The sequence below is a fragment of the Osmerus mordax genome, chromosome 28 (genome assembly GCF_038355195.1).
Source record: "Osmerus mordax isolate fOsmMor3 chromosome 28, fOsmMor3.pri, whole genome shotgun sequence".
In the NCBI taxonomy this organism is placed as follows: domain Eukaryota; kingdom Metazoa; phylum Chordata; class Actinopteri; order Osmeriformes; family Osmeridae; genus Osmerus; species Osmerus mordax.
The window spans coordinates 1,139,258-1,258,766 of NC_090077.1; the positions used below are offsets into that span (position 1 = coordinate 1,139,258).

A 119,509-nucleotide genomic window follows, 5' to 3' on the forward strand; every position below is an offset into this window, starting at 1 on the left:
AATAATAATAATAATGTATTGATTTAGCACACACTTTTATCCAAAGCAATGCACAGGGTTTGGACTTTTGATCTTCAATTAAAATGCTCTACCATTAAACTATACCTTACCCCCAAACGTAATGATTCATGTATCATGTGTCATGAGTTGTAATACTAGGGATGTGTATCGGGAATCTTCATGTACATGTTCTAGATAATACAGATAGATAATGTAATCCTGTTAATGGTCAGTAATGTGTCCCTGCCCTGATCTGTATGCAGACGGTGAGTATAGAGGTCTTCTCCTCTAACTGGTCTGTGCTGGAGGAGCTGAAGAATCGCTGTCAGTATCTGGAGTGTTTTCTGGTAAATCAGCTTCTATAGACGCTCTTCACATGCTCCACATCTTCAACCCTGCACACTGTGTGTGTGTGTGTGTCTATGCCAGTTACGACCTCTGTGTGTGTGTTCAGGACCCCTCCATGGCGACGCCGCTCCCAGACTGTCCCCTCCAGGGCTCGTTTGCGTTGGCCGCCCGGCACAAGTCCCGCAAGCAGGAGAAGACGGGGATCCCGGCCCCAGCTGAGAACCTGCTGCAGCCCAGCCGCATGGGGGTCTCCTTCCTGGACGACCCGGCCGTGGGGCTCGTCAAAGGCCTGCTGAGGTGAGGCTGTGAAGACACGCTGCTTCTGCCAGCTACCTTATATATATACTGTCTGATGTTGTGTGTGTGGGAGTCAGGTGGCTGAGCGGTGAGGGAATCGGGCTAGTAATCCGAAGGTTGCCAGTTCGATTCCCGGTCATGAAAACTGACGTTGTGTCCTTGGGCAAGGCACTTCACCCTACTTGCCTCGGGGGGAATGTCCCTGTACTTACTGTAAGTCGCTCTGGATAAGAGCGTCTGCTAAATGACTAAATGTAAAAATGTGTGTGTGTGTCAGGTTCAGCAAACCCACACCTCCTCAGGAATCCCGTTTAGAGGCAGGGGAGAGAGGATCTGCTGCTGCCACAGGTGTGTGTGTGCGTGTTTTGCGTCGATGTGAGCTTCAGTGTGAGTTACGGTGTTGACTGTGTGTCTGTGTGTGTGTTTCGTAGTCCGGTTGTCGTCTCCTGTTGGCTCAGGTCAGAAGCAGGGAAAGATCCACAGTCAGGTCGCCTTGGACCCGCTCCACAGACAGTCTTCTGAGTCAGTCAGCGCTCAGAGGTACACACACACACACACACACACACACACAGCACAGACACAAACACCAACACACACTTGTAGACAAAACACAAATGTTTTCATATCTTGACTCCGTTTGTCATAGTGTGAGAAGATTCTCCAAACCAACCCGCTTTGATAAGAGGTTCCACGTGTTCGGCTCCAAACCAGACGATGACGCCATGTGGGTTTGCTCATCGACTCCTCAAACTGTCTTACCTTAAACTGTCTTACCTTAAACTGTCTTACCTTAAACTGTCTTACCTTAAACTGTCTTACCTCAAACTGTTTTAACTTAAACGCCAGTGGTTGGTATCCTTGGTTTGAATGTGTAACTGGATCTCCCTGCCTGTTCCAGACCTACCTTCAAGTCTGTGGTGGCTGCTGTCCTGTGGAAGACCAACGACATCCTACTGCTGCTGGCAGAGGTGTGGAACCGCAATTTTCATCTCCAAATACAACTGTAACATATTCCCAAATTAAACAACATCACCCCTGATGTCTTGACTCTTAACCACCACAGTTATGTTACTTTTCATCCTTACTTGTCTGCTGTAGTTTCTGTGTGTGATATTTTTACGTCGCTGTGGATGAAAGCACCTGCTGAACGGAGTAAGACATGTTGTGTTGTGAGCAGGACTTCTATAAGAAGAAGGACCGTCGTCAGGTCACGCGCCCCCAGTACCTGCAGGACACCTTCGAGCTGTGTGCTGAGGACATCAACAAGAGGCTGCTGGCCTATCAGAACCAAGCTCAGGACTACCTCAATGACTGTGTCCAAGGTCAGCAATGGGGAAATTTGGCTGTCACATTTCTATATTGACCTGTTGAAAACGTGAAACCAGCCTGCAGTAAACGAATCAGTATCTGACGATGTAATAGGAGTCCTCAGTTAACGACGTGACTTTATCTCGTCTGTTCCGATCGTCCAGAGTTCCGTCAGCAGCTGGAAGACTTTGAAGAGTGCCTGTCCAAGGTTCCGGAAGTGCTGTTCTGTAACCTGGGGCAACAGCACCTGACCAGTCTAGACCAGGAAGCGGGCAGGATCCGCCAGAGCCTACAGTGCACCCTGCAGGCCAGCGAGGAAATGAAGGTGCTGTAGCTCCAGCGTGGTGCTGAGTTTACTGCTGTTATCATGCAGGCTGGAAGTCCAGCTGGTTTATATATGTTTGTGCATATGTAGTGTGTGTGTGTGTGTATATGTGTGTGAAGGTATAAATGTGTGTGTTTCCAGAAGGAGCACACTAGGCAGCTGAGTGTGCGTCTGAGCCACCCAGCCTGTGAGGTAGAGCTGCAGGCCCTGAGCCAATCAGAGGCCGGCAGGCAGATGAAGCTGGCCGAGGACATACACAACTCTCAGCTAGAGCTACAGGTTAGCCTAGACACTGACCCTTTACCTTAACCCACCTGGTGCTACTAGCTTTCACCCTAACCTGTGACCCTTGACCTTAACCCACCTGGAGCTACTTGCTTTTACCCTAACCTGTGACCCTTGACCCTAACCCACCTGGAGCTACCCAGCTTCCACCCTGACCGGTGACCCTTGACCTGTGAACTCTGACCCAGATCCTAGCCTGAGTCTCATCTAAGCGATTCACCTTTTATGTTATGTTGTTGCTGCTTCCTGTCAGGCGAGTTTGAGGAGACAGGGAGAGGAGTTTGTGTCCTCGCTGGCCTCCCTGACAGAGAACCTGCTCTTCCAGATGGACAACCTTCTGACCGTGGACCAGGTCCTGCCTGGACGTGAGTACCTGGCGAGTGAGCCCCTACGTCTGCACCCACTGAGCCAGAAACGTGGCTTTGTCTCGCCCTTGCAGATGCCGAGACGAAAAAGGAGAACGTCACGACCTTGCTTCGTCGTAAACAGGCCGACACTCTGCAGGAGACGTCCAGTGGAGCTCCCATCCAGAGAGGCAGCAGGTAAACACTCAGGACCACCAGGAAACACAGGACTGTAGGAGGCATGCTGTTGGAGACCAGTATTGTTCACGGTTGTAGGAGACAGTATTGTTCTGTCGGCCGTGGATGATAAGGTACGGTTACATAAACGGATGAAGATAAGAGCTCTACACTGTGTGTGTGTGTGACAGGACTTGGCCAGGGATTGCTCATTTCACAACGACTCCGGATGAACCAGCTATGGCCAAGACCATAACCGCCTCCATCACCACAGCGACAACCACTCTGGGCCACCTGAGAACGGTCGAGGCTCGGGACTCAACGTACCAGGTGACAGACGCACACCAGTAACACCAGATGACACCCTACCCCTCCACAGAAACTGATGGGTGTGTGTGTGTGTGTTACAGAAATATGAACAGCGCTACAGTAAGGTGCTGGAGCAGGCTGTGGAGGAGAATCGGGCACAGCAGAGGGAGTTGCAGCGTTGGGTGGAACACTGGAATGGCCAACTGACCACCCTCGCACAGATCAACGCTGAATAGAACAATTAGACAATTACACCCAGTATTGTTTTCAACTGACAAAATAGGTACAAAAGGGATGTTAAAATTTATATGAGAATATATTTATCATGATCACATCGAGTACAGTTATTTCCCATTTGAAATAAATCAGTAACAAACAGATGTTAGTGTGATTAACGTCATGTAAAAAAAGAATGTGCAAGATGTGTCAGGACAGTTTTAGTGATACGCTCTTCTGGCCTGTCCCAAACACCAGTGCTGAGCACTAAGCTTTCCCGATTGGCTCTTCCCAAATGTATTTGCCTCCATTAGCCGTGGAATGGATGGATACATTGCTCCCATTGTTTGAGGAATAAATAATGTCTCTCCCACACTCAGTTTTCAGCCTGAAGGTCGCTTATCTTGTCGATGGAGTGCAGTAGTTGAGACACCAAACACAAGGTCTCTGCTCCAGTCAGCAACTGCCTGCGAGGGTAAAACACAAACTGATTTAACAAGCTAGGACAAAGACCACAATGTTACTGAAAAGTACCTCTCTCACAAAGGTTTACTGTTTAAGAGTTTGCAAGGTATGCATTCGCCTCACACAGTTTCACATTCTAACTTTGTGACGCAAAAGACTTACTAAAGTCCACATAAAGGGACCTACAGCCACGGTTAAATAGCAGTAATTTGACAGCTGGTATCTGACGTACTTGATGGATGTCTCTGCGTTGAGAGCAGCTTTGTTGAGGTACTCTGACGCCGCCTGAGCATTCTGCCTCATGGTGTTCAGGGCGGTCGTCTCTCCTGCTCGCAGCCTCTCGTTCTCACACTGGTAGCCCTCCACCTGGCCCTGCAAGGAGACAGCCAGCGCTGGGTGATCACAACCGGCGCTGGGTGATCACAACCGGCGCTGGTTGATCACAACCGGCGCTTATTCCCGTTTCTATTTGTTACTGTGTGGCTCTGTCGTGAGGATGACTGTGACAGCCAAAGCGGAGGCTGAGATGTCAACCAGACCACGGAACAAGTTTAAGGTCAGTTTCCCTCTCCGTAGACCTCTCTCTCTCTCACACACACACGCTCATCATTATTCACATCGATTTTCACACAACTACAAACACAAGAAATTAAAGTCTGTTGTCTAACCTGCAACTGGTGAAGCTCCTGCTTCAGTCTGGTCACACTGTTCTCAGCCTTCACTGCTCGTTTCTGTCCAAAAAGAAAGTTTCCTGTTAATATTAGGGAGAAGTTCAAGAATGCATCGGCCAGTCAGCTACTGGTCAGTTCAGACATTGTTAATTAAGGGTCAGATATAGTTGGTGCAATCCGTCAGTGATCACACAGGCTCTTACTGTCATCAAGTGCAGGTTCTGTTCCACAGAGTGGACCATGGTCTCCAAGGCCTGGGCCTCCCTTTCATCCTGGAGTCTCTTCTTATGCAGTTCCTCTGTGAGCTCTCGAAGTCTGCGGGGGGAAACATCAGTAACTACACCATTTGCCGTCTAGTTACGTTGGCCCTTCAAATACTGTAACCGCTTCAGCCTACGCACACCCAGAATAAGTATCTAAAGCTCAGGGTTTCCCGCATCACTTTGCTATTAAGGCGGCCGCCTTAGCAACACACGCCTGCCGCCTTAACTACGTTGTAAAAAAAATACAAAAATAATATTATATATATATATATTCGCCGTGTTTCCGCCAGTTTTCTCTGCCAGTTTTCCCCCTTTCATTCCAACGGCAGTCTCCCTTCTCTAGAGAACTTTGTTTTTGGAGGAGAACTAACCCCCCCCCCCCCCCCCCCCCCCCTTGACTAACACATTTTCTGTGGGAAACCATAAAAGCTGTACTGTGTGGAGTCTGTAGTCTGTATAGTAGTGTGTGTACTGTGTGAGTGTTAGAGCGTGTACCCAGCCACCTGCGATCGTCAATCTCGGCCTTCTTCAGCAGAGATCTGACGTTCTTCCTAAGCTGAGCGTTCTCGTCCTGCAGCTGAGAAGAGAAACAGCTTCTGTCAAACACACCCGACTGGACGTCACCTGGGCCGTCCTCTCTCACAATGAGCAGATAACTGAATGAGGGGAGAGAGGGAGTGTGTGTGTGGAGGGGTGGTAAAGAATACTGAGGAGGATGACTCTAGAAGACGATGAGAGGAGAGTGTGTGTGTGAAGAACGGAGGAGGGCAGGTCTAAGTGAACCTTCTGCAGATGGTTCCTCTTCCCTTCTGGCCTGCCAGTCTGGGTCCGGAAGGAGAGCTCCACCATCGACGTCTCATCATCCCCTTCATAGTTCACCGGGCCTTGCCTGGAGCCCTGCCACAGCGACTCCTCAAGCGAAGACGGCTCCTCTCCTTGCTCCTCCTGCCACGACACCTCCTCCTCGGTACCGAGGGAGGACGGGTCTGAATACGTGCTGCAGTCTGCGGTTCTGCTCAGCACAAACTCCTGGGCGTCCTCCAAGGCTGAGGGCTCGTAGCTCCCGGCCCAGTCCTCCTCAGACTCTTCCCCTGGCTGTGGTGTCCCGTCCAGGTTGCTGTAGGACGGATACTCTCTACCTGATAGGAGGCTGCTACCGTACGTCTTCTGTAGGGTCACACACACACACACAATGACACACACTTGCATGAATCATCTCTGAAATCCTCGCCCTTGTTCACAACAACACCAACTGTAGTCAGCCTTTTCATTGCCTTTACCGTGTTTAGATTTTCTGTGCTGTCAGTGTTCCTTCGCTATATTTGACTTTACTGTTTAATTGAATGAGTTGACGTCTCGTCGATAGAACTTACCTTTCTCATTGGGTAGAAGGTTTCATCTGAATCTGTATTCATATCAGGGTCCTTGTTCTTGCTGCGGATAAACTCTTTGAAGGAGAAGGGATTCAATTCGTCTCCATCCTCTTGGACTTCATCTAAAAAAAAGTTCAATAACATTGAAGTTGCTATAGTCACAACTATATTTTGTTCACTAAGTGTACGTGGTAGCAATTATGCAAAGCTAACGCTGGTTGGCAACCTACCATCTTCGATAATTAAAGTTTTTGCAGAAGTTTTCGGTTTTGACATGTTGGATGGATGTAGAGCAGTCAGACGTACGGCTGTGACACTACTACAACAGTAAGCTTGTACACAATCTACTGTAGCTACGCTAGCTAACTTACTAACTGGTTAGCTACTATAGCTAATTCGACAGGATACGAGCTGTAATACGAGACGGAAGCACTGTAGCACATCTAGCTAACAACACAACAATGGCTACAGATCCGCCAAGATTAGTCTAGATTCCTTTCTCTAAACTAGTGACTGTACTGGCCTGCCCAAATGGTCAAGGAATTCCAGATGTTGTTCATCACTGTGGAGCGCTGAAAACAGATCAGTTGACAGATGAAAGATCACGTGTGCACACCCGAACTTTGTATTGGTTCCTAAACTTATGACGTTTATTGAAAAAAATGCACATGCCATGAAACAACCTTTTGCAACTCCCGGGTATATTCAACGTTCATCACATGTTCTGAAATTGTGGTAAGAGTGATATAAAACGTTGTGTTTATGCATAATTAAGATAAATATAAAAAATGCATTGGATTTTTAGTCTTGGTACTTGCATCTGGAAAGATTGTCTAACGGAGTAGCTAACTTGATTCATTCAAAAAGCTAATGTATAGTGGCTAGTTAGCTACCTGGTGCTGACTGGATTATTAAAGTAGGGTAACGTTAGCCTATATGAATAAAGAAATCGAAACATCATAAAATATATTATAGCCTGGGGTGTAAATGTTTACTGGGTGTTTTATTCAGCGTGATGTCAACACACGCAGCCATCTCGCAAGCTAGGTAGATGACCATCCGCTAACAATTGTAGGCCGAACTAACTGCTATCAGTCAGCCTCTTCCGCAGGCTGTGAATCAGGAACTGAATTGGGTTAGTTGGGGGACAGGGGGCAGGGTTTGAATTACGGAAGATTGTCATTGTATAATTCGCACTCTGACTGGGGGTGTGTGTTGAGTTGCTGCACGCATGCACCTTATGGACTTGAGAGGTAAGAAAACAGCTATTCCACCCTTCACATTCCAGCACAAACCCTGTTGTACTGTCTTCATCTCCTGCAGACTCAAGACGGAGATAGATACTGCAATGTCTGAAGAACATACCAAGCTGCCAAGCTCCGAGCGCAAAACACGGACGCGACGACAAACCCGGTCTCAATCCCAACCTCAAACCCAACCTCAAACAGACTCCCAGCCTCAAACCAGGTCCCAAACCCAGTCCCAACCCCAAACCCAGTCCCAACCCCAAACCCAGTCTCAACCCCAAACCCAGTCTCAATCCCAAACCCAGTCCCAAAGCCAGAGTAGTTCGAGTTCGTCATCCGTTCCTGCCAGCCAGTCCTCATCCACATCAGGCACCGTGAGCTCCGTGGACACCATCCCGGTCCAAGACCTGTCTCCCATCCGTGAGGAGCCTGAGCCCCGGCCCTGGGGCCGCCTGCTGCCCCTGCATAAGCGCTTCAGAGTCCTCAGTGAGTCCCACATGCAGCTCCTGGTTACCCGGTCTTTAAACCACAGGGCTGTTCTCTCTCTCTCTCTCTGTCTCACACTCTCACTCACTCTCCATTCCATTCTATTTTTTACTTTAACAGTTTCACTCTTACTCATTCTCTCTTTTTCTCACTCGCTCTCTCTCAATCACTCTCTTTAGTTCTTTATGAATTAGGATATTTGTATTGTATCCTTTTTCAGTTCTTCGTGTTGTGTTTTGTTTAGACTGCATCGAGGAACAGTACTGGTTCGGTCGTGACTCCAAATGCGATTACTGTTTTGAGGATGGCATGCACAAGAACTCCCCCAGGTTCCAAACCTACAGCAAAAAACACTTCCGTATATTTAAAGTAAGTATCTTGTCTTCCTTTTCTCCCTCATGCTGTTCTGTTTGGCATCACTGGTTCCCTCCATTCAACCCTACAGGAGGATGATGTCGTCTATTGTGAGGACCATAGTGGCAACGGCACATACGTAGACGGTCAGCTCATTGGGAAAGGGAAAAAGCTTCCCTTAGCTAACAATGCTGAGTTGGCTTTGACTGACAGTCGCAATAAAGGTACGGTACTGATGCCGCCTCGTAAAATATGCCATTTTCTCACAACCATTTTCTTTGAATTACGGCGCTCTGTTTTATGACTTATCTTTCTCTGTGCTGTGATGATCAGACACAGTCTGGACACAGTCTGATCATCACAGCACAGTACCTTCCTAAAGGTGATGGCAAGTAGCCTTGTTTGATGTGAAACCAACTGTTAGTTTTTCCCTTCAGCGTTCATGTTCATCGACCTGATGGCTGATGAACAGTCCAACCTGCCCAAGGAGTTTAGAGACAAGTACATAATCACCAGAAATATTGGGAAGTAAGTGTGTTGTCCAGCTGTGCTGGAATATTAACTGCGTTGGTACTGATACAGATGGGGAGGGGGGAACCCACCTGTGTGTGTGTGTGTAGGGGTGTGTGTGTGTGTGTAGGGGTGTGTGTGTGTGTTTTGTAGGGGTGTGTGTAGGTATAGGCTTGGCTGTCCGAGGTGTGTGCTTAACTAGGCGTGTGTGTTTTCTTAGGGGTGTGTGTGGGGAGGTGAAGCTGGCCTTTGAAAGAGCCACCTGTAAAAAAGTGGCCGTCAAGACCATCAAGAAGAATGACTTCCCATCTGTTGGGGTGAAGTATAACCACTTCCTGTTATCAAGGAAACACGGATGCTGAAATACATCGTCCTCATGTCGTTGTTTCTCCATGAATAGATGGCCACGAGAAACGCTGAGAGAGAGATTGAGATCCTCAAGAGGATCGACCATGTGAGTGTGTCAGAAGCACTAACTTACAGTCTGTAGCCTGAGATGGTTTGGTGCTTGTCTGTAAGGTAACAAACACATTTAGGTAGTGGACATCCTCTGTAGTTAGATGTTAACTTGTTTGCTTCCTGTCCTACGCCCAGCCCTGCCTGATTAGGACAGAGGACTTCTATCAGACCGATGATTCCTACTACATCGTTCTGGAGCTGTAAGTCTTGCGTTCTCTGTTTACATAGTTGGATTCTTTATCGCAACCTCCAACCGGGCCATTGAAACCCCCACTTGACCCAGCTGAACTTTAGACTGAAGGCAAGACATTACACCCAGGTTGGAAGATGAAGTGGAATGCACAGTGTGCGTCACATCATAGTGTGTGTGTGTGTTTTCAGGATGGAAGGAGGAGAACTGTTCAACAGGGTCAAGGCCAAGCAGCAAATACCAGAGCCCATCGCCAAGCTGTATTTTTACCAAATGTTAAAGGCCGTTGAGGTAGTTTCACCACTGGTCGTTCACAAAACGTATGCGATAGAAGTGTTTACAGGACTGTCCTAACTCTCTATAACCCCACCTTGTCCTTGGCCTTCTAGTACCTACACAACAACGGCATAATTCATAGAGACCTAAAGCCTGAGAACATTCTTCTGTCCTCCCACGAAGATGAGTGTTTGATAAAGGTGAGAGAACAAGACAGAAACCAACCCCTCAAACAATATTATAGAAAAATATATCATAAATCTTTTACTGTAAGTATGCTATTATAGCACAAGGTATGCGTGGGATGGTGTGCGATGATCCTTACTCTTGTGTTGCAGGTGACAGACTTCAACCAGTCAAAGATCTTGGAGGAGGAGTCTCTGATGCGGACGCTCTGTGGAACGGCTACGTACCTGGCGCCCGAGGTGTTTACGGACGCTGCAACCGTGGGTTACAGCCGGGCCGTGGACGCCTGGAGTCTGGGGGTCCTGCTGTTTGTGTGGTGGGTTCTACCCTGACTGCCTGACAACTGTCACGTTTGTAACGCTGCCTGTGGGTTCGGTCTTAGCCGTTTGCTGAAATAGTGCTCCCTTTAACCCTTGTGTTATCTTCGGGTCATTCTGACCCATCAGTCATTGTGACCCACCGTCGTATTGCAACAACTTTACCGCATACAAAAACAAAGTGAAGCATTTTATTTTAACCGTTAAAAGAAAATTATTTTTATTTGTTTTTGGATTGGGTAAAATTGGGTTAACACAACGATGGTTCGTTATGAACCTTTGGGTCATGTGACCCGAAGGCAGCACAAGGGTTAACACCCTCCGTGTGTGTGTGTGTGTGTGTGTGTGTGTGTGTGTGTGTGTGTGTGTGTGTGTGTGTGTGTGTGTGTGTGTGTGTGTGTGTGTGTGTGTGTGTGTGTGTGTGTGTGTGTGTGTGTGTGTTCTCCCCACTTGTTTAACAGCTGTCCCTGTGTCTGTGCACCCCCCAGTCTAGGTGGCTACCCTCCTTTCCACACTGACTGGTCCGATTTACCGGTCCCTGACCAGATCACTCGAGGCATCTTCACTTTCATCCCGTCCAAATGGAACAAAATATCAGCGCCCGGTGAGACAGAACTCTGTTTGGAACAGCCTGATCTGTGTGTGTGTTTGGAACAGCCTGATCAGTGTGTCTGTTTGGAACAGCCTGATCAGTGTGTGTGTTTGGAACAGCCTGATCAGTGTGTTTGTTGTAGTTTTTCAGTAACATACCTAAATGTCTGTTTTCTGTGTAGCCAGGGACCTTGTCAAGAAGTTGCTGGTTGTGAACCCCACCCAGCGCCTCTCCATAGAGGAAGCCCTGAGACATCCCTGGCTGGAGGTGAGACCCTCAGAGAAGCTGAACGTATCCCAGCAACAAGCACAACACCGCGGGGACCGAGAACCCGTCGAATTTTAAAACATACTTCCTTTTCCTGGGAAATCGATTTCTCCTGGTTGGACCGGGGACATTTGTGTCTGACGTAGATGGACAAGAGTGGAGCTGTGACGGTGAGTGTGTGACTGATGTTCCACAGGACCCCAACATGAGAGACAAGGCCCACAGCATCATGTACCCCAACGCTACGGCGCTCGCTGCAGGAGACTCCGATGACCCCGACACGTGGTCGGATGGTGCGGGCGGACCGTCCGACAGAGCCGCCGCGCAGTCCGACGTTGCCGCGGTAACAGCATCCCACCCCACGACACCTCACCTCACCTGTGATGCAATTTTCACCAATGTAAAAAAAAAAAAAAAAAACTTTATACTGAATTGCCAACGGAGTGGACTAATGCATATAGGAATGGTTCACTGGAGTCTGCCAGCTTGTCTAGGTCCTCGTATCTTTTGATTCTAACACAGTTCCTCTGTAGTGTTGAAGAACAGTTCAGCGAACCAACGCGGCTGTTCGCTGAGCCTGTGTTCACTTGTGGTGTTTTTGGTTCCAGACGTCCACCTGCAGCACCGCCAGCACCATCTCAGGCAGCAGGAAGAGACCGAGAGAGGACACCGAGGACGACCAACCGCCCGACAAACGGCAGGCCCCGTTCACAGCCACCTGATCCGTTTCCACGGTTACTGATCTGAAAAATCACTGGCATGCCTTGATCGGTTCATTCCTCTGTAATTCCTTATAATCCCCCGGATCTCATTTGTCTCCAATCACTCTACTCGTCATTGCCACTGTCCACATGCACATTGTTAACGTACGTGTCTCAATGTGGTGTGTGTGTATATATATATTTTTGTACTACAGGTAAATAAAACCAATTTTATTTAGGCGAGACATGGCATAATTACACATTTGCAACACTTTACGAAAGATTCAGTTTGTTTCATTTGAGAGTTCCATCTTCCTCATCCTGAAGTCATTGCCTGTTTTATAGATTATTGCTGATCAGGTTTAGTGTTTAAATTATTGATGTGTTGATTCTCAAAGCAAATAAGGCTGTAGATCCTTCTAGTAGGTTATAGGCTTTACATAGCTGATAACAATGCATCTTGGTTAAGGCAGCCTTTCTTAGCCCCGGTCCTCACGACCTACCTGCATGTTTTATATGTTTCGGTTTTCCAACACACCTGATTCAAATGATGAGTCGTTATCAAGCTCAGCAGATGCCTGTTAACGACCCGTTCATTTGAATCAGGTGTGTTGGAAGAGGGAGACATCTAAAACATGCAGGACAGGAGGTCTTGAAGACCAGGGTTGTTGACATGAGCAGCAAATCACTCAAAATACATCCAAAGGTCTTGTACATATTTGTACATCGGGGGTTTGACACCAAGGCAACCGGTGACATCACAGTTTGGCCTTTGCATTGTCCCTGAGGCGGTACAGCACGGCGTGGGCCTCGTCAAAGGAGCTGCCCACAGCAGACTGAACGCGACCCAGCCAGCGCTGTAGCACAGGACGGTCCTGCAGCACATCTCTGCCGCCCCCTAGAGGCTGGAGGAGGAACAGCAACAACAAAGGAGGCTGGTGAGAATGTTTCCGGAAAGGTAGGCAGACAGTCCTCCACAGGAGGACCACTAACAGCAAAACCCCGGTAGCTCGACTATGTCATATCCTCCGACCTGCATGAGTTCACACGCAGCCAGCAGGTCAGCTAGAGAGATGTCGTCTCCACACAGGAAGGGCTGCCTTTTCAGGAACATGTCCTGCAGCTTGTCCAGGGTGACACTCAGCTCCGACACGGCCCTCTCCACCCTGGCCTGCTCGGTCGGCTGGCCAGCCATACGGGGCAACAGCACCTGCACACACACGCAACAGAACATCACTACCTACGTTTAGAGCAGTGGTCTTCAACCCTGGTCCTTTTAGATGTTCCCCTCTCCCAACACTCCTGATTCAAATGAATGGGTCGTTATTTAGCTATGCAGAAGCCTGATGATGATACAGGGCAGGGGCGGTCGTTGAAGACCACTAATCTACAGTCATGTCAGCCCTGTCTGGCATCTTTCCCTTCCCTGATTGCTAGACATACATCAGCACCCACTGGTGAACAGGTGTTCATATTCACTCTGCGTGATGAGGTGTGGGTGATGCGTACATGTGTTGGAAGGTGCTACTTCCAACTTTACAAGCAGGTTTTTATTATTGTGCGTGTGTTTGTGAGATGCCTTAGTGATGAACACATTGGCAACATGCTTGTTGTGATTTGTGTGTTACCTCCAAGAGGAACACTTTAGCAGCTTGAGGGCGTGTGTTGGTGTGATGCCAGGCGGTGTACTCGTCCACTCTGGCCCTCCGCTCTGGTTGCTTTGGATACCAGTGGTCTGGGACATGGTACTTTGTCGCCAAGTACTTCAATATGGCATCACTGCAAAAACAGATCACACAGATCATGCAAATGAGGAGTTAAGCTATAGACGTATGTGCTGTATACGTTATCAAATTGAAGTCAATTGTATATTACTCAATGCGACTGATTGATTGATTGTTTAAATACTGTCCGGGTGAACTAGCTAGTCTTAATAATGTTAGAATTGTCCCACCTTTCAGTTAGGACAAAACCATTGTCATCTATAACTGGGACTTTCTGCATGGGGTTCAGTTTAGCGAAATCTGGCGTCTTCTGCTCACCTGCATGGAATACGACACCAGGGTAAAGCAGTGGACTTTGTTAATCTATCACCAACCCTGAAACGACTTCGTCACGTCTAGTACATGGCCAGTTATGCTACAATCGATCTGCCAACGAGGACAAAGTTCAAAGCAAGGTTGCTTTTTAGCAACGTCTATAAGGTTTATTGCATCGATGCTATGTATGCAGTAGATGCATTCGATGGATTTCTGTTCACATGAACATGTCATTTTGACCAACTAAAATAAAACGGACAAAATTATACTCGTTTGCTAACGCTCGCTAGCTAGAGCTCGCTAACAAGCTAACTGTAAACACATTGCCTTCCCTCTCTTACCTTTTCGTAGTGCCACAGTTTTCAAAATATGGGGTATTTTGTTGACATTTACTAAAATGTGTATTGCTCTGCATGGCTGAGACAGTAAGTCTAAGTAGATTTCTAAACCTCTTCGACCAGCCATTATAAGTGTCCGGGGTGAATGTAGCCAGCAGTAGTACGAGCCACTTGCGTTGTGTGTAGGTGGGTGAGTGCGGGTGAGTGCGTGCAGAAATTGTGCAGATCATAAGGAAGGTTGCCAGGTTTGATGACAGCAGAATTATCTCCATATGGAGCACTACAGCTGACACTTTTCTGCGTTACATAGGCAATTCTGCTTTGACAACAGTTAGATTATCCACTACAGTAGTTTTCGAAGTTACAGATAACTACTTCATTGATCCAGTTACAAGAGCTCATGAAAAGCTTGTGATTTCATTTTAAAACAACTAGTTCCCATACCGGGAGTCGAACCCGGGCCGCCTGGGTGAAAACCAGGAATCCTAACCGCTAGACCATATGGGACTGTACTATGATTCCGCCAATTGTGTGACCGAGTATATCAAGTCATATATCCATTCATACTTTTATGGAAACATGATGTCCTATGAATAGCGTAGGTCATTTATTACACCAGTCCACTAGCAGTAGGTGTACATTGCAGCTTGCCTAGGTAGGCTGGTTCTCAAATCTACTGACAGGCATCCCACCCGCTGCTCTACATCTAGACCTTCAGTGCTGGGGGATGGGGAGCGCATAGAGTTGCGTGAGAGAGGTTGGATCTATACTGACATCAAAGCAGCAGTACATCGCTACTGTATCCTACTCTGATCTTCATCTCAGCCAGAGATGGTTGAATTTTCAAACCTCACTTTTTAAACGGGGTGAAAGTCTTACCATCGTAGACTGACGTTGAATGGAATTGTATTCGTTTTTTTGGTGGGGAATCCAGGAGGAATGCACACTATTCTCAAGGGATTTAGCGTGGAACTCTTTTCAGCAATTCAACAATTTTGGGCTGTAGCCTATAGATTCATACCGATACACACACGACTGTAAAGGCAATGTAGTTTACTTTTTGACTGACTATTTGTCTTCTTTTTTTTAAACATATGTTCTTAATAATTTTGGCCATTGCAATTTCTGGAAGACCATGGCCACGCTCAACATGTCATGGGGAATACTTATTTGCGGAATACTATTGAACATCACACTATGTGCGAGTTTCCCAAACAAACTTGATGATTTTGACACCGCCATCGACACATTAGATTACGATCAAATAGAAGATGAGTATGATGATGGAAACAGTACCAACTGTGAAGACTGTATACCGGAGTTTTGTCCCGAGTCGATGGGATGCAGAGCCGGGTTCGTGTTGGACATTTGCGGTTGTTGTAAGGAATGTGGAAATTTAGAGGGACAGTCGTGTGACCTTGGCGATAGCAACGTCTTCTACGGTCTCTGCGGTGAGGATCTCTTTTGCCATGTGGACGACTTGAATCTTGGAGAGGGAGAGGTCGCAGAGCCCTTGTGCGCGTGTAAAACTCAGGACGCGCTCTGTGGCTCAGACGGGCAGACGTACATGAACATATGTCAGTTTAAAGAGGCGTCGTTCTCAAACAAAAACCTCAAAGAAAAGAGCAAAGGCCCATGTAAAACAGGTAACATGTTTTGTATGTATACAACTTGTAGGGCTTCATTACTACACGTGCGTACTGTGCACAGGGTCTATTTGTGTGTGAGTCGAGCAGGTTTCAGTTGGTGAAAATGTACCTTGGAGAAAAAAAGAAGTAAAAAAAAAAACCGCACGCTGACACATAACTCATCTTCAAAGAAACAAGCCAGTGCGCTTTGATTTACTACGCTGCATGTCATCAGCGGGAAAATTATAAACTTTTCAATGAAGTTCCTTCGCGACATAAATGAGACTGCTTAGCCGACAGGAATATGAACACGGTTTTAATGTCTGGAACCCCCTCCGAAACCAGGTCTGGGAAACATGTTGTGTGTAATGTCTTTTCAGTGTGTTTTTCCTTTGCCACCAGCGTAGTAGCCTCCCGTCCAGACGTCTGAGAGCTGGAGGAATCTGCCCCACTCCCCCAGCTCCCAGGCCGGTGAGACCAGCCTGTAATTTCCCCATGGCGGAGCAAGGAAAATTTATAGTTTTAAACAGCTCCAGGAGCCAAACCCTTAAAGACAACCCAGGAGTCTCGAGAGAGGAAACCACTTGAGGAAAACACCTCGCTAACCTCTCTCTCCTTTCTCTCTCTCTTTCTCTCTGTCTCTCTGCCTCTTTCTTTATGTCTCTCTCTCTTTCACTCTTTCTACCTCCACTGTCTCCCTCATTCTCTGCTCCATACCACCCTATACTTCTCTACACCCCCTCCCCCCTCCTTATTTTCCTTTCAGTCCCTATCATCAAAGTGCCTCCCCAGAATCTAGTGAACCAGACAGGCAGCACCATGGTGTTCCTGTGCGAGGTCTTTGCCTTCCCCATGGCCCTCATAGAGTGGAGGAAGGAAGGAGAGGACGTCATACTGCCTGGGGATGACCCTCACGTCTCGGTCCAGGTGAACCAGGGAGACAGTTAACATTCCCTTGTCAAATATGTCAAATATGGTATTTGTTAGAACAGCTGCTAAGCAGAACCTAGGTTACAGCAAAGTTCAAAGGTTCAGATGTTTTAAGACCACTTACATTTTACATTTAGATTTACATTTAGTTCATTTGGCAGATATAAATTGTGCACATAGAACATACAGCTGATCAGAAGTGCATGGTTCCAATGGTACATCAATCGTTTGCGCCAGATCAAAGCAGTACGTCTTGTAAACAGGTAACATGTTTTGTGTGTATAAAACTTCTATGGCTTCATTAATACGCGTGCGTACTGCAGGTCTATAAGTGTGTGAGTCGAGCTGGTTTCAGATGGTGAAAATGTATCTTGGAGGAAAAAGAAGTAAAAAAAAAAACAGCACAGACGCTGTCACATAACTCATCTTCAAAGAAACATGCCAGTGTCATCTGGTCTGACTGAGGTCTCAGTTAGTAATCCTGTTCTCACTCTGCGATGCTGTGCAGTCTCGAGGGGGGCCAATGAAGTTCGAGCTGTCCAGCTGGCTGCAGATTGAAGGCGCAAGTCCGAGGGATTCTGGGACGTACCGCTGCATTGCCCGTAACGGCCTGGGCAGTGTCTCCGCTACCGCCGTACTAGGGGTCCTGGGACCAGGTGGGTGCAGTGGAGGTGGTTCGAGGACGGTCGACAGACTTAATGAGCATGACTTATGCACCCAGTGGTCTTGGGGTCTTACCGAATGGCACTGCTGCATTTTTGCTGTTGTTTCAGGTCCAAATCTCGAAACATAGTGCTGACTGTAATATAAAAATGCTTGTGCAAGCCTTGACAGACACTTTATTGTTAGATTCTAGCTGCCAGGAAATTTGTTGGCCAAACAAGCAGAGCTTTCCCAATAATAGTCATGGTACGATTAGCAGAGAGATAACTGATCCCAGATACATGTCCAGAGCTGAAAGCTCATCTGTCACAAAGGTCAACTGATCATATCAGAAGATCACTAGGGTTTAAGACCTATCCAGGTACTCTATAAGTGAGTCTGGGTGTTGAAAAGGGGGCCTGACCTAACCCAACCACCAGATAGTTTTACTATTTTTCACTGGGTATATTCTAGAAATCCTTCATACCTGAGCTCCCCGAGGTAATGTCTGATCCAACATAATTGGGTTGGTGAAAGCATCTGCTTTCCCACAAAACTGTGACCCATCCCATCACTGATGTCTCCATCGTAGAGAAGGGAGGAAGGGGGGGGAAAAAATAAGGAAAAAAACATTCGACGGATTCGTTGAATTTATAGTACAGAGTCAGATGAGTGGTGAGGGAATCGGGCTAGTAATCTGAAGGTCGCCAGTTCGATTCCCAGCCGTGTAAAATGACGTTGTGTCCTTGGGCAAGGCACTTCACCCTACTTGCTTTGGGGGATTGTCCCTGTACTTACTGTAAGTCGCTCTGGATAAGAGCGTCTGCTAAATGACAAAATGTAATGTAAATGTAAATACTACTCCGTAGGCTGTGGGTGCTGAAAACAATTCACTGCCCGAAAAGTAGGTGGAGCAATGTTTTTGAAGGCTGCCACATAACGTCTTTGTTTGTGGAACCAATTGCGGACCAATCACAGCCAAGGGATATCCGTAAAATGACGGACTAGCGGACAGATAGTCAGGAAAATCAGGAGGTGCACGTAGAGCTCTCCGAGGGGCTCTCCGAGGGCGTTCCACATCGGAGAGGGAGTTCCCTGTGTCCGTCTCCGTGAAAACGGAGTAGTATAAATCGGCCTTAAGACATGACTACATACAGTCAAGACACAGGGCCAACATAAGAATCTGAGCTTCTGTTCCCTGTGTTGATGATGTCTCCTCCACATGTTGTGTCTCCAGAGGACATGTCGGCCTACGTGAGGGACAGCATGGCGGAGATGACAGACATGATGGACTACAGCCCCTCCAGGAACTACGAGGAGGATTACTACTAACTCTGATCAACGCCGGTAACCACGGTTACCAGTCAGTTTCTGTTGGTCGTGAAACCAACTCCCATTAAGGACATTCGTCGACAACACTTTAGCTACAATCGGAAATTTCCTCTGAGACTCTGATAATAGTAGCTGGCAGAAGCAGATAATATATCACACAGTAAATTATACACCTGCAACCTGAACTTAATTCTCTACTGCTGTTTTAGGAAGGTTTGAAAGTGGAATGATGTTCTCTGTGTATGCAGACAGACCTTGTTCATGCACTCATGTCATCCCATGGTGAGTGTGTGTGTGTGTACGTGTGAGTGTGTGTATGTGTCTATATATATATTCATATATATATATATGAATATATATATATACAGTCATACAGCTGAGCAAAAGGAATGAATGTTCCTTTGTTCTCAATCCCTTCTCAGCCATTCCCCCTGCGACTATGAGGCACATTCCTGACCATATGAACGGTGAGAGAGAGAGTTACTCAGACGGCCTTCTCAATGTCTGGAGGACGGCTTAAACCCTCCCTCTGGGACGGGACCCGCCTGTCTGCATGGAGGTCTGTCTGTGTGTGGGTCTGTCTCTAGGTCTGTCTGTGTGTGGGTTTGTCTGTTGCTCTGTCTCTAGGTCTGTCTGCCTGTAGTCCTGTCTCTAGGTCTGTCTACCTGTATGTCTGTCTGCCTGTAGGTCTGTCTGTGTGTGGGTTTGTCTGTTGCTCTGTCTCTAGGTCTGTCTACCTGTAGGTTTGCCTACAAGGGCATCTGGATGCAGAGTATCTGGAATGCATCCACATTGTCGTTCTCTGCCTCAGAACTGGAAGCTATTATTCTGAAGGGCTGCGAGTTTCCCTCTCTCCTGTCTCTGCAGCGCTGGGCAGATGTGTAAGCTCCCCAGGCTTTGGTGCTGCCCGGGTGAAGCAGATGGGAAAAGGCAAAGATACAGAGAAAGCTAGAGAGAGATACAGGGGCATAGACAAAGGGATTTGAGAGTGGATGAGAGAGAGAGAAAAAGGGGGGAGAAAAGGAGGAGAGGGTCAAGCAGAGAAGGTGCCCGACAGATGGTTTTAATGTTTCGGCCATGGAGCTTAGCTAGACAGACATGAATGAGAATCTGTCCGTCTCCTGTGTGCTCGTAGGTCAACAAGGCTCTGCTCAGTTCCACTTCCCGTTATTAAATATTATCTATTGCTTCAGACTTGAGCTCTATATAACTACTCAGGAGGCAACTTGAGAAGTCCAGGAGTCAAGCGTCTACCTGAGCCATTGGCTTACATTCCTGTCGGGTCGAACTTGCGAGATAGCCTCGACGTACATTAAGATTTACTGTATTAACCTGAGAATATGACTGGCATTATCAATATTGTTTCTACGTTGCTAGTATTATCAATGTTTTTAGTTAACTTTACTAAGCATACAAGATGCTGTATATAACACATACACATTATATATATATATATACAGCTCTGGAAAAAATTAAGAGACAACTGCACCTTTTTCTTTAATTTAAAAAAAGGTTGAGGTGGACAATTTTGAGTGAGGAACAGAAGGATACATTTTGAAGTGGCCTCTTACATTTTTACCCTTCTGTTCCTCACTCAGAGTTGTCCTTTTCAACTTTTTTTTTAATGAAAGAAAAAGGTGCAGTGGTCTCTTAATATGTACCAGAGCTAAGAAATGAATGGTTTGGTTTGTGGTGGTGATGCTTTGGATAGCAGCTGTAAACTGCACATTCTATAATCGTGAAAATTGATCATGTACTGTATTGTAACTGGTGAATGGTTGCCTTCCAATTGATCTGAAAACAATACTGGATAAATAATAAATGCCCAGTAATCAGAAACAGTCAGAGAGTGAGGTTGCGTGCCATCTTAGCTAAACACGTGTCCAAAAACAAACACACACTTTTAATTATTTAAGATCTTATACATAACCTTAGTTTCAGCCTGCCAATAACCCTGTATTATCCTGCCATTTTTCCATTCCTCTCTTCAACCCTGCTAGTCCTAGTCCCTCTCTCCAACCCTGCTAGTCCTAGCCCCTCTCTCCAACCCTGCTAGTCCTAGCCCGCATCACCAACCCTGCTAGTCCTAGCCCCTCTCACCAACCCTGCTAGTCCTAGCCCCTCTCTCCAACCATGCTGGTCCTAGCCCCTCTCTTCAACCCTGCTAGTCCTAGTTCCTCTCTCCAACCCTGCTAGTCCTAGCCCCTCTCACCAACTCTGCTAGTCCTAATCCAGCTCTCCAACTCTGCTAGTTCTAGTCCAGCTCTCCAACCCTGCTAGTTCTAGCCCCTCTCACCAACCCTGCTAGTCCTAATCCAGCTCTCTAAGCAGAACTCCAGACAGTGAGGTGGGACTTCCGGTAAGGGGCTCACATTCAGCTGCATGTCTGGATGGAAAATTGGAAAGTAAAGGAACTGGTGGTGAGATATCAGGAGGTTCATGTGAGAGTCTGATGGGCATGGGTCTCTCCACTCCCCCTGGGCTTCAGGCTTCATATCCTGAGCACTGAAAAGACATTAGTGGCAGAGCAACAGAGGCAGGCTGCCAGGGGGAGACCAGCCTGTGGTCTACTCACTGACAGGCTCACAGCACTGTGGAACACAATATACCATACATGCTGGAGACCCGAGCTCTCTCTCTCTCTTTCAATTTATTTCTCTCCGTTGGAGGAAAACGGAGGGAGGACATAAACAAAAACGTAGATAATTAACATTCTTTTAAAAATTGCAGAAGAAAAAGGAGAAAAAAGCTTATTCTACCCTCAGTGGCACATGGAACCCATTGGGAAATACTCGTAGATAATTTCTTCCAATAGATCCAAATAATGCAAAAAAGGGTTCCAGGCCTTTTCCCTTTCAATGCCCCATCAGTGCAAACAGACAAAGTAGACATCCAGAGGTCTCCTGGACCACTTTTATTTCTAAATCTGCTATGATAATGTACAAAGGTGATACGAGAAAGTCTTTATTATTAACAAAGCTCGGTTAAATAAGTGCTTACTTTACAAAGAATCCTTTGAGTTGAGCCAGATGTAAAAAAAAAAAAAAAAGAAATCTAACTCCAACCGCCACCTACTGCACAGAACATTGTACTACAAGAAGGAAATTCACATTTTGAAATAAGAATAAACAGGATACAAAAGAGCCAGAAATTTAAAAAGATCAATCGATAAGTAGTGCTGGTGGAGGTTAAGTACTATATTGTTAAGTCAAATCAAAACTGCAGAAAAATGTGCAGAACAGAAGTAAGAGTATTTGAACTGTTAAAAATGCTATACATACTATTCAAACAACGGTGTTTGTATGTGCAAGCATGTTTGTGTGTGTGTATATGCAAGCGTGTGTGTGTGTATGTGCAAGCGTGTGTGCGTGTATGTGCAAGCGTGTGTGTGTGTGTGTGCATCCTCTTCTGCTCTACCTGTCCATTTTCACCATCACATTATCATAGGGGGAGTCCTCCTCAGAATCCTGATTCCCCAGAGGAAAGGCTCTCTTTGGGGGCTTGGGTACGGCGTAGTCGTCCACGTGGGGGTTGTAGGGATACTCGTGGCCATTTGGATCAACGACAGTTCCCATGCTCCTCCAGGCATTACCTCTGACCTCTTCCGGGTTGTCGTAGAGAGAGGTAGAGCCCGGGTGCTGTTGGGTCACCACTGCACGGCCCTCTGGCTCGTCATAAATGTGTTCTGCCCTGTGATATTTTGGTTTGGTGCCGTCTGGCCTGCACGGAACCAGTGCTCTGACGGCTAACTCGTCTATGCTGTCATAAAGCGGGTCGCGAGCCTCATCATCGCTACACCCCGGCCTATCAGAGCCCGGCTCTGTGACCCAATGCACAAAAGTCTGGGTAGTTGCCATGTCAGCTATGATTTTCTTTGAAAGGGAATCGAAGGGAAGGGAGTATTCAGGGTCTTGGGGTGGCTTGGGGCTGGGGGTCTTGGGAGGTAAGGAGGTGTGCTCTCCCTTGTCGCCCCCCCTCTCCGCGGGAAGGGTGATCTCTGAGTAGGTCTGGCTCTCCTGGTTCAAGAGAGGGCAGCTGCAGATTGGCTTCACCTGGTTCTTCCTGGGATTGGAGCCTCGGCTGTCCAACGTCAGGCTCTTCACCCCCGTTAAGAGCTTATCCACTGGGGGCTCCAGCCTGGCGTGGGGGACCCCAGGTTGGTGGGAAGGGGAGGGCTGCACACCAAGCTCTTTGACGGTGCTGTAGAAGCCGGGCTCGGCTCCAGGCTGGGGCAGGGGGCGGGACTGGGGGGCTGGCTCCGTGTCCAGGCTTCCCGAGGCCTGTCGTAGGGGCTGGCTGGTCCTCTGGAGGTTGATGGCCATCTCCACGGCCTGGAACACTGCATTCCCCTGTTTGGTGTCGAACTCGAAACTTCCTTCGCCAGAGTCACACCTTCGCCCCGCCTCAAACGAGAAAGTCAACTGTGAAGAAAAAAGCCACCATGAAGCAGGATTGACAAAAGTGATCAGGCTACTTATCCTCTCTCAGGATAATAAGCTCATCTTTATTGGTAATCATGTTTCCTCATCAAGTGACTAATCTTGATAATATTGATTTAAAACATACATCGAGCTCATGCTCTTTCATGTTTTGGTCTTTTAAACTTTCCCACGTGAGCAGGAAGTTACCTTGTCGCGTCCGAAGCGCCGGAGGAAGCGGTATGGCCAGTTGTAGAGGACTTCCCCCGTCGAGGCGTCCTTCAGGACGAGGCTGTTGGCATCGGTCCGTAAGACGCAGGGTCCCCTCAACCTGCAGCGCTCAGAGGCCTCCGTCCTCCTCATCACCACCCGGAAGTCCATCACTGGGGGGAGGGGGAAGGAGAGAGAATAAGAGAGAGAGAGAAAGCAGAGAAAAGGTAAGAGAGGAAGAGAGAGAACTTTGGCCCAAGAGTGTGTGTATTTAAACAGGGGGGAGAAGAATGCATCGGACAGATATGAAGATATGACATACACACTTTTTGGTGAACAGTGAAATGTTTCTCCAGAAACCTAGTAATGATGCATCCAGTATGTTCCATGCAGACAGAGCATGTAGACGGTTAAGCGTTTTTCCACAGCCTCTCATCTCGTAAAAGTATCATTCTTTTTCCTGTAAAAACACTGCTGTTTCTGTTACTGTGGTTACCGATGTGGCGACCCGGAGCGTGTTTGAGTAGAGCTAAGGAGATCTGGAGGGGAGGAGGGAGGGGGGGGCAGCAGTATTTGGACAGTTGTTCCTCAGAATGGGGCTCATCCAAGGGAGGTGTGGAGGTTAGGGTTAGCCTTGACTCTGAGTGACTGGTAGAGAAGATACTTTGCAGACACAGACTCACAGTTTGCTCAGTCTGTTAACTTGATGAACCAAGGCTGTGAAGTGCTGGTCTTGTTCTCATGGAAAATGTGGTAACCCAGTGCTTGTTTAGTCATCCACTCTGTGTTTTGAAACAACAAAACACACACACACACACACACATACACATCCTACAGACACACACACACACACACACACATATAAATGTGTATACACACATTCTACACACATATACACCCACAGTATGTGTATATTTATATACCCTACTGACACATATATATACACACACACACATTTATACATACACTCTAACACTCACGTTTATGCACACATACACACAGAACCTTGTGAATTCCTGTTTTACACATTTTGTCAAGCAACATTAACCACGACCAGTAAAAAGACAGCGTCCACTTCCTCTACAGGCATCACCCCGCTTGTTCTAAAGATAGACACATTGCGGCCGTGTCATGGTGACTGATGCACAGTGGTTCTGCAACTCACACATGCCCTTCCTCTTTCCCCTCCCTAGCTCTTGCCATCTCTACCTTGTCCTCTGGTCACATGGTATACAATATATTAATACTGAAGATACAGTAAGCGTTGACATTTAACAGATGGAGTTAGTCAGTCGGAGCTATGGAACTGCAAAGACGTGAGAGGATATGACCCCAGTGCTTGAAGAACAGAGCCAGGATGCAAAGAGAGAAGAACAAGGAGAGCTTGCAGATGCTTGTGTCTGGGTGTCATGGAAGTGTGTGTGTGTGTGCGTTGCGTTCGCCAGGTGTTGTCTCCAGGATGTTGAGGTTAGGGAGTTGCTGCTTCCTCTGCTTGGCTGCTACTGTTGCTGAGTGTGCGTGTCGTGTTAAGAGATGCTCTAGGCTGCAGAATGGCCTACTGTACGACCCCTGTAATGACCCCTGTAATGACCCCTGTAATGACCCCTGTAAGAACTCATGTAAAAGTTCCTAAAAGGTCTCTGCTTTTTCCTTCTTTCTCCTTCCTTCTCTGGGTTTTTTGTGTGTCTGGTTACAGACCCTCGGTTATGGAGATATATATATTGTCCAAATATATACACACCAATATAAACATACATAAACATATCCCAATTTTAGACCCTCCAAAAATATATTGATTTCTGAATGACCCTGTCAACCCTCATCATCTCATAACTCATGATTCTTAAAGAGAAAAATGTAAAGTCTGTATTTGATTCGAAGTTTGGAGGAAGTCAGCTTCTAGCAGATAAGTTGGTGGTCATTGTGCAAAACAGGGGAAGGGTGTCGTGGGACTGGAGTGATGTACTCAACCACAGGAAGAGGAACCAGCCACCTCAGTTTTCCACTGTGCACTGCTGATGCTACAACTAACTTCTTCTGTTGTCAATAATCTGTCCTAAAAGAGGATGACAGCTGACTGGTGAGCCACATCCCAGACCCAAAATACTTATTGCTATAGAGAGAATACTAAAAAAGATAGAGTTTATAAATGAAAGGGACAGAAGTAACAGTGAGGTTTCCAAACTATAAGTTGCGCATTTATAAATTAAGTCAATTCTCATTGGTTTGATATCCTATACAATATGTTGACCATAGGCAAAAAAAATTGCTGCAGACTCTCAACTTCCTCTCTGCAGGACGTAGGTCTTTGACTGTGTGTGTGTGTGTGTGTGTGTGTGTGTGTGTGTGTGTGTGTGTGTGTGTGTGTGTGTGAGTTAGTGTGTGTCTGTGTCGCAGACTCACCAGTGTCTCTTCCACCGTAGAGAAGGTTATCCTCCATACCTTGTTCTGGTGGTTCCACATTTGATCTTTGTATACTGTTCCGTTTCGCCCCTCCTCGATCAACCCAGTTTGTCTACACAGGACACATTTTACATTTACATTTTAGTCATTTAGCAGACGCTCTTATCCAGAGCGACTTACAGTAAGTACAAGGACATTCCCCTGAGGCAAGTAGGGTGAAGTTCCTTGCCCAAGGACACAACGTCATTTCGCACGGCCGGGAATCGAACTGGCAACCTTCAGATTACAAGCCCGATTCCCTAACTGCTCAGCCACCTGACTCCCATCTGACTCCCACCTGACACACACATGCACAAACACACACATACGCACGCACACACACACACACCACTCTTTTATTGAACTAACAGGGTAGGTGTTAAAGTAACCTTTACACAGATATGTGGTGTAAATTAAAAATAGAATACTAAGAATGAGACTGTGTGTCTCTTCATGGGGTTACACTGTGGTTGAAATACCCCAAAAGGTTTTTCCAAAACATTCAAACCACTTACACTATATCTGTCAGTCTGACTGAGAGGAACAACTAAGGCTTGTTGTTTAGTTCCTGAATATTGTATTTGCATTTTGAATCTTCTGTGGACATTTATAAGGAAGTGTACTGTGTCTCTTCTTGTCAAAAGTACATACTGCGTACATCGAGAGCATTACAGCTACATTACATTACAGAGGACCAGAGAATATGGATCATGCTTTGTGTGGGCCCCATCACTATAACCTGATGAAACACAAAACTGCCCTGTTTCCATTATTCTGTTATTCTATGGGAAGCTGTGAACGAGTGCGTGAGTGCAGGAGTGTGTGAGTGTCCGACTGACCGGCCGACAAACCGAATCACTAAACGAGTAACCGAACTCACAGGAAAAGCTATTTCGCACAGCTTCTGTATCCAGTCATCCATCCCGGCCATCTCCACGGCGAAGACAAACAACTTCTCGGTTGTCTCCACCAGGAAGGGAGTGCAGTCCCGCGGGCATCCCTCCGCCTCCATCTCCGTCACCCGGATACAGTCGCTCAGACGGATCACCTTCTTGTGCTCCTGCTGTTTCTTCAGGTTCCGGTCGGAGCGGTCCATGGTTCCGGACCCTCCGTCTTTGCACTCCCAGAACTCCATGCGGGAGATGGAACAGGTGCTCTCCCGGTACAGCACCGACCACACCCTCTTCCATTTCTAAAGGGAAGCGACAGGAAGAGACCATGGGTCAGATAGGAAGGTAGACACTCAGAAGGACAGGTCAACTATGTGGAGCAGAACCTACCAGCAGAATTATACTATTTAACCAGCAATTCTATGAATGTCACACAGAATGGAAGTTTATCAGTTAAACCACAATGACAATGTTCTGTGCCTAAATTATAAACATACTCCAACATGCCTAACTAACTATAACATAGTTAGTTAGGCTACTCTGTTTTGTATCTTTCAACCTCATATCCTCACCCAGGCAAAGGCACCAACATGTTAACTCTCGATGACCATGTATGAGGCTGCCTTTTTTTGACAGTACTGTACACCACAACACTCAACACAACTATTCCATCTGTAGCAACCTAGCAAACACGGAAAGTGTGTGTGTGTGTAGTGTAGTGTATCCCACCTTGCCAAACCTTTGTTGCTGAAGAAACAGCATCCCTTGCTTCCTTATGTCCTCCTCCATGGTAGACCAGCTTGGTCTTTTCTTCTACTCTCCTACCACCACTAAACTCTCTTGTCCTCTCGGTTCTTCAATCCACCTTTACCCTCTTCTCTTCACCACGTCTCCCCTTCTCTCTCTATCTCTCTCTATCTATATCTCTATTTGCATACACCAACCACTCTCCCTCCTCTCCAACTCCAACTGTTGATTTAGTCCTCTCTCAATTCTGCAGCGTCGCCTAACCCCCCCAAGGCTGCACTGTCTACAGATGACGCATGCATGCGCCACAAGTTCCCCATCATGCTGTTTCCTGCCTGCTCTGCAATAGCAGCTAGCATGTCGACATAGTGTAGAAGCAGTGCCCGTGTCTTTCTGTGGGGTGCATGCCTTCTTGATGAATGTCACAATAAATACTTATTTGTTGTGAATAAATAAACAAACAAATACATAAAAAATAGGCATAAGGGATATTTTCAGAACGAGAGGCCAAACTGAGCACATCAGCCAATTGTAAAGTCGTTTTTACATATATACAAATACATCTTTCCAAATAAACATTCTTTCCATACAGTCTATTAAGTTGCGACACCATAAGAGGCCATGCACAGACATTCGATTGCAGAGGTTTTCCCATTTTCTATACAGGCATATAGATATAAGGCTAGGTTTTCAAAATAAACCATGTGATACTATTTTTGATTTGTGTGTGTAGCAGACCTAATGGTCTGTAGCCTGCTCGTCACTGTTTACAACCGTTACTTAGCAACGATGGTTCGTGTGTTGATGGTCAGTGAGCAGCCGGGAGCGACTGTAGACATGCTATTCTGAAATATTTAATTTAGGAATAAGTTTAGCCTTTCTACCAAAAGTACTGAATACAGTGAACGGTTGGAGGTTTGGGAAATGGGCAGCACTCGTATATCCGAGCAGTTACCTCCGCTAATTGACCCGACGCAGGCACCTGTTGCATTCGGCAACAGAGCCCTGCCGCGACTCTACATGGAGCTGCAGGACCCTCATCTGTACATCCGACAACGGGCTCTAACAGCCCTTTGTGACTTAGTTCATGATCCAGAGAGGGCTTACGAAGCCATCCATAACGGTAATGTATATTTATTTAGGCTTTGCCTAGATAATTACGATGAGTAGAAATTTGCTACAAAAACTATCTGTAGGCTATATTTTCGTAGAGAGTCTAGATAACTGTACTGGCAAGAGATAATTCCAATATTCCGTGAATAAGTATAGCCTAAACTTATTTTCGAGTCTAATGAACTGGCTACGTATTCGCTCAAATGAAATTAACTTCGGCTACCTGAATTAAAAGTGGGGAGGGTGCTCTCAACAACCTGTGTTATGTGTAACATTCTTTCTTCATGACAACATTATCATCTTATTTTGTTCCAGGCTGTTTGGAGATACTGAAAGGGTTGCTGAAAGACAAGGACAGCTCAGTGAGAATTAAAACCACAGAAGTACTCTACCTCATGGCTTCCCATAATGTGGGAAGGTGAGTGACATTATTTTCAACATTTGTAATCATTCAGGGAACCATCAAAGACTTAGTTGCTGGTTCAGCCAAGTCAACAAGACGTATTCTCGGTCTCCTACCATCCTTAAAACAGTAGGTGGCAGCCTAATACAGTGAGGTGTTGAAAGGGATTACATGTGGCCTTTGTGTAAGTGTGCAAGTGTGTCGCTCTGTGTGTGTGTCTCTCCAGAGAAGCCTTCCTGAAGTTGAACGTGTTAGACCCTCTCTCTGACCTACTGGATGAGCCTGTGGTCACCTGTCGTAAGAACATGCACATGGCCCTCAAGATAATGGCTGAGTTTCCGGCAGGTATCTGTGACATATATATTACTCTGAAAATCATCTGGGGGGTATTCCATCAATGTCGCAAACTAAATCTGTGCTTACACAAACCGAAACCTCAACCTCATAAACGTCAACTTGGACTTAAGCCTGAAGCTGTTACATTAACGCTCTGTTACACACAGTCAGAGGGGTGTCCGGGGGTCCAGGGGGGTCCAGGGGGGTCCAGGGGGGTCCAGGGGGGTCCAGGGGGGTCCAGGGTCACATATTCTGACGACAGCTATCAAAATATGTGACCTCTTGTGCCTAGGTATTTTCTGAAAGGTTGAAAACTTTTTGTTGTTGTGTGTGAATTTTTTTTTTTTTATCAGCTATCAAAATATGTGATATATATATATATTTTTTTTTACATTTAAATAATTGGAAGAATTTTTTTTTTTTTCTATCTGACACACAGCTATCAAAATATGTGACCTCTTGTGCCAAGACACAGTGTGTGTGTGTGTGTGCGTGGGACTGTGTTTAACGCTGTGTGTGTTCCAGGCGCAGCCCACATGGTGTCTCTGGGCCTGGTCCCCAGGCTGGTAATGAAGCTGCCAGCTGAGCAGGAGGAGATCCGAGCCCTGATCCTGGCCACACTCAGCTCCTGTGTGAGGGTGGATGCCCTGCCGGCCCTGGCCAGCAACGGGGTCTCGGTCCTGGGAGAGCAGCTCTCTCACCCCTCCCCAGACATCCGCAGGGAAGCCGCTTCAGCCATGATGGGCATCAGGTCAGCTTCTCTGTCGTAGCCCGCTGAGCTAAAGCCAAGTCTGATACGACTTGCAGATACAGTCAAATACGATGACTGCACATAGTGTTGTGATTCCAGTAAAACAGTACCAGCCATGCTAAATCATATCATCAACAAATCAGTATTTATTCTGAACACACTGTACCTGTCCTCTCCACTCTGTTCTCTCCCACACACCCCGCACCCCTCCGCCCGCCAGTGTCCCGCTCGAGGGGAAGCACAAGGTGTGTGAGGAGGGGGTACTTCCTCTGCTGGTCACGCTGCTGTCGGACAGCGACCCCGGCGTCACCGCCAGCGCTGCTGGGACCATCATGAACACCTCTGTCATCTCTAAAGGTGCACACACCTGTCATAGCCTCATTTAGCAGAGGTTTCCCTCTCCCATACACCTGTCCTACCTTCTCACCCCCCTCCCCACGCCCTACTATCTACCCCCTGTCTTCTACCACCACCCCCCTGACCTCTGCCCCCTGGTACACTTCCTTGTCTTCTACAAGCCTCCCTCCACCTGTGTTCCCTGATAACTACCCCATCTGATACACCCCCCGCACCTCTGCCCACTCTTATCTACCCCGTCTTCTATAACCCCACCCCATCTCCTCCCCCATCCCCTTCCACTACCCCGTGCCTTATGCACCCCCTGCCCCTCCCTTTCCCCAACAGGGAAGTACCAGGCCCTGAAGGCAGGTGCCCTCCCCCCGCTCCTGGCCCTGGTGGGCAGCGAGGACCTGGCGGTGTGTGCCAACGCCTTGCGGGCCCTGACGGTGCTGGCGGAGGCCCCACACGCTCGGACGGAGCTGCTGGAGCACGTGCCCCTCCTGGAAACACGCCTCAGTCACCCCGCAGACATCATACGCCGTGCCGCGCAAACCGCCATCAGTGTCGTGTCCTGGACCCCCTGAGAGGCACGAGGACACACGCACATCTCCTGGACAAGCTACAAGAGCTGGAGGGGTGACACACACACACACATACACACACACGTGGACATACTGTGTACACAGACTCGGAGGAATGGAGACAAGCTGCTCCCTTCCCCTGTTTCTCCATCTTTCTCAGTTCTCTTTATTCCTCTCTCCTCCATATCACCCTTGTCTGTCACTCTGTTTCTCACCATCCACTCCTCTCTCGCTCCCCCTGTAAGTCTACTTCATTGCTTTTCTCTCACACACACTTACAGAAGTGCATCTCTGCCACTTCGGTGCACACATGCAGACGCAAGCGCCACACAATTTATTGTTTATCTTTGTGATCAGTGTCAGGTTTATGCAAATAAACTCATGAAAGAAAATTACATGTCTACATATTTATCCTCTATCTCCATCCCCTTCTCCACCCACAGTTTCATCCATCCATCACCCCCCCGCCCCCCCCCCCCCCCCCCTCCTGTATGTAAGGCATCCTTGTCACCGTGGTGATCTAAGAACACAGAACACATTGATTTACTACAGCAGTTGTATGGTACCATGCCATTTAGTCTATTAAAGACTCACTCACACTTAAAATGTTATGCTGGATTTACTAGGTAATTTAAAAAAACACTAGTTTAAGTGACATAATCAAGTACTTCACCAAATGTCTTTTAAATGACATGGCTGTGTGGAACCACTTGATATAAAAATTTTAAGGAAATCCAGCATACTATTTTTTGGAGCACAGTGCTACATGACCTGTCAGTTCGCTTGTCACCGGTATAAAAGATAGATAAAGATTTTGTATGTTTTCCAGGTTACTCGGCCATCTGGAATACGAGTACCGCACCATAATGTTATATCTTGATGCCTGAAGCAAGTGAAATCAAACAATGATCTTTGCTCTGATCTAAAAGTAGCTTTAGGGCAAATATCTGTCTTTCAAGGTCCTATTTCTAAAGCTGAAACGTTTTACCGCTTTCATTAAATGGGTATTTTGTTTAGAACCACTAGAATTAGGGTCAGCTGCAGCACAGGGCGTTTTGAAAGTAGTCTTTAACTGGCAAGCAATCCAAACGCGATATAACATGTAGCTGGTTTTCATCAAGCCACGGCCACATTGTTATCCGTTATCATGAGGTTAATGATGATAAGGTTGTCTCTTATAGCCTGCTAATCATGCCATTACCCACCATATTTAACAACCAGCTGAGTCCATCCATAGCTTCAGATGCAATTGTTTCTGTCATTGCCTACATGAGTTGGGAGAACAAGCTGAATTCACACGTTTTTATTCGTAGCTAACAGGTGTACACATTTTAAAACATGGGCTACATTCTCTTTCCTTAACAATAAACGACTATGAGGAGCATGCCAGCATCTGAAGCGATAGAATACTGCGCTGTCACGTTTGTGTGGTGAGCGGCAAATTCCCCCTCCAGGGCGTTGGATTGGCCCAGCGGCGCGGGGGGCAGCAACACACAGAAACACACATTGCTGCTTTCAGCAGAGGTGTAGGTCAGTCCCGCTGCAACGAACAGCGCAGGTGGATGTACACTAACAACCGGCTCACATAATTCTCGATCTCGTTGGTTGTTTGTTTAGTTTTTCCTTTGCTTCGTTATCATTTCAGGGAAGTGTAGAGTGGAAAAGGAAAGCCTAGTGTGGTCTTCAATTCACTGGCTGAAGACGGATTCGTTTAGGAACATTCCAGGTAAGCTTTATGCGGTCAGTACACCAGTTTACACATCAACTGTTCGCATAATTTTAGGCTATAAAAAAGATCAAGTTATCATTGGTAGGGTTACATTTAAGACAGGATGCAGCCACCGACCTTGTCTTGGCTGGGATGATGATGGTGGTGCCCAGACTAGACAGGGATTAACCAGCTGCGATGCTGATGCTGCCAGTCAACCATAAACGATTAAGGACGTTACTTTCATTACTGTCATCAAAATCGGTTATAGAAGCGTTATTTGATACGATTTTTGCACAGAAAACGTGATTAACTGTCGATAAAAAAGTCGATATGTTTTGTGTGCTGTGAATGATGGATTAACGCAAAGCTTTTACATAACGTCGCTGCCGGTTGATGCGGCGGGACAGGTCCGGTACCCCCGTATAGCCGCTTGTCAAGGCGGAAAACCTAACGAAACAACCAGAGCGTCACGTTTTCTCCACCACTCCTATTCCCACTTCTATCTTTATCATCACATCCACATCACTGCAGACCGAGTCCTTTTATATCTGTAGGATCTGTGATCTTTCAGACATCTGAACACAATATCACTCCCGCTGTCATATGATCTTAATGCATAGTTTTGAAATATTTTGAGGCCTGAATTCTATTAGTATCTGTCATTTATTGATTCAATCATTATTTTCAGGCAGTGGTGATTTGGGATGTAGGGTTGCACACCATTGGGTTGAAATCATTTCTTAATGGTGATCATTCTAACATTGCTAAATATATACACCAGTGTGGCCTGTTCATCTGTCATTGTGAACATATGGAAAAATACAAGGATTACGCTGGAAGCTAACCTGCTGGGGGGATATAATCTGAGCTAATCTATCATATCACTGATTTAATTCAAGCAGGTCTGTGAACATATATATTGCTACTTCAATCTGCGACCAAAAAACCCCCAGGGCTAATGACTGTTGAGTCAATTGGTTGTCATAAGAGCTCTCCTGTCTGAAGCAAAAATCATTGGGGATTGAAAACTTAACCAAACATCAGGTTACATAATGAGCATTAATGACCCCCAGATGAATTATTCCTGGATAAAAGTAGTATATGGTTTTACATACTTCGTCTTGACCTGACCTGAGAGATTTACTGGTTTATTTTAAAACGTGACTCAACCTCCTCTCTCTTACTTGTTATATAAACAGGGAACGGTAGTGTTGTGAGATGGCGTCATGTTGACAGACTGAGAGGGGTAAGGTAGTGTTGACACACTGAGAGGGGTAAGGTAGTGTTGACACACTGAGAGGGGTAAGGTAGTGTTGACACACTGAGAGGGGTAAGGTAGTGTTGACACACTGAGAGGGGTAAGGTAGTGTTGACACACTGAGAGGGGTATGGTAGTGTTGACACACTGAAAGTGGTAAGGTAGTGTTGACAGACTGAGAGGGGTAAGGTAGTGTTGCTTGTGAGCTTGAAGAATCCCATCTTCCCTTGACAATATTTATCAATGTCAAAATCTTTACCTGAACCAAGCTGAAGATCTTACATTGATAGGACAGCCAAAATACTTCTCTGTTCTTCAGTCATAGAATGTATCGACGAGCACCCTGGAAAAAGAGTTCAGCTGCTTCAATCTGTCTGCCCATGTGGTTTAAGGCTAATGAGCCACCATGTTAATTGCTGACGGTGCTGGCACAGTTTTAAGAAAGGGAAGTCTTAACCCTGTACTTATGTCTCCCAGTGCTACCAGCTAGTCCCTACAAAGCCCCTAACCTCCTTAACCTCCAGCACAAAAGGGACTACGGAGAGAGATTGTAGGAGAATCGGAATTTGTTAATGTGGTGAAGACTTAATGTTGTTTGCGAGACCATGGACTTGACCGCAACAAGGTTGTAAAATAGTGCTGAACGGAAGAAACAAACGAACGGTTCTGTCGGTTTGTCGAAGCGCTGTAAATGACTCTAGATTGTTCTCCAGCTGTTGTGCTTCAGTGTTTGAGTCAGGCTGTGTGTTTGTCACTGGGGTGGTTTGTCACAAGCCTGACAATCACTACGATATCCACCCTCACACCAAGACGTCAGACAAACTGGGAGTCAGATGGCTGAGCGGTGAGGGAGTCCAACAGTTCGATTCCCAGTCGTGCCAAAAATGACGTTGTGTTCTTGGGCAAGGCACTTCACCATACTTGCCTCGGGGGGAATGTCCCTGTACTTACTGTAAGTCGCTCTGGATAAGAGCATCTGCTAAATGACTAAATGTAAATGTAAATGTAAACCCGCTGTCTGTGGCTTGCCACATACTGCAGCTGAAATCTAATGACGATATTTAATTTACTGTTGACCAAGCCATTACCATGCTCTTGATGTTAAAAACAACTAGGTAAACCCATAATCCTTGTTTTTCATTGTTGAAGATATGGATCCGAAAAGAGGAGAGGAGAAGAGTGGAGTGAAAAGGAGAAGGGTTTGGGTTGAGGTTTGAAGGGTGGTGTGGGGGTGGTGGGGTGGAGGGGGGGGGGTAGCTCGTAGAGGAATGGTGGGACAAAGCTGTGCCTCTGTGACAGATGGGACCAGAGAAGGAGGGATGGAGAGCGAGAGAGGAAGGGAGAGAGTGGAGAGAGAGGCATAGGAGGAGGAGGGGCGACTGGTGGCACAGAAATAACCCACTGGGCCTGTGTGTGTGTGTGTGTGTGTGTCTCTTCAAGTGCCCATGTGCGCAATTGTGTGTATGTTTACATAGAAAGCCTGTGTGTGTGCTTGTGTGTGCGTGTGTGTCCTATACAACCTATTTCCTCTTTTTTTTACGTTTCCTTTGCCTCATCTGAATAGTGTTGATCTTGCCTGTATCTCACAGTATGCAGAGCAGTCTCAGAGGCAGGTTGTTGTGGCCTATAAGAGGGGGGATCGGGGGGGGGGGGGGGGGGGGGTGACGTAGCTGGATGTGCCTCGGCCTGGAACCTTATCTCGGGGTGCAGGTGTGGCATGCAGGGACCATGTGTCAAACCGACGAGGGAAAGAGGCCAGGAAGAGGCGCTGGGAAGTCACAGCAGCCAATCAGAGCAGCCGTTGCCTCGGTGACGCCAGTGTCAGGCTGTCTGGGTGTGGTCTGGTTGTGTTGGGCTGAGATAAGTGAGTTTCTAATGAGGCCGTTTGACAAAAAGCACACCAACATAGACACACACAGGCATACAGTACACACACACATATACACACTGCTACACGTGATTTCCTTGTTCTTGTAACATGCGTTGGTTTGTATTTAGACCTGACTGTGTAGACTGCAGAAGGCTTCCCCATTTATCTTTTCATGTGAAATGCATCACTAACTCAGTTGCTAGGTAATCGTAATGGTTTGTGAATGATCATACTGTCCCCAGGACAGTGGCTGACTCATGTCGGAATGAATCTCATGGAGTGAGTCAGCATTTGGACCCTGGAGAATTATATCTGTGCCCCATATAAGTGACGTTGCTGCTGAAACTCACTGCAGCACGGGAGGCATCCGTTTCTTTGGAGCTGAATTGGAACTGTAGTGTATTCATTTACAGCACTGCCCGGGGAAACGTCCTGTTCAAACGCTAAATGTGTCAAACGTAGCACTGTTTCTGACAGAGACATCACAGCGACCATGAAGATGGAACCGATGTTTCTGCTTCTGAGTGTCATGTGACTGGATTCTTAGTGTCATGTGACTTGGGTTCTGACTGTTCTAGATGCATCCATGCCTGTGTCTCCTCTGCTGCTCATGTCAACTACAGTCTGCTGAGATACCAGGACCGGAGAAGGAGAGAGATTTAGAGAGAAGAGGAGAGAGATCTTCTACAAAATAGATTATAGAAGAGATAGAAAGAGATACTGGACAGAAGAGGAGAGAAAGACAGGAGAGAGTGACTGGAGAGAGAGAGAGGGGGGACAGAGAGGAAAAGGGCAGAGACAGACTCGTGTTCAGGATCATTCCTGAGACTCTTATACACTGGATGCTACACGTTCACTCATCGCGGCGACTGAACTGAAAACAAATCGGTTCCTCCTATCGTAGCTGTGTTTTAGAGACCCCCTAGATGTGTCTTCCAGGCCTCCTTGCTCAGCGGCCTTTGTAAAAGGAGGACGTAAAACCCACTGAGTGTTATTAAGAACCCCCCTGGTGGGTTCAGCCCTTCCAGAGAACCACATAATAGAAACAAGGTCATAAACCAGCGAGCCGGTCGCCCTCCGTTCTTCTCCGTGCCCTTCTTCTGCTCCGACACTGTTTAGCATGAATGGGGTTAGTCAGCAGAAATAAAGCTAGCATAGACAGTGACAGAGGACTTGGAGGGAGACCTTACCCAGCCGGCGCTCAGGCCACGGTCTAAAGCTCCGGAACCAGGCCCCACAAACCCAGACACTAGGCCCAGTCCTAGCCCTCCAACCCCAGCACCAGCCCACCATCTCCCCAGTTATAACCCCAGCACAGGGCCGGGACTGGCAGTTAATCACAGTAATGTGCAGCTGCAGAGTAAAGACAAAGGGCAGGGATTAATTCCACGGCTGGTTGCTGGAGGCAGCGGGGTGAAAGGTCGGTGATGGCCAGGATGGTGCTGGTGCAGATCTGTGGGAGGCTGGCTAGGAGGAACAGAGGATGGAGGGTGTTTCCAAATCCTCCGGTTCAGCAGTTGTTTGTCAGTGGTTTGTCTCGTTCCCTTGCTTGGTTATCGTGGTGTTGCTATGTGATGTTACTAAACAAAAGGCACTTTGAAAAACCGTGACTACAAGAGGTGCACAGCCATGTAGAAAATGGTAGTATTTATGTGCCTATTGTTTTGTGGCTTTTAAGGGTGAGTTGAGTGGCTGGATGCACTATTTTGCTTGGCTGCTTTGCGATTTGTCTAATGGCTCCGTAAGGGATGTTGGAATCCAAACAAATACATTCCACATTCTATATGATACCCGTGAAGGATTTTGAGTAACTCTCTCAGCATTGTAAGGCGTACAATGTGTCGTGCTTGGTCACATCGCGCTACATTCTTCAACTCGGGTTTGTGTGCATTGTAAACTACAGTCTCATTCTGAGTTCTGTTCAGAGAGGCATGAATATTCCACATTCTCTGGCAAGACAATGTTAGCAGGTTAGAAACTCTATCAGTCAGGCAACAGTCCATGCACACATATGACTCTGCACACTCTCACACACATACACACACACACACACATACATACTCACATTCTCACACACACCCACACACACATACATGGAGAGAACTGACACCCTGTAAATGCCTGGCTCAGCCCACACACTCCACAGCTCTCTCTTCTGCACACACACACACACACACACACACACATAGTCTTCACAGCCCACTCCTTCACAACCGATCTCCTGTGGTTACAGTTACTATGCCACAGGCCAGCCTCCGCACTCAGAAGTTACCAGGGATCGTCCAAATTTAGAAGATATTATACATGAAAATGTTTTAATTTTGCAGACTCTTTTATCCAAAGAAACGTACAGGGGGGATTTGAACCGGCATATTTTTTATCAGACATCAAATGCTATAGCTGAGCTACACCCTTCTCAGTGTGTATGAACTCACAGACATGGAACTCACAGCATTAAAAAGAGCTGTATAATATAGGCCCATGAGGTTAGGACAGAGAGTAGCCACTGGGAAGGGTCAGAGAAGGAGAGATCAAGCTGAGTAAACTAGAACCCAGGTATCGATCCATCCTGAACATTTAGTCTGAAACAGGACCCGCCTCAAGGGCAAACGTTATTCAACACCAACTCTCAATCTCCCATAGGTTCTCCAGTCCAGAACCGTCTATGTAAACAGACCGCTGAAGGTCTGACTTAACTCGTCATATGTGGCGCCCCAGTGGCTCACTGGTTAAGTGTGTACACCATGTAGGCTTTACCACAGGGACGCGGGTTTGAATCCAGCCTGGACCACTTCCTACATATCCTTCTCTCTCTCCATTACATTCCCTGTCTCTCGCGCTTGTGACTCGTTGCCAACAGCAACACCACAGTGACAATAACGATGTTTGCTAGAGAGCATTCATTCCCTCACATCTTGGCGTTTTTCCAAGCTGAACCCGGGCATGTTCCCAGCGTGGTCGTCTGCCCTGACAGTCCAGACGTGGTTCCTGTCTCTCAGAACGTTGGGGAACCCCTCGCTGTGATTGGGTTGTCACGCAGAGCCGCATCGCTTTACACCATGCTGTGCAGCTGTTTACACTGTGATGCCAGGTTGTGTGTTGTGTGCAGCCTTCTGGGGGAGAGAGAGAGAGACTGACAGAGAGAGAGAGAGGGAGAGGGGGAGGGAGAGGGAGGAAGGGAAAGATAGAGAGAGAGCTACTGTCTCACCATGTCCCAAGTGACAGAGACGTGTTAGGATGTGAATAATTTATTCACTGGTGCTGCCGAGCCTGAACATGAATCAATACCTTGATGATGGGCTGTCGGGGGATGTGTGGGGGGGTCTCCCTTTTCACCTCCCCCCCCACACACCCTCCTAGGGGGAGACCAGACCTGTGTCTGGACTAGGAGACACCATGGAGACACTGGGGGCTGGGTTAGAATGTCTAATAAAATTGATTCAGTGTGTGGGTATGTGTAAATGTATCTGTGTGAGTGTGTTCCTAAATGTGAACGTGTTTGTGAGGGTGTGTGTTTCTGAGTGCAAGTGTTTGTGTGTAAGTTTGTGTTCTTCTTGTGTGTTGTGTTATTGTGTTGAACGCTGTGTCTAACCGGGCTGCTTTTGTGTTGCAGATTGGGGCTCAGGGTGCGAAACCCAAGAGAGAAGGAGATGATTCCTCTTACTGTGTGAGGTAACACTACTGCTGCCTGCCCAGACAAACCAGAGATGGAGAAATAGATACAGAACAGAGAGAGAGATGGAGAGAGAGAGAGAGAGAGAGAGAGAGAGAGAGAGAGAGAGAGAGAGAGAGAGAGAGAGAGAGAGAGGGGGAAGGAAAGATCGAAAGAGGTAGAGAAGAGTGAAAGAGAGATGAAGGAGGGGAAGGTTCTTATTTCAGGGATGAAGAGACTATTGATCTCTGGCTGAAGAACCTGCCAGTTTTAATGGTCTTAATCATAATCCACATACACTTACAGAAACACTTACATCAACCATGAACTTCCTGATTACGCCACAGGCATAGATCGTATCAAATACTCATGACAAATGGAAGAAATAACATATTTGTGATCATTCATTCTTGTATATATCGATTATAGGGCCAAAGGAGAAGCTAGGGAGCAAACTGCACCGTAATTCTCAGAATACAGGAATCGAGCTGAATTTAACGATCTTTTAGATGTTATTGTTATGGTATCTGTGAAGAAGACATCAGTTTACAGTATGTAAACAAGGAACAACAAGACTTGTGTGACACTATTCTCTGTATCAGATAGATTTTTAGGGGGTTGCGTGTTGCCTTGTACCAGTAAAACCAGGCTCACATTGTGTAGACAACCAGAGCAGGCATTAAGATGTGGACCATATGGTCCAAATATCAGACCAGATTAGTCTGGTGATACATATTCTCTTCCCTGATCCTTTTAATGGTCACATACACACACACACACATCAAACGAACACAACACACCCAATGCGTCATCCCAAACACTGCAGACTGGCAATGTTAGTCAGTCTGGAAACCTGTGTGTTTCTTTTCAGTAAGCTGACAAAGGCCTGCCAGCCCTAGAATAAGTCCTTTGTGACAGAGCAAAGCAGGACACACAATGCAGAGGTGTTGGTGGCAAGCTGCTGGACTGGCTGCCAGGCTGATGGTACTGGGCTGTTCCACAAGCCGCCTAGTCACCCAGCTCTGCACTGGGACACACACCATCAGGGTTAGCCTAACACACTCATTCTACTGTATGTCTATTGTGTTTCCACTGCGTTCAGTTCGATTTGACTCATTCTGGTTTTTATCCCAAAGTGGCGTACAAATTGTTCAGTCGATCTGATCAGATCTCAACACCCTGATGTATGACAGTGTGTGAGAGTTTTTTTTGTTTTTTTTTTGCTGGTAGCTATGGTGATACTGTGATCTAGGACGTGGGCCAGGGATATCAATGAACAGGGCTTATCTGGAACCTTCCAGAAGCCGGTTGAGTGCCCTTGTTATCAACACGTTTTTGTAGACGTTTCAGATTATGAAGTTGTCGTGAAGTTGTGAACAGTAAAATCTTGTTAATATTCTAATTTCTCTTTCTAACTCTCTCCCGCATTCTCTTTTTCCCTCCTGTAAATCCTGACCCAGGGAAGAGACAATAGAGTCATCGTTTAAGATGATGCCCAAGGTAAGCCACAGCCTGTATTTTCTCGGGCTTATCATGGGTTTCATCCCCTAGCATACTACATGAGGTTGCTGGGCAACAAGCCTCCAGATATAGAATTAATTTTTTTCTCTCGTCCTGTCTCATCTCCCTACGAATCCAGCCCTGATTCTCTACGTAGCTCTCACAGCTAATCTCTCTGTTTTACTGGGGTTTTCACACCTCTGACCTGTGTGTGCGTGTGTGTGTGTGTGTGTGTGAGCAGCAGCTGGCCAGGACCTCCCCAGGGAGTGTGTGTTCCCTCCGAGGGACCAGTGTCCCGGGGTCCCCAGCGGCCGCCATCGTGGTGAGTCCTGCAGAAATACAATTTACTATTAATCATCATTAATCAACGTGTCTGACGGCAGTATCCGCATACTGGCTCACATTAAGCCTACCTCTCCTCTCCCCTCTCCTCCCCACCCCTCATCACCCCTCCTTTCTCCTCTCTCTCCTCCTCTCCTCTCCTCTCCTCTCCTCTCTCTCTCTCTCTCTCTCTCTCTCTCTCTCTCTCTCTCTCTCTCTCTCTCTCTCTCTCTCTCTCTCTCTCTCTCTCTCTCTGTCTCTCTACTTTCCTCTCTCTCCTCTCTTCCTCTCCTCTCTCTCCTCTCTCTCCTCTCCTCTCTCTCTCTCTCTCCTCTCTCTCTCTCTCTCTCTCTCTCTCTCTCTCTCTCTCTCTCTCTCTCTCTCTCTCTCTCTCTCTCTCTCTCTCTCTCTCTCTCTCTCTCTCTGTCTCTCTACTTTCCTCTCTCTCCTCTCTTCCTCTCCTCTCTCTCCTCCTCTCCTCTCCTCTCCTCTCCTCTCTCTCCAGGCCAGGATGGATGATGGGGTGATAGGTTATAAGGACTTGGCAGCCATTCCTAAAGACAAGGCTATCCTGGACATAGAAAGGCCTGACCTGATGATGTATGAGCCCCACTTCCACTACAGTCCAATGGAGCGTTCCGAGCTGCCCTGTAGCCGTGAGGTCAGAGGTCACCGAACAGCACAGCGATCACCATGACGATGATGATGTTTAGCACCAGGCAGACTCTCTGGAATAACACCACTGAAGACGGATGAGTAGGAGTAGGAGAGATGTCAACTAACAGTGTTTCCCTCCTTCTCTCTTTCTCTCTTTCTTTTCTCTTTCAGAGGTCCATGTCGCCACGCTCCCTCTCTCCCCCTACCTCTCCCGAGGTAGGATGGATGGATGAAGTCAGTGTTTTTTTTATAATATCAAATATATATGTATATATTTACTGTCAATATCTCATGTAGATTTTGTCTGATGGCTTCTGCGTTCTCTGTTTTCAGACTGTTTTGTACAAGGAGAGGCTGGAGAACCAGTCACCTGGAGGTTCCTCTCCCGGTTCCACCATCCAGACTATTAGATCCTCCTCCACCATCCCTTCCTCCACCTCTAAGACCCCACTGTTGCACTTTCACAGGCCTGGTAAGCTTCTCTTCACTTCTCCTCTACACATCTCTTCTTCTCTTCTCCTTCAACTGATTGTCCCTCCTTTTCTTTCCAGGCAACGGCACCAATCTTTATAAGAAGCCACCCATTTACAAACAAGGTATGTCAAGAAAAGCATGTGTAATGCAGCTTAACCTGCCTTGAAACTGATTTAAACCATACACTTAATCACCCTGTTTGCATGTGTGTGTGTGTGCGCAGAAATCTTAGCCCCTATCCCCCAGGGGAAGCACATAGAGGACCTGATCATCGAGTCCTCAAAATTTCCTGCCGCGCAGCCACCTGATCCCAGCCTGCCCTCAAAGATAGAGACGGACTACTGGCCCTGCCCCCCCTCCCTGGCCGCAGTTGGTACGCCCCACTCTAATAAGATGGTGTCAACGGCAACTGGTCTGATTAATGATGAAGGACAGAGTAGGGGTGGGAGATAGAGCAAAAATAAATGAAGGAGAGGAGAGAGAGAGAGAGAGAGAGAGAGGAGAGAGAGAGAGAGAGAGAGAGAGAGAGAGAGAGAGAGAGAGAGAGAGAGAGAGAGAGAGAGAGAGAGAGAGAGAGAGAGAGAGAGGTAGAGAGAGGTAGAGAAGAGTGAAAGAGAGATGAAGGAGGGGGAAGGTTCTTATTTCAGGGATGAAGAGACTATTGATCACTGGCTGAAGAACCTGCCAGTTTAAATGGTCTTAATCATGATCCACACACCCTTACAGCAACACTTACATCAACCATGAACGTGTCAGACAAACAACCTGACTCGACCATCCTCTTCCTGTTTTTCTAGAGATAGAATGGAGGAAGAAGGCTGTGTCTCAGAGGAAGGATGGAGAGATGAACGAGGAGGATGAGGAGTACGACGACGGGGACCTGGAGGACGTGTCGCCAGGGTTACGCTTGATGCAGACACAGGAGCTGAACAAGGTCAGAGAAACATGGCATGTTGGGGGTCACCTATACTCTCAGACTGTAATTTTACTGAAACATATTCTTTTAGCAGATGCTTTTATCCAAAGAAACATACAGGGGGAATTTGAACCTGCAACCTCTTGATCTGCGGTCAGATACCAAACACTCCACCTTCTCTTTACCAACCCTGCAGATCACCAACAATCTAAGTTTAGAGCTTTAAAGCTCGCAAGTTAGTTCATGTTTTCCACGATCGTGTCCTTACATATACACAGTGTTTCAAATACAGTTACAACAATATACCAGTTCTGCAGCTCACCTATAATAGTGTGTTTTATGTTTATGAGGTAATGTCGAACCATGCAGGTGTGTGTGACAAATGCTGTGACGATAACGTGTGGCAGATGATGACAAAGCATAGTACCCACAATCTGGTGACATGGCACCCACATTCTGGTGACATCACACACTGATGGGGTCTGCTTCCAGATCCAGTCCAACCTGGGGAAGATCATCCTGAAGGAGGAGCTGGAGAAGGCTGTTCCCCTCCGCAGGAAAACCCGCTCTCTGCCCGACAGGACACCCCTGCATGCGGGTGAGACACACACACACACACAGTAAAAACCTGTATGCACAAACGCATCTCATAGGAGTGGTTGCTGTGAATCTGAGAGTGTGTTTGTGCCCTGATCTCCCGTCTTCACCACCACCAATCGGCTGCCGGTGAAGACGGGACAGACAGATGTTCCACACTTCCCCTCCTCTGCTCCCCTCCTCCGGTTCTTCCACCTACCTCTCTTTCCTCACGTTCTAGTCACTCGTTCCCTGCCCACTCCTCTGCCTCGCCTCTGACTCCATCTTTTCTCCGGCTGCATCTCAGAGCTGTATGAGAGGCAGAGACCTGCCAGAATCTCTCTTCCCTGTCAAAGCGTCTATCAGTTCATCAGGCTGTTTACTTTAGTGAAAACATCCGCTGTGTACAGTCACATGACCCACCTCTGCGTGGCTGCTAAACCCTCCGTATATCTATCCAATGTTAAAACAAGGAGCTTTGCCGTTTTTAAGCTTAAACAGTCTCATTCATGGCTTTAAATGACTCGCATCTGTCACAGTTCCATCATAGCTGTCCATCCTCCAGGAGACTGATGTTTACTGACACTGCCTCACAGGGACGTTTGCTGTCCCTCCGATTACACTCCAGGAGCGATTAACTGTTAGTCCCCAGTGAAAGCAGCACTGCTCTGACCTCTAGTGGTCAGGATGAAGAACTACTACAAGGCCTTGACTTCAGAGCAAAGGCAGTATAACATTTACATTTAGTCATTTAGCAGACTCTCTTATCCAGAGCGACTTACAGTAAGTACAGGGACATTCCCCCGAGGCAAGTAGGGTGAAGTGCCTTGCCCAAGGACACAACGTCATGTGGCATGGCCGGGAATCGAACCAGCAAACCAAATCTCTCTCGTATCTCATATTTGAATATATGTAAATATGAATATGATAATGATGTCAGTCATCAGTGTTCTTTGTTCTGCTTCTCAGGACCGAACGGATCCAGATCTGTCTATTTTCCAGCAACGTCCAGCAGGATTGGTCTCACCAGGGTAGGTAGTGCAGGCTGGACTGCACATACAAACTCACTCTCAGTATCTGGTCTCACCAGGGTAGGTAGTGCAGGCTGGACTGCACATACAAACTCACTCTCAGTATCTAGTCTCACCAGGGTAGGTAGTGCAGGCTGGACTGCACATACAAACTCACTCTCAGTATCTGGTCTCACCAGGGTAGGTAGTGCAGGCTGGACTGCACATACAAACTCACTCTCAGTATCTCTCCCATGTCCCTCTGAGACCCCTACAATTCATTTATGTTCAGTATTAGGGATACTCATTTGAGGCTAGTAACTTTTAAATCATATGGCCCTTTGTGTTTATTTATTCTGTCCAATTGTAGAGGACATCCTGGGCTTTCTAATGATTCCACACGTGAACAAGCTGTAGACGCATGACTACAGCGAATAAGAAAACGAACGTTGTGACATTTATTTAGCTGAAAGCTTGTTTCTTTGACCTGCTTAACGCAAACAAAACAAAGACAGTTCTGACCCTGGTCCTCCTCTGCTCTCCAGCTCCAGTCAGTCGAGTTCTCCTCATCTGACACTGACAAGGGAGAGACAGGTGAGAGAGAGTCTCGTACCCCAGGTACCTCAGGTACCACAGCACAGCCCACAGTGTGACCATGGTGTACTGCACGCTGGTCTCTGACACACATTCTCTTGTCTTGTCTCCTCACAGGTCTCCAGGTACCGTAGATATCTGGACCAACACCACATGACCAAAAAACACACTTATTTGTGATTTCTTTTTTTCTTTTTTATGATTCCCATGAACCACCGTGTGTATGTGCATGTGTGTGTGTTTATGCAAGTGTGTGTGCGTACATGCGTGTCTTGTCTCACAAATGCGGGTTTATTGTGTAGAACGGAGAGGCCCAGAGCACCAGGATGGACCGAGGGACCTCCTTACCCAGCATGCTGGATGAGAAGGTAATACACACCATGTTGACTGACTGCTGACTCACACCTGGCTGTGACAGCAGGCTGCAGACAGCAGGCTGCAGACAGCAGGCTGCAGACACCTGGCTGTGACAGCAGGCTGCAGACAGCAGCCTACAGGTTCATGGGCTGGCGTTGCGTGGCTTGCGATGGGGCGCCAGGCTCATGCTCCAGCTCAGCCTGTGTTGTTGCTTCCTCGCCCACCTCTCCAGGTCTACCCCTACGAGATGCTGATGGTGACCCACCGAGGCAGGGGCAAACTGCCCCCCGGCGTCGACAGGACCAGGCTGGAGGTAGGATCACACACTTACAGTACACTGTACGCCATCGTGTGCTGTCATGTTGTGCTGTGGATGATTAGTGGCCGGGCCAAAGCTTAGCTGTGACGGTGGTGGACCTGTAGATGTTTGGGCCAGATGTGACCTGAACTCTGTTCCCACCTGTTCAAACCTGTTCCCACCTGTTCCTTCCTGTTCCCACCTGTTCCTTCCTGTTCCTTCCTCCAGAGGCACCTGTCCTCGGAGGAGTTCCTCAGACTCTTTGAGATGCCCATAGAGGAGTTCGACTGCCTCTCCCTCTGGAAGAGGAACGACATGAAGAAGAAGCTCTCCCTCTTCTAGACTACACACCCCACAAGCCACTGCACTTCCCGCAACATCAGACGGAACCCTGAGCGCGACTGTGACCGCCACGGCAACAACAACAACAATGATCCTGAACGAGCGTAGTCATGGAGATCGACGAGCACACAGGCAAACACAAATGGGTCCCTCACATCAGCGTCCCCCCAGCCCTCATGCTTCACCTGGTCTGTAACCTTGGTGACAGGCTACAGGTGCACTAACCTGACGGCAACAAACAGGCTGGGGCCCAGGACAGAAAAGGGTACGTGGTCCGTTCTGATCAGCCCACACCATTAAGATAGGCTCGATGTTGACTGCTTCAGAACCGACCACTGATACGCCTGCTTGGTTAGACTGACGGGTTTGAGCTGAGTTATAGCTTATATACAGTATGAATCACAGTTCTTAGTCCTTAGAGCACTGCCACAAGGAAAGCCATAGAAATATTCACTTTAGCAATCTAACAAACCTTACCAAACCTACATAATGTGTACTCATGAAACAAATACAGCAGATCGAGTTGATGAAGTGACAACTTTGTGGTTTCGAATTTGTCCAACTTTCGAGGGGTGTTCTATCTTCACCATCATGTCCTGTGATCTATCATGTCATGTGATCTATCATGTCATGTGATCTATCATGTCATGTGATCTATCAGCACGCTCCCCCTGAAGGCCAAAGGCTCGTCTGTATATTATATGCAAAAAAAACACCTCAAAACCACAACTATGACCAACATAGTTCATTACTGAACAATTATAGTCTTATACTAAAGCTTTGTATTGCCCACTTAAATCACTTTAAACCTTCCCTGTGCTCTGATTGGTTGACTGGTTGCCACGATGATGATTAAGTGCAGTTTTCCTGTTTTAAAGGAGAGAATATAGAGGAGTTATCATAAAGGTTAGCTTCAAGCTAAATAGTACGGAAGAGTTAGTGTCTATGTAAACTTTGAGCTACAATGGGATACACTAAATGCATCCAAGCTAGCTAAGTTAGCATATAGTTGCTAGTGAGAGCCCTACCTTCCCAGCACTGGCCAGCACTGCCCTGTTTCTACAGAACAACTTTGTACACCGCTCCCTCCTTTGTCACTCCCAAAATTGACTTTTGGGTCACTCGTAAAGAGGGTTTTAGTCTTATCTGACATCCGCTGGTGTTGCTTTTGTGACCAAATTATGTGCAGCTATTTTTTATCTTCCAAGAAAGTGGCATGTTATTCCAAATAATGAAAAAATATACAATAAAAAAAGAATAATGTAATTTATCATATTAACACAAGCCTGTCAAATTAACACATTCAATATCAACCAAGAAGAGAAGTTTGAACTGCACTACCCTGAGGATGCATTCTCTCTCTCTCTCTCTCTCTCTCTTTCTCTCTCTTTCTCTCTCTATCTCTCTCTCTCTTTCTCTCTCTCTCTCTTTCTTTCTCTTTCTCTCTCTCTTTCTCTTTCTCTCTTTCTCTCTCTCTCTCGGTCTCTCTCTCTTGGTCTCTCTCTCGGTCTCTCTTTCGATCTCTTTCTCTCTGTCTCTCTCGGTATCTCTCTCCAACTCTGTCATTCCCAGCTGTGACATCTCCACCGAGTCACACAGATATGTGTGTGCCCCTGCTTCGGCAGGTCAATAAAGCAGTATAAATCTACAAGTACAACCACAATCATGTGACGCACACTCACACGCGCGAGGCTTCCATATGCTCTCACAGAATGAGTCTGTATTGAACTCCGAGTCAATACCACTGCTTTCTCACCCAGCTTCTCTTCACGCTTTGCCTGTTAACACGTGCTGGATAAAAAGGAAACTTGGAGAAAAAAATGGAAAAGTAATCTTGGCTTTAGAACTGATTGATCAATAGTCAGCTAGGTTTTATGAATCTGTACGTCATTGAAATACTGAAGAGTTTGTTGTTTTGATTTATCCTGTTATGTAGTTAGAATATTATGAGTTGATATGACTAATATATTATTATGACAAGAAGATTGTTTATTTACAGTTTATTTTCTTTTGTACTTCTGTGTTTTTCCATTTTGGTTGAATTCATACGATGATTTGGTGAACAATGAGCTGAATGGCATACCAATGAAGAATTAAGCTCTGATTTGGGACAGGTATGACCATCTCTTGTAAAATAATGCCTGTCATAATACTCCTAGGGTGCAAAACTTAAGAATGCACGCGGGCGTTTCACATTTGAATGAAGTTGAAAGGACTGCTATGAATGGTAAACGGTGAGATACAATAAAATGCATTTTTGGTTTGAGGAATATGTTTACTGTCGTTCTGATGTGACACATGCACAGACCAACACCGATAGCTCGTTTATTGCCTCCTCCTAGTGGCGAATATTGGTATTACAGTAACATCTGTGAGACGAGACTTGACGAGAGTTGAGGGGAGTGACTTTGAAGAACCGTTCTAATGATCTTGGATTCAACGGGACGAGCGACAGTTTTGCTGCTATCACGTTAACCTGCGACAGTAGCCCGTTAGAGAGAAGAGTCAATCTGGACACCGCTATGTCATCTGGACAGGAGAGAAACTTGAAGCTTTGAGCATCGTCAGTTATGGACAAACAGAAAGGTATTTATCGCAATCTGCACAATTTGTGATTTAGTCTGCTTTATTCATAGTAACTGCAAGGTCTATAATGGCACTTATTTGAAATGTTGCTGAATACAACATAAAAACATCCTTATTCTATATATTATCCTTGATGATAAACACTCATTTTGCAGCTGTTTTGATATTTTCGAAAGGACAGACGCTGCAGGCTCTGTTCATTTGAAATACTTTAGTTAAATTTTAGAATACCTTTCTGTAGTTTTGATCCAACATGATTATCAACTTTATTAATCATTAGGCTACTCATAATTTCAAACAGCTGCAAGATAATCATAACTATAGCAACAGCAGCATCATCTGACGTTAGATCCCGAAGTAAGACATTCATTTCATCGCTTCCAGACAGTTTTCTCTTCTTTTTTTTGCCTTTCTAGTCTTTAGTCTTTATCATTGTAATGGAATGTGTGTAATAACAGAAGTAAAGCAATCGGAAATACCCTCCTCCTGCCGCTACAACCAAACCCCTGGAGACATCCAACGGGTTTGTTTATCTTAGGGTAAAGTCTGGCCACTGACTGTTCAGTTAACTTTGAGCAGCTCCAAAGCAAATGGACTACGTTTGGGTTTCTACTGCACTAATAGTTTTCTCAATGGCCCCAAAGTAACCCTGTTTGGAAACATCATGACATCATGGATAGTATTACAACCGGGCATACACACACACACACACACACACACACACACACACACACACACACGCACACACACCCACACACACACTCACTGCTACAGTAGGTGAAATCCACGCCAAAACTATCCGAACAACATCCCCCCTCACCTCTCTCTCTCTTTCTCTGTCCACATCTTCATTATCTCCTCCCCTCTGCAGTGAGAGGGAAACAGATCTAGGTTAGAGCTTCTCCCCCCTAGGCTGACAAGATACATACGCACACTGAGTTTCTCAGATGGACTTCCCATGATAAACTTCCCTTCAGTTGTCCCATAGCTGCACCTCTTGACCAAACACTCCTCACAGATAAACTTGATATCAGAAAGGGTCTGTATTCTCGCTGTTGTTGTTATTTGCTGTGTTCAGCTTGACAGCTGACCCTGTCACACAGCCACAATCTTTGTAGGCTGCTGCTACAGTATGGTGTAGTCTACGTACGTGGGTGAGTGAGTGAGTGAGTGTGTGTGTGTGTGTGTGTGTGTGTGCGTACAGTTCCACAGACATCAAAGACAGCAGGGCCCAGCCCAGGGCCCATAGCAGAAGCAGGAAGTAGTGTTGATGTTAGCAGATCAACATTCCACTCTCATTATTGCTAGATTTCACCATCACCACACACACAGACACCCACACACACATCGACCCCTGCCCACTACAGGGCCCTGCACACAGAGGGTGGCTAGAGCAGATCAGTGTGTGCACTCCTCTGCCAGCTTAAGATGTGGGAGGTCCTGAGATCCGGCCTGCTTCCTCCTCGGGCTCCATGGTCCTCTCTTGTGCTGGAGGTGGGCGGTTGAAACATCTCTGTAATGTCGAATATGCTGCCCTGAAGCATTAGTTTTGCTAATAAGTGAAACGTAAATGCTCCCACTGAGGGCAACGTGACTGCTGTATAATGGACTTTAGTGGCGCCTGTTTGGTTTCAGCATCTCTGTGAATGGGCTCTGTGTGTGTGTGTGTGTGTGTGTGTGTGTGTGTGTGTGTGTATGTGTGTGTGTTGTGTAACAAGTGGTTACCTTGGATGAAACAAGAAGACAGGGTTGTCTCTGTTTTATGGAGGAAGAGGACTTGGAGAGCTTTGAGTTCTGTGCTGGGAGCCTTACATCTACGGATGTTTATAGGTGAGGACTTCTTTTAGCGGTCAACCACCATCTTCATTCACTCGCCGGGAGCTACATCGCTACATAATAAAGCTCCTGAACTTTGAGTGTGTGTGTGTGTAAGCAGGAAATGTCCAGACAGGAAAAGATGTCAATGGAACGGATCATCTCTCTCTCTCTCTCTCTCTCTCTCTCTCTCTCTCTCTCTCTCTCTCTCTCTCTCTCTCTCTCTCTCTCTCTCTCTCTCTCTCTCTCTCTCTCTCTCTCTCTCTCTCTCTCTCTCTCTCTCTCGACTCATCTCTATTTATCTTAACCTCCACGAAGGGGAACACTACCTGGGGAACACTGCCCGGCCCTTGACCAGCGTCTAGAGACTTCCCCCCTAGACACTGTCGGATGTATCCAGCTGTGACCACTAGTGCATGATGCCGGGGCACAACCCCGGCCCAGTGCATGCTGGGAGAGGCCTGTAAGCCACACACAGAGAAGGACTGTATTCTCTGTTTGTTCCCTGAGCTGAATGTTAACCAGGTTAACTGACTGTTTGTCCAGTTCTCGCTTCTCCTGTCACATCTGTCTGGGCTGAAGGTCGGAACGTGTTCTCACACACACAGGAACGCACGCTCAGACACACGCACACACCAATGCATGCTCACCAATGCACGCACACACAAATCCACGTACGCTCACCACACACACACGCAAGCACGCACACAAACACAGGCCAATTAATACAAGCTGTCCGTACACACAGGCAATGTGAAAATAGCTACTGTATTTGAGTAAAGCCAGTCGTCTTACACTCGCTGCTGTATTTAATTATTCCAGAAACTCTTACTAGTGCCTGGTTTTTAGGTAGCTTGGGTTAGAGAGCTGGGGACAGTTGGGATTGATTCGATGATACCACCTGAAAGCACCAGGGAAAGTCACAGTGTGTTGTGCTGAGAAGCGCATCCTCTTTGTGTCCAACTCCATCACAGCTGTGGATGTCTCTGTTCGCCTGGTCTGATGCATGAATGATGAATCTCAACAATTCAGAATGGGATTTTGAGGGCTACATTCAGGCCTGTGTACTCAGTTTGTGTGAGAGAGAGGGAGGAAGAGAGAGAGAGAGAAAAGGAGAGAGACATAGAAAGAGAGAATTTAAGGCCTGGGGTGGTGGGTGGTGTGAGAGAGAGAGACAGAAAGAGAGAGAGGAGGAGAGAGTGAAATGCCTGGGGTGGTGGGTGAAAAGAGAGACAGAGAGACAGAGAGAGAGAGAGAGGCCTGGGCGGTGACAGAGAGAGAGAGAGGGGGGGGGGGGAGATGATAGGGCTGTGGTCTCCATGCCGCCCAGCCAGGCCTCTGAGGCCTCCTGTTCATACAGCTGATGAAGGACCATTCAGGATGTCATGACTGGGGCCTTGTTTGATCCTGCTCATGCTGTTGTTGTGGCTGCATGGGGTTCCCTCCATCCCCCCCCCCCCCCCCCCCCCACCACCACCTCTCTCGATGTAAACACACACACACGCACACGCACACACACAACAACACACATCCACATGCACATGCATCCGTGTGCCCACACACACCACAAACACTGATACATTAATGGGCGGGTGTGTGGGACAAAGAGGCTCTCTGATTGGCCCCCTACGCTCTATAAGGGCTCTGTTGACTGTTGCAGCTGAATTGACCTCCCCAGAGTGAAAATACAGTTACCGTAACTCAATGTCTAAACTTCCAACTAATCACAGCTCTCTCTGTCTCTCTCTCTGTGTATCTCTTTCTCTCTCTGTGTCTCTCTCTCTCTGTCTCTCTCTCTGTGTATCTCTTTTCTCTCTGTGTCTCTCTCTGTGTCTCTCTCTCTGTGTCTCTCTCTCTGTCTCTCTCTCTCTGTGTATCTCTTTCTCTCTCTGTGTCTCTCTCTCTTTGTCTCTCTCTCTCTCGATGTCACACATACTCTCTCACACACTTGTACGCACACACACACACACACACACACACAGGCACATAAACATACGCATACAGAGATCTCCTCCTCACTTCATACCTTGATAAGTGAGTGGTGTTTGAGTCCTGAAGTTTTAATGAGATTATCATAAAACCACCAAACCAAAACGATGTGCTGAAGGCATCAGGAATCTTGTGACGAGTGTGTTTGTCTCTCGTTGTTTCTGTAATGCAGGTCATGAATCTCTCCTCAGCTCATTAACGAGCCTCTTCTTCTCCATCTCCCAGATTAGCTTCAACATTAAGTTCAGCGCTGTGCCAACAGTGCTCATCTTAATCAGCACTTTACTATTTACGATAAACAAGGTTTAACTGACACAAACACATCTAATTGATGAGGAATGTGCACTCTGTTTTTCAAAGTTTTTCCTATTTGGGGATTTGTGAAGATCTACATACCTGTGTTCCAGCTGTCCTGCTGATGAGTAAAAACTTGACTGTCAATGAGGAGAAAGTACATAAACACAGGAAAGGTGAAACCACAGACAGACAGACAGACAGACAGACAGCTGACGTTATTGGTTCTCTAAGATCAGTGTTTGACATCACATCCTGTGTTTGCAGTTTTGACCCGGCTGATTTCAGACCTGCAGTCCTTCCTGGCAGTGCTGGACAGTGAGAACCTCAGCTACATCGCTCAGGCCCAGAAGAAGTCCATCTCTGAGCTGGTTTCCAAGCTACAGGACACTCCTGGTAAGTTACAGTTGGCCAACAACATACTGTAGCAGCAATGACACTCATAGCTAGGACACCACTACAATAGGCCAATAAACAGAAGCACAGGACACTCCTGGTAAGTTACTGTTGGCCAACAACATACAATAGCAGCATTGAGACTCAGAAACTCATAGCCACGGAATACTAATACAGCAGGCCAGCAACAGAAGTACAGGACACTCCTGGTAAGTTACTGTTGGCCACCTTACAGCTACCTCAAATCCCTGTTGCTCATATTTTCCAGTGGAGGATGCTGAGTACATGATCATGAGCTGTCCGTCAGGGGCTCCAGCCAATGATCTCAGGGACACCCCCACAGACCCCGCCCCCACCCAGGAGCTGTCCTCCTTTACACGGAAAGGGGTGAGTCTCCACTTCCTGCTCTGTCATGTCAACTTCCTGTTCTGTCATGTCAACTTCCTGTTCTGTCCTGCAAACCCGTGTTTCTCAGCCTATGAGTCGACGGACCAGAATTTGTCCCAAGGATGAAGATCACGGAGATGTTTGACTAAAAAAGCACAGAGTACATCAGTGTAGGCTACAGTCCAAACTGGATGGTCCCCAAGAAAACAAAGACACCATCAAGACAATGAATTTACTGTATCCCTGTGACAAAGCCACAACATCTATCGTTAGATTATCTGAGGATGATATGCTCAGTGCTACCTCTCTCAATATCTCCCTCACACACCCCAGCGAGGTAAAGAGCTGCCTTTATCTGTAGATGGACTGGAGAGAGATGGTTCTAAGTGGAGTAAAGAGAAGCTGACAACCACAAGTCACAGACAGTGAGGCCTGTCTTCAGACCTGAGGGGACCAGAGAGAGAGGCTGAGAGAGAGAAAGAAAGTTATAGGGAGGAAAGAGAGAGTAGAAAGGAGAGAGAGTTACAAGGAGGCAAGATGGAGAGAGAGAGAGAAAGAGAGAAAGTTATCATAAGGCAAGAGAGAGTAGAAACGAGAGAGAGATTGTAGTAGGAAGGCGTTGTAGCTCATGTCATGGTTTATTTTCAGGTCACAGCCTCCCGCCACCAGCCTGCTCCCCGAACCATAATGACAAGGCAGGGAGTCGTGGCCGTACGGCTGGATCAGCCGGGATAGGGGGAGAGGGGGTGGGTGGGGGAGGAGGGGGAGCAAGAGAAGGGGGGTTGTGATGTGGCTGGCTAATGACAGGCCCTCTGTCCTGCTGAGGTCTGGGGGGGTCCAGCCATATGGTGGGGAACTGTGGGGGTCAGGGGTCAAACTCCTGCCGTTAACAAGGGCTTTTCAAGTGGCCGGGTGTCGTATACGCACACACACACACACACACACAGACACACACTGGTTCTCCTGTGTGCCGCTCTGCTCTATCCAAGTTAGCTAAACAGTCAGTCCATGAACAAATGATCTCGCATTCACACACACACACATATATACACACCGGTTCTCCTGTGTTTTGTTATACTCTGTGAGAGTAACCCCCCCCGCCTCCCCTCCCCCTCCAGCAGCACCAGTATCATGGGAGTTGTAATTATTGTCACTCAGGATTTCAAAGAGAGGAGAGGACAGTTGGGAAGGAAGGCAGGAGGGCAGCTGTATCTACCAACAGGAAATGTTGTGTATATGAGAGAGGCCATCTCTTCCTCATCTGTAACGCCATTGGCTGAGAGTGAGCCGGCGAAAGGAAGTGGACGTGATTACATCTGGTGTACGTGATGGAGTGATAGAACACCCACATGGAAGGAGAGGGGGAAGGAGAGAGGACAAACTGTGCCAGGCAGACAGAGACCCTCGGGGATCGGAGCTCACAAACACACGCACTCACACAGACACACACAGACGCACACAGACACACACGCACACACACACACACACACAGGGAGCACGAGTCAGAAGCCCTCAGAGACCTCGTAGCTCAACAGCAGCCTTCCGCTGTCGACACACGCAGACGCTGGAATAACTACTGAGAAAAACACACCGACACACACACACACAGACACACACAGACACACACACACACACCCAGACACACACATACACAGACCCTCAGCCCCAGAATAAATGGCCCTTATGAGGGGACCCTGTGAGAGGTAGCAGCTATGTTTACAGTTTGAAATCCTGCCAGATATTCTCTCTGTAATTCACTCAAGACCTTTATTCATTCCAGCAGCCGTTTGAGTTTGTGTAGCAACAATGGGCTTTAGGAAGCTCTGTACTCGAAGCAGGCAGCTCAGAAGTGGCTGGAGGTCAGACCACACGGGGAATGACTACAGATGATCTGAAGGTCGTCGTCCTATATAGAGGCATGATGATGATGATGATGCTGGTAACGATGATGATATCTCTCTTTTTCTTTCTCCAGCTCCCTCATTTTCCCACCTCCCTACCCTCTCCTTGCCTTTTTTCGCTTTCTCTCTCACTCCTCCTCTCTCTCTCTCTTGTCCTCTCTCTCTCTCCCTCTCTCTGTCTCTCTCTCTCTGTCTCTCTCTCTCTGTCTCTCTGTCTCTCTCTCTATCTCTTTCTGATGCCTGTAAAGAGGGAAGAATGTGCAGCAGAGGACGTTTACAAGCGGCCCTGATGTCTCCTACTGTTTCATGGTTTCAGCTGGCCTTTCTTTGTTTTTTTCCTTTCTTTTTTTCTTTCTCTTCCTCATCCTACTGTTCCCAGTTTACCTCCTTCTCTCTCTCTCTCTCTCTCTCTCTCTCTCTCTCCCTCTATCTCTCTCGCTCTCTCTCTCTCTCTCTCTCTCTCTCTCTCTCTCTCTCTCTCTCTCGTTTCTCTCTCGCCCTGTTTTTTAAAACAACACTCTCCCCCTCCTCCTCTTCCCAGCCCTCCTCCTTCTTTTTGCATGTGTCCTGCTTGACCTTCTCTCTGCTCTGACCGGTTAAAGTGTGTGTTGCGTGCAGCTGACCTCAGTCTGGCTCTCTGACCTCGACTATTACAGTCTGGCTCTCTGACCTCGACTATTACAGTCTGGCTCTCTCCCTGGTGTACTTTAACAGAGGATATGAGCTGACCAGCTGGTCTTAGCGCATGATGTCGATGACATGAACTGTGAGGACACACACACACACTCTATCATGATGGCTACTACCTGTTGTAAAGATGATGACTTCTTGTTTGTCAGATCCATGGTCCTGTAGTCCCGCCCCACCCCCCTGGCGGTCTGGATGACAGCTGCTATGAGGAGGCGGAGCCCTTCGTTCCAGACAGTCAGCACGCAGGTACCTAACACACACACAAACACACTAGAACTAGATAGGAGATAAGCTAAAGAATGTGACCTGTGTGTGTGTGTGTTTCTGCATGTGTGTGTGTGTTTCTGCATGTGTGTGTGTGTGTGTGTTTCTGCATGTGTGTGTGTGTGCACGTGTGTGTGTGTGTGTTTCTGCATGTGTGTGTGTGTGTGTTTCTGCATGTGTGTGTGTGTGTGTGTACGTGTGTCTCTTTCAGACAAAGCAGACTCAGACAGCAGTCACTACGAGTCGTATGGAGAAGAGGAGGAGTTTGTGAAAGACAGGGCCCACTACATCCAATGGAGCGCCTCCCAGCCCTGTCTAAGGCCCGCCCCCGAGTCCCGTATCTGTGGTTACCTGTGGAGGAAGAAGTGGCTGGGCCAGTGGACCAAGCAGCTGTTCCTCATACGCAACAGCTCCCTGGTGGTGAGTCATGCCCCAGGGATCTGAACCAGGTCCCCTTCGGTACCACGATACCAAGAGGCCTTCGGGCTCAAGTCAGTGAACAGTTGCCTTGTGAGGTTTCAAGCCACAGAGAACAGATCGTAGCGCAACTCTCTCCATCCATCTCTCAGTCACTGAGACAGGCAGTATGCTACTGTATCTCTGACCTTCCCTGTCCCCCCCCCCACCACCTCCTCCTCCCCTCAGTGCTACAAATGTGCCAAGGACTTGCAACCCCAGCTGGAGCTGAACCTGCAAGGGTGTCAGGTGGTCTACAAGTCCAAGCACAACAAGAAGATGCAGCACGAGCTGAAAGTGGTTGCCGGGGCCGACACGGTGGTGATGGGCTTCAACAGCTGCCAACAGGCCGAGGACTGGAGGAAGGTAAGAGCCAGGGTGTGGGACCATGGACAGACAGGCAGACAGACAGGCAGGCAGGTAGACAGACAGGTGGACAGGCAGGCAGGCAGGCAAGGCAGACAGGTAGACAGGCAGACAGGCAGACAGACAGACAGACAGACGAGAAACAGGCAGGCAGGCAGGTAGACAGGCAGGAAGACAGACAGGCAGGCAGGCAGTGGGGAAGGAGTGGTTCTAAACTCCTTGGTTTAGAACATGGCATGAAACTACAGACAGGCTTGGAGGGAGGATGGGGATGGGGATGGGGAGGGGGAGGGGTAGAGGTGGCGGGGGTGTGGGGGGGATGTTAGGGGTAATGGAGCACATTCGCAGAAGCACACATGGAGGAAGAGATGGAGGAAAATTGGAGGCCAAGACAGTGAGAGAACTTGAGAAGGAGATGAGCTGGAGAGAGACAGACAGGCAGTCCTGACCAGGAGTGGCTGACCGACACTGTGGTAGTTGTGGATTCCCAGTTTCGTTCATTTGTAGATTGGAGAGGACAGAGGGAGGAGCAGGAGGAAATTCCATTCAGAATGGGTAATGCCACGATTGTACAAACAGCCCAACCAGTTGTAGATAAATTCTCTTATCTCACGAGGAAGTATGTTACTGTCGGACCGCATTGGGGACACTGGGAAAACGCCCGTGGAATTCTGTCTTTTCACTATGCTATTATCCTTTTGAATTTTAACCACCAGGATTGGTCCTGTGTATGACTCCTAACCCCTCTGATTGGTTGTCTGGATGATTCTGTAGATCATTGAGGAAGTGAGTGGGTCGGTGTACTGTGAGCTGGAATCCCAGAGCTCCTCGTCGCTGCTGAAGTGTGATAGGCTGGAGTCTTGCAGGGTGAGGCTGGGGTGCGGGCTGGGGTGCGGGCTGGGGTGGGGGCTGGGGTAGGGGCTGAGGTGGGGGCTGAGGTGAGGGATGGGGTTCTGGGGTGTCTTTCTGCATCTCTCACACTCTCTTGTTTTCCATTTTTGCAGTCAAGCTCGTTCCTTCACACAGACTCAGAGGAGGAGAAGTTGTCCAGCCTGCCCTCTGCCCTCAGCAGTCTGGACATCAAGGAAAAATGTAAGAACAGGCGTCTGTCTGTCCGTCTTCCCCCCTCTCCCCTCCTCTCCTCTCCTTTCCTCTCCGCTCCCCTCCCGTCCCCTCCGCTCCCCTCCCCTCCTCTCCTCTCCTTTCCCCTCCTCTCCCCACACCTCCCCTCCCCTCCCTTACCTTCCCCTCCTCTCCCCTCCTCTCCCCTCCCCTCCCCACCCCTCCTCTCCCCTCCTCTCCTCTCCCCTCCCCTCCTCTCCTTCTCTTCTTCTCTTGCCCCCAACCTAACCAACCCCAGTAAAGAGAACCCACAATTTAGCTTGAACCACTCCTCTGGCCGAAAAGCAATGCTGAAGGAAAGACTACCACAGGAAGAAACAACCTCAGAGCATTGAGATGAACCCCATGAACTCACTCACTCTGAGCCTGAACAATATAAACAAACCCCTCTGTTCTACCTTTCCCCCCCCTCCACCTAACCCTGGCATGGCAGTCTATCAATACCTCCATCTAGAACAGCCCCATGGGAAATAAAAATGTCATCAGAGCCAGCAGCCTAACACAGACCGCTATTGTTGGCTCATTAGCGTGGTGTAGCTGACAGCAGGCCCGCCACACAGCAGGAGCTGACACAACACTGTGGCACATTGTCAGGGTGGATTCCTGGGGAATTCAATTGTCACCTCTGGCAGCATTCAGCCCTTGGCTCAGACGGGCATAAACTGGGGAAGCACGAGGCTTGTTAAGACATTACACTGTCAACGTATGCACAAGTAGTGGGGAGTCAGGTGGCTAAGCGGTTAGGGAATCGGGCTAGTAATCTGAAGGTTGCCAGTTCGATTCCCGGCCGTGCAAAATGACGTTGTGTCCTTGGGCAAGGCAATTCACCCTACTTGCCTCGGGGAATGTCCCTGTACTTACTGTAAGTCGCTCTGGATAAGAGCGTCTGCTAAATGACTAAATGTAAATGTAGTTAGGATGTTAAGCTTGACGGCTAGAATTACCATAACCTCTCTCCCTTTGCGTCTCTGATTGGTCTAGGCTACCTGAACGTGCTGATGAGCTGCCAATGGCAGAGCCTGCTGTGTCAGGTGGAGGCGGGGCAGCTGAAGATGTACTGTGACGAGGGCTGTGAGGAGAGCCCCCAGTACACGGTGCAGCTGAGGGGCTGCGAGGTCCGGCCCGGCCCAGACACCCCCAGCTCCTACCGGATCACCCTGCTCCAGCACGGGGACCAGGTGGCGGTGTTGGAGGTACGGGGGTCGGGTGGTGGTGTGGCTGTTGCTGCTGTTGTTTATTGTTTATTGTTAAAAGGATCCCCATTAGCTGTCACCAAGGTGGGACGAGCTAATGTTCCTGGGGTCCAACAAAAAGAGAAAAAAATTCAAATTCAATCACTTAACATTGATAATTTAAAAGCAGTAAATATTGTAGACATCATTATAAACATCATCAGAAATTATTCAGAATATGTTGTTGTTGATGTTGTTGATGTTGCTGTTATTGTCTATTTCCTTTTATTGGTCTGTGTCTTTTGAATCAACCACAAGCCAGGCTGGAGTATTTGTGCAGCCAGTTAACCAACATGAGACATTACCGCCGAGTCAAATCGAATCAAATCAAATTAATTTGTAAAGCCAGAGTCCACATCAGGTCGCACTGAGTCTGTCCTTCCTCTTCCCAGGCGAGCTGTGCGGACGAGAAGGAGCGTTGGGTGCAGCTCCTGCAGGATGGCAGCACCTCACAGGGCCCGCCCGACCGCCTCTGTCACCATGACAACACCTCACAGGACCTCGATGCTGGCGGGGCCCTCAGGTGACGAATTTGAAATAATCGCTTTTAATGACGATTACAGGTGCGCACACTTTCGTGTAGCACTTTGTTGGGAGTACGAACTCTTTGAGGGATAGTGCCCGTTTCGTGATGTCAGACTGTTCTGTCTAGGGATGAATCCATTGAATGCATTTTCTCTTTCCAGTGGCCTGAAGACTCGAAGATTCCCCACGTCTAACGCGTACATGGACGACCCCTTTCAGCAGATGAGTGCAACAGTTCATTCGCAACCCATCTACTCCAACAGCTCAATTCTAGAGCACATGGTAAAGTCCAGTCTGGGGGGTTAAATCTGTGATGCAGGAGTTCAACCTGCTAGTACGTGAGACCAGATGATTATAATATATCAATGTATGTTGTCTTTTCAGTTCCAGAATTCTCATAAGGTTGCCAGGGGCGACTCTGTCTCATCCAGGGATTCCGTCACCTACAGCAACAATGAAATCTTCTCCAATCACAGTGAGTCTTGCTCAATACAATACAATTTAGATTGAAAAGCAATTTATTTTAGACTTTATTAAAACCACTGGCAAAGAGTGCTAGGTCACTCTGGGAACTTAACAACAAAGATGTCAGAGCAGACAACCATTTGCTTCCTCTCCTCTGTTAAAAACATGTGATTTGGGGAAAATTATGTGGCTGCACTTAAGATGTTAATATACCCGTTCTCATGAGTTTTCTCCTTTAAAAATGAAATGTTTTTCCAACATCTGGCTCACATTAGGGAAGTGTCTGTATAATGACATGGTTGTTATAACGTATTCTCTACAGACTTTTCCTACATCTGTACAAACTTTTTTTTATTGCATGGGCTTTGGGCTTTGTTTCAGTGTGATCATTGGTTTAAACACTTCTCTGTTCCTATTCATAACCAATAACCAAATAGAAAATAATTGAAAAAATAGAACAGAAATAGAATAGAAATAGAATAGAAATAGAATAGAAATAGAATAGAAATAGAATAGAAATAGAAGAGATTAGAAGAGAATGTGACTGCCCTAGAGGCTAAGCAAAGCCGCATCTCCTTTGGCCAACTGCAGTAGGTCTACTTAATGTTCTTCTTTATCCAGCCAGCTTAAGAGTCCCTCTCTGTGTGATGGAGGTTTAGGTTTCTCCCCCTCATATGGTTGGAGCCCGGAGAATTCTGGTGGTTAGCTGGCGTTCCTGGGGTTTGGTTGTAGCACAGTCCTCATAGTATAAAATCCTTTTAAGACTTCTTGAAAAACACTGGATATACAGTAATGTTTTCCTCTCTCCCTGCAAAGCTTCCATAACTATGGAATGTGTCTCCAGTGACTGCAGTTCAAGTTTATGTTTGTGTGTGTGTGTGCGTGTGTGTGTGTGTTCCAGGTACGAAGGTGTGTGGGGTGGAGCGGAGTGTGCAGAAGCTGGACCTGACAGGGAAGAGGAAGGTGCAGTTGAGGGCGGGGTCAGAGATGAACCTTAACACAGCGGGGAAGACAAACAAGCGCACCTCTTTCAGACAGTCACTGGCCTTCTGTACTGAACGGGCACAGGTACGTGACACACACACACACATACACGCACACACACACACACATACACACACAGGAGGTCAGAAAGATGTTCCTAAACAACCCCACCTAAGGGAGTAATTTTGCCCTTGTCTGAAGTTCCCCGTCCTTGTCTTTGAACCAGGGTGCAACTTCATGTGGGTGAGGTAGTATCTTGCTGCCACCTACAGTTCACAATATGTATCACAGACTCAAAAACGTCAACAAAATTGCCTGGCCTCCCTCTCCTTCACCTTGATGTAATTACAGAGTATGTGAAATGTTCTCCGACTTCAGATAAAGAGAGCTGAGTGGTTAGATCAAAGAGGAGTCTGTAGCTGTCATTACCCTCAGTTACCCTGCCGTGGCCTTCCCTGGAAGACTTTTACGGGCAGGGCTGACTGATCCTCTGTAAACAAACCGAGTATAATGAAACACAAGCTGCATGTCACAGGGCCCATTGTATAGCCAACCCTCCTCCAGCTTTAGATACATGGGGATGTGTGCAGCTCAGCCGAAGAGCATTTGACTGCAGATCAAGATGCCCCATGTTCAATTTCCCCCTGTATGTCATTTTGGATACAACTGTCTGCTGAATGAATGAATGTCAGGGTTGGTTGTTTATGAGCTGCCTGGACTCGGCTGAGTTTCCATCACACTTGAATCTGGAATAGCGATGACAGGTCTGGTTGCGATGCCACAAACCCAACTCTGCTTTAAGGAGCCGATAATCATCTCCCTTCTTCTGTGACTCGACTGTGTTTCAATTTGTTCCCCAGGGTGGGTTCTTGACCCCTTTGCTGCGGCGGACAGCGTCTGCGAAGAACTCTCTGAAGAGAGCTCCGTCCTCCATCTTCATAGAGCATGGCAAGGTGTTCCAGAGGAGGAAGGTATGTCTCAGACACAAACACACAGTAACAGGGTAGAAATATCCTGTCACGCTGGTCTTACTCCACCCCCCTGACCATTTTCCAGAGTTATTTCACAGTACTTAAAAGCAGTCATATGATGCCACTTTGACATTATCTGTTCTTCACTGTCTCTGTTTGGAGTGGCAATTTGGCGAATTAGCCTAATTATCTTGTAAAGCTGACCTCGTCAGAGTTTGTGCACATTCCCGTGGGGCCACCCTGAGAGAAGAGCGTAGTATGATGAATGATTCATGTTACGGGATGCCTGGCTGATCAACTACCCAATGGTCTTGAATGTTTTCTTCTATGGTTTTAGTCAGTAAATTATTCTCATCTGTGATCATCTATTGTCAGAGTCTAAGAGTGTTTGTTGTTTTCTCGTTTTGCAGGAGTGGGAGACAAAGGCTTCAGCCTGACTCAGGCTATCTTGTCAACATGGATCATCTTGTGAAGAACTACCTTGTACACATTCCCTGATTTGTCTTAGTATATATTGCACTGAACATAATATTACTGTGCATGTGGAACATGCACACCTCTTTGTATTGTATTTTGGTTTTTGGGTACTTTTGTATTAATTGAATACAGCACCTCAATAATGTAGGAATCTCCTGTCTATTTTCTACTCTTTATATCCTTGTCTTTGTAAATGTCAACCTTCCAAGATGATAATCTTGCTCTTGTAATAGGTCCCTTTTGTCCATTAAAACAGCTGCATTAACAGCAGGAGACACCCGTTATTGTTTTCTCCTGTGATGTTCTGGTGATTCTGGTTCGTGCTTTGTGGAAGCCTGTCTCAGGAATTCAGGGTCGTTTAGGTCTTCAGTTAGAGGAACACCTTTAAATTGTTTTCTCTCTAACGCAAAGTAACCTATGCATTATTGTAACTATGTAGGCTATGTTTGTGTCCACAATCATCGGAGTGGACATCGCACTGGTCTGACCACTGATTACGATAAACGTTCAGTTCATGTAGCCTACAGCACGATGGCATATAAATGACATAGGCTACGCGTTGTGTAGGCTATACAACTTCCTATAACTGAAACAGCATAGTTATTAAGTCAACACCGTGCACATATGTCTGGAAAATAATTTTAATGAAGGGTTTCTAACCATGAACTATCACTGCAATGTTTGGCAAGGCTGAAATATTTAATTTTTGACTGGTCTAAATGTAAATGCGGTCAACCGATAACTGTGGTAAAAAAAATAAAATACACTAATTATCTAAACATCTTTATTAAAGATTTTCTGTATAAAATAATTTGTGCCTTTTTTTATGTGTATTGTATACTGAAATATTTGTTTGGATGAGGTTCATATTATGCCAGGATTAAAAAACGAATTTCTATTGCTTCCAGCCAGTCACCTTTCTGTCGCCGTAGACAACCCCCCTGTCAGAACAGGATCCCTGACTTTGTCAACATGGATCGGCTGTCGTTTTGCTGATCCCATGTTGCTAGATAAAAGTATATGTTATGCAGAAATGTATTTCATTAGCTAGCTCCTGTCTATATTGAAAATCGCGATGGACATGTTTAGTAAACTTACGAGTTTATTTCAGCAGGCGTTGGAAACGGTGAGCATTCTTGTTGACACAGTTAGAATAGCTAGTCAGTGTCAATTGTCCTGTCTAGCTTGGCTAGCTATTTAACCTATCTATCCAGCATTTACAGTGACTACATATTACACATTGTTGACATGTTTTCATTGATTGTTCTTGCCATGTTTGACTGTCAAGTGCCTTGACAAATAAAACGTTGTAGCAACAAGTTGCCCGGTGCCCAGAATTACTTAGGTAGCTCTAGGCTAACTGACAACAACTCGACACTACTCTCTACGCGTTAGCTAGCCAGCTAGTTTAGCCAGAAGTGTGGATTTGGCGTTTTTGTCAATGTCTAGCTAGCTAGAATTTCACCAGTTTGATTCTGCATTTTCCTGTAGGTCATATACAAATATATATTAATATGAAGGTCGAGAAGATGGTTAATATCAAATGATATTGTTATGAAGAAGTTTGTTGACAATGAGGTCGAGGGCTAGCTATCTTCTTCCCTTGCTGTTGTGCTGGCTCATTTAGCTCACGTGGAACCCCCAGGCACATTCCAACAGGTGGGTTTGGCAGCTGGGGTGGTGGTTGTCCCGGGGTAAATTCGCAGACAGCAGTAGGAAGCCTAGGTCATAAACAGTGTCCATATTTCATAGACGGGTCAATGTAACACCCACATTGCATCAAATTGACAGTTTGAGTTGAGAAATTACACCATGTTCCTTGTTCTTTCAGAGAGAGCCCTCTGTTAATCTGTTAGACTCGTTCGTGGACCACTGGAAAGGAATCACCAATTATTACATCGTAACTAATGGTAAGACACTTGCAAATCAAGATAACAATGTTTCCATAAGTAAAACATGTACAATATTTGCTCTTGTATCAACCATTGACACAGACAGTTTTGAGATATCACTCTTACAGTGGAGTAGTGCTTGACACTTGTCCCTCTGTATGTGAAAACGATTTCTCCTATTCCTGCACGATTTTTCAAAATGTCTCCGTTTGATCATTCACTCGCATCTGAATCCACTGAGCACGCTTAATATGTTTGTCATGCACCCAAACGATTTCAGCCGTGAAACAGCCTACTTCTGTAGCAGCTGAGCGTGTATTAAAAGCGTTATGGGGCGCTTGGGAGTCAGTTGGCTGAGCGGTGAGGGAGTCGGGCTAGTAATCCGAAGGTTGCCAGTTCGATTCCCGGTCACGCCAACTGACGTTGTGTCCTTGGGCAAGGCACTTCACCCTACTTGCCTTGGGGGAATGTCCCTGTACTTACTGTAAGTCGCTCTGGATAAGAGCGTCTGCTAAATGACTAAATGTAAAATGTAAATGTAAATGTTATGCTGTTCCCGGTTGTTCAGATGAGACTCAGCCTGTGAAGCAGACCGACATCCCTTGGAGGCTGAAGCAGATGCTGGACATCCTGGTGTATGAGGAGGGGGAGCAGGGCCTGGAGGAGACAGGGCCCTGCATGGAGTACCTGCTGCAGCACAAGCTGCTGGAGACACTGTGCACCCTGGGAAAGGCACAGGTTGGGGCGAAACGCTGCTGTGCCCTGTGCTGTTGCCCTACTCTCTCTCTCTTTGTCTCTCTCTTTGCCTCTCTCGCTCTCACTCTCAATTTCTGTATCTTTTTTTGCTCACACTCACTCTCTCTCTCTCTCTCTCTCTCTCTCTCTCTCTCTCTCTCTCTCTCTCTCTCTCTCTCTCACACACACACACACTCACACTCACACTCACACACACACACCTAACACATTACACACACACACACCGCACAACCTAACACACACACACACACAGTAACATATCTCTTACTCTTTGTTCCCAGTACCCTCCAGGGATGAACCAGCAGGTGCTGATTTTCTTCTCCAAGTTGCTGACTCAGATCCAGAAGCCTGTCCTCCACCTCATCAATATCTACAGGCCAGTCCAGGTAGGCTGCAGTCCTGTACTCAGAGCTGTCTGTAGCTAGTTCAGGTGACATTTAACATTAGATTTGTATTTAGTAGACGCTTTTATCAAAAGTGACCTAGAAGTAATGCATGTAAAAAGTAAAGTGAAAGCTCAAGGATCAGAAGTGCAACAGTATTTTATTAGTCGGAGCAGAGATGGAGCAGCCTGAATTTACTAGACACAGCACAAAGTAACCACATGTCGGGACCAGGCACAATGAACAATATCAACATTGCATGCCTGAATAACTCAGTTATTCCAGAAGTACTCCCTACCCCCCCCCCCCCCCCCCCATCCTCAACAATCATCTGACATGTAGTCGCATAGACACGACACCATGTTCTAGAATAACCTGAAGAAAAGTCTGAGATCTGATCACTTTGATATAATTACTTTAACACATGGATCTGATCTACATCCTCTCTCCTGGTGTGGGTTCAACAGAAGCTCATCCGACTGTGTGGACTTCCTGGTTCCCAGGCAGAGAAGGAGGAGGCTCAGTTCCTATTGGTCGTCTGCTCCAGAATTAAACAGGACCCCTACATCCTCAACTACATTTTAGAGGTGTTTAAACACTTCCTCAACTAACCTGTCTTTAGATTTACCCTCCACACTCCCCATACTATCATACCTCTACACCCCAACATGCTCAGGCCTCGGACACACTATTATTAAAACACTTTTACACGTGTAATAGATGTTATGGAGTCATTATTAGGACTTTGACCATGCTGTCCTGTCTGTCTCGATCCTGCAGATTACGCAAGACATGCTCTCCAAGAGGTCTAACTCCACCTCTGAGGAGAAAAGTGACGCTTCCAACGAAGAGACAGTGCCTTCTGACCAATCACCCTCCTCAGCCTCCACCCCAAGCCAATCAGAATCTACAACTCCTAGCCCTGGTCCCACCCCTTCATCTCCCTCCATCCCTCCTCCTGACAACACAGGCCTCATCCATGTTCTGATGCACTTAAGCGGGAGCCAGGTGTGTGTGTGTGCGTGTCAGTGCAAGCTCTCTTACAAACCAACCAACAGAAATTCAACAGAAATTCATCTGAGGTTTAAAGTGAATGATGGGCATAGCTCAGTTGTTGTAGAGCGTTTGACTGCAGATCAATTGTGTTGCAGGTTCCAAAATCCCCCTGTACTTTGCTTCGGGGAAAAGCTTCAGCTGCTAAAATTACCATAATTTAGTCTTCTTCTGTTGGTCATCGACTCCTCTAGAAAAGTCGAGTGGCCCTGAAGGCCTATGAGAGCCTTCTGCTTCTCACCAGCGTCCAGAGAGAGGAGACCCTGAAGGTTCTGGCTGAGATGACTCCACTCTGCCCCCTGCTGGCCGGGAGGTTGTGTGAGCTCTACAGCCTCATCCCCTCCAGCCTGGACCCAGGGGACATCCTCAGCCTCCCACACACACACTGGAGGTGAGGGGAGGGGGGAGGGGGTAAGGGAGGACTAAAGGAATCAGGGATAGAAGTATAAACAGAGATGTACAGATAAGTGATAAATCTACACTGTCTACTATTATGATGTTATTGATGTTTTTCTAAATGTCGTGTTTGTAACTGTTGTTGTTAATGATGTTGTTGTTCCTTAGCACACAGTTTTCCCAGGGCGGTACTGAAGACACTGCGTCATTTCCTGGAAGTGATGTAATGGAGAGATTCTTCTCCTGGCTGGACTACCTGGATCACTTGATGAAGGAGGCACCAAAAGTAAGAAACTCACCATGGTCCTAAAGCACTAAGAATATACATCCTTGTTAACCTTCAGGTATGTTTGTAAAAAATTGGTAAACAGTGGCCCCTTATGGACAGTAGACTAAATGTATTTTGTCCCATCCCTGATAGATCTAAGGCATTTTATGAGGAGGTTGGATCCTGTTTTAACTTGTGTTCTTCTTCCAGATTCTAGCTGTGAAACTGGCCAGTGAGATTCACCAGCAGCTGCTTGTCAACAAACTGCAACCTCAACTGCTGCAAATGTGAGTTGACTCCAGATGAATGCTAATGTAGTTAAGAAAGCATAGCTGTACCATGCCTGCTACAAGGGTGTGGACTGACCCAGTCTGTGTCCAATATCATGAGTGTAAACAAACACAGCATTGCTATTGACGGTAAAGTGCGTGTGTGTTTTAGGTCCGAGGCGGGTGTGTTGGTCGGCACGGCGCTGCTGTGTTGCGTTGTGCGTCGCGTCCAGTCCGCCGCCCTGCTGGACGAGCTGGTGAGCTACATCCTGGGCCATGAGACGGAGGGAGAGCTGCGACTGGACACGGAAACCCACGTCCTGCGCTACCACCTCATAGAGCACTGTGACCACATCTCTGATGAGGTAGGGCGTGGCCATGGCTGTGCTGGGTGTGGCTCAGTGGGAGAGCATTTCACTCTGTTAGTTAAGTGATCCCATCTATGATGGAAAGCTATGGCTTAGGCTAAAGTTAAAGCTAGGCTAGGCTAAGGCTAAGGCTAAAGATAGGTCAGGCTAAGTTAGAGTGCCGCTAAGGTAGAAACGCGCTATAGAAATGCAGTCCATTTAGGTTAGGCTCGTAGGCTAAGTCTAGACTTAGTCTGAAGCTAGGGTGACGCTAAGCTAGGCTTTTCTGTGCTCAGTTGGCTTGTCGCCCTCTCAGCAGCAGTCTGAAGTTGGGATCCTCTAGCTGCGGCAGCGGAGCATTAGCGCATTTAATCCCTTAAATCCAGGATTGAAGAGAGACGACGAGGACAAACATTTCTTCACAGAGAACAGCTTCTGACTGCCCCCCCAATGCATACTCTCATCTGAATGACTGAATTCAACCTCCCAAAATATCTCTCTCCCCCTCCGTCCCTCCCTCTCTTTCCTAGATCAGCATCATCAGCATGCGTCTGTTCGAGGAGCTGCTTCAGAAGCCTCAGCGGGACATCCTGTCCAACCTGGTGCTGAGGAACCTGGAGGGTCGCTGCTACACCACACACACACCCGGGGACGACCGCCATCACCAGTACGAGGCTCTGGAGGACAGCGAGTGAGTTCACGTCCGCAATGTCACGTGTGGGGTCAGGTGGCTGAGCGGTGAGGGAGTCGGGCTATTATTCACCCTACTTGCCTCGGGGAGAATGTCCCTGTGCTTACTGTAAGTCGCTCTGGATAAGAGCGTCTGCTAAATGACTAAATGTTAATGTGTGTTAAAAGAGGCTGGGCGCTCTCCTCAGTGTGAAGAATCTTTCCGTGTGTGTGTGCGTGTCCAGAGAGCTGGAGGAGGACCCGTTCTTCACAGACAGCCTGTACCCTGACAGTGACTTCTGTCCAGACCAACTGCCCCAGCGCACCCCCTCTCTCTCAGGAGAACCCCCCCACAACCAGGCAGCTGACAGTGTCAACAGGTACATCCCCAGGGTGCTCCGCCACCAGGGTTGATGATACTGGGATATCACTAGTTGATGGTGACTAGAGTGTGTGTGTGTGTGTGTGTGCTACAGTTTCCTGTGCCTGGTCCCTCAGGAAGCTAAGTCTTCCCACCTCCTCCAGGGTGCAGGATACAACACCTACGTTCATGACGCTCACAAACTGGTGAGCACGTTTCCGAATTCGTACGACAGAGTGACACTAGTATCATGTTCCTTTGTGCATTACTTTCCACGTTGTTTTGAGACCTTACTTTTTGCTCCCTGCCTAGTTGAGAGATTGCACAGCACTCTCGCAGGGCTGGGATTGGCCAGAAACCCCTATCCAGTCCGATTCATCTGCAGTGAGTTCAGACTTCTTTGAGGGACACTTTCTGAAAGTCCTGTTTGACAGGATTGGCCGGATCCTAGAGCAGGTATGCTGTCTTGACTTGTGTACGATCTGCTGGTGTTGAGGGAGGTCACCTTGGTCTCATGACCTCAACGCATTCAATTCTGTTAGTGTGGTTTGAATAATGTTCTCTTTTTCTCCACCAACCCTCTCTTGCTCGCTCCATCTCCTTCCTCTCTCTTCACCCCCCCCCCCCCCCCCCCCCCCCCTCCAGCCGTATGAGTTGAACCTGCAGGTGACGTCGGTGCTGTCCAGGCTGAGCGTGTTCCCTCACCCCCTCCTCCACGAGTACCTTCTGGACCCCTACATCAGCCTGGCCCCCGAAGCCCGCTCGCTCTTCTCTGTCCTCATCAGGGTAACGTGATATCCCCATCCACATTCCTCTGCCTCGCTACCTTACTCCTCCCTCTCCCTCTCCCTCTCTTGTCCCTCTCACACGCTTTCTGACCTGGTCAGGGTGATAACGCCAGCCACATTCCTCTGCCTCGCTACACTTGTTTCTCTCACTCCTTTGCCTTCCTAAGACAACACCACTACCCAATCACCTCTCTCTCTCTCTCTCTCTCTCTCTCTCTGTGTTCTCTTTCAATCACTCTTCTGCCTTCATCAGATAACACCTCCACCCACCCACTTTCTCTCCCTCCCTCTCCTCCTCCTCTCTCCCTTTCCAACCAGCAATAACAATGCCGTCTGTGTTTGTTGCTGATGTTTCAGCGGGCCTTCGTGTGTCTCTGACCGCGCTGAGTGTTCTCTGTGTGTGAGTCTCTGAGTGTTCTCTGTGTGTGTGTGTCTCTGAGTGTTCTCTCTGTGTGTGTGAAGGTGATAGGAGAGCTGATGCAGAGGATCCAGCTGGTCCCGAACGTGACGGAGAAGCTGGTCCAGGTCCGGGGACAGCTGATGGGTCTGGAGGCAGAGACTGGGTCAGTAGTCAACAAAACTCTCTCCTGGTGTCTTCTTGGGCCTCCATCGTACAGACCAACCAGATAAGACCGTGGTCGAGCGAGTGTTATTTCATTAGCAGCTGTAGGGCACTAAATATGTATATATCACAAATCTGGCTGTCTTCAATCATATGATGAACCTCTCATTTGATCATGTGTGTGTGTTTCAGTGTGGATCACGTGACCCTACTGAAGGGAGTAATCGTTCTAGAAGAGTTCTGCAAAGAACTGGCAGCCATCGCCTTCGTTAAACTGCCCAGCGCCTCATACTGATCCTGGACAACTGGATACTCTTAACATGAAACAGTGATGTCACAGATACTTCACCCAGAACACTACGATGATAACGTGGACTCTTCAACAGAACACACAACAGCACATCCAGAACAGTCATCTCGATGGATTGTCCAGCGCTTCTAGAACCTTCTAGAACACTCTACTTCTCAATAGTGTGGATCTGAGGGGACTCGGATAGACATAATGTTTCTTTTGAATATGAGAAACTTCTTCCATGTCTGCTTTGTGAAACATGAAGGTGTTTTGATGTAGCCTTCGTGATGACAGACGGGTTGGTTCTGGACAAGACTACTGTCTTTGGACGGTACTAGAAAGCTTTTTATTGCATCAGTTGCACAAGTACTCTCTATACAATTAAGAGGACTGAGTTCAACTACAAAGATTGTCGACTATGACTACTGGTACTTTTCAGGATAGAAGAGACTTTAAAAGACAACCTTGCACATCTCTATTTAAAGTTTATTGTGAAGTCATAGATGTTTTAATTATCTTTTTATTTTGACTTTAATCTTATGTTTTTCATAGTAACTATGCAAATAATATTTTATTTATCTTAACCTGAATAATCGCTCCACCTCGTTGCCTGAGAGCCCGTACATGCAGTAGACCAGTGTGAAGCCAGACTCAGAGAGAAGATGTCTGTGTTCATGTGTAGTTCCTGTCCGTGTCTGTCCTTTGATGTGAGCTGGTCTGTGTTCCCCTCCTAAACTCAGACGGGGGCTGGAACAACCACTCACATTCGATCTTTAAAGCATGCTCCAGTTTTCCAGAGAGTTGTAGCTGTACATTTTCAACTCTCTCATCAAATACAATCATGTGAGTGTGACATCACAGAGACGTGTCAGTTGAGACACTATAAAACATCTACTTTGATTTGGGCTATTGTTTATTATTGGATTGTTACTGTTTTCTTGTCCGTGCATAGATAGTGGTGCATACATCATGACAATTAGCCATGAGGGACGGATTAGATTGCTTATAATACGTTTTGCACAGGTGTAATTTTTTTGTTCATATGTTTCAGTCTATTCAACCATTTAAATATATACAATCATTCCAAGTTAGTTAAAGAATATACGTTAAATACATATTAATAGTTAAAAAGTATGTTTAAACAGCTTATGTTTTATGTTTCCATAATCTCATAAAGATTCTTTGTAGTCTTTCCCAGTAGGCCCTACGTCAGTTTCAATCACAGACGCAGGATCACATGACCAGTTACCTGAAGCAGCCTTTTCTGTCAGTATGGACTTAAATAACCTTTGACCTCTGATACCTTTCCTCACTAACAAGCAACCTCTTTTCAGTCATGCACGGTCTTATACAGTATGGTCCTAGAGCCCATGCAGCCGTCAGAAGTCTGCGTCCGCAGGATCCTTTAAGAAGGAAACAGAACCCATATTCTCTCTGTCCTCCATCAGTACAGACTGTGTACAGGCAGGAGCGACACGTCCTTCAACCTCTCTAGAATATTGTCCCTCAGAGGCTGTTTGTCCACCTTGTACCACTGGTAGCGGGGGCTCTCCACCAGGGGGGGCTGGTCAAGTGGCGGGCCATCGCTGTGCAGCAGGGAGGCCAGCAGGTTGAAGCAGAGCCCGTCTGTCGTCCCCGGGACCCGGCCGTTATGCTGCAGACTCAGCAGACCCCAGGTCTCAATGTCCATCTGGTAGTAGGAGGAGGGCATGGCCTCCTGGACAATCACGTTGGCCGCCCAGGTCACCGTGTGGGTCTTCAGGGCCACGGCCACGGGGAGGTGGGGCCCCCTGGTGCCCACTAGGCTCACCAGTAGCCAGAGCTCCTTGGCTGGACTGGTGAAGGCCAGCAGCAGCCTCTGGACCACCACGTGGCAGGGCAGGTCGATGGGAAGCACGGTGGGGTGCCAGGCCTTCTGCCGGTACTTCAGCCCGGCGTTGATGAGACGCATGATGTCCTGGCCCCGCAGGGGGAGGGGAGACTCCTGGTCCCACCACCCCGCCTGGAGGGACTCCGCGTCTGCCTCCTTCAGGGTCTTCAGGGAGCCTCCTGGAACAGACATGGGAGAAACGTGAGGATTCGCTTTTCGTATTTGTTCATCTCAACATTTCAGTCTGAATTTCAGAAATATCAGTTGAATATAATTCATTGGACAGGTGAACTCAGGTAATTCCTCAAAAATGGAGTCTTGAATGTTTATGTATTAGTTCAAGAGGTCAAACCTGTGATTTCTGCCAGGAAGGCAAATCTGATCCACTGGGGCCCCTGTTCCTGAACCAAGAGCAAGGTTATTGGCTGGCAGTCAAAGCCTGCCTCCTCCTTTACTTCCCTCTTCATGGCTTCCTCAATAGTCTCCCCTTCCTCCATCCTTCCGGCTGGCAGGTACCACTGCTTTAAGCAGTCTTGCTTTGCCTCCTGCACGACCAGGACCTCATTCTACATGTAGAGAGAGGGGGGAAAGAATGAGAGAGAGTTAAATGTACAGGGTGTCCTAAATGAGTAATAAAGAGATAGTAGATCGATAGTTCAGTTACAAATTCAGTTCAGCTACAAAACAATCTGTTCATTACAGGTTTTTTTCAAAGGCTTCCAAAGCTGCATTAAGCTGTAGTCTGTCAGAACTACAATTAAGTTGTCACTGAAGCTTGAGGCGTATAGTGTCAGGCAGGGCCGGTCCTTACTATAGGCGACATAGGCAGCCGCCTAGTGACACTTAGCCTGGTGTCAGGTCAGTAAGCTATCTAATGACCTTAATAGGGGAATATATAGCCGGTTAAATTCAGATCTTGTCCTTACGAAGGGGTGAACACACGATTGCACCGAATGCAAAGTGTAGCTTAGCAACAGTACTACTACCCACCTTTGAGTTGAAGATAACTGCGCTGACTATGTATGTGACGGTCTTTCTCAGCACGACAGGTTTGACTTTATCCGGTGCTGAATCAAACTCGGTCACTTCCAGTCCTTCGCCGTTCAGAATTGTCTCCAGTTCTTCATCCACCGACATGTCAGCTACCGTCGCAACGGGACAATCCTTTCCCTGGACTTTGTGTAGAGACACCCACCCACTGAGTCAGACGAATATATATTGATATCTGTCAAATATACAAAAAGCAGAGCGAGAAGCTAACTAATAGCAGCTTAAGCTTACGACTAGTCAAACATAGCCTATCTTAACAACAACAGACGCGTTAGCTGAGCTACAGTAATATATTTACAGTACGGAACATCGACGTTACCGTTTGCACAGTAGCTCCACTTACCATTGTAATTATTCTCACTGCTCTCATAAGTACAAAAGTACGAATTAAAGTACGAACCTTCAAAGAAGGGACATCTATTTCACGGCTTGTTTGACAATTCACTTTTACTGTAGGTTACTGCTTCTTGTTGACAGATCATGACAGAGCCTCCTGCTGTTCGGTTACGGTGAGTCTCCAGCCAACCAATCACTAGCAACTGGTCAGTCATTGGCTTACTGTACTAGAGCTCACAATACAACATAGCTTTTTTTTTTTCCTTTTAATATATTTAACTTTCTTAAGGATGTGCAGGGTAATTCAGACTGCATGTCATTTCACATCGTATTCAAGTTTATACTTGAATAGTAATAATTATATAATTTCATACTTTCTGGGGAATACATTTTGAGACTGGAAATCCAAAACTGGTAAAATTTCTTAGAAAAATACTCACCATCACATTTTGTATTAAGAGGAAACGTAAATAAAACTGTATCAGGAAGTAATTAGAATATAAGTCGTATGTTGGTGTCACGAGGACGCAGAAAGGGGGATAGCTACGTACCAGATGGACATTAAGCGCATGCGCTGTATTATTCATTCTAGTCGGGTTCACGCTGGACTGTGCGACTCGTTTGAACCTAAACGGTGCTCGGTTCAAAAAAGATTAGTGATTCAGCATTAATGTTTATTATAAATACATTTAGCATGCGATACGGATGTACCTAAAAGACTTGAATAGTCATTAGTAATGTTATTGTATCTCTCATGGGTGAGAAATAGTTTTACCAATATGGCAATGTAATAATTGTTGGGGTAGGCTTTTTACAGTATGTGGAAAAGGCACTTCGTAATTGCTTGGAAGGCAACGCCTGGATAATAAGACGTACTTTCCGTTAAATCGGCTGCTTTGTTGACAGTTAGTCAAAAATGGGGATTACATTGTTTTCCCATCAGTGTTTTCAAATAGTGTGTCTCGTCGCTTTACTCAATGGAATCGGTGACTGCAGCGAAGGTGAGTAAACATATCGGCAGAATAGCCCATCCAGTTCAGCGGCTTCCCTTCTCGGCCACTCTGTAGCTGGCGAAAAGCATTCTAGAACTTGGCCAACTACTCGATACGTACGCGCAATTAATCCACACACTATTTCTGTAAACCATGTTACTATGCTGACTGTTTATATTGACAAACTATCGCCACTAGAGAAGCAAAGTGTAATGCAATATTTGTTTTACTCCCGCTCTGTTTGCATATTATATCGATGTGTTGGCGGGACTGTAATGTCAAACCGTGAACACATTTGTGTCGCTTATCTGTGTGATCGGAATGTTGTCATCTGTCACAAGTTGAGGTTCGAGGCAGTGCGATGTGAAGAGTTTATTTTGATCAATGACAATCTTTGAAACACCTTTCCAGTGTTTGTTCTGTCACGAAAAAGCTCCCAAACACGACGTGTTTAGCATTTGTTTGGTTGTACAAGGCTGGACACACATAAGAAGCTTATTAACTTCTCCTGGCTGGGTTTATGTAGGTTAATACTGATATCCTACAAATGGGTATGTCTGGGATTACATGTAACGGCTAATGTTTCCTCACGGTAAACTGCTGAATTCCTTCATTCCTGTATGTCATCCCTTCACTTTCATTTGTTCCATTTCGTGACTGCTGTACTCCCCCTCCCAGTTTCAGCAACAGAACTGAGTGCTAACAAAGGCCAAGTTGCTCCTCTGCTAGATAGGCTCGTTTGTGTTCAAGGTCCCTCCGCTCCCGTCTCTGGTCTGTTGTGAGTCTAATGTGGTTATGTCATGGTTTGTGAGTTTGTGGGTGACGGACAGAGCTCCCTACTGTATATCACTGTGACCTTGTTGTTCTTTGCTTAGTTAGAGCTATTGTGGAGCAGTCTGGGGTCATTAGACCAATGAGTCTTCCCCAATACCTCATCTCAATCGAGTTACCCTGAACACATCAGATCAATCGCATGAATCGACACAATTTCTGACCAAACAAGTCAGGTTTATCAACACAATTTCAGACCAGATCGATCAGGTTTACTTACACAAAAACATTTCTAAACATCATGTTTCTAAGAGCTAGGAGAAAACTAGGAGACAGGGTCTGGTGAATGATGTCTATAGTCTGTTCTGTTCTGGTGGCTATCATCTTCCAGACCCCTGTTCCTGATGTCTATCTGACTGACAAGGACTGCATTTTAACTCCACACCTCTATGTCTGGCCTCACAGAGATGTTTGGAAGTTGTGTGGATTTTGGACACGGCTTAAAAACTTCCTGACCAGTTGCTATGCTGTTATTTAAATTATGTCACCATATAGGCTAGTAACATACAGGCACACAGCCTTACAGGCTTACAAACATACAGCGCATATAGAAATTTCTTCTGTCAGCAATACTGTCCAACCATGTTAGCTTGAACAGGAGCCCTCGGTCTGTACAGGGGCTCTGCTGCTGGTTCTACTGTACGCACGTCCTAGTGAGACGCCAGGCAGGGTTCCCTGTGACGGCGTCTGCCCCGTCCTTGACCACACCAGCCTGCTGCAGCTCAGTAACACCAAGGCAGTGTGATTGACAGGCGTGTCGTTCCCTACGAGGAAGTAGGGACTCTTGGGGAATGGAGGGGAACCGGAGAGAATGCTGTTGGGTTTTTACAACCGATACGAGAATGATAGACTGTGTAACCTTCGTGTTTATGATTGATCTGACACCCCCCCCCACACACACACTTCACTCATCGTTTTATTCCATCATTTTGGTTTAGACATTAATTCTAGTTAGAAATTATGGTCGTGTACCTTGTATATTCTCTCGTTCGCCCCCTGTCTCTCTCGCTCCCCCTCTCTCTCTCTCTGTTTATTTCTCTATTTATCACGGGTGGCCTGGCTCAGATAAGGATGGAGAGAGGAGTTGTTTGCCCTCTGTGTTTGGGAAGGACATCCCCACTGTAGGGGTTGCTAGCATGCAGCTGGCAGCTGTGAACACCGCCCTAACAGGCTGACGTGCAGCTGGCACTGCCTCACACGAGGCTGGGATGAGGAGCAGGCAGGGGAGACCTGTAGGGTTCCAGATCGCCCTAGTAGCTGTGGCCCACATGATCTCCACAACATCTGAATAGCGATGAGGCATCAGGAAACTCACCCGTATGATTTAGAGATCTGCAGAGACAGGCGGCAGGGGTGCTGTGGAGGTGACCTGGAATAGAGCCACTGCTGGGTAGACCATGGCGATTGGCTGCCGGTCAGGTCAGCGTGTTTGGGAGGGGGGGGGGGGGGGAGGGGGAGGGGTAGGAGGGAAAGAGAGGTTGGAAGAGATGCGATGAGTCAGGGTTTAAAGAAAAGCTTTTTCCTGACTGGAGAGGATGCCCTGGCTGCTCCTCGCCACCTGGGCTTCACCCTAACCCTGCCTCGGGAATAATGCTGCTCTGGCCTCTGCAGTAAGCACCAAAAAGCACACTTATTGAATATTATTGTCTGTTGTCTTAACCTTTTGCCCTGGGGGAGGGGTTCCATAGCTAAACTTCCCCTGCTGTGGTTTTCTTCCATTTATTTTTCTCTCCTTTTGGAGTTTCCCCTTGTTTTCTATGAGGGTTTAGGTGGGATATCGGAAGTTATCTGAGAAGCTCCATGTGACATAACTTGGAAAAAATCTTGATCTACAACGGTAACAGTGTGTTAAAGGCATACTTTGTAAGCCGCCGGGCACATCGGATTCATAACCGTGCCGTTCCTGTCCTAGGGCCAAGCTCGTCACAGACGTCCCAGTTCTCGTCGTATGAGGTGACGGTACCCAGGAGGGTAGACAAGCATCGCAGGGATCTGGACTCCACCGAGGCTGAGCGGGTAAGTTACCACGGCAACTCAACCACACGTTCAGACCCCAGCTGTCTGGGCTCACGTCAGAAGGTCCTATCCCTCTCCCCACCACTCATACATGTTCTGCTATTGTTTTATCTCTCCACTCACATCTCTCTCCATGCCCCTTCTAGGACGTGATAACAAGGTTCTCTGCCACCTGTGGTCTCTGACCTCCGTAATAACAAACCTGAGCTGACAGACAACAGTTCCCACTTCCTCTGAGCTCAAACAGCCTCTTATTAAAACCAAACATTAGGCCCTCCAGTGTGACTCCCAATGTGCATTGACCAAGCATTCACATGTGGTTGTAATTGGTATGCGATGAGGTCACAAGTAGCAGAATGCATGTTGGAGGTGGTCTGTGTTCTAGAGTCAGAACTGGGGGATGGTTCTGGAGGTAAGCATGTTTGTGTCTCTCCTACCCCCCTCCCCTGTCCTGGCAAGCACGTTCAAACATGTTCTGACACTCACACATCCACACACACACACACTCACACACACACACAAACACACACACACACTGACACACGTCCACACACACACATGTCCACACACACACACATCACACCCAGCCAGACCTCCTCCTGGGGGAGTGGGTGAAACGTGAGAGGAAGAAGGGAGTGGAGGAGTGTGAGGGTTTGTTCAAACAAAGAGGCTCTGCTGTGGCCTAAACTGGAGCCTCGTTTCAGAAGAAACCGGAAACCTTCGATGATGCGAGCATTCCTGTAGTGACGAGGGCTGTAGGGGTAGGTTAAGGAACAGACAGCAGGAACATGTATTGTCAAGAGACCACTGGCACATCCCCTTTAAAAATGATCACCAGGGCAAGGCTAGTGTTGGCATAAAGGGTGAACATCCCCTTTAAAAATGATCACCAGGGCAAGGCTAGTGTTGGCATACAGGGTGATGAATGTTTTTTCCTCCACCCATGTTCAAACGAAACCTACACCCTTGATGAAGGGATTGTTGGCCTTGGCCTAGACCCCCATTGGTGCCCAGTGTCTGGGACACATCACCAGGCCAGAGGGTGTTCCTGGGTGGAGCCTGTGTACAGTGTATTGCTGTGTACAGTTGGGGCCTGGCAGCCCTTCTCCAGCTGCTCAGGAACCCGCTGTTACACAATCCCCCCCCACCCCCTTCCTTCCCCCCTCCACCCTCCTACCCCCATCCTCCCACTCCCTTCCTGCCCCCCTCCTGTCCCCCTCCTGCCCCTTGGCTGTCATACCTGCTGGATGGCACAAGCAAACAAGGATCTCCTCCCCTCGTCATCTCTCACTCCCTCTCAACCTTTCCTCTCTCTATCTATCTCTCTCTCTCTCTCTCTCTCACACACACACACACATACACACTCACACACACTCACACACACTCAGCCGTGCTAATTGAGCCGTGATATGATCTAGGGGCTGCAGCTGCTCTCCAGGGTTACTCGTATCAGTCCCCAGCTCTACCTCTCCCTCCCTCTCTCCTCCACGTCTATCATCCTCTCTTCACAGCCTTCCTATCTCCTCTCACCTGCTTTCCTCTCTCCTCTCTCTCCCCTTTTTCCTTCCTCTGCTTATTAGCCCTCCTCTCTCCACTCTTGTCTTTCTCTCTTTCTCCACAGCAATCCTCCTCTTCTCACCTGCACCCTTTACTGTTCTTGAGTGTCTGTTTCTGCCTTGACAAAAACAACTCACTCCTAAATTAGGTGTTAATCTATGTGATTACCTAGGATGTGGGATTTGGTACTGGCTTTGACCCCAGTTTTAATTACTGCAGCCTGGTTGTGAACCGTGTAAAGGAACGTAACGTTACCATGCCGGTCCCTACACAGCCTCTAAAGCAGTCCAGTTATTTCCTTATGATTGACAGGTCATGCTGGTCCTCTGTCTCTCCAGGTGTCCTATGTAATCAGTGCCCAAGGCGAAGAGCATGTCGTCATATTGGAGAAAAACGAGTAAGTTGTTCTCTCTCCTCTCCCTTCCTCTCCTTCCCTCCCCTCTCTTCTCCCCTCCTCTCTCCTCTCCTCTCTCCTCTCCCCTCATCTCCCATCCTCTTCTCTCCCGTCCTCTCAAGCAAAGCTGATGTGTTCCAGATGTTGTGCAATCCTCAAGGACAGAACCAGGCACAGACTGCAGGGGCCAGACTCCTGCAGAAACAGTTGATCACAGGGGTTAGAGGGGTCACAGGACGACATGCCTGAAAACATTATATACTTGATCTCAATGATATGCTGCCAGTTGTCTGTTAAGTGAATCGAAACTGACTTCCAGTCCCAGTATCCTCTGGGACTGTCGGGAACATTGTCATGCCATCATTTTATCTAAAGATTTCAACCCGGTAAACTTGGAATAGTTCAAGAGTGAAAGACAGAGGGACAGTGAAGAGACAGAAAGAGAGGGGTTAAGCAGTAAAAAGGGAGAGAGAAACAAGAGTCCTAGGTGACCAACTGGGGGTAACAAACACTGCAAAGACACAGTCTGTCTTCACCATCCTCCTCTCTGCTACCATGGAGAACTTAAACACTGTTGCTTTGGTCACCCAGCTTGAAATCTCCTGTTTTGTATACTTGTATTTGAATACTGTCTCTGAGAATGTGGCTTCGCTCTGGAGCCTCGTACAATGGAACACTCTGCAGTTGACACCCAGTCAGCCTGTGGATGACTAGGCTGTGTGCAACGCTCAAATAAAACCGCTGCCTCTAATAGCCCGTCGGCTCTTTGATGTTGCTTAAGCCTGGTTTCTCTATTTAAGAATGTGATTTTGTAATCTATATACCCAGCCTGCTCTCGTAGGGTAGCTGTTGTGGCACAAACAGTGAGCTGTCATACTCGCTTCTCAGGTTGTTTGTTGTTCGTTCCAGACTCCTACTTCCTGAGGACTTCACAGTGTACACCTACTCTGAGGGTGGGACGTTATTCACGCAGCGACCCTCCATGCAGGTGAGACACAGCACAAACCTTCCCTCCGCGGGTCCACACTGCCAAACAGCACAGTAAGACACGGTTTGGACTGCACGACCGCGACCTCCTCCTCTGCAGCTGTGTGCTTTGCCACTGAGCTATTTATTTAGTCATTTAGCAGGCGCGCCTATCCAGAGTGACTTACAGTAAGTACAGAGACATTCTCCCCGAGGCAAGTAGGGCGAAGTGCCTTGCCCAAGGACACAACGTCATGTGCACGGCCGGGAATCGAACCGGCAACCTTCTGAGTAATAGCCGGATTCCCTAACCGCTCAGCCATCTGACTCCCCATCTGACGAGCTATACTCTTCCTGGGAACATGCGTACAGTGTTTCTAAAGCTTGAATGACGGCACAGTATGAGCTGCATACGGTCTAATGCACTGTGTCTCTAACATGCTCTCCGACTTCACCCGGCTGGCTCGCCAACTCACACTTGTACTCCGACACTGCTCCGTATGTGCGGGCCTAACCAGTCAAATTAGATAATTTGTTGATGCACCTGCCTCCTCTAAAACCTTTTAAAGAAACAAGTCTGCTGCACAGTCCCAGTCTAGGGGTGGAGGGGTTGGATAAAGCGGAGATGGTCTAATATCTGTTACACCTCGGTGAAGGAGATATCCTATGGCCTGGAAACACACAAAGAGCTACTTGCTCAGTTTCCCAGATGATATCATTATGTTGCATTCATTCTCCTGGCCTTCTAAACAGCCATGCGTTGAGCTGTGCCAGGATGGTGGACTTGCCCCTGCTGTCTCTGTAATGAAGGGTCTCTGGCTTTCTACAGCTTCAGGTGCGCCTCTCAACGGGTCACTGAGAGGTCGTGATTGCTATCATGACATTTATTTTCCTTTGTCGTTATCTCAGTGACACAGTGTCCCCAGACAGACAATTACAGAAGAGATCTGTGGATCAGGAAGAAAGGACTGCTGTCCTGCAGCCTTGTCACAGGTGTGATTCATGACTAACGGGAAACGCCCTTCAAACTTGTGAGTGTAAGCAGATGCAGAGTGATGATGAGTAAACATTTGATGTCTCTCATGGGGTTTTAGGACTGCTAGTTACAGTGGAAGGAAATGTTTGGATTTGTTTTTGATTGACAAATGTTGAAATTAAGCTGCTGTAAGCCTCACTGTATGGGACGGTCTTTCTCTAATTGGACTGTAGTACCATCTCTTGTGGTTTTGACGAACATGCTTGATCCGTTGAGATGTGTGTGTGTGTGTGGGTATGAATTTGGATAGGTTTGTGTGTGTGTGTGTGTGCACTTCAACCTCAATCTGGAGAGAAGGGGATTTCCAGTATTTCATCTCTAAACTGGCAACCGTCCTTCACGGAAATGCAGACAGAAATCTTCCAGCTTGAACATCATCTTCATTTCCACTCCATCTGCTGTGCTTGGAGAACACACTGGCCGGGACACAGATGGAGCTTACATTACCATGCTGCTGGTGAAGTGAAGGAATCCAAATGCTTGGCTGTTGATGCTGGTTTGGACGTGCGGGGGGGGGGGGGAGGGGGATGTGGAAAAAGCTTTTATTATTAAATATATATATAATATATAATATATTAAAGAGTTAAAAATTAAATATTGATGCTTTCCCAGTGCCCAGTGCTTCTAAACACATTGATTGGACATATCACACACAACTGTCGGATAAGTATCAAGTAGCTTTAAGACTTGAGGAGTGACGCTGTGTGTGTCTGAGAAGAAAAGGGAGAGAAAGAGAATGCTGCCTCTCTCAGGACTTGTTTATTCAATCCCAGACTCTCTCCTAGAACATGAAATATGATGACCGTTTGCCTACCACGGCCGAGTCCCCTGTGTTCAGTAAGCGCGCTGATATTTCCTGTATATCCGTCTTTCTGTGTGTGTGTGTTGTCTTTTCCATGGTGTTCTCCGAGGGGAATGCTCGCTCCACAACCAGACTTTTGCAGCTCATTGCGTGTGGCAGAGTTGATGAAATGGCCCAAAACAAAACATTGTAGGCCTCGGGACCAGGGTTAGGTTTCTCACCTCCAGCTCCACAGACTGTGTGAAACCTACTGTGCGTGGTGAGAAGAGGACTTGTAAATGACAGTTGAGATTTGATTCAGTTAGCGAATGCTTTTATTCAAAGCCACAGTAACTGGCTGAAACTAAGTTATAAATGTCGTTGAATACTTTTTACACATTTATTATATTGAGTTTTCACACGCTTGTCACATCATGACCTCCTAACAGCCCCACATTACCCACAGACCCACATGCACATTCCATGCATCTCATCTCTGCTGAGGCCTTATGGTTCTCCGATGCTGCAGATGTGTTCAGGTTGATGGTTGAAACTGGGCTAGTGGTTTGTTCCTGTCCTGTCTGAGGGAGGCGGTCTGTTGCAGGGGCAGACAGAGCTTGTGTGGTATGTGGCATTAGAGCTCTGGAGAATGAGTCACGTCGGAAACTGTTGCTGTCTAAGTGTCTGCTCATAAATGTGTAAGCAAAAACTGGCTTTTGGTTTTTATGGAGGTTGCATAGATATTTTTAACTTGGTTTTAGACAGTTTCTCCCACATCTTTCTCTCTCTTTCTTTCTCTTTCTTTCTCTGTCTCTCTCTCTCCATTTCTACACTGCACTTCCTTATTTCTCCTCTCACTTCCCTTCTTCCCTCCTCCACCATCCTCTGCTCTAAGCCTCTCAGTTCTGGTCCTCACAGAGACCAAACGGACAGAGTCAGCTATCCCACAATGCACCTGCTGCTGGCATCACGGGCGTGTGTCGGCAGAGGACAGGGAAGGACGAGGAGCCGCTGGTCCAGAATCAGAGAAAAAGAAGCAGGCTGGATCTCCCTGTCCCGTACTTCACCCCTAAGCCAGTTATCACGCTGTTTGACTTTCCTTGTTAGCCTCCATTTGGTACCGACTGGGTCAAGCTGTACCCTGTGGAGGATGTCTTTTGAGAACTATTCTAGCCTGACCCAAAGAGATCCAGTCCTCCTTTGTTTGCGCAGCCTTGCTGTTTCAGACCACTATGCCTTTCTCTTCCTGGTTGGTCTCCATCTGAGCCCGGCTTCAGTAATCCCGCCTCGAGACATTCTTATCAGTTGTGGGATCTGTTGCATTGTTGATCTGAACTAGGTTGATGTAACCTCATCTTGAACCCAGGTCCCTGGGTTCCTCTGCATCGTGATGAGCAAGACCGCTGCTGGGAAACAGACAGGGGAGGAAGTGGTTTCTCAAGACACGAAGCTGGGAAATCTGCGTTCGACTCCGCCCGCACACACACACACTCTAATATACACACACACACACTCTAATGCACACACACCCTCTAATAACAGGAAGTGCTTTATAAGACCCTGTGGGAGTTGTGGAGGAAGTGTGTGTGACTCGTCTCGTCCGAGCAGAGAGATACGCATCTTCCTGTCAGCAGTCAGCCTTCCTGGACGTGTGACAGGACCGCTGTGATGTCATGACTCTGCTCTCACTTTGGCAGCTCTCTCTCCCACACACACTCTCACACCCACACACACTTTCTCTTGCACACACACACACACTCGTTCACCCCGGCGTGTTCTTTCCCAGAACAGAGAGCTTCAGTGTAAAGCCTTGTTATGTCACCAGCTCTCTGGGACTGTGGGAGAGAGGCAGCCTGGTAATTGAATGTGGTAAATATTGTCTTGATTAGCCGATTAGTGGATAATGGACTCAACAGAAGGTTCGCTGAACAAAGATGGACGCCCTCTCTCATCCCGCTCCCACATCCATCTGTCTCTGCAGCTTGCTAGTTCTATGGCTTCAGGTCGGGTGTGTGAGACCGCACATGTGTGTGTGTCTAATTGCGGGGTGTAGCAGCTGGGGTCTTCTTGGTAAATGAGTCTTCCTGCCTCCTTAGTTGGCCCTGTGCCACACCAGCGTCGATAGGATGACACGGGACCAGGAAGCCTGTGGTCGGTCAGGCAGCTCCAGCCCTCCAGATTAAAGTATTTATAGACCAGAGTTAATTGGTGAAAGTAGACAAGGTGTCGTTGCCTTAATGTTCAGACTAGATCAAGCCTGCGATGAGCTCTTCAAGCTAATTCTTTTACATGTGACAGAGCTGTGGGGCTAAATCCCTTAGGTCTTGCTATTGTTAGAGAGACTGCCTAGAGAGTTGGACTCAGGCAGGTAGGTCTTAAAGGCGTGGCCCTCACCTGTTCTCAGGAATGGGGGGGGGGAGCAGTCGTGCAGCTTGTTAGAAGATTCCGTCCCGTGTGTGTTTGTGGAATCTCTCTCCTCCCCCTCTCCTGACTAATGAGGCTGTCAGTACTCTGACCCCTGTTCTCTCCTCCTCTGTTCCAGGACCACTGTCAGTACCGGGGTTACGTCCTGGACCAGGAAGGCTCCTCCGTAGCCATGAGCATCTGCAACGGTCTCAGGTACACCAAGACTCTCAGAAACGCTGGCGTTCTCCATCCCGGGCCAACCTGTCACGGAGTCCTGAGCGATGGGAATTATGTTTGACGTTGTTGAAAAGTGTTTGCTACCAGCCATGAGGGTCGGGAGTGGCATGAAGGATTCCGGCGATTTTCCCTCTCTCGCGCGCTTTCACCTCTCTCTAACTCTATCAAACTCTCTCTCTCACACACACACACTGTCTCTCTATCCGTCTCTTTTACTTCTCTCTCAGTCTCTCTCTTCCCACTCTCCTTCTGCCTGTTCCAGTCCTCTGCTGTGTTATAGCCGTCCAGTGAGCAGTTCCAGCTCTGCTCCCTATCTCTCTCAAGGACAGTGGGATTCCTATTAATAGCGGTAGTGTTCAGCAGTAATGAGTCACAGCAGAGTAGCAGAGCCACAGACCAGGGCTAGTGATCGCTGCCTCGTCCCTGGTGATGCTGATCCCACTCTCTAATTAGTGGCTTCAGTCTGCAGGTCGTTATGTAAAACGGTTCGTAATTTGTAACGTGTTTGGTATGCTTTTTATCGGCGCTGCACAGTGCTTGCGTGTGATCTGCCGGTAGGGCATCCCTCACAAACACTCCCAAATGTACCGACTGCCTTACACACCCACACACACACACACTGCTCACCACAAACTGTAAAATAAAGTTGTGATGTCTGACCTATGTGTCTGTTCTACAGAGGCGTTCTCCATATGGGAAATTCCAGCTATGGCATCGAGCCCCTGGAGTCCTCCTCAGCCAATCAGCACCTGTGGTACCGGCTAGAGGATGTGAGGTCACAACCGCTGGTGTGTGGCACGCCTCACACTGAGCATGCTCACACTGATGAGCACACCCACTCTGACACACACAGAGAGACTGTCAGCCACCACCTGAGGGTAAGTAACCCCCTCCACACACACACACACACACACACACACACATACATACATACACACACACACACATACACACACACACACACACACATACACACACACACAGATGAGTAACATTGAGTTTTATACAGTATGTTTTTAAACCCCATTGTGTGTGTGTGTGTGTGTTCATTCTACAGAGAAAGCGTGCTGTGCTTCACAAGACCCACTACGTGGAGCTCCTGCTGGTGGTGGACAACGAGAGGGTGAGCAGAGTCTTCTGGTGCTGTCCAGCCTTCTAGAAGACAACCTTCCCCTAAACTTAGCCCCCAGATCACGTGGTTCAGTTGTCCTGATGGAAATCTCCATGGAGCTAGTAGTCATGGCGTCCTGACAACACTTACCCTCTCTCTCTCTCTCGCTCTCTCTCTCTCTCTCTCTCTCTCTCTCTCTCTCTCTCTCTCTCTCTCTCTCTCTCTTTCTTCTATTTACCCTCCCTCCCTTCTTTTCCTCATATTTTCCTCCTCCTCCATTTCACCCTCCTCCTAGTTCATCTATATGCACAGGAACCAGACAGCTGTGAGAGCAGAGATGGTCCACTTGGCCAACTTCATTGACAGTGTAAGTACTCTTCACACACACACAAACACTGGACAGCCATATTGATGGTTTCATCCCACACACACACACACACACACACACACAGTATATGGCGATAGAGACAGTGTGAGGTTCCCTTCACAAGCACTCGGGCACATTCAGAAACACGGGACAAAATTCTTTTCAGACAGCAGAAGAAAGCCAGAACCTCAACATTAAACAGTTGAGCAACAGAGTCTGTTTTTTATAATCCATCTTCTCTCTGTCTCTCTCTCTCTATCACTCACTCTCTCTTTCTCTCTTCTTTTACAATACTTTCACTCTCTCTCTCTCTCTCTCTCTCTCTCTCTCTCTCTCTCTCTCTATCTCTCTGCACCATATTAGATGTATGTGGAGTTGAATGTGCGGATCGTGCTGGTGGGCCTGGAGATCTGGTCCCACCAGAACCCCATCAGCACCGAGGGCGGCGCGGGGGAGGTCCTGACCCGCTTCACCCAGTGGAGGGAGCAGGAGCTGGTGCCACGGCGACGACACGACAGCGCCCAGCTCATTCTGTTAGTCCCACGGCCGTGCGCACGCACAAACATGCACTCAAACGCCAGTACACAGCTGTATGAATCAGACTGAACACTGTACACAAACATAGATGTAGCTGCAGAGGGTAACGCCTGTCTGTTCTCATGTTGGTGCGTGTGTCCAGGAATAAGAGTTTTGGAGCGACAGCAGGCATGGCGTTCGTGGGCACGGTCTGCTCACGGAGTCACGGAGGAGGGATCAACGCGGTACGCAGCTTCCTGTCGCTCTCTCCCTTCCTCAGAATGATCTGATTAGAACGAGGTGACATGTTGACTTGATGGGTTAGTAGTTAGTAAGTATGTGCTGCTGTTTGCCGTCTCGCCAGTTCACCAACAACAACATCCCCGCGTTCGCGTCCATCGTGGCCCACGAGCTGGGGCACAACCTGGGCATGAACCACGACGACGGGCGGGAATGCCACTGTGGAGTCCCCTTCTGCATCATGAACTCAGGAGCCACGTGAGTTCACACACACAATGAAACACACACATACACAATGAAACACACACACTCTTACACACACACACAATGAAACACTCATACACACACACACACACAATGAAACACACACACTCACACACACACACAATGAAACACACACACTCACACACACACAATGAAACACACACACTCACACACACACAATGAAACACACACACTCATACACACACACACAATGAAACACACACACTCACACACACACACACAATGAAACACACACACTCATACACACACACACAATGAAACACACACACACACACAATGAAACACACACACTCATATACACACACACACAATGAAACACACACACAATGAAACACACACACTCACACACACACAATGAAACACACCCACAATGAAACACACTCACACACACACAATGAAACACACCCACAATGAAACACACACGCTGATGCTAACTTTCGCTTTCCTTCCAGCGGTTCGCGCAACTTCAGCAGCTGCAGTGCTGACGATTTTGAGAAAATGATCCTGAACTCGGGAGGAAACTGCCTGCTGAACATCCCGCGGCCGGACGAGGCCTACAGCGCCCCCTTCTGTGGAAACAAGCTGGTGGACGTAGGAGAGGAGTGTGACTGTGGCTCAGACAAGGTCAGGAGCTAACGAGACACAATGAGAGTTCCACATGGACAACATGTAATCATTTGAGGCCGTACGTGGGTCCTGACGTGTGTCTCTTTCTGTGTGTGTTTGTGTGTGTGTGTGTGTGTTTGTGTGTGTCCAGGAGTGTGAGAAGGACCCCTGCTGTGAGGCAAAGACATGCAAGCTAAAGTCCGGGGCTCAGTGTGCCTTCGGAGCATGCTGCAAGAACTGCCAGGTAACCTAGCAACAAACCAGTAGAACCACTTCAACTGATAATAACACTCCAGCACTCAAGAAAAAGCAAGAAAAATGGAAAGTAATTCCATTATTCTCATGAATTGTTCTCGTATTTCCCCCCTCCCTCCTCTCCAGTTCCTGCCTGGGGGGGCTGTGTGTAGGGCCAGTAACGACGACTGCGACCTGACGGAGTACTGTAATGGCTCCTCAGCCCTCTGCCAGAACGATGTCTTCAAGCAGAACGGCCATCCCTGCCGGGACCAGAAGGCATACTGCTACAACGGAAAGTGCCAGCACTACGACGGGCAGTGCCAGGCCATCTTCGGGTCCAGTAAGTTACTTCTACCCCTGTTTTCCTCTGGTGTGTTCTGTTCTTCTTTCTCATGGACACAGTGCTGTGGGGAGTTTTTTTTTACCTCAGTTAAATAGACTGTATTTTGATTTAAAAAAATAGTATTCCGTACACTAACCTCTCTGTCTCTCTCTCTGTCTCTCTCTCTCTCTCTCTCTCTCTCTCTCATATTCTATTAATTTATCTCCCCCACCCCTAGAGGCCAAGGCAGCTCCAGAAACATGTTTTCAAGATGTCAACTCCAAGGGAGATCGCTTTGGAAATTGTGGCTATCAGACTTACGGCTACAAGAAATGCGAGAAAAAGTACCGTGAGAGAGGAGAGAATCTGGCCGCAGTCTGAATCTGTGTCTCTGAGTATGTAAATCAACATGTGTGTGTGTGTGTTGACGTGTGTTGTCGTAGAAACGCCATGTGTGGGAAGCTACAGTGTTCCAACGTGCAATCGGTGACGGTGTTTGGCATCGAGCCGTCCATCATCCAGACGCCCATCTCCGGGACCAAGTGCTGGGGCGTTGACTTCCTGTTGGGTTCCGACGTCCCCGACCCTGGCATGGTCAACGAGGGCACCAAGTGTAAAGAGAACCAGGTGCCTGACCCCTGACCTCTGACCCCTTAACCCCCTAACCCAAACTCCAACTCCAGAACTGCCATTGGTCAAGTTATATAAAATATGTATATTGTATATACAGTATATATTATCTGTACTTGTATCTTATTACAACCTGGGCATGAACCGCGAGCAATAAAATGGTATTTATGAACAGATACAAAGGCATTAGCTGGTTTACTGATTGTAAGTAACATAAGCAAATAGTAAATCTTCAGGATTTCTCCCACACGGTCCAGAGGCATGGTACACACTGAGGAGTGTGGATCCCAGCATTCCCTGATCTCACTTCCTGTCTGCAGAGGCATGGTACACACTGAGGAGTGTGGATCCCAGCATTGCCTGATCTCACTTCCTGTCTGCAGAGGCATGGTACACACTGAGGAGTGTGGATCCCAGCATTCCCTGATCTCACTTCCTGTCTGCAGGTCTGTCTGAACTACGAATGCAGGAATGCAAACGTTCTCAATTACGACTGTGATGTTGAGAAGAAATGCCATGGCCATGGGGTAAGTCAAAGATGTACAGTATAGATAGATGTGTCTCCTAGATACAGTGTTAATCTTACACAATACTCGTATACAGTGTGTATACAGTATATATAGACCAGGGGAGGAGTCTCATAGACATACTCTATATATAGGGGCCAGGGTTAGGTTTCATAGACGTAAATACATGTAGATGAGGTAAACATGTTTCCATTCTATTTCTATGATTATGGGTGTTCTACCAGGTATTCATCTTTCTCTCTCTCTCCCTCCCTCTCTCACCACAGGTGTGTAACAGCAACAGGAACTGTCACTGTGACAACGACTGGGCCCCACCTTTCTGTGAGGTCAAAGGTTACGGGGGCAGCATCGACAGCGGCCCAACGTGGAACGGTGAGTTTAAAGCACCCAGGGGTCTCCCAGGGAGCACTCCAGGGGCTCACTAACATTCCTTTGGTGTTTGTACTTTGTACTTTGCTGACTCTATCGATTTGGTTTTGTTACTGTTGTGTCCTCCGTGATTCATGTCTACCCTCTTTGTCCCAGACAAGGACACGTCCACCAGGGACGGGCTGCTGGTCTTCTTCTTCCTGGTTCTTCCTCTCATGGCTCTCTGCGCCTTCGTCTTCTTCAGGAGGAACGAGCTGCAGAGGCGCTTTTGCAGGAGGAAGAGGTCGCAGGGCTTCGAGTGAGTGGATCACGTGACACGTCACGCCCACCTCTGTTCTGCCCTCTCTCTATCACACGATACGTTGACTGACACTTCCACGCTCCAATGGCATTGCTTGTTCTGTTTTTTTCTGCAGGGCTAATAGTCAACCTCTAGCCAATCCTGGCAGAGGCCCGCCTCCTAGAGGGAACCCCCCTCCGAGGGGTGGCAACACCAACAACATCGTCAAGGACGGGGTGAGGCGACTCGCTGGTTTGCGAACACACACACACGCCTGCATGTGTAGTCTCAGAAACAGCTAACCATGTAACGCTCTCAATCAAAACATGTGTTTAACTGAGAGCCGACCCAACTAAGATTAGTCAACTTACCAACATCTCCAGCTCTCTGCTATGACTGTGACTGACATCGTATCAAAAGAACATCGTCCGAAGCCAAAGCCTCAGATTGGACTTGGCCTTCTGTTCGGTGGTGTGTAGTTGTGTGTAGTAATGCTGAATCGTGACAAATCTCCGTCTTCTCTCCCCCTACGAAGCTTCATGCCAAGTTTTTACCACCCGAGGAGGTAAACACACCTCTCCCATCCTCCTGCCCCGTCTCCTGGCCCTCTTGTCTGCATCTGTCTGCTCAGGCTCTCTGGGCGTCTAGTTTCGCTGCTCCTATCGCTGCTACCGCCTCTTCACCTTTCAGATTGACTCTGTTTCAATTAGCCATCGTGGGATGGATTTGATTGGCTACGGTTGGGGGGGGGGGGGGGGGGCTGTAGGAAGCATGCAGTTGTCCTGTATCCACTAACCGACGCCCATACTAACCAAGGTTACGTACCTCCCTAACCCAACCATAGAGATGAACGCGGGATTAATCTCTATGATTCGACTGTGGGTGCGTTTGATTTCCATTGCACCATTCCCTCCCTCTCCGTCTGTATGGCCAATGGCTACCTCCTCCTTTTCTTTGTGGAAAAATGCACAACTCCTATTCTCCATTTTCTGGAAAATGAACAACCCTTATTCTTCATTTCCAGGGTTGTGGATTTTGTTATGTATGGATTGACTTTTATCCATCATGTGAAATCACCACTTTGTTGTTGCTCTAGACAGCCGACATTATAATCACAGTAAATGAACTTCCTGACGGTCATGTACATTTCTGGGGACCAAATCTCTATGTTCATAATGCATATACAGTACATTATAGTTTATATCCATCTTTGGAGAAACAATATTAGTGTCATAGGACAGGTTTAAGTGATTATTGTGCCGAGAGTAATTTGTTGTGGTTTTTCATGTTGTTGTTTACAGGTGGTTCAGACAAGCAGGACAGCCTCAGTTCCAGCTTATGCTGCAAGGCCTCCTCCTCCACTTCTTGGGTAAATAATGACTCGACATTCCCACAGTATTCCCCTTTATCAATTAGTACATTACATCTTTTCTGTGTGTGTGGTGTTAACACACTACTGATTTTGTCGTCCAATAGAAGACCATCTGCTCCTTCTTCACAACTAGTGCCTCAAAGAGCCGCCCCCCCACCTCCTGTCTAACCAATGGGAGATGGGTGTCTGTCTAGTGGGGCGAGCTAGTCCCACCAAACACCCCAACCTCACAACATACAACCCATCTACAGAACAGCACTCTGCCAAACCCCTGATGGGAAATGCAGTCTTTCGACCACGACACACTTCCTACAATACAGCGCTGAACCCTGACGATCTCCTAACGAACCATCATGAACCCTAATGAACCGTGTTACTGAGCTGGACCAGGTCTGACTTCCCGGTGTTAGACAGGAAACTGAGCTTCGGTAGGAGTGGGAACACTTCTTCCTCCTCTCACTCTCTCTCTCTCTCTCTCTCTCTCTGTCTCTCTGTCTCTCTGTCTCACAGCACTGTCAAAGGAACGTAACTCTAACCCCAGATCTCTGGCAGGGCAGGTACAAGACAGTCTGGCCGTAAGCTTGGTGTGTCTGTACAAGAACACCGTCTGCAGATACAGCTGGATGCTGTGGTGGGAGTGTACACTGCCTGTGTTCCACCCTACTCCTCAAACCCAACAGTTTTATTATGTCCAGAATGACGTTTTAACTTTTAGTTTCTAATCAACCTCTACTCATTAGTCCAGGGATCTTCCGGATATGTAATGTACTATGTAACATGTTGTATTTTTTTACAGTCACACAGGAAACCAATATCACTGAACACCCCTTAGATCTTAAACCTAGGCCACACTATGTAAACCTTTTGTTTCTACATTTAATTGCAAAAGTTTGAATTTGACAGCGATTTGCAAAATGTGTGCAATACTTTGAGAACATAATAGGTTGCTCTGACAACCTTTCGATGCATCTGACCTCGTTGAAAGTTGCGGAACCTTAACTGGTTTCATCAACTAGACAATCTTAACCATACATTAGGTAGTGAACGTACCTGGATCTGTTCATAAACAAATTTGAGTTTCTGACACAGTCAAGATCCTATTCCAATGTTGCAGTTTTTGCAGCCAACAGATTGTATAGAAGATGGTTGGTTTGTTTTATTTGCCAATGAACTATTACCTATGTAGGTATCAAATCAATTCTACTTATTGAACATGTTTTTTAATGATTGTGATACGTTATGTGAATCCACTATTACCTTTTGACTGTGGTTTGGTGTATCCTTGATTTCTTTGAGCAAAATGATATAACCCCCATATATGGACATGTATTTTTCCTATGAAGGGCTATACAGTAACACCACAATTATCCTGACAACATGCCATAACTATACTGTTGGGATATACATCATAGTCACGTGCTTCCAGTTTAGGTGAGTGAGGCTATGCCTCTGGGAAAGACACAAGTCTGACTCAAGTGCCTCTACTCTACTCTCACCATGAACACGCCATCCCACAGTAATATGGCAATACTCCACCGAATGATCCCTGATGGTGCATAAAAACACAATCCAGCTTCCAAGACGCCATCTTCTTCTGAAAACAGACTTCGCCTTGTGCCATACAGTTACAAAACACGCGGAAGAAGATTCAAACATTGTGTGTTTTGTTTGAGGGTGTACATAGGACCGTTTGCCTCTGCACATTTAACATTTGATGTTTGCAGGTTGTTAACTGTAAATGTATGATATATCATCAGTATACACAATGAATGGATTACGTGGTTAGCCTGATTGCACTGCTTCCCTCCCCCTTTAATCCTCCATGTCCTCTATATGACGAGATGTTGTGTGAGCTGTATATAGTTGAATGACACTTGAGTCACGTGAGACTTGGCTGCTCAGACTGAATAAGGGTGGTGATTTTTGGTTATTAAATTCAAATAAATGAAACCGACTGAGATCTTGATTTTTCATGTCTCTTCATTTGGCATTACACAATACTACACTAGGTCTAATTATATTTATTTATTTATTTTGGGGGGGGGGCGGTTGGCAGCATGAATAACTGACATTAACAAACATGTAGCCTATACTAGTATTAGATTTACACTGCAGACAAAGTAGATTGCCGAGTTATTGATACTTCCTGTGTATCCATTCTTCTGAAACAATGACGCACACTTCTGGCGTTAGACGTAATGACGTGCCGGGCCTGGACTTCCACACCGCTGTTGGGTTTCACATCGTAGCTGTCACCCAGGAGGCAGAGCAGAGGGCATTTGTCAACGCGGCCGAGGAGGGAGCCGCTTACCTTACTTATACACTCGCGGGGGTTATATCGACTATCAGAAGACTTTTTGTTGAAAGTAAGTATTTTCATTTAGTTGAAACCCCCAAGAGCATACTAGTTAGCACATTAGCTGGCTAATAGGGGCTCGTGCGAGCAAGCCAGTGAGCGGCGGTCCGCTCAACGAATATTGCTAACGTTAGCTTTCTTCCTAGCTGGACCTGTGTTTACTGGTATATCACTGTTAATGACGCCAAAACAAAGATATATACATTTTAGTGTGTGTGTTTGATCACTTGTGCCTACCTTCTGTTGTGCTAACGTTAAATACGAAATCGCAAGCTAACTTCAGACGAGGCAGCTAGCTAGTAACGTGCGAATGACTGTGTTGTTACAAAGTCAAAAATCTGGTAGGTCGCCCCTGTTACACAAGCCTTGCTAGATGGTTAAGGTTGCGAACTCTGGCAGCTAGTAGCAAACTATCGTTGTAGGAATGTTTACAACACGTCCAAATAACCACATTGGAACATTTTGTTTTGCCAGTGATGAATATTTTTGGAAACATGAATAGGGGAAAGGACAATGTGATTGACTGTTCCATCGGACGACTGGGACATCTTCTTGTCTTCTTTTTGCAGGCGGGATTTCGAGTAGACAACCAATCAGCTTATTAGAAATGCAATCATGGGAGGGTTCAGGCTGGGCTGGTTGACTGGAAGGAGAACAGGGAATGTGTCATGTGCGGATACAAGGTCAAAACATAGGCGTCGCATATTTGCAAGGGAGAAGTTCCTTGAGTAAGCTAGCAAATGCATACATGGTATGCATACACGGTGGTAATCGCCATGGTAACGTTTTTCTTTGATTCCTAAATAGCTATCCTTTCAATGTGTAACTTTTCTTCTGACTCAGAAAACGATTGTCAGTTTCAATGCATCTATTGAGCAGTGCGTGGAGACACGTTTGTCCTCATTTAAACAAAGGCCAGTACATACCACAGTTAAACACAACGTGAACTCACCTTCCAGAACAGCTATGGAACTTGTTCCGCAGCACACTTAAATTCCTGGAAACAAATAGTACTGAAAACAAACATTACTGTTGCAATATTAACTGTTCTCTATTGGTACAACCCATTATAGAAAAGGTTCTAGCATATTTTCTTGCCTTTTCATTCATCAAAACAAATATTAATAAATGTTTATTTTCAAATTCACCAGTGTTGAACACTTCCTGTTCGTTAATATGACCTCTATCTTTTCTAGGTCAGAGGTGACAGGCAGCTGTGGACAACCAAGGCCCTCTGGGACAGAACTCCCTTCCTGACCAGCTGATTGACGGCTTTGTGACAAGTATTGGACAAGGATTTCTCCCACCATCTCATTGGTTGTCTTGGAGACCGAGACAACGTTGTGTGTGTGCGTTAACGGACTGCGATGCACCGCTTAAGGACTTGTGCAGCACGGCTACGGCCGCTGACGGCCAATCAGAAGGCCCAGAACTTTTCCCAGCAGAGGCCCGTGGCCGCCCAAAGGACGTTTCAGCCAATCCGGTGCTACACTGCACCGGTGGCCGCGGAGCCCTTCTTGAACGGAACGAGCTCCAACTATGTGGAGGAGATGTATCTTTCCTGGCTGGAGAACCCCAAGAGTGTTCACAAGGTGAGACAGGGCAGGAGAGGACATGAGCAGGGCTAAACGAGGGAGTGCTGGGCAGGATTGATGTAGTATATTGACTGGAGAACTCTGTCGGTAAGGTGAAGGGTTCCGTCAGAACAGAAGGTAGGCAAGGCAAAGCTGGGGAAGTCAGGGTTTGAAGAGGTTGATGAATAACTCCACCATGGACCAGAAGACCTGATCTTTGTGATAAGCTGCTAAGCCAGATCAGCGCTGTTTTCTCATATTCTTCACACAAACACACTCGGGAGAGAGGAGGGAGGGGGTCTGCTGAAGATATCCTGGGAATTGTTGTCAATTTTCTTTATCAGGAAGTCTTATTTGTACCTCTTTATCTGTAAAGGAATGGCATAGCTCAGTGGTTTGAACATGTGACTGTGATCAAGAGGTCACAGGTTCAAATTCCCCCCTTGTGCTGTAAGTTGCTTTGGATAAAAGTATCTGCTAAATGAATACATTATTATGAATAGTTCCAAGCTAGCCTCAAAACCTGGAACTGGGGATGAGAACCCCCAGTACACATAGGAAGTAAAGGTGAAAAGCTACTCCCTTAAAGGAATGTTGCTTTGAATGGAGTTTTCTCGTAAATTGCAGTCTTTGGCCGAGTCAGTCACTCCTATTTTCAGGTGTTTTCCAGGTTTCTCGTTCTCACTGGCACTCAGCAGCACTGCTCATAGTGCATAGTTCCCTGTCAACAAATTATGTTCTTTCATGACTGCGTTTGTCATATGTCAGCATTTGTTTCAGCAGCTATTCTACAGAAAGAAGTGTAACAGCTAGAAGCCATTAGTCACCAGTAAACAGTGACAACCCAACCAGACACAATCGTGTTCCACAATACCAAGACCTCTGTCATAGAGGTTTATATTAATGCAATCAATGAAGCTGATCAGAATTGTTTTCTTTTGAACCATTCCATCCAGGCTGGGCTTGGTTATGAGGTGATGCTGGGTTGGTAACAAGTAAGGCTAGGGCCAGGTTTTAGGTAGGTTGGGACCATGTTAGTACAAGGTTGGTTGTGAGTTAGGTCAGGGCCAGGTTAGGATCAGGTTAGTTGTGAGTTAGGCCCGTTCCAGGTTAGAACCAGATTAGTTGTGCATTAGACCAGGGCCTGTCCCAGGGCAGATGAAAGGCCCAAGACACTGGTTTGCCAACTAGGCAAGGTCACATAACTGGGATCCCTTGGGTTTATTATTAGCAGCAGCAGGCAGGAGCTCAGTCACACGACCGCTGTCCTCGTCACCACACGTCCGTCTGTCTGTCCTGTCCGCTCCAATCCAGCCCAAAGGCCAGCTATTATTAGACTAGCCTTTGGGTTGCACATACAGCCTAAAACTGGCCTCATAGACCTAAAGGGGGAGGAGCATGCTATAGGGAGGCAGAATATAATGGGTGGTATGGTATACAGTATATAGCTGTTGTTTTGAATGTGTTTACTATGGAGATTTTCTGTAGCAACAACATGGCCTGCTGGACAGATGTGAGGGGGCATGGAGAAGCAGGCAGGCTGGTGTGCACAGAGAAGCCGACAGATCAAAGGCAGAGAAACAGAATGACGTTTAGACAGACAGGAAGACTGGCCAGTCTGGGTTATGAGCTGGGAGATGGAGGAGAAGCCTCGGCCTGTAACAGGCACCTTAACTCACGCAGGGAAACACCACACACACACACACACACACACACACACTGGTAAGGTCACCTAGGGGGGAGACGAGCCGTGCTAGCTAGCTAGCGCGGCCGAGGGGGAGAGTGGGGAACTTGATTCATATAGCGTTACTCATTTCCTGTGGTCTCTCAGACTGGCTCGACATAGGCTGGGATTCGGTGCCAAAAAGGGAGGATTGCTTAGTGTTTCACATGTCTGGACTTTATGTTCCCGGCTTTCCTTAGTCTCTTCCTGTGTTTTAGTATAATGGATTAATCACAAGATGTGGACTGAGCTGAGATTGTGTACATTGAGGCTGTTTATTTGGTCGTAGGATTTGGTTCCACCTTTAGCTGTTGTAATTTAAACACATGAACGAGATTTAGCCTGTGCATCAGCGGGAAGTGGACGTGTTGTGTAGACTCCCTCTAGGAGAGACCGGCGAGGAATCGTTGGACCTGGGGATGAATCTCATAAAACCTGTGTTGTGTAATCTCCCAAGGTTAGACAGATAGGCACCCAGGTGAGGTGGATTAGACGCCGTTAGATACCGTTTCCACCAGGAGGAAGTAGGGCTCTCTCTCGCTTCCTGTAAACGAGGTCTGAGAGGAAGGATTCCCCCTTCCATGATTTGAACCACTGCTGATTCGACTGATGAAATTAACGAACAAACTAAATATTCATTTGAAAGATTTGTATCCACACAAGCTTGCTTCCTGCGGTTTAAAGCACACCCAGGTCTGTGATCTCCTAAATATACTCCACTGAACTGGTCGGTCAACCCTCATCTTTAAATCATCCCTCAGCCAGAGCCCGCCTCTGCAGTCTGATTGGTTCCAGACCGTTGAGGCTTAGCGCTCAGCTCCTGGTATTAGCCTATCACGGTTCAGGTGGAACCCTGACACTGACCCAGTCCTGACACTCCTGTCTCCAATGGTAACGGGGGGTAGGGGGGTAGAGTTACCGTGACCACCGAAGGCATGCAAGGCCTCCCATCCGTGGGTCACCAGATCCCTAGCAGGCCGGACACTCTACCCAGGACATGTCTGTCACCCTGGGCTGTCAGGAGGACATGTTGGTGGAGGTTCACCCACCGCAGTGTTGATTGATATTTTTTATTTGTTTACTTATTTATCATGTTTTTGATTTGTTTATTTTAGGATTTATATTTGTTTATTTTAGAGACACACATACCTGTAAAGCCACAGTTGCAGTAAACACATTGCTGATGTTATTGTTGGGATTTTTTGAAATGTAGAATCGCACACAAGTGCAGTGGCATAACGACATCTCTGACATTGATAAAAAACCAAGCCGTTTAAAAATCGGTTGAAAATTCAACAAGTTATGGTCATTTAAAAAGTACATGTAGCATCAACACAATGTTATGGATGAGCGAGTTGACTGTAGCAAGATGGCCGCCATGTGCGGACTCCGTTGTCCGGCAACGTGGACGCTACCCTTTATATATATCTATGGTGAGCACTGCTGTGAATTGAGTCGACATTCCGGAACATGTGTCGAGAGTTCTAAGAGAATCATGGAAACCGAATATGTGGAATACAGACTCATTCTTAAAGAACCATTGGCACTTCTCAAGTCAAGAATCTCCAAATAAGATGCAGTGTTGATTCCAAAGTGCGACTTCCAATCACAGTTCATTGTAATGAATCAACATTTGTGTTTTTCCTCCTCTTTATTCTCTCTCCTCAGTCTTCCCTGTCAACAAATTATGTTCTTTCATGACTGCGTTTGTCATATGTCAGCATTTGTTTCAGCAGCTATTCTACAGAAAGAAGTGTAACAGCTAGAAGCCATTAGTCACCAGTAAACAGTGACAACCCAACCAGACACAATCGTGTTCCACAATACCAAGACCTCTGTCATAGAGGTTTATATTAATGCAATCAATGAAGCTGATCAGAATTGTTTTCTGTTGAACCATTCCATCCAGGCTGGGCTTGGTTATGAGGTGATGCTGGGTTGAGTCGACATTCCGGAACATGTGTCGAGAGTTCTAAGAGAATCATGGAAACCGAATATGTGGAATACAGACTCATTCTTAAAGAACCATTGGCACTTCTCAAGTCAAGAATCTCCAAATAAGATGCAGTGTTGATTCCAAAGTGCGACTTCCAATCACAGTTCATTGTAATGAATCAACATTTGTGTTTTTCCTCCTCTTTATTCTCTCTCCTCAGTCTTGGGATGTCTTCTTCCGTAACGCCAACGCAGGTGCCCCCCCTGGTGCTGCCTACCAAAGCCCCCTGGGTATGACCGTGGCCAGCCTGCCCCAGGCCATGGTCGGGGCTCAGCCCAACGTGGAGAAGCTGGTAGAGGATCATCTAGCGGTCCAGTCTCTTATCAGGGCTTACCAGGTCTGGCACCAGACACACCACACACAGACACAAATCAAAACTTGTTTACATACACACACAGCCTCACCACCTCCGCCCGACACACACACACACACACAAATCAGAGCTTACATAGCAGAAAACACATCCCAATCACTGCATACTTTTTAAACGTTATCAACCTGTGCAGATGTGTGTCATTTCAAAGCAGGCATACAGGTAAGGGGATTCAAACAACTCACTTGCTTTTATTAAAAGCAGTCTCCTCTTATCTCATATTGTTGGTGATTTCCCTGACCTGTCTGGTTGTGGACTGCTGTTGCCTTGTTTCCAGGTGATGGGGCATCACAATGCCAGCCTTGACCCTCTGGGAATCAGTTGTGTAAATTTTGACGATTCCCCCGTTAATACGGGCTTCCAGCACATCGGTGAGAACAGTCCCGTTCACCTGCGCACCCGTAACAATGAGCTTGTTTGTGTTAATGTTGCTTCTTCCCTCCCCTCTCCTCCCTCTTCTTTTCCTGTGCTTCTCTTCTCTTCTTTTTTTTTTCCTGGCTTTTTTGTTCTCCACTTTTCTTTTAAATTTTTATTCCCCCCCTTCTCTCAACACATCTACATGTCTACACTTGCACCCTCCCTCCCAACTTCCTTTCCTCCTCTGTTGACTGTTTTGTCCCATCCCCCCCCTCGCCTCGGCTCTGTCTCTAGATCCGAGGGCACCATGTTGCCCAGCTGGACCCTCTGGGGATCATGGACGCTGATCTGGACTCAAGCGTCCCCTCTGACATTATAACATCCTCGGATAAACTCGGTGAGGACAACAGCCCTCCAGGGGCCTCCTGGGGCCACCTGGGGCTTCCTGGGGCCACCTGGGGCTTCCTGGGGCCTCCAGGGGCTTCCTGGGGTCTCCTGGGGCCTCCAGGGGCCTCCTGGGGCCACCTGGGGCCTCCTGGGGCCTGGTATATAAACAGCTGCTGGTCTGTGTACGGTCTTAGCACCTTGTGGCTTGTGTGCGAACAGGCCCGTATGTTTGCTGTTTTCAGGGCCCGTTCCACATCAACCCCTAACCCTAGGTTTAGGTACAAACAGGATATATGGGGTGCCACCACTGGTGTTAGCTATGCGACTGTAAGGCCAACGCGCCTGCAGATGGTTTTGTTTAATTGTAGTCACCAAACTCTCTCAGATAAGCCAGAAGCCTATAAGGTACCGAGGGCTTAGGGGTTGATATGGGATTTATCAGACTCACAAACGCCTCTTCGTTGCAGTCTTAGTTCTTTACAACTAGGCTAACTGTTTCAAAAGGATATCGTTTTTTTGTCCAACGCCAGCAGTCTGGATCAGATGAAAACCTATGAGAACTGAGAAGTGTATGGTTTGGAGTTGTTAATCTTAACTCCATTCCCTCTGCCACCCCTCACGTTGTTAAAATGTGATTTTACTCTTCCTGGTTCTCTTTGTTGTGAGTTTAGAAGCATGCCAATGGTGTCCCAGATGATTCCCAAGCTCCATCTTCTAGACCATTCTTTTCCTAATCGGCATGTCGGCGTTTGAATCCTTAAAAAATTATCTGGACGAGGTCAAGAGGTTAGAAGAGGTTACAGGTTAAGAGGTCCTCTCCAGTCCGCCTGTGAGGACAGCGACAGTATTCTGTGTTTCCTGGCTTTGCTCCTGGCTGTAGTAACTAACCTGCCTGGCTAGCTTGCTACCCCCGTGCCTAAAAAATCACCCCCTGCTCCCTCTCTCTCCGACTCCCCCTTGCTACTGCCACAGAGCAAGCTTCGACGACCCTGCATCACATTTACACAAACTGACTCACAAGTTTTACAGTAACTCTTACTCACAACACACCAGCCAGCTTCGAGCATTGCTGTATCGTCTGTGTGGGTACCAAGACGTAGGCCTATGGAAGCCGTACAGATGCAGTTGTTATCGGTAACGGGATACGGGAGTGTGTCAAGGGGCGTTCCTATAGTGACTGGCGCTAAGACTGGCGTTGAGGCTGTTCTGTCCAGCTGTGGCGGTTCTGTGAAGGATGAGGTTGCCCCTAAACACTGGACTTCATGGCATCATTCACACCTGTATCCCTGTCAGGGATGAGCCTTTACCTCCAGGCTTCCTAGGACGAGGGAATTAAGATCGTCTTGTAGCAGATAAGACCAAGTACCTAGAGGCAACTTCTCCCTTGCTGCTGCTGCGCTGAGGGCTAAGTGCTGCCCCCTGGAGGCTGCATGGCCCAGTGTGATTAGTGGTGCTGATTAGTGGCAGTGGAAGACGCCCTGCTCCCCCAGTATAAGATGGATGAGAAAGGGGTGTGAGTCACTAACTTGTGCTAGTCTCTCTCCCCTCCCCTGCCCTCCCGCCCGCCCTCCCTCCTCTTGGCTGCTTCCCAAGACCTGACTGTGTTCAAGGATCGCCTCAGTATTCTCACAGTGGGAGGTATGGAACATGACTCAAGTTGCTGGTGTCTGTAGCTCTGCGGCCCTTCTCTCTCTCTCTCTCTCCCCCCCCCCCCTCTCTCTCTCTCTTTGTAGCTTGGCTTCTGTTGTGGTGTTACCTTTCAGCTAAGAACCATCGCTCTACCTTTCTCACTCTGCCATCTTGTTCTTACTGGGTGGAGTGGACTACAGAGCTCAGTCTCAAGTCGAATCTCACTGTGTGTCTGTGAGGATATTTGACACCAACTGTTTGTCCGGTCCATCCATCCTGAGATGACAAGCGAGAAACAAAGGGCTATGTTATAGCAGCTAATGCTGAACCATACTTCAGCATTTCCTTCAAGTGATTTTATTGCGTAGTTGTGGCTCCAGTGTGTTGTAGCAGGAGCATACAGACTCCTAGACAGTTATATATAGCCTAGCTCTGTGTGTGTGTGTTCCTTTCCTGTTGTAGCTTATGTGTTGAGTGATGTTGTAGATAATGTTTACTTGGATAAGAGCCGTAGCTATGTGCTGTTGAATAGAGAAACCAACCGAAAGATGTTTCTTGTCTTGCTGCTTTTGAAATAGCGGTGCAGAAACGTTGAGTTTGTTTGGTTGATTGTCTGAGTTCCCGGATCTGAACAAGCAGGTCTCGTCCCGATGTAAAACAACTGCTCTCTCTCCAGTGTGTACCTCTGCTCTCACCCTGTGTTTCAGAATCTGATTGCAAATCACATTTTAGGGACAGTTCTAAAGACTGGGAAACTGGTAATAACCTTCTCCTGCTGACCTGCCTCTGCTTCCTGTCTCTCGCCTGGCTAGTGTGTGTGGTGTGTGTGTGGTGTGTGTGTGGTGTGTGTGTGGTGTGAGTGTGGTGTGAGTGTGGTGTGTGTGTCTCTGGGTAGGTGTGTGTGGTGTGTGTGTCTCTGGGTAGGTGTGGTGTGTATGTGTTTCTCTGGGTAGGTGTGTGTGGTGTGTGTTTCTCTGGGTAGGTGTGTGTGGTGTGTGTGTGGTGTGTGTGTCTCTGGGTAGGTGTGGTGTGTGTCTGAGTGGAGGGGGGGCTGTTTGTGTGTGTGTGGGTGAGCAGGTGTGTGTGTGTGTCTGCTCAAGCCTGTAATGCCCTCACACTTCACTGCTTCTGGCACCGAGTGTAAACAGAACGATCGGCAGCATTCTGATTCTAGAACGTTCGTCGCCTGGAATGGTCTGGGCCCCATGGCATGCTTTGTCTGCAGGAAGTTGCAGTGGTCTCAACTCTCTGGCCTTGCAGCAGCTTGTCTGGTAGCTGCAAGAGTCCGCAGTGTCTTCCCAGTGCGCTGTACAGAGGCTGTATTCGCTGGAGGCCTCGAAAGGTGTTGAGGCAGACAAGTAACTCTGCCTGTCCTTGGAGAAGCTACTCTGGGACAGGAAGTCTGTGGTCAGATCCTGTCAGCAGACGCTGGAGGGTTTAGTCCATAGATATATATAAGGGGTAGATGTCTCGTCCACATTGCCGGACAAAGCGAGTTGACTGTAGCAAGATGGCCGCCATGTGCGGACGTTCTAGACTCTGCCGTAAGACATCTAGTCTCTATATATATCTATGGTTTAGTCACCTAGGTCTTGAAACAGGAAGCCAGTAAGAAAATCTCTTCACTATTTATTTTTTTGGTACGGTCAGGCTTTTTTTTCGGTTTTTAAGTCAAGCCTGTTCTCTGCTAATACCCACCCCCTCGCCCCCACCTCGCCCCTTTCCCATTCTGATACACTTATAAAACATACACACAAGCGCCGGCACACAATGTCTTATTTCTATATCTTTTATTTGGGCCAGTCTTTCTTCTGTGTAACAAACTCCCTCTAACTGGCCACCTGTTAACCTTATTTACTCTGATTAACTTCTGGAACCAGCCACTGGCCTAGGACTACCCCCCCGCCTCACTCTCAAATACAAATGCACGTACCGCTTGTAGTTGACCTGGTATACACTTAGACAGCCTCAGAGAGATACATGCATGTCTCTTTGAGGAGTTGCAACACGGCACCGTGTGACTAATGAGTGTGTGTTGTTTGGAGTGAGCTGTGTGTGTGTATTCACCCACAGGTTCTGCACAGTGTGTGTGTGTATTCACCCACAGGTTCTGCACACTGTGTGTGTATATTCACCCACAGGTTCTGCACACTGTGTGTGTGTATTCACCCACAGGTTCTGCACAGTGTGTGTGTGTATTCACCCACAGGCTCTGCACACTGTGTGTGTGTATTCACCCACAGGTTCTGCACACTGTGTGTGTGTATTCACCCACAGGTTCTGCACACTGTGTGTGTGTATTCACCCACAGGTTCTGGTCGCTCTGTGTCGTGGTGTTGGTAGTGTGCGAGGCCGGCTCCTTATCTGGAGTTCAGCTGTAGATGTTTAGAACATGGTTATAACTGCTCTTTAAAGGAGTGGAAAGCTATATAAGGACTATGAAGGCTTATAAAAGCTTCCTAATGTTATAAAGGCTTATGACTTCCATGTAGAAGCTAATGGCCGCTCTAGTTAGGCCAGTGTTTCTCAACCAGTGTGTGTTGGGTTGCAGACATGTGATCCGGCTCTAAAAAATCCAACGTTAATTTCTTTTTAAGTTACCGAACTACCGATGGTGCGCTTTTATTTTGAAAGATGCTCAGAGTTATAGAGTTACATGCCACCTACCAGCCAATCAGAAAGTTGAGAAACACTGATTTAGGTCTAACTTCAATTTAAAGGCTTATAACCACTCTATAAAGGCTTATAACTAATGTAAAGGTAATAACTGCTCTACAAATACTTAATTCTATGTTGGGGCATAAAACCACTCTATAAAGGATTATAACTTCCATGTAAAGGGTTATAATCACTCTATAAAAGCTCATAACTTCAATTTAAAGTCCTGTAATGATCTATTTAGGTTTATAAGAACAGATTTTTTGTCTTTTGGTCTGACTCACCATGACATTGCTTCACAATGACATTAATGAGATTTCCTCTTACTCTTTTATTTTAACCCCACAAAAATACCTCCTTCTCTTGTGCTTGTGTGGGACCCCCTCTCTCCGTTACTCCCCCACACTCACCTCCCTCCCTCTGTTCCTTGCATACCGCATGTCTCTCTTTCCTTCCGTCTCTGCCCCGGTCTCTCTCTCCACCTGTGATGGTATCTCCTGCCTCGTGCACTAACCTCCTGTATGCCATGACGGTGCTACAATAATCCTCACGGCGTATTGTTGTTTCATGCCTTGCACCCTCATCCCCCACCACTAACTCATCTCTGCTTTGTTTTTGTTTGTTTGTTTCTTCTTCTCTCCATTGTGTGTGTGTGTGTGTGCACACGTGCGTGTGTGCCCTCCAATCTCCCCTGCTTCTGTTTTCTGGCTCCGTGTCTCTGTTCTTTTGCTGTACTGTCCCTCAACATCTGCCCTCCATCCATCCATCCATCCATCATGCCTTCATCTTCCCTGTCCTCCCGACCCTCCTCCCTCTGGTTGGCCCGCCCTGGTGCATGCTGGAACTTGTAGGCTTCTACGGTCTGGATGAGTCGGACCTGGACAAGGTGTTCCGCCTGCCCACCACCACCTTCATCGGGGGCGCCGAGAGCGCCCTGCCCCTCAAGGAGATCATCCGCCGCCTGGAGGTGAGACGCACACGCACACACATACACATACTCTTGACTCATTTACACACGTGCAACATACACAGCTCTCTCGACACCCCCCTCCCCTGCCCACCCCCAACGCACACACACACACACACACTACATCTGTAGTTTTCTGACCTCCTGTCTGGACTATCAGATGGCGTACTGCCAGCACATTGGGGTGGAGTTCATGTTCATAAACGACCTGGACCAGTGCCAGTGGATCCGAGAGAAGTTTGAGAAGCCGGGCGTCATGCAGTTCACCCTGGAGGAGAAGAGGACACTGCTGGCTCGCATGGTCCGCTCCACCAGGTCAGAACCATAGCCCCTGGTCATCCACCTAGTCCAGCTCACCCCACTTTACAGGGATTGGTATAGCCCAAGGGTAAAGCAGTTGACTAAAGACCAGAATCCCTCTTGCATGTTGTTTTGGACAGCTAAATCTCAGTGTCAGTTTATATAGCAGGGACTGCCCTGTCTGAGATTCAGGTGGACTTCTGGGAAACACTTTGGTCCAGCGGTAGATATTAGGCTTCTCTTGTGGAATGCTGATGGTTCGAATCCCCCTGGATCTGACCCGGGTGTTGTGCGGTTGGTGTGGTTCGTTCTGTCTGCCGCTCACAGCTGAGCCCTGTGTCGCAGGTTCGAGGAGTTCCTCCAGAGGAAGTGGTCCTCTGAGAAGCGTTTTGGTCTGGAGGGCTGCGAGTCCCTGATCCCCGCCCTGAAGACCATCATCGACAAGTCCAGCGCCAACGGTGTGGAGAACGTCATCATGGGCATGCCTCACAGGTACCACCACACACAACACAGACCTGGACCTTGGCTCTGAGTTCTCGCTCTCTCGCTGGGTTCTCTATCTCTAGGTTCTATCTATCTCTCTCTCTCTCTCTCTCTGTCTGTTTGCTTCTCCCCCTTTCCTCTCCCTTTTTGTCACATTTATCTCTCCCCCTCCCTCCCTCTCTCCCCCTCCCTCCCTCTCTCCCCCTCACTGCCTCTCTCCCCCTCACTCTCCAGGGGCCGTCTGAACGTGTTGGCCAACGTGATCCGTAAGGAGCTGGAGCAGATCTTCTGTCAGTTTGACTCCAAACTGGAGGCTGCCGATGAGGTGTGTGTGTGTGTGTGTGTGTGTGTGTGTGTGTGTGTGTGTGTGTGTGTGTGTGTGTGTGTGTGTGTGTGTGTGTGTGTGTGTGTGTGTGTGTGTGTGTGTGTGTGTGTGTGTGTGTGTGTGTGTGTGTGTGTGTGTGTGTGTGTGTGTGTGTGTGTGTGTGTGTGTGTGTGTGTGTGTGTGTGTGTGTGTGTGTGTGTGTGTGTGTGTGTGTGTGTGTGTGTGTGTGAGGTGAGAGCAGGGATGACAAACATAAACATGGAGTCAAGATCAGTCTTGTCCACACGGGCACTCGCACGACAGACGGCTCACCTCCTCGTTATCTCCCCAGGGCTCCGGAGACGTGAAGTACCACCTGGGGATGTACCACCGCAGGATCAACCGTGTGACGGACAGGAACATCACGCTGTCCCTGATGGCCAACCCCTCCCACCTGGAGGCGGTGGACCCCGTGGTGCAGGGCAAGACCAAGGCCGAGCAGTTCTACTGCGGAGACACCGACGGCAACAGGGTAGGGAGTGTGTGTGAGGGGGATGTGTCGGGGAGTGTGCGTGGGCCTCTGTGTTTATTTGTGTGTGTGTTCTCCAGGTGAATATATCTCTTTATATGTGTGTTCAGGTGATGTCCATCCTGATGCACGGCGATGCTGCGTTTGCCGGTCAGGGCGTGGTCTACGAGACGTTCCACCTGTCTGACCTGCCGTCCTACACCACCCACGGCACTGTGCACGTGGTGGTCAACAACCAGGTACGCACACGGCTCGGAATTAACGTTGTCCCGTCGTCCTGGGGACGATAAAGAAGATGTCTGGGACACCAGCATCACTGTACTGCTTTATAAATGGCCAGACTGTAATATACAGGGGGGGATCCACTTTCCTCAGGCCTCCAGGGAAATCTGTTCCCACTGTGTTCTCAGTGTAAAAGATTGATGTATAGATGAAACTTGTTATACATAAAGATCACAGTAACATTAACCTCCTGCCCATTTCCCCTCCCCCTCTCCGCCCCCCAGATCGGCTTCACCACCGACCCCCGCATGGCGCGCTCCTCCCCCTACCCCACCGACGTGGCTCGGGTGGTCAACGCGCCCATCTTCCACGTGAACGCTGACGACCCCGAGGCGGTGATGTACGTGTGCAACGTGGCGGCCGAGTGGCGGGCCACCTTCCACAAGGACGTGGTGGTGGACCTGGTGGGCTACCGGCGCATGGGCCACAACGAGATGGACGAGCCCATGTTCACCCAGCCTCTCATGTACAAGCAGATCAAGAAGCAGAAGGGCGTGCTGCTCAAGTACGCCGAGAAGCTCATCGCCGAGGGCGCCGTCACCAGGCAGGAGTACGAGGTTGGAGACGCGCTCGCACACACACACACACACACACAGCATGCTGGATGATGCTCCGCACTGACACACACACACACGTACGCTTGTGTGCATATACCTGGCTTGATTATGCGCCACGCCGCTTCACGCATACCCACACACACACACGTAAACACACATCTCTTCTCTCTCCTTCCCCATCCTTCCGTGTGTGTGTGCAGGAGGAGATAGCAAAGTATGATAAGATCTGTGAGGAAGCTCATGCTCGCTCCAAGGATGAGAAGATCCTCCACATCAAGCACTGGCTGGACTCCCCCTGGCCTGGTCAGTACACTACCTAAACACACCTGGCCTGGTCAGTACACTACCTAAACACACCTGGCCTGGTCAGTACACTACCTAAACACACCTGGCCTGGTCAGTACACTACCTAAACACACCTGGCCTGGTCAGTACACTACCTAAACACACCTGGCCTGGTCAGTACACTACCTAAACACACCTGGCCTGGTCAGTACACTACCTAAACACACCTGGCCTGGTCAGTACACTACCTAAACACACCTGGCCTGGTCAGTACACTACCTAAACACACCTGGCCTGGTCAGTACACTACCTAAACACACCTGGCCTGGTCAGTACACTACCTAATTACACCTGGCCTGGTCAGTAGACTAACTAGTCACAGTTATACTACCCAAACATACCTGGACATGACCCACCTGGTTACACATAATCTAGCTATCCTCCACCGAACCCGGTCAGTGCAACACTAGTTCAGTATGTCGAGCTGGTTCTGCTCCAGGGGGTCAGCGGTGGTTCAGCGGGGTGTCGTGTCGTGTGCAGGTTTCTTCACCCTGGACGGCCAGCCCAAGAGCATGAGCTCTCCCTCCACTGGTCTGACAGAGGAAGAGCTGGCACACATCGGACAGGTGGCCTCGTCGGTCCCCGTGGAAGACTTCACCATCCATGGAGGTACACACACACACACACACACACACACACACCCACACTAAAAAAGACTAAATATAACAATATGTATAATCTAACGAGGTGTGCCCACCAACACAGACCTACACACACCTCTTTAGTACATATGTAAGCTGCTATCCTGACCTGCCTGCCTGTGTGTGTGTGTGTGTGTGTGTGTGTGTGTGTGTGTGTAGGTCTGAGTCGTATCCTGAAGAGCAGAGGGGAGATGATCAAGAACAGGACGGTGGACTGGGCCCTGGGAGAGTACATGGCCTTCGGCTCGCTGCTGAAGGAGGGGACCCACGTCCGCCTGAGCGGACAGGACGTAGAGAGGGGAACCTTCAGGTGACGAGAGAGAGACGGAGATGGAGACGGATAGATGGAAGACAGAGAGAGAGCGAGAGGGAGGGGAAAATGAATGATGTTTGATGGTCTCTTGTTGTGTGTGTGTGTGTGTTGCCCCACAGCCATCGTCACCATGTGCTTCATGACCAGAACGTGGACAAGAGGACCTGCATCCCCATGAACCACGTGTCTCCCAACCAGGCCCCCTACACTGTCTGCAACAGCTCTCTGTCTGAGTACGGAGTCCTGGGTCAGTACACACACTTACTCTTACACTCACACACACACTCTCAGACACACACTCACTCTATACGGTACACTTACACTCATTCCGTTTCTCTCTGTCACACACACTCCCTGTCTTTCTCACACACCCACATAGTCTTACGATACATAACCACACCCAGACACGTATCCGATGCTTTGCACCCTCTTACGCCCATCCTCCATGTCCCTGCTCCCCGTCCTCAGGCTTCGAGCTGGGCTTCGCCATGGCCAGCCCCAACGCCCTGGTGCTGTGGGAGGCCCAGTTCGGAGACTTCCACAACACGGCCCAGTGCATCATCGACCAGTTCATCTGCCCGGGCCAGGCCAAGTGGGTCAGACAGAACGGCATCGTCCTGCTGCTGCCCCACGGCATGGAGGGCATGGTGCGTCTTACACACACACACACACACCTGCTCTTACACACACACACACACCTGCTCTTACACACACACACACACACCTGCTCTTACACACACACACACACACACACCTGCTCTTACACACACACACACCTGCTCTTACACACACACACACACACACACACACACACACACCTGCTCTTACACGCACACACACCTGCTCTTACACACACACACACACACACACACACCTGCTCTTACACACACACACCTGCTCTTACACACACACACCTGCTCTTACACACACACACACACACACCTGCTCTTACACACACACACACACCTGCTCTTACACACACACACACACACACCTGCTCTTACACACACACACACACACCTGCTCTTATACACACACCTCCCATATCTCCTCCACTCTCTCCTCTCTCTCCAGGGCCCAGAGCACTCGTCTGCCCGTCCAGAGAGGTTCCTCCAGATGTGCAATGACGACCCTGACGTCATGCCTGTGAGTCTGTCTCTCTTGAGCGCTGCAGCTCTCCCTAGTCTCTCCCCAGTCTCTCTCTCTCTCTCTCTGCTCTCTGTAGTCTCTCTCTCTCTCCTCTCTGTAGTGTCTCTCTCTCTGCTCTCTGTAGTCTCTCTCTCTGCTCTCTGTAGTGTCTCTCTCTCTCTGCTCTCTGTAGTCTCTCTCTCTCTCTCTCTGCTCTCCGTAGTCTCTCTCTCTGCTCTCTGTAGTCTCTCTCTCTCTCTGCTCTCTGTAGTCTCTCTCTCTCTCTGCTCTCTGTAGTCTCTCTCTCTCTCTGCTCTCTGTAGTCTCTCTGCCTCACCGTGTCTGTGTGTCTCCCTCTCCTGCCCCTCAGAAACTCTCCGAAGACTTTGCCATTCAGCAGCTGATGGACTGTAACTGGATCGTGGTGAACTGCTCCAACCCAGGAAACTACTTCCACGTGCTGCGCAGACAGATCCTGCAGCCCTTCAGGAAGCCTGTGAGTCTTCAGCACACACACGTGTACACATACACATACATGTACACACACACACAGTGACCTCAAACGAGCAGTAAACACGGTTGTTTGTTACCGTCTGTTCCAGCTGATCGTCTTCACCCCCAAGTCTCTGCTGCGCCACCCAGAAGCCAAGTCCAACTTCGACGTCATGCTGCCGGGTAAGACTGTGTGAGGAAGACAGGAGGGTGGCATGTGTTTGTAGGAGCTTCTCTCCTCTTTCTCCCTCTCTGTTCACCTCTCTCTTCTCTCTTCACCTCTCATCCTTCTTCTCTCTTCTCTCCTCACCTCTCATCTCTCCCCTTCATCTCTCTCATCTCTCTCTCTTTTCACCTCTTATCTCTCCCCCCCCCCTCCCTCCCTCTCTCTCCTCTCTTTCTCCTGGACAGGTACCCAGTTCCTGAGGCTGATTCCAGAGGAGGGCACCGCGTCCCAGAACCCCGAGGGGGTGAAGCGCATCGTCTTCTGCACAGGGAAGGTGTACTACGAGCTCACCAAGGAGCGCAAGACCCACGGCATGGAGGACACCGTCGCCATCGCTCGCGTTGAGCAGGTACACACAGACACATTGTGTGTACATGTGTACACACAGACACATTGTGTGCACGTGTGTACACACAGACACATTGTGTGTACATGTGATCACGCACAGATCTAAACTCCCACCACCACACACACATATACGCACACACACTTTTACACTCCTACACCACACACGTCCGGATGTGTATCCATGTAATGGATGTGACATTCCCACCTAATGTGTGTGTGTGTGTGTGTGTGCGGCAGCTGTCTCCGTTCCCCTTCGACCTGGTGAAGGCTGAGACTGAGAAGTACCCCAACGCCGACCTGGTCTGGTGTCAGGAGGAACACAAGAACCAGGGTTACTACGACTACGTCAAGCCTCGCATGAGAACCACCATCCAACGTTCCAAGCCCGTCTGGTAACCACACACTCTCCTCTCCTACCTTTGTGTGTGTGTGTTCGTGTGTGTGTGTGCGTGCGTGTGTTTGAGCGTCCTACATTGATCTCCCGTTCTCTCTGTCCCCCCAGGTATGCAGGTCGTGAACCAGCTGCAGCCCCCGCCACAGGGAACAAGAAGGCCCACCTGGTGGAGCTGAAGCGCTTCCTCGACACTGCCTTCGACCTGGACGCCTTCAAGGGCCAGGTCTAACTCCCCCCCACCCCCCTAGTGGTTTAACTCCTCCCCTTCAGGCCCTGTCTCCTCCCCCTCTACTCTAGCCCCGCCCCCCCTGCCTCCGACGGGTTTATGAGGCGATGACCCACAACACAGGAGACACACTCCCACCCCTCACCCTTCCTCCACCCCTCACCACAGACGCACACATCAAGGACTCGGTGCTCAGAGCTCCACATGACAGATCCGGGGGTTAATTTAACCACTGCGACCCCTCCCTCTCTCTCTCCCAAACACACAAGCACAGATGGCTCGGTCGCCCCGAGCAGACTCACATCCACCCACAGCCACTTCCTGTCTGGGCATGCTCAACGCCCACGTCCTCCTGGTGGCCAGGAAAGGGAGATCCCGTAAATCGATTGGTCATTGTCTGCTTCCTGGTCGGTTGCCTCCGCTGGGCTAACCCTAACTATCCCTCCAGTGTTTGGTCGTCCAGCCTTCTGTCCCCAGCTCAGTGCAGCAGCAGCAGGGTTATCTGTAGCAGGGTACCGGTCACCTGATAGGCCTTCTCAGTCCTCCCCTCTCTGAGCGCTACGCAGTAACACCTTCCCCCCCTCTCTCCCCCCTGCCCCCCGTCCAACCCCCCCCAGTTCTCCAGGGCTCATATCCCCCTCTGTGAGTGCTACTGAAACTACATCACTTCCTGCATCTACCAATGTTTTTTTTTTCATGAGCTTGGATGTTTCGTTGATGTTTTTCGTTGCTTTTGTTTTTCTTTCCTTTTTTTTTCTTTTGGGGAAATCGACTTTGTTCTTCCGTTGTTAACAGCTGAGATCATGGATCCGTGCGTAAGAAGGGAACCTTGTTTGTGTTGTGCTGGATGTGACGCTGTGCAGCATCTTAACTGTTATGTCCTCTGTACTCTGCATCATGCACTGTCTCTACTGAGAGGGGCTGAGCGTAGGAGGGAATTGGAATGATGACTGAGTGTAAGAACAGCGTACAGCTTGTATTTATTCTCATTCACAATATGAGAGGTTTGATCATGGATGTTGAGTAGAGCTTTTTCGGAATGGCACTTTTGTTGATACCCGAGGTTGAAATAGATGAGATTCTTTTGAGCATTAGATCAGTGAAATACAGAACAGAACCACACAGAGCTGGTCAACCAACCCCTCCAATGGATGCTTACTTCCTGCTCATGACCTGAACTAGACCGGACATGAAACTGACTCTTCGTCAACCTCTAACTCTTTTCTCTCTCTCTCTCTCTCTCTTTCTTTCTTTCTCTCTCTCTCTCTCTCTCTCTCTCTCTCTCTCTCTCTCTCGCACTCTCTCTCGCTCTCTCTATCTCTCTTTCTCCTCTCTATCTCTCCTCTCTATCTCTCCTCTCTCTATCTATCTATCTCTCTTTCTCTCCTCTCTCAGTCTCTCAAATCTATCCCGTGCCAAAAACATGTATGAGCAGAAGAATTGTTTTTAGGGAGGATGAATGAAAGGAAATACCGGACAAGTCTTTTTAGCAGTTGTTTAAAAAATGATCTCCCTCTTTTTGGTTTGGATGGCACCGTAAGGAAAGGATTTATTTATTTTCACATAGGGGATTATGATTCTTTCGTTGTTAATTTTTTTTTTTTTTTTTTTTTGCTTCGTTCAATAAAGACTTATCTTCTCAAAAACAATGTTTTGTTCTTAATTTTTTTTCCATTTACCGTGTGTGTGCAGAGGAGGGTTTTGAATCAACCATAAACTCAGTTTTTCATACACTTAGCTGTATTTGATTATCAAGAGATGGTTGTGCTCTACCTTGTCTTACCACTGGGTGGCGCTGTGCTTCAAAGCTTTTGACCAGTCCTGCAGTAGTGGCTGTTTGTGTGAGATAGCCTAGTCTGTATTCAACAATCTCTGACCTGCACTGTAGACTGCATTTTATTGTGGCATTCTCAGACAAACCGACAATTCAAGTTTGCTTCTGGGGGAATCTTATCACCCGTGCACTGACTTATTTCACAACTAGCCTCACAGCATACTTACTGTTGTACGAGGAACAACCCAGAAAATAAAGCAGTGATTCTTCCTTGTGAGACTACCCATGTGAGTTCCAGGTAGAACTCCAGGTAAGCGATAGGTCAGTGGCCTGTAGTCAAGACTGTTGCCTTCCTATCTTCACATTTAATCTTCTAGTCTTTGGTCTCTCTCTGTCTCTCCCTCTCTCTGTGTGTGGCTCTCTCTGTCTCTCTCTCTGTGTCTCTCACTGGTCTCCGTTCAGTGAGTCTGTTAGTCTCTCGCCCTGACCCTTTTATATTTCTCCATTCTCTGACCCCTACTCACTGCGGGGGGAAGGAATTGTGGGTAAATTCCAAGTGACCTTGTTAGCCGGTTGGCGGAGGAAGAGTAGGATGGGGGGATGGGAGCAGAGAGAGGAGGAGGAGGAGGGGGGGGGTGTAATGAAAGAGGAGGGGTTGCATGAGCCAATTTCGTCCAACTATTCATCACTGTCACATGTGTTTCTCGAACATAGCAAGGACTGTTTTTCTGTACGCCAGCGTTTTATAGGACTACACCTATGTCAGAATTAGACGTCACATCGGCTGGTATGACAATAATTCAGTTTGTGAACAGACTGAAGTGCGGGGGCCTTCCTGTGGATAGCTTTTAGGACAAGCAATGGAAACATGACCAGATGCAGCCTGGAGTCCTGGTTATAGGTGTCCTCCCGTTCAGGACCAAGACTGGGTGTGTTACTAATTGACTGTGAGCTGTGACAATTCTATTCTAGTCTGACGTATACCGGAGGATTATGGATACATGGTGTTTGGTAAGGAGGCCATATGCTGGTGAGCTGATCTGTATGAGTCCCTGTGTGTGTGGGTGTGTGTGTGGGTGTGTGTGTGTGGGTGTGTGTGTCCTGAGCTAGCAGCCCCTCCCCCCCTGACCCAGCTCACTCACCTCTGCTGGGAGGAACAACAGCTTGTTTTAAATGAGAAAGGCTCACTCTATGTGCGTGCGTGCGTGTGTGTGTGTGTGTGTGTGTCAGATGGTTCTTCCCCAGGGCAAAGTCCTCTGCTCTCTGTCTGGTCACATGGTGGTTCACCCTGCCAGTCCCTGCTCCAGAGCACAGCTGCTCATTGGCTGAAGCTGCTCTCTCTGTCCTCAGTGCTGTGGTGATCTGTCACATATAGATCTGATAGAGCTGTCTGATCTACACGACTCCCGGGCCCATGAGAGGCACTCATATCAGGTTCTATGAATTGTAAATTATCCTGATTTACAACCAACCCCCCCCCCCCCTCCCAACACACACACACGCTCTCTGTATGCGGACATGCTCCATCACTACAATGACATCATGTGCACCCTGAAGGGCATGATTCTGCCCTGGGATCAGCCAGTCCCACCTGAGCCCTTCTCTCCTCTCACAATGAGCCTCAATGGACAGCTGATGTAGGACTCAGCTTTAGCATTCGGCTGCTTTCATTTACATTTAGCTCCCCAAGAACAACCCCCCCCCCCTCCCCCACACACCTTCTTTAAAACAGTCCCCCCCCCCCCCCTTCCCATCCTGCTGGGACAAACCGTTATTGACAGTCAGCAACTTCTCTGGAATGTTCCTGTTCTGGCCAGAAAGGCAAAGTCACTGCAATGGAATGCAGAATGAATCTAGGGAGGGGGGGCAAATCACACACACACACTCGTTCTGTCTTACTTACACACACACCCGTGACACACTCGCATTGGCCAGTGTTGTACCATGTGTTAATTGGATTGTGAATCGAACTGCACACACAACCACCCACACCCTTCCTCCCTCCCACCATCCCCTTCCAAGGAACACCTTTATCTTCGTGGCCTGCCAGAACAGGAGTTTAACTGAATCAGAATTTGTTTCATACACTCTACTCTCCTCAATTTCTGATGCCTTTCAGGTTTGTATGTCTGATGAATCAGAACCTATTTATAGCACTCTGATTTCCTTTGAGATTAATAAAAAATGAATTGAAGATTGAGCATTTAGCACCTGGGTAAATATTCACAGTCTTCTGATGGTTTGAACACATTATGTTGTCGCTGATCGGTTCCTGCAGATTGTCATTCCTGTCTCCACACCTTGTTCAGAGGAACATCCTCAGGCAGTCTTGGTCTGGGTGCTGTCTGGTTAGGGTGTGCAGCTGAGGGTGAAATTGTTGCAGCACACCATCGCTGCACTGGTTTGATCTCCCACACACACACACTCACACACGCCTATGTTTCTGGACATTTCTCTGGATATCTAATAGTGTGTGTGTGTGTGATGGTGTGTGTGTGTTTGTGATAGTGTGCGTGTGTGATGGTGTGTGTGTGTTCACGGTCTGACATTGTTAAATGACTGCAGCAGGTTGGTTTGGAGGCGGTGCGGCAGGTTGAGGGAGGTGGGAGGTAGAAGGAGGGGGGGGGGGTCTCTTGTTGGAAGGAGGGAAAATATGCACACAAAAAATGAAAGCTTCTGTTTCCAGGGCAACAGGGATCCGCAGATCAGAGACGAGGTGTTTGCAGACAGACCCAGGCAATCTGTCTACCACACCAGTTACAGTATTCTGTATATCAAATACCACACACACTGCAGTGTTGACCTAGTGTGTCTTGATCATAGTAATTTTCACACTCCGTGAATCAAGCATAATTACAGTACAAACGATCAGAATTTATCAGATTAATTATCATCCGTAATGGATACAATAAGAAGAAAAGCGACAGTGTTGTCTGTGCTTAGCTGTGTTAACACACATGTATTGGCAGCAGATGTAAGCCAGAAATAAATTAATATTAGGGCAGGACCTTCCGTTAGATTTGAATAAACTCTGGACACTCCTGTGGAAACGTTTGCTCTTTTAAAGCAACAAGGGCGTTTGGCGTTCCCTCCATCGACCGTGTAAACGCTGCATCTGAGTGTTCTCTTCTCCTGTGAGTAAAATCCCTCCTTTGTGATCCTCTGCAGCCTCCCTCCTCAGCTAGCGGAGAGGTCAGCTGACCTGGTTCTCCCTGTTTGCCTGAGAGAGAGGGGAGGGGGAGAGGGGGGGGGGGGGTAAGGGAAGAGGGACACGGTGGAAGAGAAAGAGGGAGGTGGTGGGGGAGTGAGAAGAAAAGAAGAAGAAAAAGAGGGAGAGGGAGGGAGAAGGGGGAGAGAACGAGAGCATTCTGCTGTATAGACACCCCCAGGCACTTGGGCAGAAGAATGCTATACTTGGCAGTAAAACGCGAGGCTCATCGTGGCCAGATCTCATTGTTTCTCTTCTCTCCCTGGGGCCTGGGGCATCCACTGGTTTATTCCCATGGAATGCTGCTAGGGCTAGGGATGAATCTAGAGCATGGCTAAGACCTGGACAGGGTTCGAGGTGGGACTGGAACTAGAAGCCAATGGGCTCACCATCATTATCCATGTTGAGTAGCAGAGTCCTAACTCATTACCTGGGGGTGTTGTCACAGCAGTGAATCACAGTAATTACACCTGCTGCTGCTGCTGCCCCACACTGGAGAATTAATGAGAACTACTATTCCCAGAAGGCACTTGGGTTGGGATGGAGATGTACAGTACAAGACAATATATTGTGACCAATGTCACCTGAAGGGGTGATAGTCGTAATGACAGGATAAATGTGCCTGTTTTGTGCTTGACACACATGAGAACAGCTACCATGAATAGCTTTTGTGTTATGTACAGTAGCCTATCTACTGTATTTAATTACTGTATAATTGAATAATTGGTTTAATTATATAAAATTCAACACACTAGCTACATCCTAATTGTTATGGGAATATGAGTGTAAATATCTGTCAATGTACCCTACACTGCTGTTATTAAAAGATTATGATAATGTATAATTAATGTTATTTGTTTTATTACTGTCATCGACATTTTTGTCATGTTTGTCCATTTTCTCCTTAGCAGTGTGGTTATGATATAATACATATCATAATATAGAATAATATAGTTTTTCCATATTATAATGTTTACAATAATCATTACTATGCCGAACTTTTGAGTC

The 119,509-nt window shown here is 47.7% G+C and overlaps 13 protein-coding genes and 1 non-coding gene across 23 annotated transcripts in view; 9 read left to right on the forward strand and 5 right to left on the reverse strand.

Moving 5' to 3' along the window:
- Positions 1–3,643, forward strand: part of ccdc180 (coiled-coil domain containing 180) — a 10,387-nt gene extending 6,744 nt beyond the window's left edge. Inside the window, exons 25-37 of the mRNA XM_067231347.1 lie at positions 264–347; positions 455–645; positions 923–993; positions 1,077–1,185; positions 1,292–1,369; positions 1,544–1,613; positions 1,823–1,967; positions 2,118–2,278; positions 2,420–2,557; positions 2,817–2,928; positions 3,003–3,105; positions 3,276–3,414; positions 3,495–3,643. Coding sequence (XP_067087448.1) covers positions 264–347; positions 455–645; positions 923–993; positions 1,077–1,185; positions 1,292–1,369; positions 1,544–1,613; positions 1,823–1,967; positions 2,118–2,278; positions 2,420–2,557; positions 2,817–2,928; positions 3,003–3,105; positions 3,276–3,414; positions 3,495–3,629 — 1,536 coding nt within the window. The 3' untranslated portion in view covers positions 3,630–3,643. The remainder of the gene's footprint in view (positions 1–263; positions 348–454; positions 646–922; positions 994–1,076; positions 1,186–1,291; positions 1,370–1,543; positions 1,614–1,822; positions 1,968–2,117; positions 2,279–2,419; positions 2,558–2,816; positions 2,929–3,002; positions 3,106–3,275; positions 3,415–3,494) is intronic.
- Positions 3,644–3,714: 71 nt separating this feature from the next.
- On the reverse strand, positions 3,715–6,962 carry entr1 (endosome associated trafficking regulator 1). Its single transcript, XM_067231349.1, has 8 exons — positions 6,612–6,962; positions 6,382–6,503; positions 5,792–6,175; positions 5,512–5,585; positions 4,949–5,060; positions 4,743–4,805; positions 4,307–4,446; positions 3,715–4,076 (listed from the first exon to the last, which is right to left on the reverse strand). Exons 1-8 carry the CDS (start codon positions 6,655–6,657, stop codon positions 3,986–3,988), a joined length of 1,032 nt encoding a protein of 343 aa, XP_067087450.1. The 5' UTR covers positions 6,658–6,962; the 3' UTR covers positions 3,715–3,985.
- Positions 6,963–7,053: 91 nt separating this feature from the next.
- On the forward strand, positions 7,054–12,210 carry chek2 (checkpoint kinase 2). Of its 2 annotated transcripts, XM_067231531.1 has the most exons (15): positions 7,054–7,116; positions 7,705–8,114; positions 8,359–8,483; positions 8,560–8,692; positions 8,906–8,996; positions 9,199–9,295; positions 9,379–9,432; positions 9,573–9,637; positions 9,819–9,918; positions 10,017–10,103; positions 10,242–10,405; positions 10,895–11,010; positions 11,180–11,265; positions 11,462–11,608; positions 11,874–12,210. In XM_067231531.1, exons 2-15 carry the CDS (start codon positions 7,730–7,732, stop codon positions 11,985–11,987), a joined length of 1,764 nt encoding a protein of 587 aa, XP_067087632.1. In that variant the 5' UTR covers positions 7,054–7,116; positions 7,705–7,729; the 3' UTR covers positions 11,988–12,210. The 2 variants fall into 2 exon arrangements, 1 of the variants encoding a protein (XP_067087632.1); XR_010875245.1 differs by lacking the exon at positions 11,874–12,210 and having other exon boundaries at positions 11,184–11,265; positions 11,462–11,584.
- gstt2 (glutathione S-transferase theta 2) lies at positions 12,183–14,529 on the reverse strand. The gene is made up of 5 exons (XM_067231534.1): positions 14,347–14,529; positions 13,921–14,008; positions 13,595–13,745; positions 13,000–13,176; positions 12,183–12,871 (listed from the first exon to the last, which is right to left on the reverse strand). Exons 1-5 carry the CDS (start codon positions 14,468–14,470, stop codon positions 12,725–12,727), a joined length of 687 nt encoding a protein of 228 aa, XP_067087635.1. The 5' UTR covers positions 14,471–14,529; the 3' UTR covers positions 12,183–12,724.
- Positions 14,530–14,778: 249 nt separating this feature from the next.
- Positions 14,779–14,850, reverse strand: trnae-uuc (transfer RNA glutamic acid (anticodon UUC)). The gene has a single exon. It is a non-coding gene; the product is annotated as a tRNA-Glu (tRNA).
- A 628-nt stretch (positions 14,851–15,478) lies between these two features.
- kazald3 (Kazal-type serine peptidase inhibitor domain 3) lies at positions 15,479–19,046 on the forward strand. Its single transcript, XM_067230929.1, has 4 exons — positions 15,479–15,989; positions 16,738–16,898; positions 17,410–17,557; positions 18,781–19,046. The coding sequence occupies exons 1-4, from the start codon at positions 15,479–15,481 to the stop codon at positions 18,873–18,875; spliced, it is 915 nt and encodes a 304-aa protein (XP_067087030.1). The 3' UTR covers positions 18,876–19,046.
- A 3,017-nt stretch (positions 19,047–22,063) lies between these two features.
- Positions 22,064–27,792, reverse strand: dok2 (docking protein 2). The gene is made up of 5 exons (XM_067231394.1): positions 27,565–27,792; positions 26,826–27,137; positions 25,907–26,018; positions 23,504–23,676; positions 22,064–23,296 (listed from the first exon to the last, which is right to left on the reverse strand). Exons 1-5 carry the CDS (start codon positions 27,622–27,624, stop codon positions 22,289–22,291), a joined length of 1,665 nt encoding a protein of 554 aa, XP_067087495.1. The 5' UTR covers positions 27,625–27,792; the 3' UTR covers positions 22,064–22,288.
- A 699-nt stretch (positions 27,793–28,491) lies between these two features.
- Positions 28,492–31,428, forward strand: rsph14 (radial spoke head 14 homolog). Its single transcript, XM_067231541.1, has 6 exons — positions 28,492–28,705; positions 29,011–29,113; positions 29,325–29,443; positions 29,960–30,185; positions 30,406–30,542; positions 30,870–31,428. Exons 1-6 carry the CDS (start codon positions 28,507–28,509, stop codon positions 31,106–31,108), a joined length of 1,023 nt encoding a protein of 340 aa, XP_067087642.1. The 5' UTR covers positions 28,492–28,506; the 3' UTR covers positions 31,109–31,428.
- Positions 31,429–32,657: 1,229 nt separating this feature from the next.
- On the forward strand, positions 32,658–48,905 carry LOC136937895 (dematin-like). Of its 2 annotated transcripts, XM_067231029.1 has the most exons (17): positions 32,658–32,831; positions 39,558–39,616; positions 41,057–41,096; positions 41,338–41,418; positions 41,923–42,078; positions 42,246–42,308; positions 42,408–42,546; positions 42,626–42,670; positions 42,772–42,921; positions 43,346–43,482; positions 43,957–44,062; positions 45,010–45,071; positions 45,596–45,644; positions 45,762–45,769; positions 45,947–46,012; positions 46,234–46,314; positions 46,528–48,905. In XM_067231029.1, exons 3-17 carry the CDS (start codon positions 41,085–41,087, stop codon positions 46,639–46,641), a joined length of 1,269 nt encoding a protein of 422 aa, XP_067087130.1. In that variant the 5' UTR covers positions 32,658–32,831; positions 39,558–39,616; positions 41,057–41,084; the 3' UTR covers positions 46,642–48,905. The 2 variants fall into 2 exon arrangements, with proteins under 2 accessions (XP_067087130.1, XP_067087129.1); XM_067231028.1 differs by lacking the exons at positions 45,762–45,769; positions 45,947–46,012; positions 46,234–46,314; positions 46,528–48,905 and having other exon boundaries at positions 42,246–42,290; positions 45,596–45,729.
- A 199-nt stretch (positions 48,906–49,104) lies between these two features.
- On the forward strand, positions 49,105–63,633 carry si:dkey-220o5.5 (actin filament-associated protein 1-like 2). Its single transcript, XM_067231167.1, has 15 exons — positions 49,105–49,227; positions 53,593–53,721; positions 53,990–54,108; positions 56,849–56,945; positions 57,175–57,383; positions 57,609–57,785; positions 58,560–58,652; positions 58,790–58,877; positions 59,889–60,100; positions 60,532–60,662; positions 60,826–60,946; positions 61,049–61,139; positions 62,031–62,197; positions 62,974–63,084; positions 63,495–63,633. The coding sequence occupies exons 1-15, from the start codon at positions 49,212–49,214 to the stop codon at positions 63,519–63,521; spliced, it is 1,788 nt and encodes a 595-aa protein (XP_067087268.1). The 5' UTR covers positions 49,105–49,211; the 3' UTR covers positions 63,522–63,633.
- Positions 63,634–64,547: 914 nt separating this feature from the next.
- On the forward strand, positions 64,548–72,497 carry fhip2b (FHF complex subunit HOOK interacting protein 2B). Its single transcript, XM_067231166.1, has 17 exons — positions 64,548–64,687; positions 65,393–65,471; positions 66,022–66,191; positions 66,491–66,595; positions 67,060–67,179; positions 67,373–67,600; positions 67,840–68,036; positions 68,210–68,327; positions 68,520–68,596; positions 68,751–68,943; positions 69,456–69,616; positions 69,840–69,974; positions 70,071–70,161; positions 70,268–70,411; positions 70,601–70,741; positions 71,206–71,306; positions 71,498–72,497. The coding sequence occupies exons 1-17, from the start codon at positions 64,637–64,639 to the stop codon at positions 71,598–71,600; spliced, it is 2,214 nt and encodes a 737-aa protein (XP_067087267.1). The 5' UTR covers positions 64,548–64,636; the 3' UTR covers positions 71,601–72,497.
- nudt18 (nudix (nucleoside diphosphate linked moiety X)-type motif 18) lies at positions 72,491–75,152 on the reverse strand. Of its 4 annotated transcripts, none has more exons than XM_067231169.1 (4): positions 74,918–75,152; positions 74,458–74,642; positions 73,820–74,033; positions 72,491–73,646 (listed from the first exon to the last, which is right to left on the reverse strand). In XM_067231169.1, exons 2-4 carry the CDS (start codon positions 74,602–74,604, stop codon positions 73,042–73,044), a joined length of 966 nt encoding a protein of 321 aa, XP_067087270.1. In that variant the 5' UTR covers positions 74,605–74,642; positions 74,918–75,152; the 3' UTR covers positions 72,491–73,041. The 4 variants fall into 4 exon arrangements, with proteins under 4 accessions (XP_067087270.1, XP_067087272.1, XP_067087269.1 ...); XM_067231171.1 differs by having other exon boundaries at positions 74,458–74,665; XM_067231168.1 differs by having other exon boundaries at positions 74,458–74,692.
- A 303-nt stretch (positions 75,153–75,455) lies between these two features.
- On the forward strand, positions 75,456–94,891 carry adam9a (ADAM metallopeptidase domain 9a). Of its 2 annotated transcripts, XM_067231026.1 has the most exons (23): positions 75,456–75,854; positions 78,589–78,692; positions 80,588–80,646; positions 81,553–81,631; positions 85,969–86,045; positions 86,749–86,947; positions 87,127–87,192; positions 87,476–87,547; positions 87,911–88,080; positions 88,227–88,308; positions 88,428–88,561; positions 89,041–89,212; positions 89,346–89,438; positions 89,576–89,771; positions 89,992–90,097; positions 90,197–90,380; positions 90,830–90,910; positions 91,177–91,282; positions 91,436–91,577; positions 91,696–91,795; positions 92,095–92,124; positions 92,861–92,928; positions 93,036–94,891. In XM_067231026.1, exons 1-23 carry the CDS (start codon positions 75,770–75,772, stop codon positions 93,097–93,099), a joined length of 2,469 nt encoding a protein of 822 aa, XP_067087127.1. In that variant the 5' UTR covers positions 75,456–75,769; the 3' UTR covers positions 93,100–94,891. The 2 variants fall into 2 exon arrangements, with proteins under 2 accessions (XP_067087127.1, XP_067087128.1); XM_067231027.1 differs by lacking the exon at positions 92,095–92,124.
- Positions 94,892–95,176: 285 nt separating this feature from the next.
- Positions 95,177–115,168, forward strand: ogdha (oxoglutarate dehydrogenase a). 4 transcript variants are annotated; one of them, XM_067231593.1, is made up of 24 exons: positions 95,177–95,297; positions 96,484–96,879; positions 100,741–100,917; positions 101,605–101,707; positions 103,291–103,335; positions 104,034–104,084; positions 106,836–106,951; positions 107,112–107,266; positions 107,597–107,743; positions 107,969–108,059; positions 108,391–108,570; positions 108,678–108,806; positions 109,074–109,406; positions 109,607–109,709; positions 110,232–110,360; positions 110,552–110,702; positions 110,825–110,952; positions 111,174–111,352; positions 111,780–111,851; positions 112,204–112,329; positions 112,436–112,508; positions 112,737–112,900; positions 113,137–113,291; positions 113,402–115,168. In XM_067231593.1, the coding sequence occupies exons 2-24, from the start codon at positions 96,655–96,657 to the stop codon at positions 113,520–113,522; spliced, it is 3,153 nt and encodes a 1,050-aa protein (XP_067087694.1). In that variant the 5' UTR covers positions 95,177–95,297; positions 96,484–96,654; the 3' UTR covers positions 113,523–115,168. The 4 variants fall into 4 exon arrangements, with proteins under 4 accessions (XP_067087694.1, XP_067087695.1, XP_067087697.1 ...); XM_067231594.1 differs by lacking the exon at positions 104,034–104,084; XM_067231596.1 differs by lacking the exons at positions 101,605–101,707; positions 103,291–103,335; positions 104,034–104,084 and adding an exon at positions 101,231–101,324.
- Positions 115,169–119,509: the final 4,341 nt, after the last annotated feature.

What these genes read in the sequence shown, in the direction of transcription:
- ogdha (XM_067231593.1), top strand. Translation starts at nt 96,655, where the DNA reads ATGCACCGCTTAAGGACTTGTGCAGCACGGCTACGGCCGCTGACGGCC. An exon ending in AACATCCTCGGATAAACTCG is followed by an intron (nt 101,708 to 103,290) that starts GTGAGGACAACA and finishes CTGCTTCCCAAG; the next exon opens with ACCTGACTGTGTTCAAGGAT. An exon ending in CAGTATTCTCACAGTGGGAG is followed by an intron (nt 103,336 to 104,033) that starts GTATGGAACATG and finishes CCTGTGTTTCAG; the next exon opens with AATCTGATTGCAAATCACAT.
- entr1 (XM_067231349.1), bottom strand. Translation starts at nt 6,657, where the DNA reads ATGTCAAAACCGAAAACTTCTGCAAAAACTTTAATTATCGAAGATG. An exon ending in AACTTTAATTATCGAAGATG is followed by an intron (nt 6,504 to 6,611) that starts GTAGGTTGCCAA and finishes ACTTTTTTTTAG; the next exon opens with ATGAAGTCCAAGAGGATGGA. An exon ending in CCTTCTACCCAATGAGAAAG is followed by an intron (nt 6,176 to 6,381) that starts GTAAGTTCTATC and finishes GTGACCCTACAG; the next exon opens with AAGACGTACGGTAGCAGCCT.
- nudt18 (XM_067231169.1), bottom strand. Translation starts at nt 74,604, where the DNA reads ATGTCGGTGGATGAAGAACTGGAGACAATTCTGAACGGCGAAGGACTG. An exon ending in CAGTTATCTTCAACTCAAAG is followed by an intron (nt 74,034 to 74,457) that starts GTGGGTAGTAGT and finishes CTCTACATGTAG; the next exon opens with AATGAGGTCCTGGTCGTGCA. An exon ending in CTTCCTGGCAGAAATCACAG is followed by an intron (nt 73,647 to 73,819) that starts GTTTGACCTCTT and finishes TGTCTGTTCCAG; the next exon opens with GAGGCTCCCTGAAGACCCTG.
- kazald3 (XM_067230929.1), top strand. Translation starts at nt 15,479, where the DNA reads ATGGCCACGCTCAACATGTCATGGGGAATACTTATTTGCGGAATACTA. An exon ending in CAAAGGCCCATGTAAAACAG is followed by an intron (nt 15,990 to 16,737) that starts GTAACATGTTTT and finishes TTTTCCTTTCAG; the next exon opens with TCCCTATCATCAAAGTGCCT. An exon ending in ACCCTCACGTCTCGGTCCAG is followed by an intron (nt 16,899 to 17,409) that starts GTGAACCAGGGA and finishes GATGCTGTGCAG; the next exon opens with TCTCGAGGGGGGCCAATGAA.
- gstt2 (XM_067231534.1), bottom strand. Translation starts at nt 14,470, where the DNA reads ATGGCTGGTCGAAGAGGTTTAGAAATCTACTTAGACTTACTGTCTCAG. An exon ending in AACTGTGGCACTACGAAAAG is followed by an intron (nt 14,009 to 14,346) that starts GTAAGAGAGGGA and finishes TATTCCATGCAG; the next exon opens with GTGAGCAGAAGACGCCAGAT. An exon ending in CTAAAGTGTTCCTCTTGGAG is followed by an intron (nt 13,177 to 13,594) that starts GTAACACACAAA and finishes GTGTGTGTGCAG; the next exon opens with GTGCTGTTGCCCCGTATGGC.
- fhip2b (XM_067231166.1), top strand. Translation starts at nt 64,637, where the DNA reads ATGGACATGTTTAGTAAACTTACGAGTTTATTTCAGCAGGCGTTGGAA. An exon ending in GTGACCACATCTCTGATGAG is followed by an intron (nt 68,944 to 69,455) that starts GTAGGGCGTGGC and finishes TCTCTTTCCTAG; the next exon opens with ATCAGCATCATCAGCATGCG. An exon ending in TTGGCCGGATCCTAGAGCAG is followed by an intron (nt 70,412 to 70,600) that starts GTATGCTGTCTT and finishes CCCCCCCTCCAG; the next exon opens with CCGTATGAGTTGAACCTGCA.
- si:dkey-220o5.5 (XM_067231167.1), top strand. An exon ending in GATGCTGGCGGGGCCCTCAG is followed by an intron (nt 60,663 to 60,825) that starts GTGACGAATTTG and finishes TTCTCTTTCCAG; the next exon opens with TGGCCTGAAGACTCGAAGAT. An exon ending in TGAAATCTTCTCCAATCACA is followed by an intron (nt 61,140 to 62,030) that starts GTGAGTCTTGCT and finishes TGTGTGTTCCAG; the next exon opens with GTACGAAGGTGTGTGGGGTG.
- chek2 (XM_067231531.1), top strand. Translation starts at nt 7,730, where the DNA reads ATGTCTGAAGAACATACCAAGCTGCCAAGCTCCGAGCGCAAAACACGG. An exon ending in TAAGCGCTTCAGAGTCCTCA is followed by an intron (nt 8,115 to 8,358) that starts GTGAGTCCCACA and finishes TGTTTTGTTTAG; the next exon opens with ACTGCATCGAGGAACAGTAC. An exon ending in TCCTCAAGAGGATCGACCAT is followed by an intron (nt 9,433 to 9,572) that starts GTGAGTGTGTCA and finishes TCCTACGCCCAG; the next exon opens with CCCTGCCTGATTAGGACAGA.
- rsph14 (XM_067231541.1), top strand. Translation starts at nt 28,507, where the DNA reads ATGGGCAGCACTCGTATATCCGAGCAGTTACCTCCGCTAATTGACCCG. An exon ending in TCAGCCATGATGGGCATCAG is followed by an intron (nt 30,186 to 30,405) that starts GTCAGCTTCTCT and finishes TCCGCCCGCCAG; the next exon opens with TGTCCCGCTCGAGGGGAAGC. An exon ending in CACCTCTGTCATCTCTAAAG is followed by an intron (nt 30,543 to 30,869) that starts GTGCACACACCT and finishes TTTCCCCAACAG; the next exon opens with GGAAGTACCAGGCCCTGAAG.
- LOC136937895 (XM_067231029.1), top strand. An exon ending in GCCACCCATTTACAAACAAG is followed by an intron (nt 42,671 to 42,771) that starts GTATGTCAAGAA and finishes GTGTGTGCGCAG; the next exon opens with AAATCTTAGCCCCTATCCCC. An exon ending in CAGGACACCCCTGCATGCGG is followed by an intron (nt 44,063 to 45,009) that starts GTGAGACACACA and finishes TCTGCTTCTCAG; the next exon opens with GACCGAACGGATCCAGATCT.
- adam9a (XM_067231026.1), top strand. Translation starts at nt 75,770, where the DNA reads ATGGGGATTACATTGTTTTCCCATCAGTGTTTTCAAATAGTGTGTCTC. An exon ending in GTGACTGTGGCTCAGACAAG is followed by an intron (nt 89,213 to 89,345) that starts GTCAGGAGCTAA and finishes GTGTGTGTCCAG; the next exon opens with GAGTGTGAGAAGGACCCCTG. An exon ending in CAGCGGCCCAACGTGGAACG is followed by an intron (nt 91,283 to 91,435) that starts GTGAGTTTAAAG and finishes TCTTTGTCCCAG; the next exon opens with ACAAGGACACGTCCACCAGG.
- dok2 (XM_067231394.1), bottom strand. Translation starts at nt 27,624, where the DNA reads ATGGAGGAGGACATAAGGAAGCAAGGGATGCTGTTTCTTCAGCAACAA. An exon ending in TGTGCGAAATAGCTTTTCCT is followed by an intron (nt 26,019 to 26,825) that starts GTGAGTTCGGTT and finishes TGTCCTGTGTAG; the next exon opens with ACAAACTGGGTTGATCGAGG. An exon ending in CTACGGTGGAAGAGACACTG is followed by an intron (nt 23,677 to 25,906) that starts GTGAGTCTGCGA and finishes CCCTCCCCCCAG; the next exon opens with TGATGGACTTCCGGGTGGTG.